At 44.0% G+C, this 144179-nt stretch overlaps 2 long non-coding RNA genes across 4 annotated transcripts; one reads left to right on the top strand and one right to left on the bottom strand.

Moving 5' to 3' along the window:
* The first annotated feature begins 4410 nt into the window (after nucleotides 1–4410).
* Nucleotides 4411–106955, top strand: LOC123277101 (uncharacterized). Of its 2 annotated transcripts, none has more exons than XR_011502710.1 (4): nucleotides 4411–4661; nucleotides 34232–34343; nucleotides 103257–103910; nucleotides 106820–106955. It is a non-coding gene; the product is annotated as an uncharacterized lncRNA (long non-coding RNA). The 2 variants fall into 2 exon arrangements; XR_011502711.1 differs by having other exon boundaries at nucleotides 103704–103910.
* LOC139045068 (uncharacterized) lies at nucleotides 103906–112015 on the bottom strand. 2 transcript variants are annotated; one of them, XR_011502713.1, is made up of 3 exons: nucleotides 109883–112015; nucleotides 105889–109265; nucleotides 103906–105246 (listed from the first exon to the last, which is right to left on the bottom strand). It is a non-coding gene; the product is annotated as an uncharacterized lncRNA (long non-coding RNA). The 2 variants fall into 2 exon arrangements; XR_011502712.1 differs by having other exon boundaries at nucleotides 103906–105249.
* Nucleotides 112016–144179: the final 32164 nt, after the last annotated feature.

The following is a 144179-nucleotide window of genomic DNA, read 5'->3' on the forward strand; positions in this document are numbered from 1 at the left end:
TGCACTCCAGTGATCTTAGCAAATGACAAAACTGATAGCTGCGTTCTTGAAATCCATTCCTGTGACAGATTCTATGCCATTTTTAGTTATCTGATTTGCTTTTCTTGAAGGCCGAGGCGAAGGTCGTGATGTATTGACTTGGGGCATAAATATAAACGTTTCCTTCACTTTTTTCTTCTGACATCATCCTCTAGTTGGAGAACATGGAGACTTTTTGTTTGATTTGGAGAAGGCAGAGTGTTTACCAATGGCTGAGGGGTGATTAAGAAATAAGGTAACTTCAAAGAGTGTGTGGAGAGAGACCTAGATAAAGATTGCCTGGATCTCTTCTAGATATTATGGGAAGTTGATTTAGGTTAAACTTGAACAAATCCTGTTGAGTAGGTCATTGAAAGTTAAGAATAAGCTTCAGTGTCTCTGGTGTTGTAAAAACATTGTCTACAATAGTAGTCCCATGCACCGTTTAAGACCCTGACCCTGTTGTCGGGAACTTGTGATAAAATTGCAAATCCTAGTATTTAAAAAATTCTTGCTCCTACTTCATAGGTGTTTGTGAAGCAGTTTTCCAATACGGCAGTTAATAAAGGTAGAATGACCCATTCGAGTGTAATCAACAAATATTACCAACAAAGGAAAACATCTGTGTCTACGCAGATAGGTCACATGGTGGAGAAAACTGCTATTAATTTTCAGGGCTGACTGAGAGCCAGGCTGAATCAGATCCTTCTTTTTGGCTGATGAGAAGCTAACATGAATTATGATAGTGCAGAAAAGGGCCAAACTATAATTTCCATTTCCAGCAAAGCCACAAAAAGAGTTTAAAGGGTAGAAAGTGCTCAGTGTGTGTCATTTATCATGAAGGCCAGTTTTCTGTTTTGCACAGCGAAAGATGCTTTGCCAAAAAGTGAAGACCAGAAGGGAAAATACTCACTTTAATTTTCGGGCTGTGTGTTGATGTGGGTCTCTGTCCTCCTGTATGGTAGCCGCTCCCCACCTGTGGCGGTCGAGCACGTGAACCGTGGCTGGGCTGCACTGAGACGTGCTGTGAATATAAAATACCAACAAAGTGGGAGGACTTAGTACAAAAAAGTGTGGAATATCTTATTGACGATTTTTTAATATTGATTTCATTGAAATGCTATTTTGGCTATATTGGGTTAAATCTAAATAAATTATTAAAACTAATTTCACCTGTTCCTGTTTGCTTTTTAATAATCTACTAGGAAATGTAAATTAGGTCAGTGGCTTGCCTTATATTTCTATTGGAAAGCACTGGTGTAGAGGGTGCCACACTGACTTTAAGCACTAATATTTTTCATTGATGCATTTCATGCTGCTGGTATAGACATAACAAGTTGAAACTCAGTTAAGAAATAGAAATCAGGCTTTTTAACCCCTCAATGATTGTCTTAAGAAATGAACTGTTTTATCTTACAGAGATTTTTAAAAACACTCAACGCGGTTATGCGTCATACGGTTTCTTTTGCATTTGTTTAATGATTTTTTCTAGTGTGCTGTCATAATGATAACTTTCTATTCTTTGGCAGAATTAGTTCAGATGATTAAATTCCCCTCTGAGCATTTAGAAGGGGGCAGCCAAAGAAAGCTGATTTGAATACAGGGGATAAACAGTAATTAAACTGTAAATGTTGATTTTCTTTTGAAGTCCACTGGCGTGTTTGGTGTGAATAAAGAGCACATTGTGGGTCATTGTTTCGGCTGCCGCGGTTGTGGCACGTGAGAGTCGGTGCAGGGCTGCGGCTCGCCGGGGAGTTTCCCAGGCCCGCTGAGCTGAAACTGCCTTTGTTTATATTAAAGCCTGGAGAACTTCTTTTCCTCAAAGAGTACACATTGATTTTAGATAAAATCTTTGAGCTTTTTTTCTCTTCAAACTCATCTACTTCACTATAATCTGGAGAGGAGTTTTTAAAAGCTGGAAACGTGGCTTCTCACTGAAAACTGAAAAGGGCTTATTTCACTGTGCCTTTTTTGGAAATTTTAATAGTTCTCAGCCTCAGCTGTTTATTAGCCTCACCTGGGGAGCTTTTCAAAGTCCCAGGGTCCAGGCTACACTCCGGATCAATTATGTTAGATACTCTGGGAGAGGATGGAGGCTCGTAATTGTTAACCCTCCCCAGGTGATTCCAGTGTGTAGCTGGGGCTGAGAACCACGACTGCCTTAACAGTATAAGGCACGCCTGTGTTCACTGGCTTTTTCCACAAGGATTCAAGGAGGCTGGCTTGCAACTAGTAAATGAGTTAAGTTTCTAAATAGCTTTTTTCCCTCCAGTTGAAAATTAGAGGGGCTGAACATTGGCTGATCCTGAAGCACATTGCAATGTATAGTTTTCTCATGCTCTAGCATAAACAACAAAAAGACTGAGGATTATAAAACTGTCACATGTTCAAGAATTAATTAGGCTCGTATTATTCAGGATAGGTGATGCTGGCTACTGGTCTCTTCAAACCACACATACTTACGTACACACATAGACACATACAAAATCAAAGTGTTATCCACTGATAATATATTTTCACAAGTTATTTGTCACAATATTGACAGTTTCAGCTGGATTCTAAAGAGGAAATTTCCCACAGGGTGAGTATGGCAGGGATGGTGCTGAATTATTGGGTTGGGTTGGGTATTACTGTCTTTGCAAATGTAATTATTATGATGGAAACCCAGTTTTTCCATTGTGAAACTGGTCCTTGTGAATCTGGGCCTATTGCATTTAAGGCCTTTGAAGGGGGTTCGTGTGGTGGAAGTATTTTTGTAGGCTGTGAAGCGCTAAGCAAAGTAAGCTAATGCATTATGTACATTTCAGGAAGTTTGGAGTTTTCACATTTCAAATCAACATCAGACGAGACAGTCTCTGTTGTAGGGAGTCAAGAAAGGTGGTTTATTCTGTGCTTGCTGTTGGGAGCAGGATGGGCTTCTTTCAGGAATTTCAAGATAGGTGGAGGGGAGAGTATAAAAAACCCTTGAATCAGTGGCAATTAGTTGTTGGCCATTGTATTTCATTTTAATTTTTAACTTTTTTATTATTTATTTGTTTATTGAGGTAACTGGTTTATAACATTATATAAATTTCATGTGTACCTCATTATATTTCAATTTCTGTGTAGATTACACCATGTTCACCAACCAAAAACTAATTATCATCCATCACTCTACACACATGCCCTCTTACCTCTTTTGCCCTCCCCTCTGCCCCTCTGGTAACCACCAATATAATCTCTGTATCTATTTGTTTGTTGTCATTGTTGCTGTTTTTATCTTCTACTTATGAGTGAAATCATACAGTATTTGGCTTTCTCCATCTGACTTGTTTCACTTAGTGTAATACCCTGAAGGTCCATCTACATTGTCACAAATGGCAAGATTTCATCCTTTTTTATGCCTGAGTAGTATTCCATTGTGTAGACCACATCTTCTTTATCCATTCATCTGTTGATGGGCACTTACGTTGTTTCCAAATCTTGGCTATTGCGAATAATGCTGCAGTGAACAAGGGTGCAAAAGTTGTTGGCCATTTATTATCAACAGCTTTAAGAATGTTGTTCATTCAACAAACATTCATCAATGGTCTACTAAGTGTCTAATATTCTAGGAGCTAGGTATGTAGTAGTGAATAAAGTCGAATGACAACAAAAAGAAATGCCACCCTCATGGAATTTACATTCTCGTTGGAGGAGACCAGCAATACATAAAGAAATTATGTTTTAGAGAAAAGTAAATGGGAGAAAGTGGATAGGAAGAACCAGAGGATAATTTCTCATGTGACTAGGGCCAGCTACCCCAAGGCGACATTTGAGCAAAAGACGGAAGTAGGTGAGGGAGCAAGTCACACAAATCCTAGAGGAAGGGTATTCCAGGCAGTAGGACAAATAGTACAAAGGGCTTGAGGTGGGGGTACATCTGGGCTTGCCAGAGAAAATACAGGAAATACTAATTTTAGATAAACAACACATAATTTTTAAATACAGTCACGCACCACGTAAGGACGAACTGCATATACGCTGGTGGTCCCATAGGATCAGTACCATTCAGCCTAGGTGTGTGGAACGCTATACCATCTAGGTTTGTGTAAGCGCACTCTGTGTTGTTCGCACCACAATGAAATCGCCTAATGATGCACTTTTCAGAACATGTCCCCATTGTTATCGGGTACGTGATTGTATGTGATATGCAAAATTTGGGGTGTATTTATGCTCAAAATTAGTGTCCTCTTTTTTATTTCCTAAATCTGGCGACTGTAGCATATCTGAGGGAGTGAAAGAAGGCCAGTGTGTGGAGTGAGGGAAGAAAGGGAAAGCAGAAGTAGGTGAGGTGAGAGAAGCACCGGGGCCGAGTGGGCCGGCCTTGAGGCGACTGTAGAAACTTTGACTCCAACTGAGCCTGGACGTCACTGAGGGGTCTGAGCAGAGGGTGCTCTGACCTTTCCCAGAGTCTAACAGCCGGCTGGCCCGTGTGTTCCCGTAGGAGGACAAGGGCAGAAGCACGGGGACCGGCTAGGAGGCTCTCGCACAAATCCAGCTGAGACAGCCGGGCGGTGAGAGCCTGGGAATATTCTGACGGCGACCACGGTGTTTGCGGACGCATTGGATGTGGGGCGATAGCAAAAGAGAAGGACTGGGGACCGAGGAAGGATGACACTGCCGTAAGTGAAATGGGGAGACTTCAGGTGGAGCAGGATGTTCAGGCGGAGGGAGGATGCCGAGCGCATCTGTGGTGTGCTCAGTTGGCGATGTGCGTTCCACGTCCCAGGGGAAATGTCAAGCCGGCCGTTGGCGTTGTCCTCTTTCCCCCACGTGGAAAGGGGAAATGAAAGCAAGGGTGGGGAACGGGCGCGGAGGTGGTTTGGAAGAAGGTGATGTTCTCAGCCCCGCTTTGGGGGACTCGAGTGAGGGGAGCGCGGCCACCACCTGTCGGGTGCCCCCAGCGGCCGAGGCCCAGCTGGTCAGCACACTCCACCCCTCCCGGGGGCGCCTGGTCCTGGCAGTGGGGCCGTGAACCCGTCCCCGCCCTTCCCTCGGGGCAGGGGAGCTGCGAGGGAAGCAGACGGAGTTCCTCTCCCCACAGATGACCTCAGAATGAAAAGAAGTCTCTCGGGAGGCGTGCCACCGTCCCTATGATTATGTCTGTTGTTCCCGACGAGTCCTGAGCCCAGCGCTGAGGCCGCAGCAGGCCCGTCCCCTCCCCGCCCCGGCCGGAGCCGAGCCGGTCCTTCCGTCTGGTCCACGGAGCCCAGCGACTTCCTCGGAGCCTCGGCCGTGGAGGCTATCATTCCATCTCTCCCACCCACGGGATCTTGGCTCCTCCTCAAGGCTCTTTCGCATTTTCCCACAGTTCCCTTCCCGAATCTTTTCCTGTCAGCGTCTCTGTTTTCTCCTCCCGTCCTCCGTAGGTTCTGTGAGAACTTGGCAGTCTTCTGTCGGGCTTGTTTTGTTGCTTATGCTCCTCCCCCATTCTATTTCTATGGCTTGTTACATACTGAGATTTGCTGTGCATTTTTGTTCTGTCTGACTCTAATCAATAGGGCCCAGAATGGCGTTTGTTTTTTTTTAACCTTCATTATGTTATTTGTGGGTTTCTCAGTTTCATTCAGAAATCAATTATACATCCCTAATAATGAAACTTAATTTGGGCGAGTTTTGGTGATTCTCTCCATGCCAAGTCCACGGTAAGACTGCCAACTGGGATAAGATATAGAACAATTGCCATTAATATTTTGTTTCAGGATTGTCAAACTCCACTTGAAAGTCTCCCACTGGGTTTATCTGGGGAAGAAGTGATGTGATCCAGAGCTCTGGATGTAGGAGACATACCTGGTTCAAGCCACTTGGTTTCAGTTGTCTAATGACTCTAGGTTAATGGCAACTCAGAATCCAGCTCCACATGGTAGCCGGCTCCCTCGGTCTGGACCTCTCTGTCTGCCAATTAGCTGGGTTTGAATTCAAAAGCCTTTTTCTTTGATGCCAGTTATTGCTGATTATCTTGGCAAATTCCCACTCTACTGCTCTGTTCAAGTGTGAGTTTTCAAGCTCCATCCATTGGTATCTCAAACGAGTTCTCCCTTTCCGGTCTGAGGGGAATGTGATATGGGTGACGTTCCCGGGAAAGCAGTGCCTCAACAGGCACTGAGCGCCTTCGGATGGTCCTACACAGGCCTTCCTGACAGCGAAGTTGGCTTCGTCGCCAGTGTTTTTGTGGTGAGTGCTGTTGGCCTTATCTTTTGTAGGCCACCCTGACTTTGGCATCTACATTTTTCAAATTGGTTGATTGGGAAAATATGATGTGGATTCCTTTTTTTTTTGTCAGCTGCCACGTATTGAGCTCAGTCTGTGCCAGGCACTGCGCCAGTCTTTCACGGAGAAGATGCATTCAGTTCTCACAGCCCGTTTTTAGGCGGAGACTGATCCTCAGAGAGGGAGACAACCTGCCCGGGTTAGAGCTAGTGTGGGGACCCAGAGTTTGAGCCAGAGCTGTCTGATTCTGGAACATGTGTTCTTAAGGACAAAACTTCCTGAGACGATATGGGGTTTAAACTAAATCAGCGGAAGAGAATCAAGACAATTCCTTTCCCCTCTCCCAAAGAGTTTAGTTTCCCTGGAAAATTTCCGACGACGGTGACACTCATTTGAGCTCTAACAGTTAGGGTCCCTGTGCAATATCCTTTCTCTATTCCCAGAGTCAGGACTCTGATCAGCCAAAGAAATCCTGAATCTCTAAGCTGCTAATTTTAAAAAAATATTATTTGGAATATAGTGACGTCCTGAATCAGAAACCCAGCGTATTGTACATCAGCAACAGACTAAATAGCTACTAACTGCCGAGCTCTGGGGAACATGTACCCCTTGGAGACAGACAAATTCTCCCATGATTCTCCCCAGTGATTGTTATAATCCTGATGCATAGAAGAGATGCTCAATACATCGCTGACAGGTTAGCTCAGGTTAAAAGTTGAGGTAGAGGGCCGGCCCGGGGGCACAGTGGTTAAGTGTGCACGTTCCACTTCGGCGGCCCAGGGTTCACCAGTTCAGATCTCGGGTGCGGAGGTGGCATCGCTTGGCACGCCATGCTGTGGCAGGCGTCCCACATATAAAGTAGAGGAAGATGGGCATGGATGTTAGCTCAGGGCTAATCTTCCTCAAAAAAAAAAAAAGGAGGTAAGGAGGTAGAGGGGGCCGGCCCTTTGGCAGAGTGGTTAAGTCCACGGGCTCCGCTTTGGTGACCTGAGGTTCACTGGTTCAGATCCTAGGTGTGGGCCTACACATCACTCATCGAGCCATGTCATGGCGGCATCCCACACAGCAGAAGTAGAAGGACTTACCGCTAGGATATTCAGCCACGTACTGGGGCTTTGGGGAGAAAAAACAAAAAAGGAGGATTGGCAACAGATGTTAGCTCAGGGCCAATTTTCCGCACCAAAAAACCGAAAAAAACACAGGACCACAGTTGACCCACAGGGTATTATAGCCAGCAGCTGGACCCTGTGGCACAAGGATACCCTCTTAAAAAAAAAAATGGAAGTAGAAGATAAGAGAGTGATTTATCTTATCTTTACCATTGTTCCCAGCAGTAGGTCAGAAGATGAATTCCAAATGAGAAGGTGAACTCAACTGGCCCCTTTCAATGTGTGCTTGATGGGGCGTTTCTGATGGGGCTTTTATTGGTCAAGCTTGAAAGGTCGTCTTTTCAGAAAGGTCAAATTCCCCATTATCAAGGAATAGGGAAATCAGGCTAGAAACTGCGAGGACTTGTGCTGCTTTAGGGTTCTTCCTTTCTGATTGCTTACACGTAAGAAAGAAATAGAGAAAATTTACAGAGGACAGGCGGGACGTCCACATGGAAATAAGGCTTTATCATGTTTCCCCTCTACTGCCTGCTATGATTGCCTATCTGAATGCAAGGAAAAGGGACCAAAAGCAATGTGGCAACAAATATAATTCACTAGTTTCTTCTCCTGCCCTCAGCCTGCTGGGGCTCATAGTGTGGCGGTGATGGGCTCAGAGTCCAGAGTCCAACAGCTCTGGGATTGAATCTGGGTTCCTTCACATATTGGCTTGATTTTGGCAAGTGACACAATCTCTCTAACTCATAGTTTCCCAATTATAAAGTAGGGATGAAAATAGTACTTATATCTATGATTACTATGACGATTAAAAGAATTCATGTCTGTAAAACATTTAGTAGGGTACCTGGCTTATGGTAAGTATTGAATAGATGGTAGCTGCTTTTAAAAAAAATTGCTATTATTGCAGAAAAGATGCTAGTTCATTACCTGAAAATACTGGAAGAAATGAGGATGGCAGTTCATAAAGAGAAGTGGGAAGATAATACGGACTCCCTGATACCAATTGTATGTAAATCATTGAGCAGTGTGCCAAGGATCCTACTATAATTCTGTGCTGTGAGAGAAGACTGAATCACTTCCATTTCCATCAGTGAACGCTGAGGGCGATAATAGGGTGTGGACCAATAAATCTTGCCTGTCTACCTGGAAATGACTAATCTCCTTTCTCTAATTTAATAAAGCAGGATGATGTTGGAATGGGTACGAAGAGAGAATATGAAAATGGCCCACAGGGAAGCAGGGCTGGAAGGGGAGGAAAGGTGCTAAGGTCAGCCCTGGTCTGCCTTTCTGATCTCTGACTAGAACATCCAGCTGATATCCAATGTGCTCTAACAACTCGAGTTACCAGGCACAGATCAGAGCTCTGAATTGTGCTGTGTGTCGTAAGAGGGCCTAATTCCCAGTCTCTTAGCCAGCAAGGGCTAGATTTCTTAGCCAAGCTCATCTTGAGGACCAAGGCCTGGGTGATGTTTTTGGAGGGGTGGTATATTCTTTTATTATAAGGTATATAGGAAGCTATATGACCATTTGTAGACTTGGATGAGGAGAGAAATTGCATTGAAAAGGTCCCCTTGGAGTGGAGGAAAATGCCTTTGAACTCTGCAGCTCAGGGGTCACGCCTATTCTCTCGTGCTGAAGGCTGAGCAGAGAGGCCGAGGACCATGTCACCTCCGTGAACAGGAATGTGGGCAATTAGAGAATTCCTTCTCGTCCTCTCTGGATGTTTGCTTTCGACTCTGACACGTGATTGATGAACTATATTTAGCTTTGAGATTAGCATTTGGAAGGCACCCTGATTTTGTTTAAAACTGAAACGACAACTTCAGTATTGGACTGTGGCTGTGGGTGATTCTTCAGATTGTGTGGGACTCCTCCACCAGTTGCTGTAAACTCACCACCCTTCCCAAATGTAGGTGTTGGGTTTCCATCTTCTTAAATTGAAATGACTGCCAAATTCATTCCAACTTTCATACTCACATGAGTAGTCTACTTCCTCTAAGCCAGCCATGCAAATTCTCCAGATACCAAACACCAGCTGGAGATTCAGGGCAGCATCAGGTCTCGTTTCTCCTCTGCTGACCTCTCCACCCCCGCCCCAGCTAATGTGGAAGGATTCAGATAACTCCTCAAGACAACAGGCTAGTGGACACTGCCAGAGTGTCCTCAATGCCAGTTCAGCTGCTAAGTTTTCTGAATCATAAAATCAATGCTTATCCTGTGTTCTCCACCCCGGGTGCATTCCCCTGCCCTGGTGCTCTGGCTCGCCTCTGCCAAAGGATGTGCCTCATTCTCTTGTGCCTTGTTTGGCTGCCCTGTCTCCAGCTCTGTTGAGACTGTCTGTGGGTGGTTTCCCTGTACTAGGATGACAAGGGCAAAGGTCAAAAGCTTCCATGAATCATTTCCTCTTTGCTGCACGCAGTGGATGGTTTTCTGGGTGAGTCACTGAGATGCCAAACACAGGAGGGATTTTCTTCACATAGAGGCCCCGAGGCTCCGCTATGCCCTGAATTGGAGGAACTAAATTCTTAATATTCCCTTAAAAATTTCTGAGTTTTTCCCATTGATTTCATAACCCCATTTGTATCCCCTTTCTTTGTGTCTGATGATTCTGATTGGTGAACACTGCCTACACCTTGGAGAACTTTCTGGTATCCTGTGGAACCCCACTGAATTCTGACTCTAGAATAATTGGACTCTTAAAAATACATTCTAAACATACTCTGGTATCAAAGCAATCTCTGGTCTGTCATCTCTCCTGGAGTATAACAGCAGCCTACTCGTGGTTCCTCAAAAATCTGCCCTCCCCTTTTTCTTCCAGAATAACAATCTATGGGGAGAACACAAACAACTGAGAAAGATGTTTAAATACCTAGACCTAAGCTTCTTCATTTTCTCAACGAAGGGAGGGTTATAATTTTCTTTCTGATTTGGCCTTGTAAAAATTATGAAATAGAATACACAAACAGAAAACATAAATATCTAGTATAACGAATAATTACAAAGCGAACACCTCTCAATCAAGAAATGGCACGTGGCCAGCCCTGAAGCCCTCCTTTGTTTACCTTCTTGAACACACCCTTCCCTCGCTTCCAGGAGTAACACCACCCCGAGTTTGGTGGTGATCATTTCCTTGCTTTTCTGACCACCCATGTATACAAGGTTGTTATTTTCTAAAGCAGTATCGCTTCCATCTTCTGCCGGGGACACTGTCTATTTCATTTGTGTTAAGTAATGACCATGGGATGACACTGGGCTGGAGTTGTGTATATACACTGCTCTCTCCCCCACCCCAAATTCCACACAACTGCTTATTCTTGTTTACTGTGTCATGAACTAACAATACTCCTCCTACGACACATGTTTAAAATAATGACAGCGAGAAGGGGAAACAAGCATGAAACTTTCCGTGGTCTCTCTCCTGCATTCTGGGTTTCCTGACCCACAAGTAGAGTTATGTAATTTTGTGATGAGAAATAGGAACCCCTCCTCCAACCATACCATCTCCCCTCTTTAATTTCCCTGGGAAGTAACCCAGCAAGTTCTAAAATCTGCAGAACTTGTACATGAAGACACCCCTTTTACTGGTCCTGTACTGTCCCCGCTTTGCTTCCTACTGTGGGACCGTGTGTGCCTTTTCGAAGATTTCATCACACTCTTCACTGCCACTCATCCCAAGGATTCTTTGACCTTCTTTGGTCTGACTCATTCTCTGCTGAGTTAGGGAAAAAGATAAGTGGGAATGGTCCTTACAACCTGGTTTTTGGCCATTTTTACTTCCTTGTCTTCCTTCATTTCCTTGATTGCTGCCGTCAGGCAGGTTTGTAGCCGAGGGGAAGGAAAGCTAACATTGATCGCACCCCTAATTGGCGCTATGTACTTTTGAGTCCATTATCTTGTGAAACACTAACAACGCTGAGGGATAATTGTTTCTTGTCTTCATTTTGTAACGAAGACCACTGAGGTGCAGAGAGGTTAAGAAACTGTTCAGGATCACATAGTTAGAAATGGGCCTAACTGGGAATTCGAAGGTCTGACTCCAAAGCTAAGTTCTCTATCAAGCTGCCTCTCATTACCTTTGCCTGATGACCTTGGAGTGCCCTTGGCAACCATTTTTTAAAGCGCTTCCATTTCTATTAGAATGGAACGTCCTTGGGTTTATTAGTAGTAATGGGCTTGAGGTCCCAAACATTCTTCTTCTTTAGGGCGCTGGCTCAGGCCTGGAACCTGCAGGATAAAGGGCTTCGGGTTATGGGAGCTCCGTCAGGGCTGGAGGGAGGACGGTCAGTCTTGGAAGTTCTCATCTGATCAGGCCACTTTCTGTGCTTCCTGATGTCACAGGTCTGGCTGTGACCTGGTGCTCGGAGCCTGCAGTGGGTGTTATAAGTTTCCTGTCTGAAAAACTAATTAGAAGACAGCAAAGATGATGGGAGGGGGTCATGCCGGAAACGTCTGCTGTGCTGTGGTCTGCCCACAGCGGAGTACCCCTGGGTGACTCGCCATCCATGCTGGACCTTAGCCAAGATGTGGTCACTGAAGCACCGCAAGGATTCAGGTTTTGCCTGCAGGGCAGCTCCCCAGCGTGGTTCCCGTGGCCAGAGTTTCCCCACGACAGGATGGCAGGGTAACCGCCTGTGTGAAACGGTTCGGTCAGCCGAGGAGCAGATGTTGGGAAAACAGACAAGGCAGAGATTGAGTTTTGGAGTGTGTCTGGAGGTGGAATTAACAGGGCACATTAAAGTTATTTTCAGAGGCGCTTATGAATTGTCTCAGTGCATGCCTCTCACTTCAGGAGGAGGAACGCCTGAGTCACACTCAACATGGGACCTGAACGAGGCTCAGAGCCTGTCACAGAGGCCAGGACCTGGGGCCAGTGGCTTTCATTCCCCACATGAGGTTTGCTGCCCAGTGTTAAAGGCGTTTTTCTGAGGAGGAGGTTGGAGAGAGAGCAATGATGGCAGCTCCTGCTTTAACACGTCCCTGGGAAATTTGGACCTGTGTGAGATGAGGAACAATTTTCTATCCTCCTCCTGACCCAGGGTCTACAATGCCTCTGAAGTGATACATCTGTGTTATCCTCTTATGAAACGCTTTCCCCTCTTTTGTAACATGTATGTTGTGTAATTTGTTCATTCTTTTTATAAAATTTTTCTTTTTCTTTTTTTCTTTTTGCTGAGGAAGATTCTCCCTGAGCTAACATCTGTTGCCAATCTTCTTTTTTTTGTATGTGAGCAGTTGTCACAGCATGGCCACTGACAGATGAGTGGTTTAGGTCTGCACCTGGGAACTGAACCCCGGCTGCCAAATTGGAGAGTGCCGAACTTAACCACTAGGCTACCAGGGCTGTTCATTCTTGATTCATCATTTAATCAACAAATATCTTTTGAACTCACACTAAATGCCAGCCCTGTCTTAGAGCCTGGTGTTACACAAATGAACAATAGAGATGAACAGCACAATTCATTTCATTTTTAAGTTTTCATTTTATCAATGAACTTTTAAAATACAATTATGTAATCATAAGTGCTAAGAAAAAAATGCCTTGTGTGACAATCAGGTGTAGGGAAATACTGAGATTTCGCTAGGAGACGGAGTGCGAGCCTCATGGGAAATAGCCACACGTGTCATTTTCCTCACTCTTCTTGCTGTTTCTATACTGGCAGCAAAGTCTTGGATTATGTTTTTGTGAACTAGTCCTTTCTCTAAGGCATTGTAGGACCATTATGGGTTTCTTTCCTGACTTTGTGCCAGTTACCGAATCGTCCCCTGAATCTGACAGTTTAGTGTCACACAGTGTTAGAACTAGACGGGTGCCAGTATTTACCTACAAAGAATCGCATTCCAGACGGGCAAGAGATTTGCTCAACATCAGTGGCTGCTTAGTAGCAGCTGATCCTGTTCTTCTGACTCCAAAATGGAATTTCTGCCTGATTTGTCTTCCTGACCTCTGCCTCACAGCTGACTACACTTCACTATGCCACTGGTTCCTCTCTCTATCTGACACGTGTATTTATGTCATGGCTATAGTGACAATATGACTAACATGTATGGAGAGTCCACCATGTGCTGAGCGAAGAGCCGAAGGCTCTATACGCATGATATTATTCGCCCCCACAGCAACCTTGCAAGAGCAGCATTACTATTATTTTCATTTTACAGATGAGAAAACAGAGTTAGAGAGGCCAAGGCAATGGTTCCCTTTACCAGCTTTTAAAAAATAAGATTATCCTGAACAGTGAAACAAATAATGTAGCATTGGATTAAAACTCAGAATAAATAACTATCCGTGAGTCCATACTGAGGTCATAAAATAATTGAATCAATAAATAAATTGAAGAGAAGGGAAAATTCTTCCTTACCAAAGGATTCCAATTAATAAATGAAAAGGGCTGAGGGAAAGAGAAAATCACCCTTAGGACACCATAGTAACAGGCGCTGCAGGCAGCGGCCTGTGAAGGTTTGAGGACAAACACAGTATTTGCAGAGTCTCAAAATATCTCCCTCAAAACATTTATTAATTAAAAAAGGAAAAATAGTAACTTTACAATTGATAGCATTACTAGTAAGCCAGCAGATGCCGCCTCGACTAAGCGATCGAGGTTAACGTCACCAGTAATAAGATAAATGATGCCTTGCTCCTGGGCTTCACGCACTGGGAGGGGGGCTTCACTTCTTCGGTGTCCTTGCTAAAAACGTGTGACATCGGTCTCATCAGGAGAAAACATCAAACACAAATTAAGCAACATTCTACAAATCATCTCCCACTACTCTTCAAAAGTGTCACGGGCACGAAACTCAAGGAAAGACTGAGGAACTGTCACAGTTTAGAGGAGACAAAGGGGACGTGACAACTCAGTGAGATGGGGGATCCTGGGAGAGAAAAAGGTCAGCAGAAAAATTGGCGAAAACTGGATACGTATCACTCCAGGTAAGTACAGCAGCGTATCAATGTCAGTTTCTTAATGTCGACAATTGTATTATGGTTATCCAGATGTGAACCTTAGGACAAGCTAGGTAAATGTTAGATGGAAGCACTGTACCATTTTTGCAACTGTTTGGTAAGTCTGAAGTTATTTCAAAATTGAGAGTTAGGAGGTGGATTGTAAGGTAGTTTGCTAGGCCTTACCTTAGACTTCCTAAATTAGAATTTTTCAGGTGGGCATGACCCAGAAATCTGTACTGGGGACCCTGGGGCACAAAGCCACAGAGGGAGGAGGTGGTCAGGGCAGGATCCGCACCAGGTCTGCCTGATTCCCAGTGCCAGATGGAAGAATTAACCACATTTGAGACAAAAATGCTCAGTGCAAAATATTGTATTTTTATATCCTTTTTAAAAATATACAGAGATCTATGGATTTAATGATTGACTAGAACTAAAGACTAAATCCTTCTTCCTGACCTTACTCCCAAATCATCCTCTTTTTTGTTTTAAATAGGCAGTGTAATCATCCCAATCAAAGACTGTACATATGAGTCAGATGCCAAAGCCTGCTCCATTGTCGGTAGAGAGGAGCTCGAAGCTCTGATTGTGAATGCCACTGTTGTGAAGGATGGTCAAATAATAAGAATATATACACATTGTGGACTAAATAAAAAGAGCTAAACCAACTTTAAACGTCATTACCCACGTGTGGTAACAGTCGGGCCTGTTTTAGTCATCTCCTCTCTTACCTGGCACAGCTCTTCTCTCACACTGCATGAGGGCCTGGCGAGTAGAAGCCCCCAGCAGGTTGAAATTACCCACACCTGGGGGCACTGGTTGCCAAAGGGGTGTGGCGAGGAGGTTGTCACGAGGGCTCGGAGCCCGTCTTCTTCCTCCTCAGTAACTTTCCTACCAGGCACCGTATCAGTCCCTAGAGGTCTAGAGGTGAATGTGTCACAATCCTTGCTTTCAAGTAACTCCTGCCCTAGGTCAGGTGAGGGAGCTATGCATGGTTCAGAACTGGGGGTCAGACGAGTATGGGCAAAAGGGAGGAAAACATTGCTAGTGGAACAAAAACTGACCATCACCATTTTTACACACTAGGAAGGTGACATAACTTATCCAGGTGTGACGGCTCTATTCTATTCTAGAAACTGGACTTGACCTCCTCCTTTCGGAATAGTAGACCTTTCCTCCAAGGGTGGGGCTGTGGTCTGGGGAGAGAGGATAGAATTCAGAGACAGCTTTTCGCTCTGTATAATAAGTCACAGGAATTGAGGACTGTTACCTGGTACCTCAAAGGCAACTGGAAACAAGCAGGAGTGTGGATGCTGGGTGCAGCCAAATATGTCAGAGGAAGGATGATTTGGAAGGGGTGGGGTGAGTGGACATTTTGCCACAAATGGAAATGGAGAATTCGAGAATTAAAATCTAACGTGGTAGCATCTTGTGCTGGTTGTAATGGGACCGCAGAGGAGAGGATCTGACTTACTTTGATGGGGCGAGGTTGAGAGTTTAGCGGCATGAAAACTTCACAGAGTACAGGATGTGTGAAGTTAATCCTAGAATATGAGTAGGAATTCATCAAATGTCTGAAGGGAAAAGAGTTTTCCAGAAAAAGGGCTCATATATTAGCCAGCAACAGCCCTACTCCCCAGCACCTTTTGAGTTTTCCTTTGAGAGAGATCTTGTATCCGTATAAGGCTCCTGCCAAAACACAAGTAAGTTCCCTGGGAGGATATTATGATCTTGTAGCAACAGTTTCCAAGTGAGTTTTGTCAAAGGGGACTCAGCTCTGGGAGGTCAAGTCCAAGTCTTACTATTACCCCCATTTGGGGCTGAGATGGGGGTCCTGGGGACCCAGGGGGATGCAGAAGAACCGTGGTACCTGAGGAAGGGAATGTGTGTGTTGTGGGGGGGACAGGGCCCCAAACAGACTATGAAGACAAACATTACTTCCTGAGCCATGCTGGCTTTGACAAAATGGCTTTTCCCTAGTGTGGATGGGAGATGACTAACAATTTTACCACTTCAAACCATTACTACATTTGAAATGAAAACCACGCAGAACAAAAAATGTGACAGTAAAAATAAAATGTCTAGTCATTATTGGGAACTCATTGTGTACTTTATATGCAATTTCTCATTTCAAACTTCCCACCATCTGGTGAAACAGATACTGTCGTTAGCATCTCTATTTTGCAGAGGAAGGAACAGAAAAGGAGTAAACTGACTTGGCCATGGTCATAGAGCCAAGAGGGGCAGATCCTGGATCCCAGTCCAAGCTCTTGACCACTAGCTGTCTCTCTGCAGCTGGAAGATTCAAGCCACGATTTGAGCATAATATTAGTGATTGTGTGAACACTAAATGTCTTCTGTGAGTTTCCCTTCCTGGGATTTTGGGTGAGAAAATTCTTTACTGTGCAGTAGTACTGACAGGTCCTGCTCACCAACCGCCAGGTATTCTCCGGTCACCGTGAGCACCTGACATGCGCACCCACGTCCATTTCCCAATGCCCTACTGGCTAAAAATGATGGTAGGCTCACAAGGCAGGACCTGAGCCAATCAAACCTGGAAATCCAACCCCTAGCAAGAGCTTGGGCTGACCTGGTGACTCCGCGCGAGGTTTTCAAGCTCCCCAAGCCTTAGTGTTCCTCAGCAGGGTCATGAGATTGGGTCTCAGATCCCAGCAGTCTCCTCTAATTTTGAGAGAGCTTCAAAATGGTTAAAGTAGAATTTTGTGTGAGGCATGAAGACAAATAAGAAAGAGCTGGTGCCCACAAGGAAGTCAGAGTCCAGCAAGGTGAGGCTCTCAACCGACCCTCATAAATGATGAATGATATAAAGCTTTGCTCCACTCAGTGTGGTTTGTGGCCAAGAACATCGGTGTCACTGGGATGTTAACAATGGAGACTCTCAGGTCTCATGCCAGGCCCACGGGATCAGAATGTGTCTTGTGCCAGGATCCCCAGGGGTTCGGATGCACGAGCGAGTCTGCAGGGCTCTGGTGTAGAGCTCACGGGAGGGAACAGCTGTTGGGTGCAGTGATCAGGAACGTCTTCCAGAGGGGGGACCCTAGACTCAGAAGAAACAAGTAGGCTTTCAACAGGCAGAGAGCAAAAAGAGTGAGTCTGCTGGGGGACACACAAGTTCTCCCCTTGGAATGATTTCGTAGTTCGAGACATTGCACTTCCAAAAACAATGCAAATTTGTGCGTGATCAGGAAACAAGAGTGTCCTTTAGTGGCCAGGTTGGTGTCTGCTAATAGTATTAATTCAGTTCAACAAAATTGTTGGACATCAATTACTGATTATTATTCAACACATGTGTGTTCCAGGTATGTGGATGAAGGGTGAATGAAACAGTTGTGTCCTTTCCCTGAGTTCTGAACCCAGAGGAGGCAGGTCAGAATGCGGGAAAACCACATTCCAGCCATCTAAACATACGGAGTTCTTTAGCCTCTCCATGCCTCAGTTTCCACATCTGACAATGGGATCATAATGGTACCTGCCTCACTGGGTCCACGTGAGGCTTACATGACTAATCTGTTCAGTGACAGCAACATAGGGACGTCTATTATGTACTTGCTATAATTAGTGGTTAGTGTGGCTAGTAACTGAGAATTTTGGCAGAGGTTAAACGTTTCTGAAGATCTTTAGAGACTCTCTAGATTACCAAATCTCCTGTGTTTTCTGCTACCTGATCACACAGAACATTAAACAAGAGGGCAAATAATATTCACCACAGGACCTAGTTACGAGCCCAGACTTTCCTCTTTCGCTGTTTCACCCAGGCTTGTTCCTTGCTAGTTGTGTGACCATGAGCTTCGGCCACTTAACTCCCCAGTCCTCAATTTCCTCATCTGTATCACGGTGATCATCGTTGTGCCTGCACATAGGGTTCTTATCAGGATTAAATGAATTACTGTAAGTAAAGTGCTTAGAACAGGGCCTGATCCATGTTAAGCACTCTATCATCATCGTTAGCTATTATCACCATCATTCTTCTTTTTATTATTTCCCTTGGTTAAAGAGCTATCTGAAAATTAAGCCCCATGTAGGGCATCACTCACATGTCATGTCAAGGCTGGCTCTAACAGTACAGGCTCCTTTATGTGCAAATCTTTGGCTGTTCCACTTCCCTGGATTGATAGGAACTTGACTTGGTTGCTTATTAGGCCACATGAAGTATTGTTAGTCCGTACCCGCTGTGAGAGCAAAAAACAAGATAGGGAATATGTCCTCAAAATCGTTGCTTAAGCACTCCCTTGCCATCACCACCCCCCAAACTCTCTCACACACACTCTCTCTCCAATTTGTGAGTTTGGACATTCTTCCTAAAGTTTATGTCCTTAGCACTGGCAATTTCTTTATGGGGGACAGACAAAGTGTGCCCACAGAGATGTCTACCTACCCTTTAGAATATGGCCGCCGCTCTGAAGATCTCGGTCAGCCAAGGCTCATATTTTCTTTCCTGCTAGGTTGGGTATTTCATTGTCTTACCTTTTTCATTCCCTTTTTATTGCTACACAATGTACTCTTTCACTTTGAGGAGAAAATAGAACACCTGTTGCAGATCTTTGAGGATTTTGTTCTGTGTTTTCTTGTAAAGCCAAACCAGAAACCCCCACTGGCAAAACCAGCTGTGTCTCATATTTAAACATAAAGTGTCAGGGGAAAGAAAAGGGGACTTAGCCAATGAAAACAGTAAACGAGGAGCCAGAATCTGTTTTCAAGATTTATAAGCTGAAAGCAAGTCACACTTTAATGAATATCCAGTGAAACCCATCGTATTCGTGGGAGACAGGCTGTGTTTTCTTACGGACATCCACATGGAATGTGTCTCTTCTGAAACTTGAGTTGTCTCCTCAAAATAATATGCATGTCAGCACATTACAATAAATCTTCTGAAAAGTAGAAAATATACGATGGCTTGGTACTATGGACATTATATTTTTTTCCTCTAAAATGTCAGATTTTTATCTACGGGGACATATTATGAACGAAGAGTTGGCAAAGAAAGCAGGGTCTTATTATGTTTCACCTTACTGTACCCTTGGTCCGAGGGACTTAGGATTTTTAAAACAAGGCCCAAATTTGGTTATAAGGAGTCTGACATGGGCAACATCTGTCTCCGGTGTCTTCAGTACATTTTTCCTGTGTTCCAAATTCTCCTTCAGTCCTGGCTGCCACGAGGGACTCCACCCCCACCTCCCTACCGCTGCCACCCCCAAATGTCACCAGGAAAAGACTGGCTCTTCCTGTGAATATGACCTTTTAGAAGAGTATTTCCATTTAAAATGTTCCTACTAAGCTTGGAAGGAAAGGCTGGTACATTTGGGTATGTAAGGAATTAACAGTGTTTTGTGGGAGTGTCTCCCATCCCAGGGGCACCTGTCATATCATATTCTCTACGCTCCTGGCGACATACAGTGTGCAGTCCCTGGAGAGGGGGATTGTAGGGTTAGCTTCTCAACTCACGTTAGAACACTAACTAGGAGCCTTCCTCTCTGGCCTGGCTGTGTATGGGAGAGACAGACAGAGAGACGATCCTAGAAGTGAGGCAAAGCTGGTCTGACAAGGAAGTGTAGTATCTGTTGGAAATGCCTTCCCCCGGGCAGGATAGGACCCTGTGCTGGAAAAGAGAGTGTGGTCAACCATGTGACAGATACCTACAGCCCTCCACTGTCAGGGCCGTTTTCAAATGGAGCAGAGCTTGAATGCAGAGGTCTCAGCCTGCAAGGGTGGCACTTCCAGAATACAGTCTGAATTTTCCAGAAGCATGCAGAAGTCCTTCCTTTAGCCTGTGAAGGGCGATGATTCGGTAGATCATAGTCCCCAGGTCAGTCCGGCTGTGAGTCCTTTTCCGGGTTGGGGTACACCATACTATGCCAGGACAACTGTTTGGTCTCTAATTTGGGAGGCGATACGTTTGGCGGTTAAGAAGCAGGATTTGTATCAGATTGAAGACAAATAGACAAATCCCTCCAGAGTGGGGGCAGCATCCATCTTGTTTATTGACAGGTGACACCTAGCTCTGTTCCTGGCACAGCACACACTCGGGAACTCTGTGTTGACTCTTGATGGCATGAATAGATGGATGTAATGAATGAACCAAATAACCTGTTTGAAGTCCCAGAGCTGCTATCCTTCAGTTTTATGGCCTCGGGCAGGCTATCCAAGCTCTTTGAGTCTGTTTCCTTATTTGCAAACTTGGAAAAATAATACTTACTTTAAAGTTGGAAGAAATAAAACAATCTGTCTATAGCCCTTAGCACAATGTTTGAATAAAGATAAGCTGTCATTAGAGTGGGAGCAGCAGTTTTAACATTAATAGCTCCCATACTCACAGGATGGGGTTGTTTTCCAGTCGGGAAGGAAGTAAAATATCGGTGTAGATCTTGTGGCAGCCACTTAGAGGATCGACAGAGGAGAGCTGTGCTGCAGTGGAGAGTCCAGACCGAGGAAGTCTTAAGAGGTTTAGATGAGAGACTGTACATGCTTTGGGCTTGGCAAAGAAGGCCAAAATGGCTGGGGCTGGGTTTCAGAAAACTTTGGTCAGTTTAAACAGGAGATTGGCCTTTGCGAAGTCACAGATGTGTCCCACCTCAAAGCTCAAGCCATTTCTGCCACACGTGCCACACATGCCTACCTATATAGAGCAGGGGGACTAGATCCAAGAATGAGTGTGTGTGTGTGTGTGTGTGTGTGGAAGGCATTGCCTGGTTGGTAACAGAGACAAAGAAAGTGGCGGGGGGGGGGGGGGGGGGGGGGGGGGGGTGGGGGGACGCGGGGGGAGGAAGGGGAGGGCGTGTGTTATTACAGTAAATTCCTGCTCTTTCTCCGTCTGGCTGGGGCCAGCTATCCCTACGGCCTTCCCGGCGGGAAGCACGGCGGATATGCTGACACACTGGCTTCTCTAATCCTTTATGTGTGCTCATTCCTTCCGGTGAAAAACGATGCTGTTTGCCGTCATTGATCTAAAGAGGAGAGAGAACCGCAAGAGACTGTCGAGGCCATGAATGTGTCTTCTTAGGGACTGCAGATAAAAATTCTAATTTTTACAACTCCTCTCTCCATTTTATCGATGGGAAAACTGAGACTTTGGTTAAGTAACTTGGTTAGTGTGTCTTGAAATCTGGATTCAAATTCGGGTCTTCTGACTTCCAAGCCAATGCTCTTCGCAGGACTGTAGTGCCGTGAGGATTCAAAGCTCGACAAGACCCCCGCCTCCGCCTGTCTTCCTCTGCAGTTATCTTTGGCGATGCGCACGAGCTACCTCAGCTCAGCGACGGGCATGGATATGTTGATGGAAAACGATCACTTGCTGCTCCAGGGACGATGGCTGCATCGTAATTCATTAAGAGCAGTGACCTTAAGTCCTTAATATGTGCCAGTCACTGTACTAAGAACGTCACATCCATGATCTCGTTTCACCCACACAACGGGCCTCTGAGCTAGCGCGCGTGCAGTGGGCTGGGATGAGCGCAAGCGCCTGCCCAACTCGCAGCCACGCCTCCCCTCACCTCCCTCGATGGGCCGTCCAGGCCAGAGGTGGCAGGAAAACGGCCCGCGGCCTCTGCTGACTTCCCCGGTTCCAGCTGCTGCACCGGCCCACGCACGGCCGGCGCGGGCCCCTTCTTCCCGCAGGAACCAGGGAGCTCCCCGCAGGCAGCGCGCTCCGCCGGCAGGCCCGCGCCCCCAGCCCCCGACCCCCGCAGCGGTCCCCACCCCCGCAGCGGTCCCCGCCCCCGCCCGGAGCCACCCCCGGCCCCCCTCATCCCCTCCTGCAGCGGTCCCCGCCCGCCTCGCCCCCCCCATGCCCCGGCAGCCGCCCCGGTCCCCCTCCCCTGTTGCAGGAGCAGCCCCTGCCTCGACTCCGCGGGCCGTGGCAGCAGGCGGGGAGCGCTGGGCGGGGAACGCTGGGAGGGGGCTGGCCCTCGCCTCCACGACGCAGAGCCCACTCGGCAGGGCCTCCGGACTCCTGGGTGCTCAGCAGCGCACGGAGAGGGGTCGCTCGGTGGGCCGGAGGTGGGCACGTGCTGGCCGCGAGGCCGGGGCTGCTGCCCAGTCGGAGTGGCCCGTGGCGCCGCCAGGCCGGTGGGCTCCCGCCAGGAGGGCGGCCCGTGGGCGGCCCACTGCTCGCTCGGGCGCTGCCCTGGCCGCGTGGCCGAGGCCTGGCTTCCACAAGGGACTTCCCAGGCCGCGCCGCGCTCGCGCCTGTCCACCCGGGGCCCCAGCCGAGCCGGCACGTGGGCTCCGGGGAACGGGCCGGCCGCGCCGCAGCCGCCGGGCGTCGGTGGAGGCGTTGGGCTCAGGGCCGGGCTGGGCCGCCGAAGCCCCCGGGACGCCGAGCGTCAGAGAAAGCGCGCCGCGGCGGTGCCCGGGCTAGCTGGGGGCGTCGGGGCTTAATGAGCGGCCACGAAACCCATCCTCGCGCCTCCCACCAACGCTGGGAGGCTCAGCGCATTTCCTCTGGTGCAGACGGTTTGAGAGCCTTCTTCCCGGTTGATCTCGGCAAGAGCGCCGTGCCCCGCGCCTTTAGATAAAGATCCACTGGACGTGTCTGTCCAACGATGAAATAAGTGAATGAGCTGCACTTTTCTGAATAGGAATTATTTAGTAATGAAACGGTTGCAATTACTATTAGCAGGAGTTTAATTGTGAGACTAATTTGTGAAAAAATTTAGTGCAGGCTTTGTACAAATGTGGCACCTTCTATCTGAGGATCACAATACATTGTATGCAAACTAACGAACGCTCCTGTGCTCCGTCTGCGCTCAGTCACTGTTGGACACGTTCCTTGGGCATCCAGCGCTCTGGGGCTGGGGTGGGAAGCCAAAGTTTATTTATAAATTGCAGTAAGATGGATGTAGATTAGATCTAAAGAAGGACTTCCTGGTTGTGATGTTATTAAATGCTGGCCTGAATTACTGTGGTGGTTTTTAAAGACTTGAATGATGAGGACTTCCTGCCACTTTGATGGTGCCTTTTTCACCACTAATGAAACCGTCTTCTTCCTCTAGTAGAAGAGGCTGAGTTTCTGGCTTAAACACAAATAGCAAAGTATCAAAGGAAAGAAAGAGAGAGTTGGAGTGGGTGACCTAGGAAAACCCAAATTCTGGGAGGCTGTCCTTTAGGACCCTGGAGTCTGTGTGAAGACCGGGGCAGGAGGAGGTGTGGATGCCTCAATGAACATCAGAAAGAACACATTTTGCTTGGAGTGGACTTTGTTCCTGTCCCTGTTTGCAAATTCAGACTTCCGCTCCCTTTCCCTCCACCCTCACCTACACATTCCAATAAAGGTTATAGACCCCGAGTCTTTAAAAAATAGGACAGACAGACGTCTGGATACATGTGTTTACAGTGGAATTTCATTTCAGGTTCCTGTCTAGTGCTGCCAGATAAACCAGCCCTGATGTCCTACTGTTGCTTCCGCACTTGGTTTATACTGGCCTCACGTTTCTTCTGTCTACCCCTCCTTGGGCAGGGAGAGAAAAGATTTCAGAACACAGCAGGTTCTTTGCAAACGGTCCACGACTATTTTGATGGTGGAAACCCACTCACCTCTCACTCTGTTCCTCCATCCCCTTCCTCTCCCAGCTTCTTGTGGCTTATCAGAACCATCAAAAGTGTCTGTAGCTTTAGTGCTAAACTTTGCGATTAGTTTTCTTCTACCCTTAGGAACCAGTGTCCTTGGACTCACATCCAGCTGCAGCAGAGTGAGTGGAAGGCTGGAGGAGTTGAAAACAAGGGTTTCTAGAATGGGGCGGCTTAGTTCAAAATCTGGCTCTACCATGTACTAGCCATGGGAACTTGAGCAGGTTAGAGCTTAATCTCTCTGCCTCAGTTTCTTCATCTGTCAAATAATTCCTACCTTGTTGAAAAGTCGTGAGGGTTTACATGTAAGACACTTACAAGCACAAAGTAAGCGCTCAAGAATACTGTGATGATGATAATCATTGCTGCTAATGAATCAGACACTGAGAACAGGGCTTAGGCCTTTAGGGGAGGCTCATGTTTCTCTCTCTTCCTAGATCTGGATCCTTGCCAATTATTGGAGTGTTTCTCCAACCGTGGGGTGGATCTTACTAACGGTTCATGAAATCAATTTAATTGGCTCTCAACTAGCCTAAGAAAAAAGGAAAAAAAGTAGTACACAAGGCAGGTATTAAGGGTAGTATTGTTTCATAAAACTTTTATTTCTATGATACATGTATACTTATATGTTATATATTGTATATGTTTACTTACATACTTAGGTGTGTATATTTACATATACACTCACAGAAGGTGAACTGAATCACAGCGTAGAATATCTTATTTCAACTGCAGTGATAGAAATGAAAAACATGAGACAAACATACAAATTGAAAAGAACTGCATGTCGCGGGCCTGTGGCTCCTCCGCGTCACGAGTGAGGTACTGAGCTCTTTCAGAGCCGTGTGGTCTCTTAGAAAGATGATGAGGAAAGTCATCAATGCAGCCAACGAAGGAAGAAAGGACCATTTAAATAACAAGGCAAGGAGGACAACAATGATTCGGCATCCATAGCATGTGACTTGTAAAAGCTCAGTCTCTGCAAAGTAGATACAGGCAAAGGCTTAAAATTCCTGCTGTATAAAGAACATTTACAAAGCATGTGGATAGCTAATTCATGAAATAAGTGATAGCAAACAAGCATATAAAAATATTTTCAGCCTCATTAGTAATAAAAGAATACAAAGGAAAACAGTGAACTTATTTTTTCACATATCAAACTAACATTTTGTTTTATGGTAATACCCGAAGTAGAGAAAGTAACAAGGAAGTAAACCTGTCCATGTGAGACAAGAGAACGAAGATTGGTGCAGTTTCTCCGAGGGAGCAATTTGGTGGTATGAGTGTAAAAGTCATAAAAATGTTTATACCCTTCGAGTTGACAATTCTACTTGAAAGAATTTATCCTATGGCCATAGTAAAGCAAGTGAACAAAGATTTAGCAACCAGATGTTTGCAGGAATGTTATAGTAAAAAGATTGGAAGATAAAACTTTATTTAAAAGAAATTGATAAACTTTGGTGCACTGGTACAGTGGAATAAGAGAGAGTCGCTAAAGACGGTGCTGTGATTGGTTCCTGGGATCGTTCCCTTTTGTGTGGGCCTGGTGCCCATGAGCAAATCCCACCCTGAAAGGAGCCTTTCTTTGGGCACCAGACTTTTCTTAAATTATTTAAAGACTTGGACCTTCAGTTTTGCAAATTTGCCGAAGTACAACAGATTGAATTTAGGCATGAGTGCGAAATTGAGTAATAAGAATGTGACTGGCTTTTAGTCATATATTATGTGGGAGAAATTGCAGGTTACTTTAGCAAGGGCCAAATGGCCCGGGCCTGTCCTGCTGTTCTCTGTCAGAGGCCTGACCGCGCCCTGCTTAGCTCTGGCCTCCCTCCTGGGTAAACCTGATGCAGAGGTCAAGCATGCCGGACTGTGTGTTGTTGTTACACCCACTGGGGGACCTGCTGCCCCGCCTCTGCCTGGGCCGGTGCACCCAGGCTGTGAACCAGGGCCTGTAGGTACTTGCAGCTGTCGGGATGCTGCACCTGCCTCCCTGCATCACTGGCAGCTGTGGGAGTTGTGGCCCTTACTCTTTCCTGGCTGGCGAGTGTGTGTGCGGGGGCAATGGCTCGAGATCCAGTTACTCTTCCTTTTTGTTTTCCTCATATCTATTAGGTCTAATCCACTGGTTAGAATAAAAAACAAATGCTCCTACTCCTACTTTTGAGATGAAGAAATTAACCTTTAATCAGACTGCAACATATGGAAGTATGGCTAACAACATGGCAAGTGGAAAAAGCAGCCATGACACAATATTACGTTCATTATAGTGTTATTTGGGGAAAAATAGTATGGCCACATGGATTCATACACATTGAAAATAGATTGAAAAGCAGAATATAGCCTGTGGGAGGACGCAGGTGATTTCTCCTTTCAGTTTATGTCCGTTTTATGATTTCTCTTTAATTGGCACGTATTGCTTTAATAGGGAAGACAGACGAGCCTGTTCGTCGTCATTGTCATCTTGTTCCGTGCTGTCAGGCCCAGAAATGATATCTCATGCATAGCAGCCTCTTCATAAATATCTGTGGGATGAATGAATGTTGAAGGTTGTTGCTTCCACTGGGAATGGAGGGCCGTAAAGAAGGCTTTTAATTCACTGTTCCTATCAAATTCTTCCAATATCCTCGGCTTGTTAGGCTCACAGATTAGAGTTTTGTTAGCATGTGTTGAAAAGCATAGTTGATTTCTTTTTCAAAAGCCCCTAGGCTTTGGGCTTCCTGGGTATGCTCTTTCCTCCAGTACAGATGGTTCCTGTCTGCTGACCCAAGAGGGCTGGCCGCTACACCCCAGCCAGCCCAGTTGGCTTTCCTCTGGGGGGTGGGGCCTTTGTTGTGACCAAGAGGTTGGTCCTTGGTGTTCAACCCAAGTCTGGCCAGAGGCTGGAGACAGAAAAAACAAGCTCTCCTTGGGGAGTGGGGGGCATTCACCGTTCATCCTGCAAGATTGCTGAGTAACCCTTCGCACGTGCAGTTCACTTGGGTGAATTTCTGTCCTTGCTACTGAGCCTGCAATGGGAGTCAAGTGCAGAGGAAGAATTAAATCTAGTTTTATTCTAGTTGTATAATTAATTCTGTTATTAGTTTTCCAAGTTTTAGGCATGGCCTGGGTTTGTCAGTTGATCAGAGGTGAGGGTGGAGGTTTGCTGACACAGTGGCTCCAGGCTTCTTGTTCCCGGTTCTTCTTCAGGGGGTTGTTGTGAAGGACAAATTAGCTGAAGTGCCAGGTGCAGGGTTAGGAATGTGGTTAGCCATCAGCAAATGGAGGTTGCCTGTCCCCTGCCCTCTGGCCCTTCCGGCCTCCTACACAGAGGGTTTCCCGTGGAGGCTGGGGCGGCTGATTATCTCAAGCTGGTGTGGGGATTTGGTTCCGGATATTGACTGGTAGATCAACACTCAGATTGTTTTGACCCAAAGAAGCGTGCCTCCATCCCTCATTAAGTGTCTTTGTGGCACTCTGTCCTTCTTTCTCCTCTGGCGCTCTTCTGCTCACACCCCGCTTGGAAACTGCCACTGATGAAGCTGAAGTTTTCACAGTACCACAGGGTGTATGGGAACTGAATAAATTTCTTCAAGATCTAACATAAAAATAAGTCCTGGCCCCAAGCCTAAAAGAAGTCACTGGGAACCCAATCAGAGCCGGGCAACAAGCCCAGGCCCAGGCTAATGAGACATTTCCATTCTAGGCCTTTCCTTTGAGGTTGGGCTTCATGGGACTCATTTGGGAGGAAGTCCAGAGTGTGGACTGCAGGCGGAGGCTGGTGCTTCCTAGCTTGGTGCCAGGGGTCCTGCGGCAGAGCAAAAGCATTATTAGAACACCAAAAACTCCAGCACATTCAGCAAATGACAACTCCCCAGCCCAAAGCAATTACTTGTGTTTTGCAATTACTTATTTTTCATTTAAATTCTCTTCTGAGTCTTCGCATCTTTCACCTGTGCTCACCCTGTTTGCTACTAGAGTCTAATCTTTTACTCTGAGAGGAGGTGGAAATGGGCAAAGGAAATCTAACCTTATGTCTTTCAATAGTTGTGGGAGCACCTGGTCCTCAGCACAATGTTTGTCAGAGTTTTAGGAGAGCATTTTAATTGATCAGATTCAGGAAAATTTAAAGGGACTCCAAAGGGAATTTAGAATTGGAAAATAAGACCTAGGAGGGAGTTAAAGGCACAGTGGTCATTTCGTTTGGAGGAGAGCGTTGGCTGTCCAGTAAAACGAGAGTGGTTACTAAGAAAGGCAGTCGACTGGTCTTCAATGCGTGGAAAGGGCAGTGGGTAAGGACTTCTGCTCGCTTGAAAGAAGCATTTTCTGCCAAGTGAAAGTTATTGGATGTTACTGTGGCGGAGTGTGGGATTTCTTCTGAAAATAGGAAAGCAATTTGTGTCATTTGTGCCAGTGCAGAGAGGGGAGAACCGAAGGCTTCGCCAGTGAGCTTTGAGAGCTCCACGGGAGGGAGAGGCAGAAGGCAGGCCAGCTCCACAGGCTGTGGGCTGGAGATTCGCTGTTCCCACTCAGCAGTGAGAAGAACTGAAGTCAAAGTTCACTTCCAGAAAGATCGCCCTCCCAGATTTGGGAATTACTCTTCAGTCATGGCTATTCTGACCTGCAGTACCAGAATCTCATTTTCACTTGTTTTAAGCATAACTTTAGAGATGTCAGAAAAAGAATCCCAAACTCAGAAATAAGGGAAAAAGAGGACAGTGCGTCCCATCAATGTCACATTGGGGACATGTTTAAAAGGCCACCAAAGATTGTATGATTATCCAAGGAAAAGCCCTGTGGTTTGCCACGCTGCTTACTCCTGACAGGCCGAGGCTCCGTGAGGCTGCCTGCTGGTCTGCAGCTTTACGTCCAGTAGAAAAGACAGCCCCGAAGATTACGGTTTCGTCACCCTGTAGCACATTAACCAGTTCTGTATTTAACCCAGCAATTTTATTGACACTTCTCTTTTACAAAATCTATAAATACCCAGATCCCCAAATGCCCCTGGAAGCAGCTTTGCCCTTTTCTGGCTGTGCCATCAATGACTGAATACGATTTAAGCTGTGTTTGTTCTGTATTTGTATGAGTCATGTTTTAACTATTTAAAAATTACTCCTTGACAGTGGAATTCGCTCTCATTGTTTGCTGAGTAACGTTTCTCACAACACCTTCTTTTCTGCTCTTTGATTAACGCTGGATGGAGTCATGGTTTTAGCAGCACGTATTTGTGGAGGCCTCATGTGTGATTCCACCTATATCCCTCAAAAGCATTTGTCAACCACCAACAAAGCTATTTCCTGAGGTAAATCAGTGCACAAAATCTGTCTGTGTTCTTAAAGGAAATTACAGTGGATGAGATTTCTTCCAGGAATTCCAGCAATCTAGGAATTTTATCTAAATGGAGAAATCAGTGTTTAATGTAATTCAGCAGTGGTTGTCAAGGAAGAGATCTTGGACATAGACAATTTTGCTGGCTTTTGTGTTAAAAGTTATGTCTACCCATATAAGTGGCTTCGGGAGAAGAGGCTAAATTGGCTTGAGAGAAAATCAGCTTTTTACAGAGAAAATAACCCGAACCATAAACAGTTAAATTCAGTCAGAATTGTTTGTTTGTTGTCTGAATAAATTTGACCCCTTGTCCTTGAATAATGAACCACTTGAATTCAACTACTTTTGGGGTGATACAGTCGGATGTTTGAAATTTTGGAGATGCAGAATGATCTCAAATAGTCTTAATTGCTTATAAAGAGAAAGAGGCATGATGAACTGTGCCCCTTTAGGGGAGAACAGGTACACAGAGCTGGGACTGTAGCAACTCTGTCTGTCTCTTCCATTCAGACAGGTCAGATCCCTGTCTGGAATCAAGTGTCTGATACCCAGGAAGGAAGTATGTTGGCTCCTGTTACGTGAGCCTATCTGGAAGCTGGAAATCAACCCACGGCAAATGGGCTCCAAATGTTTATCTTAATGTTTCAATATTTAAAATCAGAAGAAAAGTACTACTAATCTTTAGAGACATAGAAATATTTACTTCTTTAGAATACCCATTCTATAGTTAGGTACTTAGATTCTTGCTTAGAGGTGTGCATTAATGGACTGCCAGGATGTCTTTCTTATTGACAGCAGTGGGTAATGATAGAAAATAACAAATGGGTTGTGTCTGGCTGAGACAGCGGTATTCCTCCCTTTTGCTCTCCACTTTATTTCACAAACGTGGCCGGGCCTATATGGAACAATTCGGTGAGCAGAGGCTCCTCTTTGTGCCAGTTCCTTTAGCTGCTGGTTTCCAAGATGGGGCATCAACCAATAGCTGACAGAAGGGAATGTTTTTTAAGTCAGTATATTAAAAATCTAGGAGTAAGAGAGATATTCTGTATTCCTATGAGTGACAAATTAGAATTGTTAAAAAATGAAAAGAGAGAGAATTTTTGTAACATGATCTTACTAACCAACATGGAAGTTGTTGATATTTTTAAGGCTCACATTCCTAGTATTGTATGTTTGTATGCATCGAAATCACAATAATTTAAAATAATCAAACATACAAACTTCTCTGATTTACAAAACTTTATTTTATTTATTTATTTTTTGAGGAAGATTGGCCCTGAGCTAGCATCTCTGCCCATCTTCCTCTATTCTATGTGTGGGATGCCTGCCACAGGATGGCTTGAGAGTGGTGCGTAGGTGTACGCCTGGATCCAAACAAGTGAACCTCGGGCCACCGAAGCGGAGCCCGCGAACTGAACCACTGCGCCACCAGGCCGGCCCCCCAAAACTTTTAAACTGTTGTTAAAAGCCCCCTGAAGATAAAGATGGTTATTACTTTTTTCCCCTTTTAACTCGTAAGTAATTATAAATAAGTGTAATAAAAACCTTTGATCCTAATAAAATACCTTCCAATTAAAAAAAAGTGGGGTTTGAAACTGTTGAAACCGGTTTCTAGAACCACCTCTCCCCCAGGCTGTGAGTGTTTTCTTGGTCTATCAATTATCAAACCAATTGATAACGGGCGGGGGATTGCTGGCTTCTCTGCTAGCCTGAAGATTGCTTATCTCTACCTGAAGGTTCTACTGGTTCCGCAGGGGTGATGTGATGTTAGCAGAGAGGCTAGATTATCCTGACAATGTTTACATAGTTCTGTACTGAGACTTCTCATCCAGCTTTGATCTATTTGGGAAAAATAGAAATGATGATCTGAGAGCTATTGACTCCTAGGCACAAGAAAGTTGGTCAGGCTTTGGTTTTTTTGACAACTGCTATTTGAAAAAAACATTATAGCAGCAGTCTATACTCCCAGCTGAATATAGAGAAAAGAATCAAGACTCCTGCGGGCTCGAAGCTGTTCTGCGCAGCAGCAGGTGCGCCCTCAGCCAGAGAAGCCTCCGTTCTCACCCCTTCAGAAACTTCGAGGAGGGGGTGTCCTTTTCTTGCAGCCAGGAGCAAACTGATAATATTTTTAAGAACTTTCCCCCCAGATTCTTTTTTCTAATTAACAAGATGATACTAAATTTTAAATAGAACAATGATAGAGAGAAACTATAGTTCTCATTCCTTTAGACATTTCAGTATCTTGTTCATGTAGGAGCATATGGCCTGTAGCTGGTACCGTGGAAAAAATCAACTAGCTCTATTTTCCTGTGGGAAGGCAGGTAAATCTTCAACTTAGAACACTTTTTACTAAAGGAAAAATATATATATACTTTTTAAAATTTGTCCGTGAAGTTATTCTTTTGAGTAGTACAGAAATTATTTAAAGATGACTTTCCCACAGTACAACCACCAGCTTAATTCCTCCAAGACTTGGGGATGACTTCTTTTTAGTTAGATTGTTTCTAGTTTTCCTCAGAAAGCAACTTTAGTGAGCTCAGCGTCAGGAACCTGATGAATCTCACGCAATCATGGTCATCCTGAAACAGCAGTCCCCGGGACCAGAAATTGCTCTTCTCCCTGAAAGAATACAAGGGCCTCCAAAGGAACTCACATGGCTCTGAGCCTTTGGAGAGGGGTCCGGACATTTCAGGCGTTTTCGGCATCCAGGATTTAACAGGTGGAACAGAGAATAGTTTGTGTGGCTTGGTGAACCATTAGAAAGGTTTGCGGTTCACCTCTAGCCCACACAGAACTAACTAGAGGCCAAACTGTGAGGTAAAGTTTGTTCCCCTGTTGGCCCAAATTGGCTAGCATTGCAGATAAGCTCATGGACTCTGGAGTCAGATGGCCTGAGTTCAAATCCTGACTTTACACTTGCTAGCTGTGTGACCTTGGGCAAGTTGCTTAAACTCTCTGTGCCTCAGTTAACCCACCGGTAAAACAGAGATATCAGTAGAAGCCAGGATTATGTGAGCTAATGACTTAACATGAATGAAGAACTCAGAAAAAGTGCCTGGTGCGGAGTCAGCATTTAATAAATGTTAGCCATTGTTATTTTCATAATTCTGCCTCTGGGATCCCAGGACTCTCAATTTTGTTTCAGTTTTTCCTGTGTTTTTGCTTTTAAATTTATTTTGTGTGTAAATATCACCTATCTGGTCTTAACAGTACATTCAAAAACATTAATGAGTAAGTCAGGAAGAATTTCAGGGGTGGAGAGGGCTTCCCGGTGCTCTGAAATCTAGCCCCTAAGTGCTGTCTGCTTCTGGTTCACAGGTTTCCTGAGAAGCACAGCGAGGGAGCACTCCTGCTTAGAGAGCAGAGGCTGGAGTTTCCCTGATAGGGCACGACGAGGGTTAATCGATAAAACACTAAAAGAGAAAGATGCCCCGCTCTTAAGCGACATGAGTTTCCTTCTTTCGTGAGGCAGATCTAAGGCTTTCAAGTGCCCCGTAGACCCAGGCACAGCCACTCCTTTCTCCTGCAAAGTCCCTTCCGTGGAGCCCTTTCTTTACTCCCCCTCGTCCTACAGGTCTCCGCTTGGACACCATGTCCTCTGAGAAGGCACCTTCCCCTCCTCGAGCTCCTGTAGGAACCCGTCCTGCCTCCCATCCCCCAATTATCGCATGGGTGTGCTGCAGTGGAACCCACCGTCTCCCCGTCCATCTCTCCCCTGGACCACAGACCCAGCAGAACAGAGAAATGATCTATTTTGCTTATCCTTCTAACCTTGGCACCTAGTGATGTGGATTAAGGCTGCCCCAGGTAGAGAAGCCCAAGGTGACCTGGTCTACATGCCAAACTATATGACCCGGTGGATTTTTATGGTATGAATTAGGGCTGCCCCAGGGAGAGAAGCCCAGGGCATCCTCACCTACATGCCGATCTATATGACCAGATTCGTATCTAAAGTTGTGGGACCACCCAATAACCAGACCCCAGCTGCACTGATCCCATTTTAACTTTTTCACATGGTCTTTCCTTTGTCTTGTAAAGAGATGGCTCACATACCTATGCCTTAAATTTAGCCTTACTCTCCACCCATGTTTGCAGCAGAAGCAGCAGCAGTAGCGGGGGCAGCAGCTCCCCATGCCAGCAGCATCTCTGACTGCCCGTGAGTCCTCTCCCCATGCCGACAGCAGCAGCTCTGCCTGCCCATGGGCCCTGTCCCCATGCTATTCCACACTATTCTCTAAATAAAGGAGCACGACTGCCAGATCTTGAGAGTGCAAGAAATCTTTCTTTCGACTCCTCGGCTCACCAACCCCGCATCACTAGCACAGTGCTTAGCACATGGTAGTTGTTCAGTGAAATACTGTCCTATTACGTAGGGTGTCCCCAGACCTTTACACTTTGCGCTCCTGGTTCTTGTTAGCTCTCAGCATTGGAAACGGGGACCCTGGAGGGATTGGGTGAATCTATGGCTCATGGGACATATTTTCATGTGCAGGGCGTATAGGAAGGATGAATTAGGTCTCTGGAGTTCCCAGGGCAATGGGAAGGTGCTTCAGTTTCTACTTACTTGCTTTTTTCTTCCCTGCTTCCCTCTTCAAATAGAATCTTTAACTCCTGAAAAATGAACCATCCCGGACAAATCCCCCGCAGGAGCTGGACACGCCCGACAGCACTGAGATGGGGAAGAGGCCGGCCACTTTCCTGCTTGGTTTCTGTACCATCCCATCCCATGTTTGTTTTTCAGTTGACAGTTCCAGTTCCTGTGCAGAGCCCTCGTCTGTGGACGGGCAGGTGGCTTGTTTCCTCCTCTGTTTTTTGGCCTTCGGCTACCCTGAGACTTCCTCCAAAGGTTTCTGTGTTTCTTTGCTCTCATGGATAACATGGGGTTAAACTTCCTTTTGGAGGAGATAAACCTTACCTGAGTCATTCAAGGGCTTCTTGTTCTTGAGCTTTCTTTGTAGGTATCAGGTTCACCCGGCTGGGCCTGGGGCCTCCCTCTGTCATCTCATCTGCCTGCTTATCTCACTGGTTCATTTCTCTCTTCTGAATGCAGGTATTAACCGGTCGAACTGTGCGTCCAGGATATGCAAGATGATGTTGCTGTTTTGTCAAAGGAGGAGCCCTTTACCTTCTTGCTATTTGAATGAGGAGAAAGGTCTATTAAGGTTTGTGTGGGTAATGATTATGCGCCTCTCTCTTTTAATTCATGCTTTAAAAAAGGAAGTGACTCATACTGCAGATAAACTGGACTTGAAAGAATGTCTGGCTTATGCAAAGCTCTTATTTACATACTAGTCTCTTTCATTGACAAGGAAACAGGGACTCAAGGACGTTGGGCCTGGAGTTCCTCTCTTTTATTCCTGTCCTTTGATAGGCAGGAGCCTAAGTGATCTCTGGGAGGCTCTTCTCTGCCCTTAACACGGCCCCCACTCAGCCTTTCCTTCCTCTGTCAAGAATAGGAGCGGCGTGAATGTAAGAGCGGAGAGCAGGGACACAGTCTAAAAGTTCTATCTTACATCGCTAACTCCTCAAAGTCCCAGGCTCTCCACCATCAGTATCTCATGTCTTCTCGTCTGTCTCCATGGGGCTCCGTTTACACCCTAATCTGTCCTCCCCAGGGTTTAATGAAGCAGGTCAGAGTCCGTGTGGTTTAGCGTCAGCTAGACCTGGCTTGGCTCCATACTAGCTGTGTAGTCTTGGGTAAATCTGTTCATCTCTTAGCCTGTTTCCTTCCCTGTGAATAGGAATTCTAATAACCCCTGGGTCACTGGACTACTACAACGGAGACCTGACAATTTATGTAAAGCACATGGCCCGCTATCTGGCCAGTGGTAAACTCGCCCAATATCTGAGATTATCATTAAAAGAATTTTATTTGTAACCTGACTTAGTCTCTGATTCTTTTTAAATTTTCCGTATATTTTTTATGCCTTTTATAAATCACTTCTTCAATTTAAACTACCTTATTTCTCAGTATTTATTGAATAAATGAACCAGCGGTCACTGAGTGGTAGTGGTTTATGTTCCCAGTTGTAAGAGCCCACTATACTCTCAAAGATTCTGCTTAGTTCCTGAGGCTCCTGGGCAGGCCGACTGGTTACAGGGGGAGGAGTTGATTCGATTCAGTTACAGAGTTAGTGGGGTTCCTAGAGGATTCCTTGCCCTGCCCACTGGCTTCTGAACCGGAGATGACCTCAGGCCGGTGTGATCCAGAATGACTCCCACGTGCGCCTGGCCCAGTCTTCCGGCAGGGCACTTGGCAGACAGCGCTCTCGCTTTCCCCTCCCTTACAATATGCCTTCACACACTTACAGACGGCTGTTAACTCAGGCACAGCTCAGACGTGAGTTCAGCTATAAATGACTCATAAAAGAGTGAGGTCCTTTGAGTTTTTCTCTTCGATTCTACTCTTTTCCCTTTAATACTCCTTCTGCTCTGTGGGTCTCACTTTGTTGCGTATTCATCCACTTGTTCTCTCCACTCCTATTTCTCACTCCCAACTCACCAGCTAAGCAGTGGTGACTGGAAGCTTGAAGGCTGGATGTTAAAGCCTTAGTGACATAGTCCTCCCATGCATGCATTCAGCAACCGTCTGGAAGCATCTTTTCTGTGCCAGGCACTGTACTAGACGTTGGGTGTATATTAACTAAAAAAAGAGAGAGAGGGAGAGAGACATAATCCTTGTATTTATGGAACTTAAAATGTAGCCTTCTCATTATGGCCGATTTTAGGTTCCTTGAGAACCCATGCAGCACCCAACCTCACAATTTCATAACCATCTTAATTCAGTTTGATTTTCGCCTCCATTCCACTTCCGCTATCCTTTTACATAGGCACTTCATAGGCATTTACAGTTACACTTGACCTTGTCATCACCCAGAACTGAAATCTTAAACTCCATAGACTGGCTTGCTTACCACAGCCTCTTATCCTTCCAGCTTTGTCACCCCCCTTTTCTGGCTATGCAATTTCTTTGAGACCTCCGTTTCCTTTTTCCTCCTAGTCCATCAGCCTCTTCTGTATATTCACATCCCTTCCTATCCAGCCTAGACGGGATGATGGCTTGAAGGTTCCGTGTTTCTCTAGTCAATAACATTGCATCCCTTGCACCTTTTTCTGCCATCAGATCCTTCAAGATCCTTACCCTGTACTAACGCAGCTTCTTCATGCTCACATCAAGACTTCTGAATGCCACTAGGAAAAGAGTCACCCAACTTTGTCACAACAAATTTATTGTCTTCAGCTTTAGGCAGTCTTACAATGCTGCATAGTCACCTTCCTACATGTCTTTGGTCATCTTTTTTCCCGTGATTGCTTTATTTTTTCTTCTGGCTTTTAAAAAAATATGTTTTTGGTTTTAAAATTTTTTATTATGGAAAATTTCAAACATTTACAAAAGTAGAGAGAATAGTATTATAAACCTCCATATATCCATTACTTAATTCATGACCAATCCTCTTTCATCTATGGCTTCCATCCTATCCCCAGATTATTTTAAAGCAAATCCTTGATGTTATATTATTTCATCTGTGAATACTGTGTGCACTCTAAAAGATAAGGATACTTAAAAAAACTAAGCCTAATAGCATTATCTCAGCAAAAAGGTTAATGGTAATTCTCTAATACCACTAGATATACAGGCAGTTTTCACATTTCTCTGTTGCTTTTTTTTTTTTAATATTGGCACCTGAGCTAACATCTGTTGCCAATCTTCTTCCTTTTCCTTCTTCTTCTCCCCAAAGCCCCCCAGCACGTAGTTGTGTATTCTAGTTGTGAGTGCCTCTGACTGTGTTATGTGGGACGCCACCTCAGCGTGGCCTGATGAGCGGTGCTCTGTCCACACCCGGGATCCAAACCTGTGAAACCCTGGGCTGCTGAAGCCACTCGGCCACGGGGCAGGCCCCTCCCTGTTGTTTTTTGACTTTTTCCAAAAAGTTTGTTTGAATCAGGATGCAAATAAGCTCAATGCTTTGTAACGGTTAACATGTCTGATAAGTCTCTTCTAATGTAACTTTTTTCCTCCTTTTCTCTTTTTTCTTTAAGATGTATATATATATATATTTTTATTATATATATATTTTTTTCTTTGGTTGAAGAAAACAGGTCCTATGATTGCTTTCAAAACTGTTACCACATTACCATGACTAACTCTGTCATTCCTGACAGCTGATCAGGATTTATAGGAAAAGTTTCTTAACTACCTGTCCTATTAGTTAAGAGTCCCTTAACTATCTGCCTGAACTACCTATAACCCTATCAGTATCTGCATCCATCATTCCCTCCTCTGTAGTCTCTAAGGAATGTTGTCCCTCCTCCCTCCCGTCTGAGGCTGTCTTCCATCTCCAGATGGCTCCCTCTCTACTTACCTCCTTAGGGAATGGCCTCCCTTTTTTATCTTTCTTCCCCTGGATCTTTACTTCTGCCTAACTCTTTTCCTCTCAGGATGTAAACAAGGCTCTCTCAACTGTACAGGCTAACCAACCAAACAACACACACACACACTCCCCCCCCAAACTTCTCTCAGCTTTACGTCTCATTCTAATTTTGGTTCCATCTCTCACTTTTCTTTCAAAACCAAGCTTCTAAAAATTCTCTGCATTCATTTTTTCCACATTTTCAACTTCCGTTTACTCCCTAACCCACTGCCTGGCTTCAGTTTCTATCACTCCTCAGAAATAACGGTTTGCCTTCCAAGGTCACTAAAATCAACATTGCTAAAAAAAGTGGCCGCCATCTGAGTCTCTATCTCAGTTGATATCTCTGCAGCATTTTACAGTGTTGGCCACTTGTTGCTTCTTGCAACATCCTTTCGCTTCCAAGAACTGGTCTCTCTTGGTTTTCCTCCTACCTCTCTGATTGCGACTTCTCTATTCCTCTGAAGCTTCTTCCTCTATCTGCCCTTAGATTTAAGAATTTCACGAGTTCCACATACTCTCCCTGGATGCTCTCATCAGTTCCTATGGATTCAATGATCACTATTATGAGGACTCTCAAATGTGTATCTCTGGCTCTGAAATCTCTCTCCTGAGATCTGGATCTATGTGACAACTGCCTACTGAACAGACGCTTTGATGTCTGTCAGACAACTCAGACTCAACATAGCTTAGTCTTCACCCATCATCTTCCCACTCAAACTTCCTCTATTCTCTGCATTGTCTATCTTTATGAATGACATCACCACCTACCTAGGTGTCCAAGTCAGAAATTTGGTAATTATCCTTGATGCCTCCTCTCCCTTCCTGCTCTCTTTCCTCCCATTTCTAATAAATCACCAACTGAAGTTAATCTCAATCTTACTTATTTTTCATGTTCTCTTCTCCAAAGCTCCTCACATTTTTCATAGATTACTGCAATAGTCATAATGGGCCATTCCACTTCCTGTCTAGGACCCTCCAATCCACTTCCCATGCTGCTGCCTGAGTGATCATATTACTACGCTGCGTGAAATCCTTCAACAGCTTTCCTTTCCTCCAGGGAGAGAAAGAAGCTTGGTAACACAATATAAAGCCCTGTATGACTTGGTTACGTCTTACCTCTTCAGCCTCCTCTTCTGTCATTCCCCATCTCATGCCTACACTCTAACTTCTTGCATTTCTAAAGAGGGCCCATTTTCTCACCTCTAGCCTGTGCCCATGCTGCCCATTCTGATTAGAACGCCCTTCCTTCTCTTTGATTAACTCAACTTTCAAGCCTCAAGTCAGGGGTCACCTCTTCTGGAAAGTCTTCTCTGACCTCTAGCCCAAGTTAGGCACCCTTCTTATCTAACTGCCTTGACAAATCCCTCTTGATAGGCTCCGTGCTCCACCCTGTTCTCCTCCACCTGCTGATCTATCTGAGAGAACCATGGTCCTGGCCAGCTCTCACACCTAGGGCTCCCCGAGTCGTGGAATGTCCCAGCTGGAAAGGATCTCCTCCTCATTTTGCAGAGAAAGATTTGTCTGTTTGCAGCTTGCTGTCTGTAAGAAGGAAATCTAAACTTCGTGTTTTAGCAATTCAAAAACTGTTTACCAAGGACCTGCAATGGGCAAGTCTTTCTGTTAGACATCTGCAGGGTATAAAGATAGGAGCCCCTCCCTCAGGTTGCTGAGTGAGGTGGAGGAGATAAGCTGTCCATTTAAATGTGCAGAATACAATCAATAACGAGGTCGGCACAGGAGAGGTCCAGATAAAATGCTCTGAGACTTCAGAAGAGAGCGTGATAAAGGAGCCTGAGGTCACCAAGGGGGTAAAGTAAAACCCTGTAGAGGCTCAGCGTTTGAGCTGAGCTTTGAACATGGATGGGCGTGGGGCGAATACGGAGGGAAGAGTATTTGGGTGAAGAGTATTCGGGTTGGAGAGGCCAGAGAGAGGAAAGGCAGGGAGTAATCTGAATTTTAAACCATGGGCATAATTTGCTGTTTATCTGTCTGAGAGTTATGTCTTTTCATGATCTTTTTTCTTGTTAAAAATTTTTTTAACTACAGAAATTGCACAGTACTGAATCATACAGCTTTTGCAATTTGAAAAATACTTATATAGCATAGATACCTTATCCTGTATCATCGTGTTACTTTGGCTATCTGTTTTTTTCTGTTCAGGGAGGCAAAAATTTGGTAACATTTATTTATTTATTCAATAAACAGTTATTGATCTTTGCTAAAGGCTGGATGTAATGGCATCTACAAAGATAAGACAGAAATCCCTGCTTCCAAGAAATCACAGTGCTGTGGACATGCAAGAGATAGGTTATCAGATGGTTTAAAAACAGCGCCGTAATAAATCCTCTGACTCAGCTATGGATAGGTTGCTAGAGAAGCTGAGTGAAGGGAGCCCCTAACTCTGGCTTAGGGGTAGGAGAGCCGTCACAGAGCATGTGAGACCTGTGAAGGACGCGGGGTGGGGGAGTGCCCCCAAGAAGGCTGCGCGTGTGAGAAGAGAACGGGAGGCAAGACGTGGAACCAGGGGGTAGTTTTTGAACTTTTGCAACGAGGCCTCAGCAATATTTCCTCCATGATCTATATCGTTTTTAAAAGAAGAGGAGAAATAGAACCAGGAAGAGGGGAAAGGAGGAGACGTGGGTCCTGCAGATCTGACTCTGCAATTCATGAGCTGTGTTACTGGAGAAAGTTACTTAACGTTTCTGACGAGGGCCTTTTCCCACTCAAATCATCCATAGCTTTTCTTCTGATGACGAAGCTGGCTGGATGTATGTGGATGGATGCTGGATCAAGACCTCTGGCTCGGTATTTGCTGAGAAACAATGAAACCTGTTTTCAGACATTTATTTCCCACGACTGAGCAGTGTTAGGTTTTTATCTGTCAGCAGTGGCTATTCATCAGCTATTTTCCTTGGAGGAAGGGAGGCACCCTTTTTCAAAATCTTTAAAAAAAATTTTTTTTAACATTCTGACACCTTTCCTTGGTACAACATCAGTAGGGCTCATGAAATACAGAATATGGTGATAAGAACTGAACTTACTCGCTGACATTATCATGGGGCTATTTTGAAAATATTATCTCATGTTCGTTTCCTAGAATATCAATCAGCAAGTCTCTACAATATCGTTCCTTGAAAGAGCGTGCTGTTTTGTTCCAGTTGAAGCCACGACGTTTTTGTGAATTCTGTCTTCAGTACTGCTAGCTTCCTTCGCTGATACTGTGGCCCCAAGCATAGCTTTCAGCAAACTCTTCGCCCCTGCAGGACCTGTTACAGCTTGCTGAATTTGTAGTTAGCTGTTTTCAGTAATTTGTCTGTCTTTACTCTTCATGTAAATTATCTGCATTGTAGGTTACTTATGGCGTATTTCAAATCCTGGACTGAATTTCTCCCATCATTGCCTGTGGTTTTGCCGTCTCTTCCCTCATCTCCACCCTCCAGCCAGTCACCATGTGCTTAGGCAAAGAGGGTTAATTAATCCTAATGTGGATAATTTCACTGCTCAGTCTGCCAAGAATTAGTGTTTTATCCGTTCCCTAAGGTAGGAAAAGGGCTTTCATATTATCTGAGAGTTCAGTTTGACTTATTTCCATTAATGCGGAATAGTGGTTGCCTAATAATCAGACACTTCTCTTGTCTGACCTTGAATTCTTATTCATGAGACCAGATGAAGTGAGCATTCATTAGTGTTTCTATGGAAGGATTCTTTTAAACACTTCTGAAGAGTTCCAGTTTTCTTGCCTTCTCTGATTTATTGATAGATTTGTGTATTCACTTATCTAAAACATTTAATCCATTTTTTATATTGCTGTCTACACTGTTATATACAATGGTAATTTTAGGCAGCGTCCTTAAATAAGTTTAAAGTGATAATAGTTAAGGGGGAAGAGAGTCGGCAGCGTTTTATGACACCCAAAGGCAGAGGCACACATAATCAGAAAATCTGGAGCTTCTGGCAGGCCCAGGGGCTTGATGGCTTAGATTTCAGTCACTGGAACTTGTTTCAGCCATGGTCTTGCCTCCACTACATGAGTCAGAAACATTAGAATAGGCAATACTTTCATCAAATGCAATGGAAAAGAGTTTGTTAACATGGAAACCATGGGACGGCTCTGTCACATACAGCAGTATGACTCCCAGGACTGAGTCTTTTAGGCCTGTAATTATTTTTTGAGTAAATTAATGTATATGAGTAAACATACATAAGGATGTTGCTAGGGCATTATTAGCTAATAAGCAGAATTCCTTGCAAGGCAGATTGAGACTGAGACCAGCTAGCTTATGAATGTATAAAAAGGATCATTTATGAGGTGGCTACACAGAATTTAGCAATAAACAATTCTGCCAACTATTGACCTTTTCAGCTATAGCCTTTCTTTTTGTATTTCTTTGGAATCACACTTAATATACAGTGATCAAGATTTTGCTTGTTAGTTAACATAACACATTCTTTTTCTTTTTAAAGTATCTTTGCATCTCAAGCAGTGCTTTTAAAGCTGGTGTCAGGAGAGTGCCTAGGACACTGCCTTCCTCTGTTATTTTTCAGATCATCCTTCCGGATAGAAGAATAGTATAAAGAAAGTGGAAATAAATGCAGAGATTTTTATTGAACAATTGCCTTGTTTTAGATAGTTTTTAATATTGAATATATCATGTCTGCTAATTTAGGAGGAAAAAGGATTCTTTGAATTCTTTTGCATAAGTTATTTTGCTATTTTATGGGTATGGAGGGTAGAAAATGCCTGATAAAATAGGTAAACAGCAATGAATCGTGGAAAAATAATTAGCGGTGCCATGAAAGGGTTAAATGCCTGTCATCAGTCAAGATACATGCTTTTAGTTTCACAGGAATTTCCCAGCCTCCTCGCCTTTAGCCAGCCCCTCAGGAGACCTGCTCTTTCCTTGAACAATGACATTACGGCTGGAAGATGAGTGAGGCATCCACTCAATGTGTTAACAATATGGAAAGGACCACGGTGGAAAGTCACTTAGAAGCTGACAGTGCCTGTTAAAGAAAAGAGGACTTTCAAAGACTGAGAATGGGTGAAAACGGCTGAGTCCGGATATGAGGTTGGTGGATGATGAGTGAAAAAAAAGGGTAGCCACTCTGAGATTAAGGTAGAGGATATGCAAAGAACAAAGGTGTATTCTGTGGCCCGGGGCCAGGCTGTTTGCACAGTGAGTGAAGCCATTCCACTTACTGTGTGTGCACTCAGGGAGTGTAGGGTGTGTGTGTGAGTGTGTGTGTGTGTGTGTAGGGGCTGGAGGGTGAGGCAGACTGAAGAGAAGATATTCCCCATCTCATCAAGTCAGCTGCACTGTTCTTAGCTCCAGCTAATTGTAGCCAAGTTGACCTAACGTGACCAGGTCTTCTTAGTTTTCAAAAGAAATGGGAAATCTGATATCTTGAAGATATGTGTCAGATTTTAAATATAGCACCACACTAAAAAAAATTGTGTGAGCCAAACTGAGCATACCTACGGGCTGACAGGGCCCTCTGGTCACCAGCTGGCCACCTTTATCTAAGCTGATTTCAGAATCACATGCTACATGCTGAGATTTGTGCTGCTTCTTAACGGGGCAAGCTCAATATCTCCATCTGAATAATGGCTCTAAGAAGACAGCCCACAGGATGGTTTTGAGAGTTTAACAAGATAAGTTATATAAAAGCTTCATATACAGTGCAAGGCAGGTAACATGACTCAGTAAATGTTGGTTGAATCTGAGTCAGCAGCCTCACGTAGTACTGAGCACTGAGTGGGTTTTTCCATGTCCACATTCACGGCAAGCTTAGGAGGAACGAGTGGTTGTCTGTTGTGTGATTTAATTATGGATTTTCTCCCCAAGTCTCTCTTCACTTCTGCCCGTTAAGATACACATTTGAGATAACCCTTGCAGCTGTATTCAATATAAATATGAATGTTAAAACTCAGGGGTGGGTGGACATGGGGATGTGTGATGGTAGAGACTGTGCAGTAAACACAGCTACTATATTTTTGTGGCCTTCTGCCTTGTGGTCCCACAGTCTGCCCCTTAGGCACCATGGACCCATGGAGCTCACTTTCAGCTTGAGACAACTAATTCTCTAGGTATAATCAGACATAAACCCAGTTACCTCCAAGAATCGGGATGGCAAATCAAGAAGAGGCTCACTCCTTCTGTATTTGGGAGCATCCAGCTTTCCTTTCAGAAAGGTGCGGGCAAAGTCTGTCTTTGTCTTCCTCACTCTACATTTCTCGTAGTTTCCCCCAAATGTTTCCTCCCACCAAGTCCCTGCTGTGACACACATCAGAGAGCTGTTTCTTACTGTTCAAAAGGTGTCAAGAGGCTCTTAGGGTTGGGTAGATCTTCATCTTGCCAGCCAGCTCCAGGGATCGCGTTGCCCAGCACGTTCTTCTCACCCGAGAGGAATCTGAAGGCTTCCCAGGCTCAGTGGAGAATGGCTCCCGATCCATTAGCAATGTCTTCCAAAGGCCCGTGAGGATGGAGTAGAGACACATGCTAATCCTGGGCCTAGTCAATATAAATACTCATTTGAAATTGATTTGAAAACAAGGAAAGGGAAATAAATTTGCCTCTATCTGACCCTGGATTTGTTTTTGATTATGTCAAAAACTAAGGAGTAGAGGCCATGGTTTTAGTGGGCTGCACTACATATTTCCATGTCATTTTTGGCAAGTATAATGAATCTTCATTTTTGAACTCATTAATAAGGGGATTACCCTTTGTCCTCTATAAATGTTGTCTCTTCCCCTTCCATCTTCCTTCTTTTTGTGGCATTACCCTTCCCTAACTTCTATGAATAGAAAAGGAGAGATGTCTCTTTTAGCTCCAAAAGCCCGTAATGTAGATAAAGAGCAGGTTTCATCTGTGAAAGTTATTGAACTATTAAAAGATCTGGAAACTTTGGGTCCCAAGTTCCTCATGGTCTTTCTGGTGATACTCTCCCAGAAAGCCAGTTTTGCTTTGCTTAGATCACGTATAGTTTTCTGAGGTAAATTCAAAATCCTCCCATCATGAAGACCCAGAGTGGCAACTTGGAATGCCCCTGGGGACCAGGCAGAGTGTAGGGGGCTGGCTATGGGAAAGCAGCCACCCACATGAGATAAGAAATGGCCCCCGCCCCTGGACCGGGCCTTGTGGTGAGTTAAGGGCACATGCCCATTTACACTCAGTTCCTGTTGATAGCGGCAACTTGGGACTCAGAGCCTCAAGAGCAGACATCTGGATATGTCTGTGGATGCTAAAGCATGGTGGGGCAGATATAACATGTCTATGGACTGCACTGAGCCTCAGGGCTTCCAATTCCTGATACCTGAGCTAAACTAGGAAGTGATCAATGCTATTCAGGGCTGATGGTCTGAGTCTTATAGAATAGGAGGACCCAAGGTGTAGGGGGGTGTGTGTGTGTGGAGCGGGGGGAGTGGGTAGGCAACGCAGAGAGGTAAAGTCTTAGGGACAGTCAGTGCAATGTCTTGAGCCTGAGTCCACTGCATGAAAGCCTCCTGGAAGAGAATATATGTGGGGACAGCAGCGGCAGCAAGCTTAATGCGATGCACGGGATGCACGAATGCAGCGGAAACATACCAAAGAGAAAAAGAAAGCAGATAGGAAAAGAAGAGCATGGAAAAAGGGAAAACCTTTACAAAATTTTGCAATTAGCATAGTAGAGTCCTTTTAGGAAGATATTGAAGAATACAGAGTCACTGAATGCCCTTTAAGATACACAAGAGCATGACTGACAGTGAACTGGAAAACAGAGAGGACGGGATTGAGAAACTTATTACCCCAAATTGACCAGAGAGCCTTTATTTGCTCCTAAGGTGGGTCTTGTGGTCAGAGCCAGAACTGTAGGTAGAATATGGCCATACTTCAATATTTGTTACTCTAAGTCATTCTCTAGAAGATTCCTTAGTATTGGAAGCTCCAGGTTGGCGTACCAGTTGGATTGGTTACACCAAACCCCCAGATTATGGGGTTATAAGGCTGGAAGGAGCCTTAGAGACCACACAGTACAGCACTTCCTTTTTACAGATGAGGATCCTGCACCCAGAGAAGAAAAGACTTAACCTTTGTCACAAAGCTCGCAATCCGCCTGGGACTAGAACCTACTCTCCTGCCTTGGACCCAGCCCTGACCTCTGAGCTCAGGTCCTGACAGCAGCTACTGGCCCCGGTAGGTCTCTCTGTACCCCCATGCCGTGTACCCCGTGTACCCAGGGGAGGGCAAAGTCAGGCAGAGCAGAGAGGTGAGGTCTGGAATTACAAACTAGCATTCTAAAGAAGACCGGGTATATTTGTTGCGTTTTTCTTTTCCTCTTAGTTTGGTAGTGTCCACAAATAGGATTCCTTGCTGGAATTACCCCTGAGGAATAAAGCAAAGTTCTTACACGTTGGTGGAGTCTAGCAAAATGGTCTTTTTATTCATCATACAAATTCATGTTAAGTTTCTAGGCTCCATGAATACGAGCTAATTTCCCCTATATTTAAGGATTGAAACAGGGCATTTTCGTCATATCAGAACATCATTATTGATTATGGGTTTTTTTTTGGGTGGTTTTAACTTAATATCTAGATTATCTTTAATCAAAGTATTTTGGTTAGCGTGGGTGGCGTGATAAATGGAGAGATATTACTAACTTATTTTCGTTATCTAGCTTTGTAGTGTGGCTAGTGATCTTCTAGTAGAGGGGTTCTGAACCTGTCATTCCACCTCAGCACACGCCACTGAACTTCTAGGCTTCACCAGGGAAGTGATTCTCAAGGAAAGCAGGTGGTGCCACCCCAGAGGCACATCCAAATCTGAGTCTTGGGGGCCGTCCTCGGTAGAGCGGACATCCCCCTCTGCACGTGGAAGTCCTCTGTAGTTTGGAAAGCGCCCCTGGAAGAGTTTATAACATCTTTTAGTGCGCGATGTGTTATCTTCTAGCTCTGAGAGTCCCTACACTATTCACAGTCCCTACTGATGGGAACGTCTTGGGGTCATGTCCTAAATTCAGATTATCAGGGGTCTAAGAATATCCTTAGAAAATGGTCCCCAACTTCCTGGCCGAAGGAAGACCTTATGGAAGCTTTATGAGCTAGAATGCTACTGTGGGTGTGGGGGCCGTTAGGGCCGGAGGAGCCGGAGGGAGGAACACGGGAAAGCGGCCTTGGACTCCAAGAGCGTCCTCACTGTTGAGGTCACTGCAGCGGCTGAAGGGAGTTCTCCTCGTCAGAGTGTGAGCCTCTGTGGTTCACAGGCCGATCACCAGGCTTCCAGAAGCAGTTTGGGTCTTCTTTCCTCTGGTTCCTTCAGGATTGAGGGGATGAGTTAGAAAGAAAGAAACAGATTAGTCAAACATCCTAAAGATTAAGCGGTGGTTTTGTATTTTATCCGTGTTATATTTCATCTGTTGAAAAAATAAATACAATGATGGGTCAAAGTAGGTTCGCTGATTGTAGCATATGTCCTACTCGGGTGGGGATGTTGATAATGGGGGAGGCTGTGCATGTGTTGGGGCGGGAGAAACGTGGGAAATCTCTGTGCTTTCCACTCAACTTTACTGTGAACTTAAAACTGCTCTAAAAAATAAAGTCTATTTAAAAAAAATAAGTACACTTCCTCTAGTTCCCTTTCAGCACTCAGTCACCTATGGCTACACAGGTATTTATGGTGAAAAAAGTTGAGAGCCCTGTGCCAGAAGGAGTATGCGGACACATTCCTTTTTCCTTTCTCCTGCTCTTCCCACCATCCCCACCTGTTTGTAGAGCTGCTGACTTTGAAATCTGCTGCCCTCTCTGAGGTTCGCTTCTGCTCCAGAGAGGGCCTGCTATGTAGCAGATGTTCAATGCATTTGATTGACTGTCTGAAGAAAGGAAGGAAGGAAGGAAGGACTCTGGCTTGGAAGTCGTGAGCCTCGATATGACATTAACCTTCATGCCAAACTCAAGGGGAACTCTGGAACTTTGCAGATTTTTAACCCATACATATTTGTTAGGGGTTAAAATGATTCCTAGTTTTCGAACAGGATGTTATAAATGGAAAACAATTTTAGAGATCATCTAATCAAGTACTGGCACTTTTTAGATGAGATTTTTCTGTCTGTGCTCCAATGTGTTTGAGGAAACAGAGGCCAAGAGAGGTTTACTGACGTGTTCAAAGTCACAAAGCCAGCAGAGGACAACGCCAGGGTTTGGCAGTGCCATTCTCCTGACTCCTAGCAGCCGGCTCATGCCACGGCTAATGTCAGAGAAAACCTAACCTAGGAAGGTGCTCTGGATGTGACCAAGGCCACACTGGTGGTGCCCTTCTTCTGTGGGGACATGGATGTAAGCTGTAACTTTTCCTCCTCATCCAGCTGATTTCCACCACGAAGCACGCTTCTAGGGAGGGCTACTGTGGCTTCACTTTGCCCCTGAGCTAAAGTTTTTAATGAGCTTCTCACATATGTGCGCTTATGTATTTTCACTTAGCTTGCTGACGTCAAGGAATTCTCACTGTGATCTTATGTAAATTCAGATTACTGCCAAGAGAAGAAAATTCAATAAAGTGCACCCTGCGGATAACCTATAAAACATTAGGTTGTATCTGCATGATCAAAACGGGGCGTGAGCCACGCGGATCTTAGGCTCATCTCAAGGGCAGCACTCTCCTCTTGGCTTGAAACCATCGCCCGCCTGGTGGGGCGTCTGCCGACAGGCAAGCTGGCAGCAGAAACAGAGCAGCCATCAGCTGAGGTGAGGTCGTCAAGAGCGTTCTGGTGTCGTTGAGGGAGAGCTCGAAGCCTCGGGGAGTGAACGGAGAGGGTGACTCCGCTTTATGTTTAGTTCTCCAGAAAATCTCTGTGGTCTTTGCTTGCCATCCCTGCTACACTACGGTTTTCCTGGCTGCCCCCTGGCCCTCCCACCCCTCCCCAAAAATTGTAGAGTCGTTTTGGAAAGAAATGATTAACTCTAGTGTTGGCTATGGGCTCTTGGACATTTGGATTGCTTGAAAGAAGAGGCAGAGACTGAGCCAACGGGGTGGGTGACCCACGAAAATGATTTAAGAAGTAGGAAATCCATGAGGCCTGTGTTAGACAAAATGGTAATGGTTGGGTGGTCCTCACCCCTTTTACTGATTACTCCTTATCACTTCTAGAAAGACGCTGAGGATGCATCTTACACTTTGGTATAAATTACATTAGTTTCACTCTATTTTTTGTGTTTTAAAAAAGAACTAGCTAAAACTCCAAATATTGTTGGTCCCATGTGGCCTTGAAAGATATACTGTAAAGGTACAAGGAAAAATGTTCTGGGATTAATTGAATTGAGATCTGATTAGATCCTAGCTTTACTATTTTTCTCTCCTTCCTTGCTTCCTTTTCTCCTCCTCCCCCTTCTTTCTCTTTCTCTCTCTACTCCCTCCATCCCATCCTTTTTTCATATCAAGAGGGAGCTGGAAGGGAAAGGCGGGGCTGAGAAATGGGCTTTATGACCTCTTTATCCCTGCCAGGATGTAAAATACATTACAATTTATCAATAACAAAATTTAGACTCTTGAATATAAACTGTTGCCCTTCCTGCTTTTTGTCAGATGAGTAACCAGGATTTGGCCAGAGAAATTTCGTGGTGCTCCAGGCTGGCCCTCCATTCTACGGGTCCCTCTCCCCTCCCTATGAAAAGGCAAGGGGAGGGGAGCTCAGGCCGTCTGACGGTTTGGCACTTGGGCGTCCCTCTCCTGGGCAGACAGCGGAGAGGCAGCCTGGGCCCACTGCTCCTTCAGCCTCTGGCTGTGTAGAGGGTCTGTCCCGGGAGGTGAATACGCCGGCGCCACCTGGTTCCGTCCCACCCCACCGTCTGCACCCTGTGCCCGCCACGGCGCCTGGCCCACGGGAGGAAATCAGCAAGGGCTGTCAGAGTCTGCTGGTTGAATGAGGCGTTATGAGGCAACTTTTGGGGAGTTTGGGAGCCATTTCCTCAATCTTTCTAAAAGTTTTCATCTGATACTTTCTGGTTTGTACTATTTTTTAATCCTCCCCACTCCTTACCAATTCTCTCACCCCTGAAACATAACTTTATGATAATATGTGGATGTTTATTCTTTTAGTGAGAGCATTAGATATTAGAGAAATGGAAAGGGATGTTTCAGTAGCTTTTTTCTGGATGTACTTTAAAGCATGATTAAAAAAAAATTGCTAGTCTCAACCCATTAGTGGGTTATCAACTTAATATAATGGGTTTCAACTTGCAGCAGTTTTTTTTGGTAAGGAAGACTGGCCCTGAGTTAACATCTCTGCCAATCTCCCTCTTTTTGTTTGAGGAATATTGGCCCTGAGCTAACATCCGTGCCAATCTTCCTCTATTTTGCATGTGGGATGCTGCTACAGTGTGGCTTGATGAGCAGCGTGTAGGTCCATGCCTGGGATCCAAACCCACAAACCCTGGGCTGTCAAAGTGGAGCGTGTGAACCCAACCAATGGGCCACAGGGCTGGCCCCCAGTAGCATTTTTTTTAAAGGAAAAAGTCGAATAGAAATGGCAAGGGTGAGCACTGCTCTGTGAAACTTCCGTTTCAGTCGTACATCAGTGTGAGAGCGTGCTCTGGGGTGTGATGCGAAGTGCATTTCTTACAGTAGGTCCAAAGGGTTAGAAGCTAACGATTTAAGGCATTCATGCTTCTCTGTTCAGTCTGAAGTAGGACAGGCTGTCTTCACAGGATCTTCAATCACTCAGTATCGCTGGGCTTGCATTTCCTAAGAAACGACTTCACCTTACCGGAAGTAATAGAAACAGCTAAAGTAAGTAGCTGAAATATCTATTCGTACCAATACCAACCGTACTGACACTGAGCCAGTGGCTTATACAGCTGGCTCTCTGCTGCTCCAAATGAACCGTTGGCTGACTGTGTTTTGTAAAGAGGCTATCTGCTTATTTAAGAAATCCTTTGTGTTGTATCGGGAAGGTGTGAGAACACACTAAAATGGCTGTCAGTGGAGATGGAAGGGCCATTTACCTACCGGAGAGAGCTCTGGAACTAACAGGTTTTGTGTGGCTCAGGGTATTATCCAGGTGCCTCAGACACGTGGTTAAGGCAGAATAAAATTTGACAGTGGGAGAGGAAGGCTCCTGGTGACATGCTGTTTTTCAGCAGCCACTCAGCTGGCTTGTTTGCAGGGCGCAGCACAGCTGACCCCCTGAGGCGCTTATCTGGTCAGCTGGTGTCTGAATGGGTCTCTCCGGAGTCGCTGGAGCTCCTGCCCTGGCCGTGTCCAGGGGGCGCCCGTGGTGGGGCGCATGCTGGCTCCGGGCAGCCGTCGAGGCCTCCGAGGCGGCCGGGCCCCCAGGGGCTCTGGGGCCAGCTGCTGCGGCTGACTAGGGTGCAGCTTCCTCCCCTGGGCGACCTGCCCTGTGTGTACAGAGGAAGGCACAAAGAAGCCAATTGATTTATTGACTCCTTTCAGGGAAGACAAAACAAAGCGAAACAGAAAACCCCAAGGAAACTCATGCCCTCTTTCTCATCCGACCCTGGGTGTTACCTTTCCTGGAAATGTGCTTCTTGAATCGATTCACAGCTTTCGAAATTCCTCCTGTCCTCGAAGAGCCCATCTTTAGACAAGTCAGTGGGTAAAGCCCGTCGAAGCTGTTTTAATTTTTATTCTATCCAAGAACCCGCTCACTTCTCCTCTCAGACAGTATAATGGTCCCCCAGACTCCGGACTAGGCAGATGGCTTATGAAAATATACTAATGTCCCATTTGGAAACCGGCCTTTTAATTTCGTCCTTCTTCTGCCCTGTCCCGCCCCCTCCCCTGAGTCTGTTACCTGAGACGGCAGGACAAAGAAATCAAGAGGAAGGCCGCGGCCTGCGGTGGTGGCCCCACTCCAGCAAGCGACAGGGCGAACGTGTGCGCCCAGCCCGGACGGCTTGACTGTGTTGTCTGCCAGTGGAACTCGTTTTTCATGTGCAGATCTAGAAAGAAAGATAAACTGACATCTCACGATAGAGGAATTGACCTCTATATGGCCATCAGAGACAAGGCTTTGATGGGAAAACGCCTCCTGTCTTCTCTCCCCAGAATCCCAGCCTTTATTCCAGGACCTTTGAACTCTCATTGTTGCTGATGGGGTTAGTGACAAAGTGGGAAAAGAGGAGGCACAGGGAAAGCTATGGATGGGCCCCGGGACTTTTCATTCAATGGAAGAACCTGGACGCTCGTGAGGGAGGGGGCTGGGTCAGTTATGTCTTGATTGTTAAGTTGCTGGACTCTCTGGGCCTCTTGTTTCCTTGTCATCCTGTTATTTGCTCATTAACCCCGCTGCCCAGGAATTAAGTGCTGGGAGGGTGAGGAGAGAAAATGGAAACTCCGTTAGGGTGTAGACAAATCTGATTCTACTTAGTAAAAGGGAATTTAGCTCAATCTTTGTGCCTTATGTGGTGAAAGGAGGGCGTCTCTTCAGTCTGTTCTCTTCTTTCCAGCCACTGCCTTCTAGTAATCTGATTTCTCAGGCATTTGACTAGTCAAGCATATCCTGACCCCAGTCACTGAGGCTAATTGAGGGTTAATTATATATCTGCTCGTTATTTCGCTTACTTCCTAGTCTAAAAGCAGGGCCCTTGCTCACATTCCAAACTTGGGCCGGGAAGTAGCGACACGTGGTGCCATTCAAGGTGTGAGCAAGTCTCCCTGCCCCGGTCGTTCCCGCCACTCGCTCACACCACCGAAATTGTCCCATGACACAGCTACTCCTTTGGGCTAAAACATAACTTTATTTTTCCCAGGGGGAGGGAATACTATATATATATATTTTAAAGTTTTTCACTTTTCTACATTTTTGAGATTGGTTTGCATTACAAGTGATAAGTATAATGTTTTCCCCCCAAAGTTTTATTAAATTTATAATGCATTGTCAGTGGATGATATCTTAGAATATTATATATATGGTATATTAAGCCTTTATTATTTCGTCATGTTTAAGTGAATTATTTCAGAATTTTTGTTTCTGGAAAATCACCCGAGAATAGCACTCTGTGCAATTAGGAATGCTAATGTATTTTTTAAATTAATATTTTTTGAGCACCTTACAATGTGCCAGCCTCTGCTGTTACTGACACGATTTCCCTTGATCTTTAAAACAATCCTCCAAGGCAGGTATTATCTTTTATTAACACTATCATTGTTATTACAGAACCTTGGCTCAGATGATTTGAATGACTTTCATTACTTCCTTAAATATTTATTGATCACCTACTGGGCACCAGGCATCCTTTTAAGTACCAAGGATTCAGACATGAGTAAGGCAGGTACAACCTCTGTGAAGCCACCTGTGATAAACAAGTAAACCAATAAATGAGACAATATCAAATATTGTTGTGTGCTGTGAGGAAAATACAACATGCTGCGTCTGGGCATTGCCGGATGTTGTGGGGCCGTTACCCCAGCGGAAGGCATAGCAGGTGCAAACACCGCCCAGCTTGCTGAGGCTTTGGGAACTGGTCTGCTTCACCCAGCTAGCGAGCAGCTCTGGGTTTTCGTCCATTTCTGCGGAATAGCAACGGCAGCAGCGTGCACAGAAGGTTTCCAGTTTAAGGTGAAGCCATGAGAGTTATGGGAGCCTGCTGAAACGATGTTTGCAGAGCTGGCGTGGTGCCGGGACACCTGGGCTGTGCGCTCCACCCCCTGCCCTCGGAGCGCCAAGGACTCCCGGGAAGCATGTGTTTGAATTGTTTCTGGAAATGGGATTGTTCTTTGATGTTTTCTCATTCTGTTTGCCTGACGACCACAGTAGAATCAGACTTTTTAAAGGTCTCTCTTGCCTAACAAACTAGATGCTTTGGAAAAATCTGCCAAATAATAGAAATATTTCTCTTTCAGCTTAATTGCTGACCCAGACTAGTCAGAGAAATGGCCTTTCAAAGGATAAATCTATGACATTCCATTTCTGGGGACAAGTGCCCTGATTTGCATGGAGCATTGTTGTAAATGTCAGCCGTCCAGCTCCCACTGTCAGCTTGAATGGCTGTCAGTGTTTATCCTCCCAAGAAAATGGCGCTGACTTATTCAGCCCATGGGTGGAGGCTGGGAGGCTGTGCTGTTTCCTGCTGATCTCAATCATGCCCTTCTTATCTGTCCTCCATCCTTTTTCTCCTGTGAGCCACTTCCAAGTTTTCCGAAGTTATGATGAAACATTGACTTCTTCGCTCAGCTGGGGTGTTAGTTTTCTTGGGCTGCTCTGCTGAGCTGGCATTCCCACGACTGACCCTATGGAAGGGCTGGGAGGTTAGGAAAATGGGAGCCGGTGGGAGCATGTGAACCAGCTGAGGAGAGTGAACAAAGGGACAGGCTGTAGCAGTTTCCTTCTCTTAGAACTGGAAGCAGATGTGAAAAGCTCAGGGCACTCAATTATTCCGAATCAAAAATACCAGAATGTTCGTGCTGTCTTGTTACCACTGTATCCCCAAGACCTAGCACAGAGCAGATGTGGAATCAATACTCAGTGTCTGGCTACCTTGGTGAGCTGTCTCTGCAGGCTTGCATGCCCCCGTGGCCTCCTCGTTCCCACTGAACACTGCTGGCCTTCGGCCGGTTGTTTGCTCTTGAGGAAAGGGTGAGACCAGAAAGGGAGGGAAGGCTATCCTGTGGCTGAGCTTGACTGGCTGCAGCTATCATGAATTTTCCCAGCTGCAGAGCACTCTGTGTGAGAAATGACACATGAATATGCCCCTGGCAGCCAACCGGGCCTCACCAGTTCTCTGTAAATGCCAGCCCAAGGCAGCTCTGGTCTCGTGCCAGGCTAGAGACAGCAGAAGCACATCACCAGGTTTTCAGTCCTCACACAGGGCTCCTCGTACCTCTACAGCTGTTGTCTCAGTTCCAGATGTGGGCTGGTGAATTCTCTGTAATTTTCCTTCGGGGACTCTGCGAAGGAAATGTCCTCCTCCCACGTCCCCCTGCCTGTGTGTGCTTGCTTTGGCAGGAAACTGCTTTCTCTTTCTCTCTTCTCTGCTCTCCTCTTTGATTCAGAATGTTCTCTCCTGCTGGTTACTTCTTGTTCTTAGAGGTACAAAACACAAAGTTGGTTTGATGGAAACATCAGGAGGATGTGTTAGATTGCTGGAGGAGTCGAGAGGAACAGTTCTGTGTATCTTAAAATCTATTTTACCTGTCCTTCTATCAAGCTGCATTACACTGTGCCAGTCTAGGAAAGAGAATTTATATAAATGAAATGTTTAGTCTAGTGACTGAGGGGTTATATCACTGGGTTTTGTAGATTTTGAAACTCAGATATTTTCACACTGTCACACCTTAGAATTCAGGAGGTATCTTTCTTATAATGTATGCCACACGTTAATTGGCAGTGTTTTTTTTTTTCTTTTTTGGTGATAAATAAAATAATGGTGTCTCTTACTATGGGAGGAATCTGAGATTTGAGGAAATAATGCAGTTAATTTTGGCCAAAAAGTCTCAATTTTTTTCTTAAGACAATTTTTTTAGAGCAGTTTTAGGTTCACAACAAAATTGAAAGGGAAGTACAGAGATTTCTCGTAACCTTCCTGCCCCCACACATTCATAGCCTCCCCCATTATCATCACCCACCAGAATGGCACATGTTTTACCAAAAGTCAACCCACACTGACACGTCACAATCACCCAAGTCCACAGTTTACCTTAGGGTTCACTCTTGGTATCGCGTATTCTATGAGTTTGGGCAAATGTATAAGGACATGTATCCATCACTATAATATCCTACAGAGTAATTTTCACTGCTTTATTCATCCTCTCCACTCCCCTGGGGCAACCACTGATCTTTTTACTGCCTCTGTAGTTTCGCCTTTTGCAGAATGTCATATCTTTGGAATCATACGGTATGTAGCCTTTTTCCGACTGTCTTCTTTCACTTAGTAATATGCATTTGAGGTTCCTCCATGTGTTTTCATGGCTTGATGGCTCATTTCTTTTTAGCGCTGAGTAAAATTCTATTGTCTGGATGTACTGTAGTTTATAAATCCGTTCTTCCACTGAAGAACATCTGGTTGCTTCCAGATCTGCTTTGGCAATTATGCATAAAGCTGCTATAAACATCTATGTGCAGGTTTTTGTGTGAACAGAAGTTTTCAACTCCTTTGGGTAAGTACCGAGGAGCGTGATTGCTGTATTGTACGGTAGGAGAGTGTTTAGTTTTATAAGAAACCACCAAACTGTCTCCAAAGTGGTGGTACCATTTTGCATGCCCACAAGCAGTGTGCGAGAGTTCCTGCCGTTCCACATACTCCTCAGCGTTTCGTGGTGTCAGTGTTGGGAATTTTGGTCTTTCCAATAGGTGGGTTGTATCTCAGGGTTGTTTTAACTTGCATTTGCCTGATGACAAATGATGCGGAGCATCTTTGCATGTGCTTATTTGCCATCTGTATACCTTCTTTGATGAAGTGTCTGTTAAGGTCTTTGGCCCATTTTTAAATTTTGTTGTTTGTTTTCTTATTGTTGAGTCTTAAGAGTTCTCTGTATATTTTGGAAAACACTCCTTTATCAGATGTCTCTTCTACAAACATTTTCTCCCAGTCTGTGGCTTCTAATTCTCTAACAAATAATTCTCTTCTAATTCTCCAGATACTGTCTTTTGCAGAGCAGTTTGTAATTTTAATGAAGCCCAGCTGACCAGTTATTTCTTTCATGGTTCTCATCTTTGGTGTTCTAGCTAAAAAGGCACTGCCAGACTCAAGGTCGTCTGGGTTTTCCCGTATGTTGTCTTCTAGAGCTTTTATAGCTTTGCATTTTACACTTAGGAACATGATCTGTTTCGTGTTAATTTTCGTGAAGGGTGTGAGGTCTGTGTCTATATTCAGTTTTCAAATGTTTTGCATCCGGCTGTTCCAGTACCGTTGGTTGAAGAGACTATGTTTTCCTCATTGTATTGCTTTTGCTTCTTTGTCAAAGATCACTTGACGTATATTTGTGGATCAATTTGTTTTTCTAGACAAATTTTTTCTATTTGGTATTAACCGTTCAGACTAATCTATGAGGAAAATGTTCTATAATCAACCTATTTTTAAATGTTTCCATAACTGTAATTATTACATTAATATCTGAAGATAGATTTATATAAAGGAGAAAAGTGCCAGGTGTGAGAAAGCCTGGGTTCTGGTTCTGCTTTTGCTTTAGCTAATTGTAAGAGCTCACACAGGTCATTGCCTTTTAGCCTCTCCTTTCTTGGCTGTAAAATAATGGGTTTGCAATGATGGCACAGGCTTTGATTTCATAGCTGCCCCTCCTTCCCATGGGTCATTACTCAGAGTCAAAGGCATGGGGTGGGGCAGCAAGTCTGGTTAACGTCTCCTCAGAGTGAGGTTATGTCATCGTGACTTGTGAGAACCTGTCATGCTAGACCAAATTTTTCTCTACAAGATAATGATCCCATAATGTGAACATATTATAAGAGGTAATGGTTATTGAGTGCCAACGGAGTGCTGAGTGCTGTGCTGTTTGTTATGGGTTGAATTGTGTCTCCTCCCAAAATGTTGAAGTCCTAACCCCCATATTTACCGATGTGACCTTATTTGGAAACAGGATTTTGCAGATGATCAAGTTAAGATGAGATCATCAGAGTGGGCCCTAATCCAAAATGATTGTGTCCTGATAAAGTGGGGAAATGTGGACCCGAGGCTGATGTGCACGCAGGGAGAACACCGTGTGAAGAAGAAGGCAGAGACTGGGGTGATCCATTTACAAGCCAAGGAATCCCAGTGATTGCCAGAAAACCATGAGGAGCCAGGAGAGAGGCATTCAACAGAGTCTCCCTCAAGCCCTCAGGACGAACCCACCCTGCCGACACCGTGTACTCCTGGGCCCTAGAACTGTGAGACAAGAAAGTCCTGTTATTTAAGCCACCCAGTTAGTAGACCTGTGTTATGACAGCCCCAGGAAAGGAATACATTGCTGTAGATGCACTGAATCATGCATGCCTCACAATGACCCTATTCGTTTCTTCCCCAAGGTGCCATACTAGGGCAGAGAACAAAATGAAAAAGTCCCATCCTCATGGGATTTACATGCTAGTGAGAGAGGCCGGATGAAAAACAAGCAACTAAATACGTCACATGTAGATGAAGAGACGTGTACTGGAAAAGTTCTGCATGAAATGGAGACAGCGTGTGTGGAGCACAGCAGCTGAGGCGACTGTTTTCCAGAGGGAGGTCTGCAAATACTGTGTAGAAAGAAGCCTGCAGCTGCCCACCAACCACAGGCGGGCAAACGCCCGGGCACTCACCATGTCAGTGCCTTTATAAGTCTGGTTAAGGCGTGGTGAAGCTGAGCCAGAGGCAGGGGCCGCTCAAGGTTACACTGGCAGCAAGTGGGAGCCGGGATTCAAACCCAGCTCTCTCACTGCAGGACCTCACGGTCTAATCACCATCAGGGCCCTTGGTCACTCTTACCTCTATCGATTTCAGTGGGATTTATGTTCTGGTCACCCAGAGTCTAGTTCCAGAGTCACTGCAATTAGACAGGTGGAAAACTTACTTCACAATCCTGGAAGTGGTTTCCAATGATGTGGCGTCAGTGAGAGGGGCCTATAGCAAGTGACCTTGGAGTCACTGACGTCTCAACGAAAGACACTGAGGATGTGCTTATTTAGCCTGTAGGTGACGCTACATCACGCAGACCAATGTGACATCATTCAACAGGAAGCACAATCCCAGACAAACAGGATAAAGGAGGGGGAGAGTGGGCACTTAGGCAACCAAAACCATAAAAATCATTACAAGATTGGTGAGCCACACTATTTTAGAAGACCAGAGCTGATCATTATGAGTCAGCAACATCATGTCGCTGTGGGAATAGAGCTAAGACCAGCCAGGAAGGACGCAATTCTTCCTCTATGCTCTGCAAACAGTTGACCCTCCGCATCTGCCGGAGTCCACATCCGCGGATTCAACCAACCTCAGATGGAAAGTGCTGCGATGGTTGCATCTGTACTGAAGATGTACGGACTTCTTTTCTTATCATTATTCCCTCAACAATGCGGTATAACAACTATTAACAGAGCATTTACATTGTATTAGGTATTATTCGTGACCTGGAGAAGATTTAAAGTATAGGAGACGATGTGCGTGGGTTATATGCAGATACTGCACCATTTCATATGAGGGGCTTGAACGGCTGTGCGCTTTGGTACCCGTGCCGGTCTAGAACCAACCCCCCCCAGATTCCAAGGGATGACCGTGCTTCAGTCACTTGCTAGTGTGTTACAAGTAATACGGCTTCCTGAATTAAAAAAAAAAAAAAGATTCAAACATTAGTATTTTAATTAAACCAATAAAATTGCAAAAGTTAAAAAATAAGACTCAGTGTTAATGCTTGTTTGAAAAAAGGGACATGTTTACACTCCGTATGGGATTCTGAAAGATGCCACCTTTTTACAGGGCAATTTGATGACAAGTATTAAAAGTCTTCAGCTGTAACTGTTCTTGGAGCAATTCTAATTTCAGGATTTTTTCCCCCTGAACAAATTGTTTGAGCTGAATGGAAAGATGTGGTTACACAAGTGTTTCTTGCGGTATAATTTATAACAGCAAGATTGGTTAATATGGTGGACTATCATGGGGCTGTTAAAAATCCTGTTGCTAAACGAGAATTTTTGACTGTTTTCATTCAGGTCATATACTCTTTTGGGAATATGATGAAAGCAGTCAACTCTCTTCTTGGAAGCACATCTGTACCCATATAACATTTTTAGATAATTTCACAGAATTCACGGACTATATGAAGCCCACGCACAGACTTGGGTTGATGACTGCTACTCTGTATAAAGAGCCATAATTAGTGACATGGGAAAATAGTCACAAAAGCACATATGTACAGTGGCATATGAGACTGGAAAGAGACATACCAAAATAGTTGTTAGCTCTGAGAAATGAGTTGATGGGTTTTTAAAAATTTCTTCTTCAGGCTTTTCAGTATTTCTCTAATTTTCCACCATGAACGTGTATTACTTCAATATGGTTTTTAAAAATTATTTTAATATGGACTAAAAAACACACAGGAGCCTTAGAGAAGTTCCCCCGAAGTGTAGCAAAAAGAAAAAATGATCAAAAGTGCAGAGGAACAGTATCACGTTGCCTGCGGTAATAGGCACGCTTAGGAGGAGGGCAGTGACCGGGCCTCTGTGCTCAGGGCACATTCAAGGGAAATGCATTTCATGTAAACTAAAGGTTATGCTTGCGCAGAAAATAGACTTTCTTTTTGTCAGTGCTGTAAAACGCTCAGATGAGGCCCCAAGGACAAGGTGGAACCTCTGTCCATGGAAATGCAAAAGACGTAACAAAAAATGGTCCATCTTGTTGGTTTAAGCCTCCATCTCTCTGAAGGCTTGAGACGGAATCAGGAGCTTTATCTAGAGCCCTTCTGCTCGGTTTGCTCCTGTTTCCTGTTCCTCTTGGGTACCAGTGTACCCAAGAGAGAGAGAGGGACTGCCGCACTCAGCAATCTGCTCCATGCCCCCGTGCCTCACCGACACCCCTCTCACACCCGTCAGATGGGGCGTGGGCGCTGCTCCTCTAACAACGGCATTCAGGCCTCCTGTTAACACGTATTGGTGACCAGGGAAAATTGGTGATCTAATTTCAACAAAGCTGAAATTCATTTTTGTGCCTTTAGTCTGATCCACGTTACTAGGTGAAGTATATAGCAGGGAAAGTCTGGTCCAGTAAAATTATCCTCCATGCTCACGGTTATTAATGTTAACGACTTCTCTGGAAGACAGCAATCTATTTACTGGGCAGACCGAATCCTCTGGAGACCTGCTGAATCTGGGGGGTATTCCTCTCATCCACTCTATTGGCTTGGTAATCCTTTAACCTTGTTGTTTTTGTTTCTTATCATGCTGACTATTCTTTTTATGACCTTGAAGTATTTCTGCTCAAAGTATATACCTCAGGACAATTCACTTTCTGTGACAGAAGGCACAGATTGACTATCACTGTACTACACACATACACACATATGCGTACAAACATACTCCCAAGTACATACACACATATGTGCTACGTGTATAGATGTAGCAATATGCAATATAGTGTATGGTTGAGAGCATGGGGTCTGTGGATAGATTTTCTGAGTCGGGCTCCTGGCACCAAAATAGCTTTGTGAAATGGGCAATTTATTTAACCTTGATAAACTTTAGTTTGTCAAAATGAGGATAATAATGGTTACCTTTTTTGATAGTGTAGTGGTGGTGGTTAAATGCATTCATACAAGTACATTGATTATAAGCTTGCCTGTACTATAGTGCACGTTTGCTAGGAGTATCAATACTTCCTGAGTGTCAGAAGGTTTGTGAGAGGCTCTGATTTATTGTCCCTCCCAGCCCCAGGATACGAAACTGTTCCTTGTTCCTAAGGCCACAGGCACTGGGCTCTCCATTGGATACTGTACCCTTTCCAGCGCCAGCTTCTCTAGGGCAGATGTGCCCCAACTGCGTCTACAAGTGCTGGGTCGTTATGTGCACAGGATTACCCAAGGGAGGTTCGTGAAGCAGATAGAGCTTTCCCAGCCTTGAGTGCCCATGGGAGTGGAGTCCTACTCGTTATCCCTAAGTTAACCTACTTGCCAAAGCTACCTGAGAAGAGGTTACGTAGTCCCTCGTATTTTTACTGGTCTCCTGGGCGGAGTACCACAGACTGTCTTGGGAGTGTGGAGTCCACACTTCAAAGTCCCTAACTTCACAGCCAAGTTGATTCTCTCTTTACCAATGCTCTGCCTTCCAATAGGAGGCCTGAGCTCCTCTTAGGATTCTCTTTCCCTGCGATCCTAGACTTTCTGACTTTCCTAGATGAGGCGGAGGAGCTGATTATGTTGTGATGTTGATAAGGACAGCCCACAGAATCATGGATGGGTATATCTCTCTTCACACAGAAGTAAAATTTTTCAAGTTGTTTATAAATAACATTTTTGTAACTCAAATATAAATTTGTTGGAACAGTTTGTTCTTTTTTTTGGTAAAGATTCTGCCATATTCTCAAATAACGCATCAAATAAACACAGGTAACCATGTTCTCTACTGTAGAAGGCACTGTAAGAAATATTGTTAAAGAAGTTATCAAACAAGTAGAAATCATATTTGTCTCCATAGAGTCTACATTTTAACGGAGAGTCAGGGAAAAGCATAAATTAGGATTTTTTTCAGTGTACATGATCCTGTTTGGATTGCTCTCCAGCTGTGGGGAGTAGAAATACTAGTCTCCCCAGACTTCACAGTGAGGACTGCACCGGGACAATTCTGAAATGTTACCATTTTAATTTCCTGAAGGTTGCACATCCTGCATTTACCGGGACAGCATCTACTGCATGTTATTTCATTCTATTCAATAGAAGCGACTTGTTAAATTCACAACCAGTACAACTTAATTATTTAGCCTTCCGTAACTTTTTATGCAAATCAAAACAAAACCATAACAAACCTTTGATGGACCTCAGGTTCTAATATTTGGTTCTGAAAATATGGTCTTTTGGACTCACAGCACTTTTGGTTTCATGGGCTTCTCAAGAGCGTTACTTAGAAAAAGAGGCCGGCGTCATTTGGGAGTCTGGCAGCCTCCTCTGAGGTGGGGACAATGCTTTATATTCCCACAGGGCATCTGGGATTGAGCAGCGCCCTTGGCACAGTTCTCTGTGGTGCATTGTGACCTCTGTAGCATGAATGTTGGCCTGTCAGCTTTTCCATCTGTCAGAGGGGACCAAGAACAAGTTTGAGTGATCCTGCCATTGTTCACTGTTGGCTCCGGCTTCCTCTCCTCTCCGTTTCCCACAGCTGCTCCATTGTCCTCCACTGGTTGGCTGCCTCACCTGGGACACTTTGAAAACTGGACCGTCTAGGGATGGAGCAAGTCATTATTGAGTGTCTGCCCCTAGTCAAAGGAAGACTCCGGACAGCCTCTGCTCTTTGTTCTTTTAAAGGAGATTGGAGAGGACATTGCTGTGCGTTGTGTCACAATGTAGGTTTGGCCTGTAGTGCCCTAAATGCCTAACCTGAGAAGCGGGGGGGTTCATTGTTCGTCTTCTTTGTGTCTCTGGGCGTACAGTTCCTTAGCTGGTTTCGTCCTTGGGCTAGAAAAGTAAATGTCACACATGAAGCGCAAAGGAATTTTCCTGCTTAGGATTTAATAGTGCAAATAATAACTGTAGCGCTGTACAGAAAGCATACTTTGATGGCTAAAAGAAAACTTTTGGGGCCAACCTGCTCCCTAAAGTTAGGAAAGGAGAGGAGATGGGGCAGGTCAAGTGTTTTCAATCTCTTCAGATCAGAGTTCTAGTTTTGCAAATTTTTTTATGGTTCATAAGCTGTATGTGCTCTAAACACATTTTAGAGATCTTAGCATAAAACATTCTGTAATAAGCTTCAGAGTCATCTCAAAATAATTTCCCTTAATTAGATAGAATGGATTGTCTGATGAACTGTATGACTCTGTATTCGGACTGGCAGAGCTAATCAGCCGTGAACAATTGTTCTTGGCCATTTTTTATTATGCTAGTGGGAGAATTATGCTTTTATTTCTTACAGCTATAATTTGAAGAAATCTAAAGACTTTACTAAAGTAAATAGCGTATTTAAAAAAAATTTTTAAAACATGTATTTAAAATCAGGACACCTTCATTTGAGGTCTTCTATCTCCTCCCATCTCCACCCCCTGCACTCACTGGCTGTAGGATCCTGACGAATCACTCACACTAAGTGTTGTCTCAGCTATCACATGGGGTTAATAATGATACTCGCAGGATTAAATGAAAGAGTATCGTGATTGCGTTTAATAAATAATGCTATGTCACGTTGTTTATAAAAAATAATAATGAGGCTTGAAAGGGGCTTGAGTAAGCAATATTTTTCAACCAGTGGGTTGCAACCTATTACTAGGTGCTGAAACCAATTTACTAGGTTGACATGAATAGTAAAAAAAAAAAACAGTGAAATAGAATGGGATGTTAAACATCAGTGTGCTCACAGCTGGTGAGGGCAAGTGTTGTTCCAGTGAAGGTCGTGAAGTGCATGTGTCTGTCTCGGGTGCCGATGTTTAAGGTATTTTTCACTGTGGATCAAGGGTGGTGATTTTGAGAGCCACTGGGGAAGGTGTACCTTATAAAACGAAAGCAACATCAATTTTTGAGCAATTTCATCCACTTTTCTAGTTTCATATAACTTTTCTAGCTGCCTTCCTCTGAGTTTGTATTGAAGACAAAAATATCCATTTTTTGAAGTCTTAGATCCACAGAATCTTAATCAGATGCATTAAATAACAATATTGAAGGCACAGCATTTTCTTTCTGCAGTAGACACTGATGCCCACCTAATTGCCAGACTCCTCCATGTCTTTCTTCCTTACTGTGACCTCTGGAGCTCTCCTAGGAAACTCAGGGAAGACTGGCCCTATCTTCAGTTCAGGGATAAATGCTAATCATAATGGTTTCATTTCTCTTGATGGTAGTTGGTTTAGGAATGGACATGTGACATAATTCCGGCCCATGAGATGTGAGGGGAGTTCTCCTGGGGTGCTTCTGAGAATGGTTTCCTTGCTGATAAAAACAAGTCACAGGAAGAGTCCCCTTCTTCTTCTTCCACTAGATGTGTCATCAGTAATGCTTGGGTCTGTGACGACGTCTTTTAACTCAGACAGGAAGCATCTGAGGACATCCCAGTGGATGGCACAGCTGAAAGGAGGAGACAACTTGGGTCTTTGATAATGATGTTGGGTCTCTAACTTCACCCACCTTAAAGCTGCCTTACCTGCACCTCTGACTGCCTTCTAACGGAGATAATACATATTCTTTGTGGCTTAAGACATTTTGTGTCAGAGTTTTCTATTGCTTGCAGCTGGAAATGTAATAGCTAGCACATCCCGAATAACATCTTGATTATGTTCCTAAGACATGTAACCCCTGCCACTGCACCTCCTTGGAACATATTGAGCTTTACCACATGACTATTTCTACCTGAGAGCCAGATGTGAGTCAGAAGGTTCGATATCATCTTCTTCCAAATCACTATGCCTCATACTCTTTGGAGTCATCTCTTTACAGAGGTTGTTGGTATAGGTGTGTGAGGGAAAGAGATTCTTAATGCTTTGTGGAGGTATTGTGCTTTGTACTTTTTGAAGTCATTTTACATCTATTTTAATTGAGCATTCATTAATTTAAAAGTGTTTATTGAAAACATACACATGTCAGAGTGTTAGGCATTTGGAGGTACGTGGTATGATCAACATAGCTTGTCTTCTCTGAAAGCTTAAAATTAAGTTATTCTCAGTAACTTTGTAAAGTAGAGCGACTATTATGAAATTTATTAATTTGTGTATTTTTCATTAATTCGCCATGTTTTTGGTGAGATTCTGCTATATACATGGCATTGTGCCAAGGAGTGCAATGGTAAGCAAGACAGACACGACTCTTCCCCCACTTGGAGCTTAAAATCTAGCTCTTCAGGATCGTCTTACAAGTAGTAAATATTAATTCATTCACTCAACAAATATGTATAAAACACCTTCTGTGTGCTAAGCGCAGATGAGAAAACTGAAGGCAGAGAGATGAAATAACTTAACCAACACAGTACTGGTTAGTGAGAAAGCTCAGTCCAGAATGCAGAAGTCTGTGATCTAAGTGACTTTCTCATGGGATCACGTTGTCTTTTAAACAATGCAAAGGGCAGTGAGAATTACTTCCGAAGCACAGTTTGCCAAATGCATAAAGGAATTGGCATCAACATTGTCCTCTCAAACAAGGCATCGGAAGGTAAGCTGGAACATTGCTCTGAACTTTAAATGTAACATTTACTTTTATATCCCAGGGGGCAAAACTAGCCCAAATATTTTTAGCTCAAAAGACTGGGGCTCCATCAAAATGGAAGGTTTGCAAATGAATAAGTAGGACTATTAGGGTGATTAGAGAAAAGTAAAGATTCTAGTATTTATGGAGGAAAGAACATAGGTGAGTACCTTTGTAGCCGCTCATTTCAAGGAGCTATTCATCTCTATGATGCTTTCCCGAAGACTCCATGTATGTCTCCTAGGTGTCTGTGCTGGGGGAGCTCCTGTGACTGTCTTGTCTTTTGTGCCTTTCTTTTCTCCAAAGCTTTCTTTGGATTCCTTACTTTTTCTAAAGTCATTCTTGACTTCACTCTGTCCAACATCTTTGACTAAGATTCTGATTCAGAAGGAGAAGAAACAGTACTTTAAGACCATCAAATATAGAATATTTAATGCTTAAGGGGCTGTAAGTTTCTAAATAGCATAAATTCTCATAATTTGGAGACAGGGCTGGAAAATACCACTTTCTGAAACGGTAACTAACAAGCATTAACATAATTTGACATGAGTCCTCTTGTGGAAATATTCCTAGTAAATAGCATCCCTTAAGAGAAAAAGGACAATGATGAAAGGAGAGGACAAAAATTGCTGAATAAATCAAACAAAGAAGGAAGCTGGGGGATAGTGAGGGGAGATCAGCAGCGAACATGGAATGTCAACTTTTGGCCTGAGATAAGCTGGCCCCAGGGAGTAGAGGCGGGCCCAGGAGCCCTGGGTTGTAGGTGGATTGCTAGAGTCCTTGGGAGAGAGTCGAGGCATAGGCTTCCTGTTGGATGTCTGGTTCTTTTGGAGGCGTGTCTCGCCATGCGGAACATGTATAGAGTTTTGTCCTCTGCAGGTGCGGAGGATGTTTTGCCTTGCCATGTGATTGTGAGCTCAGTAAGTGGCCTGCCTGGGGTCCTCTAGACCGTACTCTAAAAGGAGTGGGGCGTTATTAGTTCCATTCACACATTTATAGCTCCAAACATAATTCCCAGTACGTGGCAGAGAGTCAATGAATGTTCTCAAATAGTTTGATCAACTAAATGGAGCGTGGGTGTGAGTGTGACTATAGGTCAAGTGTAGAAGTGGAAGCTGAAAGGCATCATTCTATTTTTATTGCATTTAACTTCGTCAGTAGTTCTTACTTCTGTTTTTTTTAATTGATGCTACCTTTCAATTTAGCCAATAGTCAGTGCAATATCGGAAAGCTAGTTTCCTAATGGAGACAGAAAAGTGAAAACAAAAAGATGGTGACAAAATGAACATCAGAGGAAATACCATCACTGGAAACCCAGACCAGTCCGTGTGACCACCTTGGACAGGAGCATATGTGGGCAGACCAGGCAGCATGAGGTATTTTTATTATTATTATTTTTTGTTTGAATTCATTTATTGTTCTCTTCGTAAAAACAGTTACCACAGATTTGTTGTTTGTGTCTCTGGTTGAATATGAGCCAGAGTATACACATGTATTTCAATTTGTACCCAGTTCGAAATATGCCCTTTTTTGTAGAAAATGAAATCATGGTCAAGTCACAAACAATTTTCTGATGGAAAGCAGTGACACCAATGTGTTATTGCATAGCTGAGTTCTCAACCAACTGAGTGTGAAAATGAAGGGCCTGGACTCTGGGACCAGCATGCCCGCGCTTGACTCGCAGCTCTGTCACTTACTGGCTCTGTGACATTTTATGTAACCTCTCTGGGCCTCAGTCCCCTTATATGTAAATTGGAACTGACAAGGACTCTACCTCACAGGGTCATTGTAGGATTTTGTGAGTTACCATATGTTAAATCGTTAGAACAGTACCTGACACATAAGTGTGGCTATTGTTATTAACCATTAGATATTAACCAGTAAACAGTACTAATAATATCAATGTTGAGATCTAATAAAATTTATTAAAGAAAATTTAATAAAGTATAATATTACTATTAAATAATTTAGAACCACTACATCTTGTAATATTAGCAAATGTTGACTGAGAGAACACACAATGATAAAAGCTTTTATAAATTAAGTAATGGTTTTAAATAAACATATATTTCGCTAATCAATAGCATTTACACATATATTTGAAACATAGCAATACTCATATATATGAATATATGTGGATATCCTTGTGTGTGTGTACATATATATGCACGTAGAGACATCCGTAGCATTGTTCATTTGGTCTTTACGTGAAACAGAGTGAGTATATGAATTTGTGGCCCTTGAGGCCTCGACGGTATTTGCAGTCCTCAGTTTGGGAACCACCAGCTTTCTAAACCTTTATGCTCACTCTATATATCACTCCTATAAATTAGTCCAGATCCTTTTCCTGAAAGAAATTCCATTGAATCTGAAAGAAATCAGGCTGCACTTAAGAATTGAATACATTTAAATCCAGTTAAAAATACCCAACAGAACTGGGATAATATCTGCCTCAGGCTCATGGAGTTCACTCCGTGGCCCCAGGGCCTCATGGACTGAGGGAGGTGAGCGAAGGAAGACCCAAAGGCAGTTCTGCCATGGGAGGTCGAGTGGAGAGCAGAGTGGTTCCACAGCAACTCTCTGAGGAAGGTGATGTTATTGTCCCTTTTTACAGATAAGAAAACTGAGACTCAGAGCGATTCAGCAACTTGCTCCAAGTCTGACAATACAGCTGAGATTAAATTCTGCCCGGCTGACACCAGAGCACTATACTTTTATGCTATGGTCCTTCCAGTAATGGCCCTCTTTTTAAGATAGCCTCAGGATCGTGCAGGTTTTTTTGGTTCTATTTTTATTTTGCCTGACTCTCAGAACATAGCACATCAATATAATGCAGATGGAGACACCAGAAGAAGAAATGTAGCTATTCATCATGGCAGTCAGCAACAAGGAAGGGTCTGAGATCTGCCACAAAATTCCTTGTAGGCCAGAGACTAAAATCTAGGTTATCTGAATCAGTTGCTGGGGCATCAGCGGTCAGTAAAAATTAGGCCTAAAGATTAGGCCTGCTTAAATGCTAGTGGGCGTGAGGTGAAACAAGAGGGTGGGCCTCAGACTCCACTGCAAAGTGCTGGTGGAGCTGATGAAGAGAGTGGTAAGAAAGAGCCATTTCGCGTGGTTGGGTGTCTTTCAAAGGAAGGAATGGGGGTGGATATGGAAAGACCTTATCACGATCCAGGAATGCATGTCCAGGGGCTGTAAAGGAGGGGACGGGAAACAGACTCACTCAGACACAGGGAAAGGAAGGAGGCTGAGGCTGACATCCACCCATCCCCGGGGAGGCCTGTGATGTGGGTAGAGTGGGGCAGTGTGGGGAGGAAGGGTGACCTTACTGATAAAGTCTGTTGTTTATCTTCTTTTAGCTGGTCTGCGCTCTAGGATGGCATTTGAGTATCTGGTCTGGTCTTAGGTCAATACTTTCTAAGATATTTATCTCTTATTGCTGGTACCTGGCCTGTGGTTCGCCTCTCTTCTACTATTCCTTTCTCTCCCCAGCCTGTTTCAAGGTTTTCTTCCTCTGAGGGTTCCAGAGGACACTCTCCTATCGCCTTATTTTATCAAATACTATTCCTGTGAGGGAGATTTGTGAAGCTCCTTCCCTTTGTCTCAAGTCCCCTGGCTGAGTTCCTGATGACCCTGTAAAGAAGTAACAGTAGGTGAAGAGTAGCAGTTGTTTATTGAGCATCTACTATGTGTAAGGCACTGGGAAAACCATGCTCAACGAAACGTAGTCCTTCCCTTAAGCAGGTGACATACCCTTATGGAGGTGATCTTTTAAGAGGGGAAAACAAAATTACAAGCAAATGTATATAATACAGTGTAAAAATCTACTAAGAATATGTGCAATGCTGAATGTGAACCGGCGTTTCTCAAGGGCTCTTCCGTGCCAGTGGAGTCCAGTACATCAAAGAGGAGTTCCACCTGCCTAAGAGGGGAGTGTAGGTGGCAGCAGGGCAGTGGCAAGAACAGAGGAGTGGAAAGTGAGGGGATGAGTCAGGGAGTGTGAAGGAGGACTGTGTAGGCCACAGGTGGCCTCTGAGTCTCCCTGAGCAGCCCCTCAGCTTTACGGAAGGGCAGAAGAAACGAAATTTACAACGTGTAAGATAATTATGCTCTCCCATCGTGATGAGAAAATTTCATGATACTATCTCCTCTTTTTCCTCTCTTTATTTAGATTAAAATTGAGTAGGTTAGTCTCAAAATTTTTTTGATGATGATTTAAGAAGAAACTGGAAGCTAGTTAGGAGATTATTTTGAAGAGATGATGGTTCCTGGAGCCTGGGTCCTACGTGCTCAAGGAAGCATCTGAGAATAATGAACAATATGAGGACAGAAGAGACGCTTACCACAGGGGACATCGACATGGAAGCGTTGCTCAGAGCGCCTGGATCTCTCCACCCCAGGAACACTTGACTTGGGAAGAAGATGATTTCGCAAACAGAAGGAACCAAAACTTGGCACCGACCTTTGGAAACACAAGTTAACTGATGCCAATAGATAAAAATGAGGATGTTTCAGAATAAAAATTTGCCAAATAACAGAAAGAATTAGCCTATCTTTGGGAAGTTCATCTAAATATGATCTATTAAAATATCTTCATGTGTTACAAAGTTAAGGAATAACACAAAAGAGGGATATTAAATATTGTGTAAATGTCCTCCTGTTAGAGAAGGATTTCAATGAAAAGTAACCAAAACATCGACAGAAAAGAGATAGTTCTTGAGAAGACTGAGGATCTTATTTTCCTCTAGCTATTCTTTTTCATCTGTTTTCTTTTTTCTGAGAGAGAGAACTTCAAATGGAAATGGGATTTCCTGAAATGAGAACTTGCAAAAAGTCTCTAAACTCCCCAAGGAAGAGAACTGATTCAAGATCCAGAAATAGCAGGAAAGGGAAAGTGACCTCAGGAAGCCCTTGGTCCACTTGTGCATGGTTGGGAGAGCTGCTTCTGGGCTGTCTGAGAGGAACTATACAAAATATGAATCGGCAAAGATACAACCGGCTAGGGGCTAAAACTGTTTCTTTGCTTGCTGTTCACCTAAAAGGAACTAGAAGAAACTGTGACTCAAAATTTTTGGGTGGTGGAGTTCCCAGAGTTGTGAATGGTGTTATTTCAATTCAATAAACACTTATTGAATATCTGTGCCCATCAGCATTGTGGTGGTTGCTATTGTTACTGACTCCTGGCCACCCTATGGATGAGTGATGTCTACAGTGTCCTGTCCTCAGCAGCCCTATGCAGCTTCTGTAAACTTATGCCTATGGCCTCCTTAATGGAGTCAATCCATCTCATATTCGCTCTTCCTCTTTTCCTGCTGTCTCTACTTTTCCCAGCATCGTTGTCTTTTCTGAAGAATCCTGTCTTCTCATGATATGCCCCAAGTAGCACAGCCTCAGTTTTATCATCTTTGCCTCTAGGCATAGATCAGGCTTAATTTGCTCTAGGACCCACTTGTTGGTCTTTCTGACAGTCCAGGGTATCTGTGAAGCTCTCCTCCAATGCTGTATTTCAAGTGAATCAATTTTCTTCCTGTCAGCCTTCCTCATTTTCCAGTTTTCGCACCCGTACACAGTAATTGGGGATGCGAGGGTGTGGATGATCTTGGCCTTGGTCTGTAATGACGCTTCCTTACACTCGATGATCTTTCCTCATTCTTTCGTTGCTGTCCTTCTGAATCTCAGTCTTCTCTTGATTTCTTGGCTGCAGTCTCCATTTAAATTGATGACTGAACCAAGGTCAACAAAACGTGCAGGTATACCAAAATCACTAAGATGTGATTCTTACTCATATTCTTTAGCCAAAGCTGTGACATGATTTGTGAGTGGAAGGGAAATTCATTGGGATTTTTGGATAAATAAAAAAAGATACCCTACAAGATAGTGTGATTGTAAAATTATTCACAGATAATTGATAATTGATCTGATTTTTGAGAATCCAGCCTTGCTTGGTAGCAAAAGGAACGTATCTAAGGCCCCCAAACCCCATCCCTGACACGTTGTGTATTTTTCTCCTTGCTGTTTCTCAAATAGCGTCTGGAATTTGGGGTGGGGTGGGGGACGGAGTCAGCTTGAAGACGTGTATTAGGGAGAGGAGCATTTCCAAAGTGAGATCTTTGTTCACAGAATATCTGGCTTCTAACAAGACAGTATTTAATCGAAAGTGAAATTGGTGGATTTCACAGATGTATTTATCCCTCTATAATTAAAAGATCAGTCCCATACAGTTCTTTTCTTTAAAGATTATTCTATAATGTGAATAAACCATTCTCAGAAATGACAGCTTCTCTCTTCTGAAACCTTTCATCTCTTCCGCAGCTGATTAAAAGGGCTGCTCATGGTCTTTTTCAGCTGCTTATAAGGCATATAAAGCAAACCAGTGCAGCAGAAAGAGATGAATAAAGATTCCTTTGTTCGTGATCACGTGCCTGAAGAGAGAACACCACTGCCCTTGAGGCGCTCTCTTGAGTGGGTTCAGGATCTTCCCCCTTCCTGTAGCGGTCGGTGCGATTCTCTCACAGCACCGCCCGATAAAGGGCCTCTGTTCCTTCTGGGCTGCACCCCCGCCATTGAAGCTGCCACTGCCACCTCCGTTCCCTTTACCCAGACAGCAGGGAGAGACTGCTAACAGCACAGTGTGCTTATTTATTCCCTCTGCCTAGTGGAAACTTGTTTCAAAGAAAATAACAGGGATTACACGGTGGGAGAAGTTTCAAAAAATTGAAATACATTTTGTAAAATAATTGGGCTCCATTATATGAAAGTAAGTGGTGTCTGTTTGGAGGAGTGGCAGAGGAATGGAGCAGCGGGTTCATCAGGGAGGGAAGGAGGCAGAGAAAAAGAGACGCATGCATCTTCTCTCTTGGTACGGCGTCCAATGACTTTAGCTTGCACATCACATCTGAACATCTGCCTAACTGATGTGATATGTTTATTTTGATTTCCTTGAGCTTATAAATTTCCTGGAAAAATACAGCATCTGGTCTTTGGAATCTTTTTCTCTCACAACCTTAAAAATCTGATTTCTGTAATTTCTCACTCGTTCCCTTTCTTAGAAACCCTCAGGACCCAGCTTCCTGGTGGACTCCCTGGGGTTTTTTGATACGTTGATGAGTGGTTTTCATTTGTAGCCCGGGCCCCCATGCAAAGTCTTGCACACACTGGGTGATCAATAAATGTTCCCTAAAGAAGCGAATGAATAGAAGAACAAAGAGGTCAAAATATTAAACTGTTCAGTGAAAATCTGACGTGTAAGCCTTTCTCCCTAGGAATATTCTGATTCTGATCCCAGGCTCAAATATCAGGCTCCTCTGAAAAAGGGCCTTGTTTTCTCTAGGCTGTCACTGAGCTGAACCCTGGGAACAAAAGCTTTGGGAAAACATCCAGTGCAGTGGCCATTGGGGGTAAGATTAGGCGAAAGGTGGCCAAAGTAAATCTGGCTCCATTTTTCCTCAGGACAATCTTGGGCTGTATAGCTGCGTACGTGAGATTTGCTAGGTTGTTAGTGATTCTTTGAGTTTGAAGAAGAAATACAGGGAAACGTTAGAAATCTAGCTTGATTTACTGAATGCTGTGCTTCTCTTCTTGTGAAAGCCCTTCTCTGTCCTCCTGTATCAGTGGGACTGGGCCTCATGGTGAAGAAAGTGGATTACCACTCGGGCCACCGACAATGTCTGTGCTGCTGGAATGAGGCAGCCTCATCTCCCGGTAGCAGTGGGTTTGGAGGGTAGAGTAGCAATGTCCTTCTCTCCTCCAAGGTCATGGCCACGAGGGGAGCCTGTATCAGTTTGCTAGGGCTGCCATAACGAAGTACCACAGACTGGGCGGCTTAAACAACAAAACCTTGATTTCTCATGGTGCCGGAGGCTGGAAGTCTGAGATCAAGGTGTCGGTAGGTTGGTTTCTTCTGAGGCCTCTCCCCTTGGCTTGTAGGTGGCTCTCCTCTCCCTGTGTCTCATAAGGTCTTCCATCTGTATGTGTCCGTGTCCAAATTTCTTCTTCTTATAAAGACACTGGTCATGTTGGATAGGGCCCACCCTAATGACCTCGTTGAACCTTGATTACCCCGTTAAAGGCCCTATCTCTAAACATAGTCACATTCTGTGGTCCTGGGGGGTAGGGCTTCAGTATATGAATTTTGAGGGAGATGAGTCAGTTCATAACAGGGCAATAACAGCCAGATCCTTCTTCCAGCATTGGATGTAAGTTATTTTACCTTGGAGAGAAAAGAAGCTGTAAAAATAGAGAATAGTTAGCTACTGATTGTAGGCAATAGTAACCAGAAAGTGTTGGAGATGTTGAAATAAAGCTAAGAGGCAATAATATAGCTGAATGTGATTAAGTAAAACACAACAAAACAACCACAGTTCCCAACATTGGGCTGAAAAAGAGCCTCCTAGCATGCAGAAGGAGCAAGGGAATTTTCCCTCAAACAGTATGTGTCAGGCTGCCATATTATGGTACCACTCGAGACTTTTAAGAAACGAGTGATTTGAAGGGTGAAGGAAATTACAGAGGTGGAGGAAAACAAACTATGGAAAAAAGACGAGAAGAATCTAAATTGCTCACCTCCACAAGAGCTGAGAGTGGGAGAAGGCTGAGTGGCATGAAGAGCGGGAGGTGTCTCGGCTTGGGCACAAGTTAGTAATGTACCACAGACTGGCTGGCAGGCAAAACAGGCATTAGTTTCTCACATTCTGGAGGCTGAGAGCCCTAAGAGCAAGGCCCCCGCTCTCTGGGGAGGGCTGGCTTCCTTGTTTGCAGAGGGCTATCTTCTTGTTGTGTCTTCACATAGCAGAGGGAGAGAGAGAGAGAGAGAGCAAGCTCTTCAGTCTCCTTCTTAAGGGCACTGATCCCATCATGGGGGCTCCACCCCTAATTAATGACCTAATTACCCCTCAGAGGCCCCACTTTCTAATACCATCACATTGGGGGCTTGGATTTCAACATATGAATATTGGGAGGACACAATCATTCAATCCAGAACAGTAGGGTTAACCCACGGGTTATCTGATAGTGTGGGCAGAGAGGGTGTCCATCTTCACTGATGGCAAAACGTTTCTCTCCAAGAAACTGTAAAAGGAAAAAGCCCTCATGTGAATGGGGTTTTGGTTGATATAAAACTTGAGGGGCTTATCTTCAAGATGCCTTTAGAGAGAACTAATGACGTTGAATCTGAGAGTCTTAAATCGAAACACAATAGAGAGATACAAAGTTTAAGCCTAAAACGAAGAATAAGGAATCATTGACTAGGGCTAGCAGAGATGCTGTGGTCTCTGGACCCCCTTCTCCTCTTATAGGGACCCACAGAGGGTTGAGTCCAAGGTCCTTCAGATGTAGAATTGCTGTTGCAGGTCTCATTTTGGCTCTTTTACTAGCTTCTTAACTGGTCGTAAACAAGTTAGTTAAACATATCATATAAAATATAGATAGAGTGACGTATGAACTGTAGGAGGGTGTAACGGGAATTTAATGATTTAAGAGATTGAGTTCTATGTGATTGAAAATGTACTTGGGCCCCATGTGGCTCAAAAATCCTAGCATCTAAAGAGGTAATTAAAATGAAAACGTGAGCGTGTGGCACTTTATTTAATGTCCTTTTTGTGGAGCCAGAGACTCAAGGGGAAAATCTGTGCTTTGACTTTTCAGGGCACCCCGGGTAACTGTGCTTTGACTGCAGCCGTCTGATTTTCCAGCATGGAAGCAGAACCCGTAGGGTTATTTACTGCGCAAGGAACTGCCACATAAGAGAAACTTTTGTGCTTTCGAACTTTGTCTATTTTAATAATTCATCATTCTATTTTCATTCTCTTCTTCCTCAAATCTTGTTGCTGTTGGACAGCAGGATGTGCTTTGTGACCTACCAGATGTATCTTAAAAATATAGAGACCTCGGGGCCGGCCCCCTGGCCGAGTGGTTGACTTCACGTGCTCCATTTTGGTGGCCCAGGGTTTCGCTGGTTCGGATTCTGGGCATGGACATGGCATTGCTCGTAAGGCCACGCTGAGGTGGCGTCCCATATAGCAGAATTTACCTACAACTAGAATACACGACTATGGACTGGGGGGCTTTGGGGAGAAGAAGAAAAAAAAGAAGATTGGCAACAGATGTTAGCTCAGGGTGAATCTTAAAAAAAAAGATGTACATTACTTAAAAAATATAGAGAACTATTTTATTGATACAGAATTTGAAAATGTATGATAACATGCTTATCTAATTAAACTTTTGAATCATCTTAAAAGTAAGCTTATTAACTTAGATGTAAGAGACATCTTTGAAAGGAATATACTAAATTCGTTCATGATTTGCTGAGGTTTGATAATGGTTCAAACTTTCCTACCTTAGAAATGATGGAATAAATCAAGTTAAATCTTTAAAAGTGGTATCCTGATTTTGTCAAAGCACAGTCTACTTAACACACATATTCATGCACATTTAAAAAAATCCCTCTTTGCATCTGGGAGAGTTTCCTTTTCATTTGTGCTTTTTTTAAGTGGTTGGATTCTGAAGATTTTACCCCTATTTCTTCCAACCACTTAGTCATAACTTCCTGGCATCTTTAATTACTTAATGAGGAAGATGGTGCTTCATTTTTGTAGTGAAGAAGCTGAGTATCTGAAATTCTGACTTCAGTGTTAATCAATGTTGTTGCTTCCTGAATTTGTTGATGAGCAAGCGTGAGGTTGAGTGGAAGAGTTTACTTGTTTACTTTCCGTCTTCTCATTTGCGTCATGATGTTCCCAGGGGAGACCCAAGGCAGGAGATTTGGGCTGATCAGGAGTCTTATTGCCGTGAAGAACTGATGGTGAGCCTGGGAAAGAACAGAAAGAGGATGGTGACAGAAATTTGTGCACCAGAACAGAGGCGTTAAGATTCAAACATTGGGCTCCCTCAGCTTCTTGGGAAGTATCCTTCGAAGGCAAGGAATTCAACTGAAGTAAGAGATCTGAGGAACTCGGACTACCTCCTAGGATGCTGGTTTACTATTGACAGTGGCAATCCAAGGGACATTGTTCCAATTTTTTTTGCGAGAGAGGAAGAAGAACTGAGTTAGGACACCTTTTTGGAAACCTTATAAGAATCATTATTCTGATGGGGAGAGGGACCTCTTCCACCAGAGGGATGTTCGTTCATTCATTCATTCATTCATTCACACCTGAAGCTATGTGGCAAGCATGAGATGCTAGAAGGCTTAGCGGGACAAAACTTCAGCCCTCATGCAGCTTGCGTTCTAATATGGGAGGGAGAAAATAAACGTATATCATGTGGAAGAAGGGTTATCAACAAAAAGAAGGCAGGATGAGGGGCTAGGAAGCGTGGGAGCGGGCAGTGGGCAGGACTTGTATTGCCTCAGAGCTCGGGGCAGGCCCCTCTGATAAGGCGACCTGAAAGAAGTGAGGAATGAGCTCCATAGACACGTGGGGAGGAACATCCCAGAGAGTGAAAGCAGGCGTGTACTTGGAGCAAGGAGCAATATGGAAGGCAGTTTTGCTGAATCGTGATGACTAGGGGTGGTGGTGTAGGAGATGAGAAAAGAAAGATGGAGTTGTGGGGCAGATCGTGAAGGTTCCTTTAGATTCTTGAAGGGAATTCTGCTTTGACTTTGAGATGAGAAGCCATTTGAGGGTTTTGATCTGAAGAGTGACTTAATTTGACTTTTAAATCATGGAGTGAGGAAATAACTAGAGATGTTGGGGTGGAAGCTCAGTGGGGAAGTGATTGTACTAATCCAGCAAGAGGTGATGAGGGCTTGGACCAGGGTGGAAATGGTAGAGGTAGGAGAAGTGGTGGGAGTCTGGATCTATCTGAAGGTAGAGTCAAAAAGATTAGCTAATGAGTTGGATGTCCAGTGTGAGTGAAAGAGAGGAGGCAAGGATGACTATAAGGTTTGGGACTGCCCATCACTGAGATAGGGAAATGGTCTGAAGAGGAGGTTTGGTTTGGTTTTAGAAAACAGAGTCTGACCTGACTATTAGATACCTAAGAGGAGATGCTGACAAGGCCATTAGATAGATGAGTGTGGGGTTCAGAGGAGAAGTCAGTGCTAGAAATCTTAATTTGGAAGTTGTCAGTGTATGTGTGGTATTTAAAGGCAAGCATCAGTGATGGGAAGAGCAACGGGGTGTTTGGTAATGGCAAGGAAGTAGCAGCTTGGCACAGGATCACAGCCCGCCGTGGGTTAAGGCTTTGGCAGCAGGTAGGGGAACAAAGTCAATAGCTGCTGAAGGAAAATGTTGATGACTATCAAGGAGACCCAGTGACCTTGCAAAGGGAAGGCAAGTAGGCCAATTTGGGGCAATAGGAGCGAGGGACACAGCTTGGTGCAGGGTCAGATCCACAGATGCTTTTTGTTGCAGTTGTGATGCTCGCCCCCCACACATGCCTGATTTGCCAGGCGGGTGTGGCTTGGTGACGTAGCAGGCACCCCTTCACAGCCCTTGGGTTACAAACGACACGTGTTTTGGATAATTAGCTTCAAGTCTTCTATTTCCTGATTGATTGCATGTTCCTTAAGAGAAAAATACCATATTCGAATTCATTTTTATATTTTGCATAGAGCTTAGAACAGAAGCTTTTGTATATGGAGGTATTCAACAAAATTGAATGAATTAGTTAGAAAATTACCAAAAGTTTCAGAAATCTCCTAAAGGTTCTTAGACGGAGAGCAGTCATGGAGGCGATTAGCTGTGCTGGGCTTTCCTGGACTAGTGGGCTGCTCTGCTTGGAAAATGCCCTGAGCACGGCCGTGCAGAAGCGTGAGACCACTGAGCCCTGAGCACGGCAGTGCAGAAGCGTGAGACCACTGAGATCACTTACCGTGGGGGTGGCTTCTTAGGTAGGATCTTTCTAAGACTAAAAATTATAGGTTGTTTGGGTAATTGTTTCAAAGTATTTGTCCCAAGTAAAAGTTTTGCTGTGTGTTATGGCAGAATTATCCAAAAAATATATGCTTAAGTTGAGGTTTCTAAGTAGGATCTTGTAAAAACAGGCAATTACTTGCTCAGGGCGGTTAATTGCGTGCACAGATGGGTACTTGTGTTACCAATTACTCATTTGCACTTGTGATTACCATTTGCATTACTTCATGAAATCTAGCGGAATTTTTAGGTACTAAGAAAGGTTTTAGGCGTGTACAAAACATATTACTGCCATAAGAGGAGACTGGAGGGAAAGAAAAATCTAAATATAAACCCTATTCCAACGGCTATATTTAAAGAACATTTTTTGAAGCTCATGGTTATGGAGCGTAAGAGGTTTACCTGATTATCTTACTTAAGTTGTTTCCATTCACTCTGGTGGCTTGAAAAAACAAAAAGGAGAAGAAAAGAAAACAGTATTTCAGCATTTCTCAGTTTTTGTTTCTGTAGCTTTCTATTAATGGCAGTCTCTGTCAGACTATTCCTACTTTGATGCCTTCTAGTTTGATAGAAGGGTTTTTTCTGAAAGAAATGTACTCAAAGTTCTTTGAAATAACTTGAAATCATAGACCTGGGAAAAAGCAGGTGAAAATCCCGAATGCCCCAAGGTTGTGACGGAGCGTCAAAGAGGCCTGCTGTTCGAGGCGGTTCTCTTGACAACCCCGCGCTGTGGTAAATGAACAGCCGCATAAACAGAAAAGGAAAGGCATTCTCCTCCCCTTCAGGATATGAGCACTAGCTTTAAGAAATATTTTTTCAAAATACTTATTGAATATTCTGCCATGAACAGCCTGAAATAAATGCTTTGTGAGGAAAAATATCCTACACTAAGATGTTGTCATATGATATGCCAAGTTTTGTACTGAAAGGGAACTAACCTGTCACTTTCTGGTGGGAGCTACAAAGAACTTTGACTTTAAAGTCCCTTAAGGCACTTTGCAGGATGTGCTGTTTTATTCTGGTAGTTGAATCTATTGTCCAAAACCTTTTGGGGAAAGAAGACAGGGGGTAAACCTATCCCATAGGAGCACTTTAGTGGAGGGGACAATGGGTTGAGATCCTAGAGACCCTTCAATGTCCTGCTGGCTTAAGAGTACTGCTTAGGGATGTGGGTCTGAGGAGTCGGGCAGTCAGCACGGGACCCTCTGAGCGGTCCAGCATAATCCTTAATTTGGAGGATTCCCAGTAATGATTGGGTCAGTTCTGGGAGTCTCTCGTTGTAGTCCATTCTCGTGCATTCGCCTCCTGAACTGAGGCGATCCAAACCCAGGGTGCACTGGATCAGTTAGGATAGGCTAAGTAATGCTGCCGTAACAAACGGTCCTCCAATCTCAGCAGCCTGAAGCGACAAAGCTTCCCTTCTCTCTCGTGCCATGTGTTCATGTGTGCCCACATCTGGGAGGGGCTCTGTTCATCAGAGTCACTCTGGGACCTAGATAGATGGAGTATTCCCCATCGCTAACATTCCAGTCACTGTGCCAGAGGGATAAGAGCCGTCTTAAAGGGCTTGCATTATCACTGAAATGCTCCTTCTTGGAAGTGACTTATTTCCTTCTGCTCATAAGCCATTGGCTATAACTAGTCACATGGCTCCACACACCATAAGGGGGCCAGAAAAGGCAATCCTATCCTGTGTCTGGCAATAGGGTGAACCAGAAATATTTGGCAAACAGCACTAACAACTATCCCAAGTGACTTTAGATTTAAATGGACCCGATATGATGTCCTTTAATTGGTTCCAGGAGCCACATAACTATCTTCTGTAGCGGGACTATACTGCCTGCTTTTTAGGTGACTTTTCCTTTATCACGTGCTCTCCTACTAGGACGACTATACTGTGGTACTGAATGCTACATGCTGCACTTTTTTTTAACCCCCATGATGAACGATTGGTTTTAAATAACTATAGGGCCACTTCTTAGGAATTTCTGAGACATTTGAGAAGAAATCCAATTGTATCATTTGTGGTTGTATATAAGATTATCAGAATTCTAAATACCTTCTCTAAAGCATTCAAAATTATCTGAACTCTGGAGTACCTGGGCTGTTTCTCTTTGGCAGGAGGCGTCTTTTCACCTTCTATCCTAGTTTTGAGACATTTGGGATTTTTGTATTGGGAAATGTCAACAGAACAAGAACTGTGCTAAATCTGAACTCCCAGAGGAGAGTTAAATTGCTCAGTTTGTTAGCCAAACCGGCTCACAAAACAGAAAAATTACAGGGAGAATAGATGAGAGGAAAAGGAGGGATAGGTTAACGTTCATTCTTCATAACTTCTTTTTTAAAAAACTGCATTATAGCCCTGGCAACAATGTTTATTCAACAAGGTAGACGGATAATGGTATAAAAAACATTTGAGCTGATTCCACTATTGATCTCTGGTTCCTTCTCACAAAGGACCTAGTCATACACCAGCTTGGAAGGCTAAGGTAACGTGACCCATTTCTTTCTATTCTTCATGGTCTGGTCTAAGGGATCCTCTTCTTGCTTTATGATTATTGCTAAGCCTCAGCCTTTGCTTAAGTATTTCGTAAAGTATGTTTTGAATATTGGATTTCTGTCAGCTAATTCTGTGAAAGCCTTTGCTCCCTTCCAATGTGAATTGCCAGTTCTGAGGATGGATACGCAATACCATAGACCTCTGTTTTCCCCTTCTGAACTCCATCTTCTCTCCTACCCCAGCAGCTGCTTGCTCTTTGCAATTCACATTCTATGTTCTGAGGGGTCAGGGTTCTTTCCTGTGCCTGTGATAATGGGTGGTAGGTATGTAAACCCCTTTTCCTGTGAAGAGTCGCCTCCCACCATAGATGCTGGATTCTGGTCATTCATGTTCACAGAGCCGTGACACTTTCCTGTTTGGTTCGGCAGGGAATGCTGGCAGACAGTGGTTCCAGATGAGACTCTTTAATTGCTTACTGACCATTACAATTTGTGTTACGATAGCATTTTCAAATTCGTTACCCATTTTTATTTCTGCCTTTGCTACTTAATAGCTATACCACATTGAAAGCATTATCAAGATTTCTCTTTTCGAAAATCTGTAAAATCACTCAGTCTCTCAGATTGAAAACAAAACTTGTCGATTTTGCTGGTGCTAATAAGTAACCCACGTTGCACTGTGCATGAATGAATGCCTAATAAATTCATGTTTTTGATGGTGGAGGTGATTATTTTGAAGAAAACCATCATGCATGAACCAGTTTACCATTTTCTACAGGGGTCTGCTTTAATGAACACAAGCACTGCAGGAGATTGAGGCTATCTGTCATCAGAGAGAGAAGTCACAGAATCGTGGAAGGTGAGAATTGGAAAAGACAGAGATTTTTTTCAAATTTATTAAGCCATGAAACCCTTTCTCTAAGGAAAATCTAATATGGAAATCCAGTGTAGAAACAGATAAGACCTGTTGTGGCTGAAGTGTGGTAGTGAGAATGGGGTCCCAGAGATCCACGGATTCTTCTCCCATCTCTCCACCCCGACTTCCACAGTACGCAATTTGAAAATAACTGATGCCCAGTTTCCTTTCTATGGACAGAAAACCTGAGCTCAGAGAAGGCATGTGACTTCCCCAGGACTGTGGCAGAGCCACATACCCCAGTCTTCTCATTTGCCTATTGTTGCCCTTTTGCATTAACACGTGGTCTCTCAGCAGTCAGAGAGTGTTTTGTGCAGACAAGAACGGAATGTCATGGGAATGTCACTGGGAAATTATCTCAGTCACGAAAGAGAAGACAGTGGGCTTCAGCAAAGTCCCTGGAAAAGCGAAGAGAGGGGAAGCTCTCTGTGCAGTCGCCTCAACCCTCCTGCTCTCCCCACGGTCACGGTCACGTCTTTCTTGTGACTGTGTGTGACCCAGTGTGAAAGGAACGAGAACTGTCACAAGTCAGTGGAGCTTTCCTGCCCAGAAAGGGCTTATCTCAGTTCTTGGGGGAAAAGGAAAAAAGAAAATAAAAAGTATAAAGTAAAACAGCTGTTACCCCGCTGTTGCCGTACCTGAAACACGCAGCCCTGGACTGTGGATGCATTTTAGCAGCTCCCAGGCTAGAGAGAGTTCTGTGTATTCTGACCCACACAAATCAGTAGTCCTCTGCTGTGGTGGAGCCATGCACGGCGAGCTGGGCTGCAACTGTATTCAGGCCAGGCATCAAGGACAGAACCCCTGAGTTTTGAGTAGGTGTGAGACAGGAAAAAATTATCAGCCCAGCCAGAGAAAATTAAAAAAAAAAAATACTCACAAAGCTTGTCTTTCAGAACAGTGGGTTTAATTACATATTCTTCATCTAACAAATAACAGTTCTGCAACCCTTGCTAAAATCATTGCATTTAAAAAATACGTGCCCGGGGAAACAGTGCTGGAGAGCAGTTTTACCCACATCTCTGCGGGTTCTCAGCTGTTTCACCTGTCCGTGTCTGGAGTGGATTTTTTTCTGCTTCTTAAAATTGGTAAAATATGGGTGCTAAGTTTTACTTCCTTTTTCTTTTTCTTTTTCTCCCCAAAGCCCCCCAGTACATAGTCGTATATTCTAGTTGTGAGTGCCTCTGTTGTTGGGTGCTAAGTTTAAAATTTTCATCTTCCCCTTTCCTTCTATTATGACAGTTTAAAGAAGAACAATAAAGTCTGCGATTCTGAAATTGCAAATCCTGCCGTTGATCCTGAAGTGTTAAATTTCACAGTTTCTTGGGGAAGTTTTGAGGCCGGTAATTGATGACTGGATTGGGAATCTTTCCCTTCTTCTGTCATATGACAGAAAACTGACTGCTCCGCTTTCTCCCGACAACCAGTGGAGTGGCTACTACGCGCCAGGCACTGTGGTGGAGTCTAAGGGTACACAGATGGATTACACATAGTCCCAGCTTTTGAGAGGCTCAGTCTACTGAAAGATTTGGGTAATAATTAGGCCCTCACTTCTTAGCTCAGACTGTGTTCCTTACACACAGATAGGCTGCCCCACTCTCTCCTTTGGCAGCCACAGAATTCTCTTTCTCCCTTGGCGTTGGTGAGAACTTCTCTCCCTTTCCCGATGTTCTCCACTCTTACCATTGCAGATGCCAAGGACACTTAGGGCCTGCTAAGGGTGAGCAAACCTCCCCTGGCCCTGCCCAGCAAGTTGCGAGATGGAACATGCTCACTCTGATGCTGAGTTTGAAGATGAGGGAATCTGAGTACATGACGGCCGAGCTTTCTGACCCGTGCATGAAGACTGTTTTCTGGAAGGAAGGAATTTAACAGGAGATTAAGGAAGGCAGAAGTCTGGTTATTTTGGTTTACTCTTCTCAGAATTGGATTTAGTTTTCCCCAGCCTGTAAGGCAGGGGTTGAATCCCAGCTGAGTGTGGTTAGAAGCTGTTTTGTTTGGCTCACAGCGTATGGTCGTGGTTGTTTTAAATTTGAGTTAGAGGCCAACTTTTTGCATTTGAGAGATTTCACATGAAATCTGAAGTCTGGCTTTTCTTGAAAAAATCAGAACATCTGGATCCAGTACAGCAAAAGTCAGGTGGCAGAGCTGCCTGGTGTAAGGACTATGTTCGTTCCATGTTGCCACCAGGGCCTCATTGATTTGCACTCCCCTCGCTATACCTGGAGATTTTTCAGATTCATCTTTTGTGGACTAGGATGGTCCATTCTAGTCAGTAATCAATGGGGAAGTTAAGTTGCTTCTGGAACCAATCTCTTCTGAGAAGTTTTCACTGGCCCATGGCGTGTGTGGCTCTGATTAGGTGCTCATAGGTCTGCATGGAGCTGTGGTCTGTTGTAGCTAGCACCCAGAGCCATCAAGACGGAGCCCGGATAAGCCATGTGCCACTCATCTTCCTCGCCAACTCTCTTGAGCACAGGTGTTCTTCTAGTCTCATGGTCTGAAATGTCCACTGGAAAAAGAATACTATGCCCAACAAAATGGGAGCCGAAAAGCAGAGACATTGTCCCTGGTGCTATGGTAAAGAAAGCTGGAAGTTCTTTTCATATTTTTTTAGACGCTTGATATTTATCTGTGCCAGATCCTGAAGATAGAGTAGTGAATAATAGGGATGGAAATATCTGCCACCACTGTGTTTCACGTCCTAGAGAAGGAGACAGATGGTAAACAACAGTATGTTAGATTACCTTAAAAAGATGGGGGGATCATGTATAGTGTTGAAGGCAGGTAGGAGAATAATGAGGCAGGAAGGGGGCAAGGATGTATTGGGAGTGGGGAGTTGCAAGTTTAGATGAAGTTGTCAGAAAAAGCCACACTCAGAAAATGACGTTTGAGTAAGACTGGAAGACAGTGAGGGAACATGCCAGGCAGAGATCTGGGGAAGAGAATGCAGAGAGCACTCGAGGTACAAAGCCCTGAAGAAGGAACAGGTCTGGTGGCTGGAGGACTAGAAAGTTCATGAAGTTGCGTGTTGTTGTCTGGATTTTGGCTTTTGCTCTCAGTGGCTGGGCAGCCATGGTGGGAGGAGGGCAGTGGTTAAACGGAGGGTGACATCTAACTTAAGTTGTTCAAGGGGATCAGTCTGGCTGCTGTGCTGAAAATAGACTGAAGGGGCAAGTGTCGGGGAGGGAAGCTAGTTCTGAGTCTGCTGCAATGATTTAGGAAGGAGTGGCAGCAAGTGGGACCGGGGGGCATATTTTGGGATATATTTTGAAAGTAGAGCTGACAAGATTTGTTGGTGGGTTGAAGGGGAAGTATGAAAAGAAGAAAGGAGCCAGGGATGACCTCAAGGTTTTGACTGAAGCAATTGAAAGAATGGAGTTGCCAGTAACTGAGCTGGGGAAGACGCAGCAAGAGCAGGGTGGGAGGGGTGAATATTTGTAGTATTTTGGGGATATGTTAAATCTGAGACACGTATTAGACATCCAAGTGGACGTTGCGAAGGCAGGGAATCATGGCTGTTTCAACTAAGGTACAACTTCAAGTCTTTGCCCATACAAATGTGCTATACAAATTCTAAATAACAATTAAGTGTATTCTCATGCAATTAAGGAAAAATATGTTAAAAAAGTAAAAAGATCTTTTCAACATTCAGACAATGTGAAAGGAGGCCGATTTTAATAACCTTCAATTTAACATCAGATTCTTCTATTATTAACGCAAATGTTAAAAATCATCATAAAAACTAAATAGTCATTAGAAATCACCTTGGGCTGAGAGCTGGGAGAATAATATTTTACTTCAATAGACCTAAAATAAATATTTAATGCTGATAATAGAGACACATAGAAAGTCAGTGGGAAACATGCATGACTCACAAAGGAGGCGGCAAGGGCTTTTTAATCAAATTGAAACCTTTTGTAATAAAAGTTCTTTGAATTTTCCTATGACTTTTTTGAAGTCAAAGGGCTTCTAGAAATAATCTCATTAAGCTGTAGTGAGACTAGCCAGGACACATAATATTATTTCTAATTTCTAGATCTGGCGTGGAGGAAGCGAGGATGCACAATAGAGTCCCTGTGTTCTTGGCGACTCAATGGCTACAGAAGTTTTGGAGCCTGCATTTTTTTCATTTCAGATAAGTTATTTTCCAGCTTCACTAAATTGTTTTCTTTCTTTTCTCTTCTATAGTAAACAAACAAAAAGATCCTTGTTTGGCTTCCCTTAATGTCTTCTACCGTTTTAGCTTCAAAGGGTCAACGTGCAAAAAAGATTTTTCACGCTAGAGGAAAGATTTGAGCTCTGGTCAATTATAGCTTAATTTTCAGTCTCTAGGTTTCAAGCTGTAGACAGACTCATACATTCTCTCCTCGAGATACGTGTGAAGGATGGTTCTTTCCTCCGAAGTTTCAAGTAATCAGAGGGAACCTATTCCTGTTGTAAATTAGAGCGAGATGTGACATACTATCTAGTGTGGCCAAAGGTGGGATTTACCTGTATCCAATTTTCAGTATTCCCTTTAGAAATTATGTACATCCGAACGTGAGACAGTCGGTTAACAAACATTGTTGAGCACCTGCCAAACAGATAACTCCAATCAGTGAGTCAATGGGCTTTGAGAGAGGCAAGCCCTATGTGTTCTAAGAATACATCAGGATTCCTTAGTTAGAATTTAATGAGAATGTGATTATAAATAGCCCCTGTGCTACATCTTTCTACTTCCTTGACCCCACATGCAAGAAACCTTCCCTTCTAGCCCCAGTTACAAAAATCCAGAGGCAGGGACTCTTATTGCTAAGTTTGTGTTACATCCCTATACCTTGGACCAACCACTGTCACCAGGGCCATGGGTTACCGTGATTTGTTGCATCTGGGTAATGTAGCTGGAGGGCAGCAAACTGTGCTTGCAGACACTGTAGACTCACACGGAATGAGTAGTGGGAGAGGAGCTGTTTCTCAAAGGAAAGAGAGGTGAGGCTATTACTAAGGGAACAGATGCTGAGAAGGCCATAGCAATAGATGGTAGTTAACAAATGACGGTAGGCAGGACACCAAAGAGGGGAGTCAGGCATCAGGGATGGTTTACCCAACCCGAGTCATTTAAAAAATGTGAGCTAAGTGTTGAAGAAAGAGTAGGCATTCTCCAGGTGTTTCTGTGTGTATTTGTACACACATGAGAGGTTAGGGTGGTCCGGGTGGAGGGAGTAGAGTGGGTAAAGGTACAAAGGTGGGAAAAAAAGAAAATGACCTATTCGGGGAACTAAGGAGTTTGGTGTGGCTGGAACAGAAGGTAAGATGATCCGGCAGCGAGAAATGGAGAGCTTTGTATACTATGGGATGGGAAATCATCTATTGAATTTAAATTGGCTAATATTTACTGAGCACTTCTTAGTGCTAGTGCTGTTCTATGCATTTCACATGTGTCAGCTCATTTAATCCTCACATCAACCTGAGGAAGTGAGCAAGGGTGACCTACAAATATTTAACAACCAACCTGGCGTGGTCATGATTGGTGACCGTCGAGTCAGAATGGACATCAGCTGTAAAGCACTGCTACTCCCCACGGTGTGTATCCGTGGCCACCAGCCCTGGGTGTGGGCACGCTTATAATCCTTGTTTTACAGGTGAGGAAGCTGGAGCACAGTGTTGTTTACTTGCCCAAGCACACATCCTAGCAGCGGAGGAAGTAGGCCTCAGACCAGAGGGGCTGCTCTGTACCACTTGCCTGTAAAGGGGGAATGCGAATTCATTCTTTAGAAAAAGGATGTGAGAGAGTGTAATTCTCATGAAGACAGACACTGGGTCTGTGTTTGTTTCTCATTATATCCCCAGCACTGTTTCTGACACATGGTATGTTCTCAAAAATACTTATTGACTGAATGACTAGAAAGCTCATTGCAGATTTGAGAAAGGCAGATAAGACTGAGGCATTCATCCAGATAAGAAAACAATAAAATCTTGAAGTAAGGAGCCAATTGGAACTGGTAAGGAACTAAGGTGACACCAATTGGAAGATATAAAAGAGGTAAGAGTAAACAGAATTTAGTGACTGTTTAGATGTGGGACATGAGTCCCAGGTTTCTATTTTGAACCACGAAGGAGGTGGTGTTGTCATTCACTGAAATAGGAAGTGTAAAGAGAATAGGTTGTTAGCGGTGGGTAACGTGAAGGGGGATGAGAAAAGATCGTGAGTTCCTTTTGTGGATGTCGAATTGGAGTGCCTGCAGCTGCTTAGGAGAAACTGGATTTGGAATCCAGAGAGAGACCAGTGCTGCTGATGTAGATGGGTGAGTAGTCAGGATACAGATGGAGGTTAAAGGCATGGGGGTAGATGGTCATCCAGGAAGAGTCTATGCAGAGAAGAGGCTGGAGGATGGCCTCCTGGGGCAGGGGAGAGAAGCAGAGGCCCAGTGAGAGAATGAGAGTGAGTGGCCAGGCATAGAGGAGGAGGAACCAGAGAAAGCGTTGTCAATAAAGTCCAAATTTGTAGGGGCATCAGTATTTGTGGTGTTCTAAGTGGCCTGGCTCTAAATGTGGAAAAGGTAGGCAGGCAGTGGGATTGATCTGGAATTTGGCTTTTTCCGAGTGAATATGGTCCACTATAGGCAAAGGAGTTGACAGTGACAAGAAATGCTGGGTGATGGACCTGAAGCCCTGACAGGTAGAGCAGGAAGCAAGTATAGTAAGGGCTGAATTAGAAGTCAGTCAAGGATGGGAGATCTCAGTGAGTCAAAGAGAGGGTGTGGTGGGTGTAAGGACTCAGGGAGCTGAAGGGATAGGAAGTTGTAGTCAGAGTGGCGTGCTGAAATCCAGATCCAGGTGGTAACAAGGTCCAAAGGTGTGGTTGTGGGTCATGGGTGTGAGAGTTGAAATGCAAGGGAAGTGTACTAGTCAGGTTCTCCAGAAAAACAGAACCAATAGGATATATATATATATTATTGTATTTGATATTGTATGTATTCCATACTTAACATCTATCCATCTGTATATTTGTATCTCTATCTATGTAAAAGATTGATTCTAAGGAATTGGCTCATGTGATTATGGAGATGGGCAAGTCCTGAGATCTGCGGGTGAGTCAGCAAGCCGGGCATCTGGAAGAACCAACGGTTTACTTGGAGTCTGAGTCTGAAGGCCCGAGAACCAGGAGAGCTGACGATACAGTTTTAGTCCTAAGGCCAGCAGGCTCGAGGTCCAGGAAGAGTAGATGTTTCAGTTCAAGTCTGAAGGCAGAAGAACTCTCTTTTACTCAGGGGAGGGTTAGCCTTTTTGTTTTATTCAGGCCTTCAACTGATTGGATGAGGCCCAGCCACGTTAGGGAGGGCAGTCTGCTTTACTCAACCTACTAATTTAAATGTGAATCTCATTCACCCTCACAGAAGCACCCAGAATAATGCTTGACCAAGTATCTGGGCACCCCATGGCCAAGTGAAGTTGACACATAAAATTGACCCTCATTGGGAGTGGTCCATTTACTCCAGACCCTCTGTACTTGCTCTGGTCTTCCTGGCCTTGACCTTTGGGCTCCAAATCCCTACTTCATCTCCTGCCTTTGGCCATCCACTACGAAAGCTGAGTCTGCTCATTAGAACTGTGACGGGAAGTTTCTGTGCAGATTGGGGTTGAGACCTGGGAGCTGGGACTGAGTTCTGACCCTGCTATACAAAGAATGCTTGCTCGGAGGGGCCTGCTGTTGAGAGAGACGCCTAGAAGTATTGCTGCAATTGTCTAATGTGTGCCCAGTTCATGATTCCCACAGGGACACTCAGGGCTAAACTGGCTCCTCAGAGCATTTGAGGACCAAAGTAAAGATTGCAGGGACATGGCTTCGTGCCACCCTCAGGTGAGTTTGATGGAGCAGATGACAGACACTGGCTGCATCCAGCTACAAACTGAATTGCACTCGCTGCAGGATGAGGGATGTCAGAACAAAACATGCTTGGGACTACCCAGAGAATAGGTTATGATTAGGTGTCTTGTTTCCTGAGCAGAGCAGTGTTAACGGAAATAATGGCGATTCTCATAAGTTTGTGGCTACCGGGTAGTGGATGAATCATGAGGAAAAGACCCGCCTTTGTTTAGTGATTCTTGTTACTCCCAAATGTAATGAGATTAGCAAGGAAACCATATTTTTTCAGGAGCCGATAAGGTATTAAAAAGGCTGCCTCCTCTGAGCCTCCAAGGACTGGTTTTGTAGAAGAGAAATCAGGCAACTTCTCTGGGGATAGGCTTTGTGGGAGACAGATAACATATCATTTGGGACTCTTTTGTCCCCCTTAATTTTGCGGCAGATTGGTTGTCTTCTCACCTATTCCCACCATGATGCGACAGCCCCCTCCTCTGTTTGAACTGCCTGGAACGAAAGTCCTACCTGTATTCCACACTCCACGAACTCCACAGGAACCTTCAGGGCGCTCACTCATTCCTCTGCTTCTTAACTCAGCTGTTCAATGATTGGCTTCGACTGTCACCTTTTCATCTGTCTGGGACTGAATCCTGGCTCCATCTTTTACATAATGTGTAATCTTGGGAAGTTTATTTAACGTCTGTGGATGTCAGTTTCCTTATCTATAAAAGAGTGATAATAATAGATTCTACCTCCTGGGTTACCATGGAGATTCAAGAAGATGTCCTAGATAGTCATTGCAATGCTTGGAAACAGCAAATGCTCTCTAGTTGTTAGCTCTAATTTTCCTTTCTGATTCTGCACCTCAGATTCTTCCAGGTTGTCTCTATAGGTCCGTAGCTGACCTGTGTGTATTGACTCCCTAACAATAGAATGTTGACCCAACTCTGAATCATGTTTTATTTCCTATAGGTGACCAGTTTATGTTTGAAAGTGGAAACAGGAAAATCTTGCTTTCCATAGTCTGCCTGAGTAACCAAACTTCACCTGGTTGAGTGGATTTGAGGGGAGTGAGGTGAGGGAAGGAGTGTTTCGGCCGTACACCTCAATTCTCAAATCCTACTTCTCAGCTTTCGACTGTGCAGGAAATCAGAGATTACATTTCTGACACTGTTGACCTTTTTGCTCCTGACTCATCTCAGATGATGCCATAAGGAAACGAGGGCTCTGGTAAATGGACAGGGAATTTGTTTCTTCAGTTTAATAGTGTGTGAGTTGGGATTCTCTGAGCACTAATTTCCCTAACAAGGACAATTCCTGATTGCAAATTATTTACTCTATATACAACTTGGAAACTTGGGAATGTTAAGATATTCAGCTGTTTCACAAGCCAGACTATTCATGCTCAGAGAATGTCTGCCGAATCCTCTGATTTGATTCAGATAATATACAAGCTTATGCAGCTCTCGTAGAAGGTTCTGGGCAACAAAGCAATGAATCACATGGCTTGGTTGATTCCACCCTAGGTTATTCAGTCATTCTTCAAACATTTGTACTGAGGGCACACAAATGAGTGTGATACCATCTGTTCTCTGGGGGCTCAATGGCAGGTAGTACTTTTGTCAAAAAAATATGGTGGTTACAGCAGGAAACAATCATTTATCCATCTATCCCTCAATTCCATAAATATTTATGAAGCATTTATATGAGCCAGGCACGAAGCTAGGTATGTGATTCAACAGTGGATAACACAGATGCTCCCTACCCTCCTGGACCTGTCAAAGCTCATGGTGGAGATAAACAATTAAACACAAATTTATAGCACATTGTGATAAATGCAAGATAAGGGAACATTTACAGCACATTGGGACACATACAACACAAGGAAAGGAGCTAGACTTTAGTTACATGCTCCATTCAGAAGTGATTTCTTTTCTCTTTTTTTTTTTCTTTGACACTGGAACGATCTGAAGCCCTGAGCAGACCACAGTTCCATTCAAAGGAACTCATATGAGACAGCTGTATTGTTAGAAGTTTCTTTAGTTACATGAGTTTGTATAAAAGCAATTAGGAGTACAGATAGAAATAGCAATAGTAATATAGTTGATGTCTTAAGTGGAAGCAAACCTGTACAGTAGGCATTGGACCTTGAGTAACTGCGGACACAAAAAGCAAGAGTTCTTTATGACGAGCATATTCGAGCTGACAGCAGGAAACAGTGCAAAAGGACCACCCTGGGTGTAGAGCACATGATGGAAGAAGATGCAGGTTTGGACTCGATGAAGACAGGGCTTCTCTTCTAAGTGGTCCTGGCTAAGGGCTTCACCACTGTCCTACAGAGGAGGGCATTAATACTTGCAATTATCTAAGTTTTACGGTACATAATTCTGCTTAAGAAAACTATAAGTTATATGTATTCAGTTCATTTAGTCCTAGGGAACTGTATTTCCTTAAACATTGTCTCATTTTCTCATCAGGTCCTGAGTCAAAAAAGCCTCTCTCCTATTGGTGGGAAATACCTGCGCTGGATGGGACCAGCGCTGCTGCCCCAGCTCCCCGAGCATCGCTGAGCAAAAACCTCTCACTTCTTTTTGGTCAGTGGCCCCCAAAACTGAGGGTGTCTGCAAAGTCAGAGGTTCCCAGCTCTCCTTGTGCATCAGAAAAACCTGAGGAACTTTAAAAAATGGAGAGAACCTGTCCCGTGCCGGGAGAGTCTGACTTCATAGGTCTAGGAAAATAGCTGGGAATGCGTTGTTTAGAAGGCGTCTCAGGTGGGTCTGATGTGTCTGGCCTGCCGTGGGTTGCTGTTTCAGAACCTCTGTACCAGCTTGCCTGCATGATTTCTCACCTGTTTCCACTTTCAGGTCGGTCCCTCATATTAAAACTTAACAGTAGACTTCCATCGATGGTAATTTAAATTCTCATTCCCTTCCTTTGTCCCACCCTCTCTTCTTTCATCTCTTCCATATTTTTCATAGAACGGTAAAATTTGTAGATACATTGTGATCATCTCATCCAAACATTGCTTTGAGACAAGGGAGGATAAATAACTGAACCATTGAGAGAAATCCCTTACTTATTTAGCCCAGTGAGTTTTCCTGCAAGTCTCTTGATGTCAGATAACAACTCAGAGTAGGACTGCTTTACAATGAACACAACGTGCTCCAAAAGACTTAGGGCAGAGCAGCTGCCAACCTGCTGAGATCGACACTTCCTGCAGCTGGCTTGGTCAGACCCCGCCTTCTGGCCTCTGCTGTCCCCTCCACGTGTCAGGCCCCATCCGCGACTCAAGACTCAGCTTCTAAGACCTGGTGACCTTCTCACTGTGGCCCCTTGGTTTGGCGCTGGGTGGGATTTGGTGACGGCTTTCCTTCTGGGTCTGGGGCTTGTCTGGGCTTACTCTGCCACCTTCCATTTAGCCAGTCAGCTCCCTTAGCCCTCTCCTGGCTTCCTTGAACCTTGGCTCCTTCCCTGGGCAAATGGCCTTCTGGAGCCACAGTACCCAACCAACTTTACTCCAGTGTTTGATCAGCTTGATGGCCGAACAGTTTCTTCCTTCTGTCCAGCTGAGATCTCTTTGTCACACTGTAACCATTATCCCCTTATTGGTCCTCTGAGGACCGATATCTGCAAGGACCCATTTTCCATTCCTTAAATCTTCTCTTTCATTCATCTCTAAACTCACTCTTTTTCCTTAAATGAATTAACAGATATAAAGCACTTTGAACAGTGCCTGATATGGGGTAAGCACACATGGCTGTTAGTATTATTATTTTCTTTATATCCTTTTAATAGTTTTCTGAACAGAGATGGACTTGTGATTTCTCCAATAAGGGTCAGGGTAATCTGAATAGGGTAAGATTACTGCTGTGTTCCTCTTACTACAGCAACACAGATTCCTCTTTACTCCCTCACAGCCCCCTAACCCTCAACCTCTCACACCTCGGCTAACTTGCTGACTTTCAATTTGTTTTCAATGACAGCGACCTCTATGTCCTTTCTGTCACTAGTGCTTTTTCCTCTCGTTAAAATGTGTATGTTTTGGCAGTAATTTAATTGTGATAAAAGGTATACGGATCTATTTTCCATAAAAATTGCTTATTGTACCATAATTTGTTTGTAGTAGGAAGTTATGGTCCAGTAAATTCTTCCATATATTTATTGCCAGAAACACTGTTTGCAGAGCAGCGGACATTTTTAGTTTCATTCTTCCTAGGTCTTTTTTCAGTCAGGGGTAAAATCTCCCCCTAAGATTCATCACCTAAACAAAGTGTGGTCAATGAGTTTACCTTGAGTAATTGTTGGAGTGTGATATGAAATGTCCTGTGTGGGTGCGAGCCCTCTTACTCTAAGACTTGGCTTAAGTCTGTAGACAGAGGACCTGCTGTCATTTTGCCAAGAGTCAAAGAAGGCGTGAGAGGTTGTTGGTTAGTGGGTAAAGTCTGCTAAAGCTGGGAATTAAAGAAAATCTGTATCTGTATCTATATCTCTTAAACCTTTTAGTTTAAACTTAAAATGCATGGATTATCTTTTACTGTAAGGGCCAACTTTTCCTGGCTGTGAGTTCATTGTTTGGAGTTGCATGTCCTCATTCTTCTATAAACCGCTCTCCTCATGCATCATTTACAACATGCAGTTTCAGTTTCTTTAAAGTGGAGCGAGATCTTGAAAACATCTGTGAAGTGAGCCGAGTGGAGTCTCTGTCTAGACTAGAGTTTTGGTACATTTTTCTCCGACCCTTTTACGGTTGCCTTACCCATACTGGTATGGACATCTGTTTGTATAGCAACTCACTTTTGAGTTTTTTGAGATATCCAACTGAAGTTTTACAGAACAGAATTTTCTTTTTACATTAAAATCTCATCAGTTTACATAATATTTAATATAATTACGTAATTATAATAATAAAACATTGGGCATAAACATGTCTGGGAATGAAGACAAGGGTTCTTTATAGCTCAGCCGGTGGGCGCAGAAGCGCGGGGTCTGCCGGAGCGCAGTCTGTGCCGGGCCACGGGTCAGCGGGTTTGAAAGAGGGACACGGCGTTAGGTGTAACCTCATGTCCCAGTTTGTGCGTATTGTCCTGGCTTAATCATTAAGAGCTCCCTTCTCACCCTTCAGGAGGTCCTGGGCAATAAATTCTATGATCACTCCTAGTGTTGGTTAACCTAGTCAGTCTGGTTAAGTGGAGGTAAAAGTTGATTTAGAGAGTTTCTACCAAACTTGATTCAAGTTTAACTGTAGCTGACTTGACAGTGCCTACAAATCCTTGCCAAATGATGGTGGTTAGAATTGGAGTTGTCAAGGAGCTAGAGTTCTTGATTAAGCTTGGGAACGGGCCTGGAGCCTCTGAGCAGCCCGGGAGGCTGCTCAGAGGCTGCGATTGAGGGCTTCCCAGGTAATGCTGCTGCGAGGGGCTTCCCTGCTGCTGCTGGGCGGGGTCGCTCGTTCAGCCAGGTGGGTACTGGAGGCAGGTGATGATCTCGAGCACCAAGGGTGACTTTCATTGACATGGGAATCACCGGCACAGCATCTTCTGGTGGGAGCGGGGGTGCGTGCGTTCTAAGCATTCGTAGCTGTGGTTAACTGGAAATGATGTTGAATAAAAGCCTCTCTACTTCCTGGCAGTGTTTCTGGGGTTGGATCTCCCCAACTTCATCCATCTTCTCCATCTCTGCAGCTGCCTTCCTGCATTCTTTCCTCAGTCTGTCCCTCTCTTGGTTCTTTCCCAGCACTACCACTTCCCTATCTGTTCAGAATCCCCAGAGCATGCTGACCACCAGTGTGTCCTATCCTGTGTGAACCAACCCCGCTCCGCCCAGCCATGCTCATTCAGGAGGAGCGCTGCCCACCACCACACCTCTTCGTTCTCCCCTCCTTTCACACACACTCACCTGTTTTGCTGTGAGACCTCTCTGTTGGTTTCTGGGCCTGGAGGACAACTCTAAAGCTACAGTCCCTGGGATGGATTCAGCCTGGAGTTGGCTTTAGATCCTGGCATCTGGGAGATCAGACCCTCAGCTATGGAGTCCTCTGCGTAGTTTGTAACTGAGTGCTGAGCTTGGGGTGGGGGCAGGAGGGCCAATGTGGAAACATTCACGGGGCTTGAAGACTGCTAGTGCACGGATGCTTTTAACACTTTGACTCAGTTTCAGATTAGCCAGTAATTCAGTGTTTGCTATACGCCTGGGTACAATGCTAGTTACTTTCATGAATACTGTAATATTTAATCTTTTCAACAACCTTTTGAGCTAATATAACACACACACACATACACAAGCATGCACACACATTTTGTTTTTTTTTAAACAAATGAAGATATTAAAGCTCAGAACGTATAAAGAAACTTCATGGGCACACAGACGGCAAATGTAGACCCAGGATTTGAACCTGATGCCTCTTGACTCAGCATCTCCTTCTTCCCAGAAGACTTTAGTGTTCCTCTTCTGGAAAGGATTGTTCGGAGAGCGTTGCTATTTACACACTGTAAGTACAGAGATTAATGCTATGGCTTTCAGACTTTTAGAAACATCATAAAACCTATTATTTAAATGAAGTCTTGTGAGGAAGCTCAAAAGATAAAATGGCTAAGTGCGAAGCTGGTCCAGGCGGGTGGAGGGTGTCTGCGGTCATCTCCATTTCTTCCCTGCCTCCCATCCTCACAGCCCCTCGAAGCAGGCTGGGGGGCACAGTTCAGTGATGCGGGATTAGTGGAGTCATACATGTGCATCCATTTAATTCCACCAGCCCAAGAAGGTGGGGCAGAGAGCTCGCCGCGTCCCTGGCAACCAGCACCAGGAGCCCTCCCTGGATGTGGTGAGATGACTGTTCCACGTTCACCTGCTGATTTCTTACCTCTGTATAAGCAGATGCATATCTATTCTCTTTTTACTTTTTGGTGATCAAATTGAAATAATTTGCATTTATGATCTTATTCACTTTCCCAACCATCCTTTGGAATCCCAAAGACCAAAAACAACACTTTTTAAAGGTACTCTGACAAGTAGGGTGACCAACCAGCCCCAAATGCCTATGACTTAGGGATTTCCCGGGACACTAGACTTTCAGTGCTGAAACTGTGACAGTCACAGGCAAACTGGGACAGTTGGTGGTGAAGCCATGAGGTCACAGGAACTGGCCCTTGAGGACTGCTAACCAGGGCACCGGGACACCTCTACTCCCGTGACCTGGCCGGTTGGCACCTGGTCCCTGGGATCAGGTGAAATGCAGATCATTTAAGGAGTCTGGTTAACACTGCTCCTTTATCCCTTGCCCTCAACTAGATCTGAAAAATGAGTTTACGAGGGTGAAAATCAAGTTCACACAGGTAGCCATTTCAAAGAGATTAAAAAGCAATACCTTTTTGTTTTTAAAGCATAGTTAGAATATAGGCACTCTCTCTTTTTCTGCGATTGTTAAAGTAAATGAGTAGATAAAGCTATTTTTAAGGTTACCTAGCAGATAAGTGCTTTTTATTTTCTATGGATTTTATTTATCCTTTATCACTTTTCTTTATTTGGCATAAATAAATGAGTTGGCTAAAACAAACCCCCAAACACCTCTTGTTATCTGCAAAGTGTAGTAAGCTATAGTATCTGGCAGTGTGATTAAACGGAAAAAAAAAGACTGGAGTTGCTTACCGACTGTAAGACATTGGAAAGGTCCCTTAACCTCTCAGAGCCCGAGCTTCTACACTGTCTCAGTGGAGATAATTGCACCTGCCTAATGGATTAGCACGAGATGTCAAAGTGCTTGGTAAATTGCATTTCCCCGATAAATGTTAGCTTCTTTTCTTCCTGGCATGGTCAAGGTTTTGCTTAATCAAATATTCTCATTAGAAGAAAGTTATCAATATAGAATAAGGTACGGTTAATAAATTCTTTATCAATAAAGAATAAAGTATGTTTACCATTAAAAATGCATCAAACAGGCATGCAGGCATGAGGGAACCTTCTGGGTAATGGAAGTATTCCATATTTTGATCTGGATAGTGATAACATGGGTGTTTACACACATAAATATTCACCATGCTGTATACTTAGGACTTATGTATCTTACTGTATATAAATTAGTCTTCAATTAAAAAAATGACTCCAGATATGTAAATCATTTGTATTGATTTGTATGATTCTACTAAGGCAGGAGAGGGGTCATAATCAGAAATTTATTGAAAATACCATTTATTAGAGAATTTTAGTAATTAAAATGCTAGCTAAGCCTGACATTACAATTCACACTACATTATTTATTTATTGATATTTAACATTGACAGAGTGATGGGCAGTGCTGTCTTGTGTGCGCAATGGGCAGAAATGCTGTTCACTCAAGGTCTGAATCAGCTGCAGTTTATAATCTCTGTGGAAGGCATGGTAAAATACTGCTTTTCTTCCTTTTGTTATTTGGCCTCCCGGGAAGCCTCAGCTAACCAAACTTTTCAGTAGTTCAGTTATCATCCAATACTTGACTTTGACGAAGGCAGCCAAAGGCTGTACTCAATGGAGCAACAGCCTTAGAAATGATTTTGGAAAATGGATTTGGAAAAAGCCTTTGGGCACTGGGCCTATACAGAATGCACTCATAGACCGCTGGTGACAACACTTAGCACAAAGCACTTGGCTTAAAAAAAGAGAAAAACGCTGGCATTTTGAAACTAATTTTTACATTGTACCCTTTATTATACTCTCTCTCTCTCTCTTTGTGGTATCCTGTGTTTAAGGAAATAACATTATCATCTATTTCCAGAACTGGTTTGGATAACTTCTTCTTGGAAACCCTTCCCACGCATTTGTATTTTGGTATCTCTCTGTTATTTCCCACTCAGGCAGACTGACCACAGGCATGCTGAGAGACTCTCCGGCGCTGGAATGCACCAGCCTCCTACTTTCACAAGCCAGGGACACATGTGGGACCATCTAGAAAGGGAAGGGGAGTCATGACACGGAGGGGAAGCTAAACACAGCATTTTGCTCAGTTGAGGGGATATGTGACCATCAGCGCCGCTGCCACTACCACCATCTCTACCACTACCGTCTCCACCACCACCATCTCCATCACCACCAGCACCACCCCCCGCATCTCCACCACCACCTGGTACCATAGAGAGAGGGGAAGACTCAAGGGAGCTCCCTGGGATCATGCCATGAGACACAGTGCTCAATTCTCTGGTTGGTGGTGACAGGTGATCTCAGAGTGCAGGTGGGCAGGAATCCCAGAGAGCAGTTGTTCTCAATTGGAACAGAAGGGTGGAAGCTCTGGGGAGGCGAGTGTATCATTAAGAAAAATAGGAAACTGAGAGATGTGTTTCAAGCTATTAAAAGGAGATTATTCCTTCTGGTAGAGAGTTTGCAGCTGAATTAGCAATTACTGAAAAACTAAGTCAGGGGAAAAAATGATTACTAATTCTAAGAAATATACAGAGTTAACAAGAAAAGAAATATAGAAAACTACATGATGCAGCTCTGAATAAGTATTACATAATCAAGATAATGTAATAATGAATATTGATTTAACCCAAAAAATTATATTGGGAAGATGAGTGGAAAAGCAAGGGCTGTGTGTTTGTGTGTGTGCATGTGTGTTGAATTATATAAAAGCTAATTTCTCATTCTCAATAGTATGGAGTCAATAGATAATATCTAAATGGAAAAATCAACGACTAGCAGTATAAGCATACTATTAAGAAATATGGAGGAAAGAAAGAGCCCTAAGAATTGAAAGTAATTGCTCTCAGGAAATAGGGGATAAGAATATAGCTTTGATAATTGAAATTAAGTGAAAAATTAACCAAAATTTCTCTTAAGTCATTTCAGCTAACTCAGCCATTAATATTAAAGCCTTTCCTGAAGAAATTAAGGTGAGCAGAGAAGTAGGGCAGCTAACAGGTCAGAATTTTCATTGAGAGTGGAAAACAGAGCTCAGAGTCCTATGTCCTTGAAGCTGTTGGTGCCCAGCCCTCTCAAAATGGACTCTGCTGAGCCTACGAAAGACTGGCAAGTGACTTTTGCAACACGTGACATTTCTTCTGGAGGCTGTTCAAAATTTGAATCTGCAAGACAGTACCTTCCCAGGTCCTGAAAACTTGAGAATATAGTCAGAGTGCAAAATAGTGGCCAAAACATTCATTCTGTGGCTTTGATCTCACCAGCTGCTTCCACTGAACTGTTGCCTGTCTACACTCTCCCTCCCCTCATTGTGAGTTCTCTGCAGTGGATTATAGCTACTCTCACATATTTTCCTGGATTCTAGATTGTTGCAGGGCCCATCCTTGACTCTTCTGGAGTTTCTTTAGGCAATGCAGAATTGTTCTGGCTCCCGTCTCGGATCTCCTATCACAGGGCTGGACCCTGGGAACTACATTTCCAGAATCCTGTGCCAATAGGGCTCCCAGTTAGACTCTGTCAATGGGAGGAACCCGGGGGAGATCTGGAGGCAGAAGCGGTACACATTGCTTCTCCAGCAGTGGGAGGCAGACAGAAAGGCTTTACTGGGTATGAGCTTCTGGAGCATCCTCTAGGTCATCCCCTGGAGTCATCTGGTGTGGTGTTGGGCTGGCTGTAATCACGGGTGGTGGTTACCTTGGGATTCAAGCAACTTCTTGATTCTCTGAAAGCAGTGGCCAACTTCAGAGCTAGTGCTGTTGCCACCAAAACCTTGGATTTGGGTAGAAGTGGATTTGAATCCTGACTTTTCCTTTTTTGAAACTAGGTAACCCTGAGCTGGGATTTTTAATCTTGACCTATTTTTTTTAACAGTACGATAAGGATAACAGCATTTATCTCATAGGTTACAAGGCATAAATATAATACATGTGAAAATGCCCAGGAAAAAACCTGGCACCAGAGTAGGTACTCAATAAATGGTAGTTATTGATGTTATTACTTTTATCCTGTGTTTGTTTATTTTTCAAGATTGGCACCTGAGCTAACAACTGTTGCCAATCTTCTTTTCTTCCCCGTCTTCTCCCCAAAGCCCCCATTACACAGCTATATATTCTAGTTGTGAGTGTCTCTGGCTGTGCTATACGGGAAGCCACCTCAGCATGCCTTGACAAGCGGTGCCGTGTCTGCACCCAGGATCGGAACCAGCAAAACCCTGGGCCAGCGAAGGGGAGCATGCAAACTCAACCACCTGGCCACAGGGCCGCCCTGCTTTTATCCTGTGTTTGCCACCTGTCACTGTTCTTATTTATGCTATAGCTGCTGTACAAACACTAGGCGAGACATCCGTGTGCAGGGTGCTGGACTGAGCTGCTGGGACAGCTCAGCCACTCCTCCTTCCACAGGCTTCTCCTTTTACAGACGGGATGCCCACGTCTTCCCTTCTCCCTTCCTCAGAGCGTAGGCCTGAGCCTACCCGATACCCAGCCCGTCTGTGTGCAGGAAGCCAGGACCATCTCGTCGGCTGTGACTTTAGCACGTGTATTTTGCCCGGTTTTCTTCCTTCGCTAACCCAGGGAGTACAGCAGCCCCCACCTTTTTCTCTGCACAGTGAGCTGCCATTTGATTGACATCCTTGGCTCTGCTTATTTTTGGGGGCCAGTCGCTCCCTGTCACTATCCTGAGGTCACCATGCTTGAGAGAGATTCATTCTTACACCTTTGGGATCTTTCACAACAAACCTCATTGCAAGGCAGAACCATTTCTAGGCAAAGTCATAGAATTCCTGATTTGGAGAATTTTTTCCCATCCCCTTTTTTATATGTGAAACACCAGATGTTCCAGCTGATAAGCCCTATCAGTGATTTCTTTTTCCTCATTGATTTAAAAAATTGTACCCTTTCTCTATACAGCACATGATCAAGCACTTTAAAATATATAATTAATTAAAGTGTTTACTGAAACTGACAAGCAGGCAAAATAAATGCAAATGAAGTAGGAAATCTATAGAAATAGCCTGGGAAAAGCCATCTCTGCATGGACTGACTTATAGGATACCCTGAAGTCAAAGAAACTGGAGTCCTTGCAGATTGGGAGCCAGTCCAGACACGGGGGTCACCACGCTTAGGGTACAGTTTCTGCTTCTCTCTTGCTTAAATGACAGATTTCCAGCAAAACCTTCTGGCCTCTCTCTGTCTTCAAGAAATATGGGCAAGCAGGGAGAGAGAAAAACAGAAAGAAAATGAATTTATTTATTTATTTAGTAATAATCTGAAAATAATATGTTTTCTTTTTTCAATATTTTAAAAATTTATTTGTTTTTATTGAGGTAACATTGGCTTATAACATTACGTAAATTTCAGGTGTACGTCATTAAATTTCAGTTTCTGTGAGGACTGCGTTGTGTAGACCACCCAAAGTCTAGTTGCCATCTGTCACTGTCTGCATGTGCCCTTTTACCCCTTTCGCCCTCCCCCCTCCCCCTGGGTAACACCAATCTATTCTCTAATCTATATATTTGTTTGTTGTTGTTGTTTTTGTCTCCTCATATGAGTGAGATCAGATGGCATTTGACTTTCTCCCTCTGACTTATTTCGCTTAGCATGGTGCTCTCAAGGTCTACCTATGTTGTCACAAATGGCCATTGTGTATATATACATATACACCAAATCTTCCTTATCCATTCATCCAGTGATGGGTACTTTGGTTATTTCCAAGTCTTGGCTATTCTGAATAATGCTGCAGCGAACATATCTTTTTGAATTAGTGTTTCCGTGTTCTTTAGATAAATAGAAAACGGATTTATAGAGTTAAAGCCATCCTATCACAATCTATCCCATTTCCCTCACTATTTCTGGTTTCTTCTCTCTCCTCCATTTCTGGAAGGTTCGCATGAGACAGGAGCAAGGGAAGGCAGGGTGCTGTAGGGGGGAAGGGCCCAGCCAAGCCTCTTCCCTGTTCCTCACTGGAGACCCTGGAATTAGGCTGGTGGCCTGTTGTGCTCTGCTTTCTCACCTCACAGCCTATAACTAGAAACAAGTCAAAACACTACACCTTTATTAAGGGTTATTTTTTTTTCTTGAGTGAAAAATTTAAAATATCCCTTACTTTAAAAGGCAGGATTTGAGCATAAAACTTAAAACCAAAAATAATCAAACACACTCCTCTTTTCCTAATGTGATAGGAGTCACAGAAAGGGAGGGCTGGGGCAGGAGAGGAGAGTGTGGGGCTTCCTGCTCAGCGGTTGGCGTGGCGGTCAGGTTAGTCTCTTCCGCAGTTCACTTACGGCGTTCCTTTTGGATGTGGTCATACACACTGGATGTGCAAGGAGGGGGGATGTCATTTTTTTGTTGGGAGGGAGGCAAATGATAGTCTGTGGGTCAGATCCAGCCACCACCTGTCTTTATAGATAGAGTTTTATTGACACCCAGCCATGTCCATTTGTTTACACATTGCCTAGGGCTGCTTTTGTGCAACAATGGCAAATTTGAGAAGTTGTGACAGAGACCATCTGGCCCACGAAGCCGAATGTGTTTACTATCTGACCCTTCACAGAAAAAGTTTTCCAACCTCTGGCCCAGATGAAGTATTATTCTGGTCGCTAGAGTCACTTTAGCTGGTGGATGTGTGTGGCAGACTGGGTGAAATTAAACCAGGGGCCAAATCTGACTCTTAAAGTGCTTTACAAAAGTTTGTAGTAACTGAGAACCATGAATTGCTTACAACTGTCATGTTGGTTTCATTAGTCAGTCATTCACGGTCTAAGCAAATATTTGCACTTGCATCACCTCTGTGGGCGTGGTGCAGGGTGGGCTTCCAGTGTTTGTCGAAGTGAATGAATTGCCCTTGTTAGCACCTAAATGCCAAGCAAATGAATCTGAAAACTGAACTCCTTTTTTCTTCCAGAATGAGGTGGAAATATTTTAAGAAGGCCGGACGGATGAAGAACCTTTATGATTTGTGAGAAAGATGGAGACTAGGATATAAGACTACTCATAATTAGGGAAATTTATATTATCAAATAAAAATATTGTTTTTAAAAAGCATCTTTATGCCCATGTCTCTCCTATTCTTTCTCTAAGGACAGTCCATATAGAGTAGCAAATAAGATAAGTAAGGGATATGGTGCCAGCACACCTGGGTTTCAATTCTGGCTCTGCCATTACTAGCTGTGTAGTCTTGGGCAAGGTACATAACCTCTCTGTGTCTCAGTTTCCTCACTTTTAAGACAGGAGGAACCCCCTTTCACAACCCTCAATGGGTTGTTATGAGGATTCATTGAGATGAGGCAGGCAAAGACCTAGAGTACTGTGATGGTGGCAAGTTGGCCATAATATTATATTCCCCTCTCAGAAAATCCTGCCAGCTCTCCCAGAACAATGACTTCCTGTACTTGCTTCTCAAAATCCGCCGTTAATTTGCCTGAGATGTCAGACATGGGCCGTTTGGCTGGAACCTGTGATCTCTGCGGAAATGAGAACCCGGTGGCAGAGAGCGTCCTGAGATTATCTGAGCTAACCACTCATATCCTGGCAACACAATCTTCTGAAAGAGAACCTGGTGAGTCACAGAGGGAACAGGACCATTTCTGTGTTACTGAACCATGACCAATGGCTTGCCAATCACCAGAATGGGTCTCTGTCTTTGTTGAATACACATTTTTACCTGCTTTATTGTTCTTTCAACTCGGGCCTGTCTTTAGTCTTTCATCTGGAAAAATCTCTGACAAAAGGAGTAATTAAGTTGCTCCCTTACAGGCATGAGGCTGATTCCAGCAGACTTGGGATATTTTGCTGTAATTGTTCGTGTGAGGCACTGCCCACTGGTACTTTTGCATCTGAGCTTCAATCATTTTTAAATCTTCCTCGGGTTACCTTTCATCACCTCCTTTTATTAACGGACAGATGTTAGGTGTCAAAAGAGCTCACCCAGGTGCTGGGGAATCGGAATCAATGCTTCTTGAGGAGAAAACCGCCCCAGGAGGCTGGTGGTGGGTAGTGGGTTCGCCATCCATCCACCCTTCAGTCTATCCATCTGCTGGGGTATTGCGAAATAATGTTGAATTCGACTTTCGGTTCTACCTAGAATTCCCCAGTTAGCTGTTCTCTCCTCTTTCAAATTCCTTTTTATTATATGTTAAGTGGGAACAATAAACATTTGTCTAACTATTGTAGGGGAGGAAGACATTTCCTCTACCCTCTCTGGGTTTGTCTGGCCGGAGAACAAATTAAATTCACATGAGACAGAATAGCAGGAGAAAATTAAGCAAAGCTTTATAACACATATACATGGGAGAGACTCAGGTAAACTGAGCAACTCTCCAAAATGGCTGAAGCCCCCACCTTAAATATCATATCCAGCTAAAGACAAAGGAGGATGTTGGGAGTGTGGGGGGAGTCAGTTACAGGAGGTTACCAGACAAGCACAATAAACAAATGCAGATTTAAGTACTTGCATTCTGTATTGATAGGAGTTTCTAGAGAAGGTCATCCCCGTTCTTCCTGGTACAGAGAGGGAGGCATCTTTACAGATGGAAATTTCCTTTACAATGTAAATGTCTCCTAACAAAGGGTAAGTAAGTTCTACTTTTCAGTTGCTTTCCTGTCTGCAAAGTAACCAGCGCCAAATAATCATCATGCCAAAGAGACATATCTTGGGCTTGCCAATTCCAGGCCCCCACACTATCTTGGCCTCTCTGGACTCATTTCTTACCACCACGCTTCCCCCAGTCCCTCACACCATACGCACACACTTGGAGACACGGAAGTACTTTGCAGTCCTGCAATCATTGCAGGTTTGCTGCAAGTTAATAGCAGGTCGCAGATGTGAAAACACTCATTACCAGGTCTGGAGCAGCACAGGTGTTTCTTGGGTTTCTGTATTTGAATTCCAAGGCCTGCTATGCGTCATAAACACAGAAATGTGTTTTAGAAGACTTGTGGTAGGGTCCCAGTTCTGTCACTTAATAGCTGTGACACTTTGTGCCCTGTCCCAAACCTTAGTTTTTCATACATAGTGTGAGGAAAAACTATGCTATGCTATCAGGCAGATCAAATGAAAATATATGAAAAGAACTTTTTAAACCAAAAGATGATACAAATGTATAATGCTATACAGACAATTGTGACAATTGCAGCAGCCTTCAATTGGAATTGATAATAAAAAGTCAAGTTTAATGATATTTCTTTGCTTTAATTCAGCTTTGCTTAATGGCCCCAGGACACTCACCTAAATGTTAATAAAGCAGGAGAGCTCTTGACCTTGCTTTCCAACCAAAGCAAATGCACACGTAGCTTATCACATCCATCAATACACTAGGTGCTTTCAGACTTAAGCTGGAGAGAAGTGCGTGTGGAGCCACAGCAGGTGAAAGTACAGGCTGGTTGGCCCCATTAGTGCCCTGGGGCCAAGTGCTGACTGAAAAGCCGGGGGGAGACAGAGGATGGCATCAGTTTCACCCAGAGGAGAGAGGCTGATCAAGCGCCTGTCCTGGCCAGTCCTTCCCTGTTGCCTCAATTAAAAGGGGTTAATTACTCACATTATCCAGCTGTTTGCTGAGTCTCTGATTCACTTTGCTGCGGGAGGGAGGGGTGAGGAGGTGGCTGCTACTCCTTGTCCTTTTCCTCCTCCAGTCCAGGGGAGCGGGAGGGAGAGATGGGAGCCAGCATGAGTCATCTGTAAGAGACACTTGCTTTCCCTGTGCGGAGAGGGGGAAACTCCTGTGTCGTGAACACTGGAGAAAACAAATGAGTCACCATCATGCATTAAACTCATTTGGCCTCATTTTCTAGCCTATGGTGTGGGGGCCTGAGGTCAGCACAGAACTTGACAGAGAGGAGGAGAGGGGAGAAGGAAGAGAATACATGACAGTGACTGTAGCATGCTCAGAAGGTACATGTCCAGGCAGGCTAGGTGTCTTAGAAGGAAGAAGACTCTGGAAGGGAGGGCCTGGAGGTTTAGGCAAGGCTAAGGTTTGTGTGGAGCCAGGTGAGACAGCTGAGTGTCATGGATCAATACCAGAAATTGGGTAAAAAAAGTCACACTGGATATCAGTTTCAAAGATGCAGTAGATGCAGGGGAAAAGCATCTATTAGGTTTTAGATACTGTGGAGGATGCTTTACAAATACAATATTACTGAATCCCCATAGAAATATTATGAGAAAAGCTATAGATGAATAAACATCAATTTAGGTGAGCCTAAAGCTGTTAGCTTAAATGGAGGGGATTGGTTCGATTCCAAAGTCCATGTTCTTTCTTTAGTTTCATGTATAGAAAGTCAAGCTAAGGTATGTCACCTGTGGGCAGGATTTTTGTCCCTCTAAATCCATAGGATTTCTCCATTACTGCTGCTTCAGTTGTGGTAAGAATTTTGTTGTCCTTACCCAAAGGTTTTGTGACCTTACCTTACCCTTATGTAGCAGGGAATGGTCCTGCTCACTGATATTCCGCTTCTTCTCCTGCCTCACAGGTTTGTACTGCCTCACTCCTTGAATACTGCCTTGGCCGTGTGACTTATTTTGACCAATGAAGGATGAGTGCAAGTGACTTGTGTTGCTCATGTTACAGGTAGCAGACTGTAAGAGCCAACAAGAGACTCACCATGTTTTCTTCTACTTGCCGAAGCAGCTGTTAACCCTCCAGTTGGTAAAATGTCTGAAACTGATGAGAAAATATGGAGCAGAACCCCTGTTTATTTAGTGTAAGAAATAAAACTTAACTGTTAAAAACTCCTAAGATTTTGGGATTATTTGTTACTGCAGCATAATCTAACCTGTCCTGACTGATCCAAGGAGGAAATGATGAATTGCCTGTTGTTCATGATTTCAAAAGATGTGTTCTTACAAAAGAGAAAAAACAGAGAAATAGGCTGATTGGAATAAGAAGAAATTGGAGTAAAAACTCAAGTCATCTCTTGTTTGTTTGTGTTTAAACTCAGTGAAAAAGTCTGTAAAGTTTTCAGCAGTGTACAGGTTTTAGGTGGTGCGTGGTTTCTGAAGAATGGGAGATGAGAAGTGTAACTTTGCTCGGGCTGCCGTAACAAATAGCACCGTCTGTGGCCTAAACAACACAAGTGTGTTTTCTTCCCATCCTGGAAGTCCGAGATTGAGGCATCTGCAGGGTTGGTTTCTTGTGCAGCCCCTTTCCTTGGTCTGTAGATGGCCGCCTTCATATTGTCTTCCCTCTCTATGTGTCTGGGTCTTAATCTCCTTTTCTTATAAGGGCACCAGTCATTTCAGACCAGGGCCCATCAAATCACCTCATTTAACCTCAATTACTTCTCTAAAGACCCTGTCTCCACATACAGTCACATTCCGAGGTACTGGGGGTTAGGAATTCAGCATATGAATTTGGGGGGAACTGCTATGGAGTAGTATCTGCTACATAATGCAGACCCAAGAAAGGATTTCTGAATATCTTTTGCCCCATCAAGCTGTTTCCTATATATTCTGCTCTGTCAGGAAGGAATCTAAGGCTCTGGCCATCTGGCCTGAACAGACTCTGCCACAGGGTAACTCTGCCACAGGATAACTGTAGTGTCTCATTGATCTCTTCATCCCACACCAAAATGAACCTGGATGGGAAAGACCTCTGCAGGAATTTTGTGGAGAGCACTCCTAATCCCATTTTAATAGTTAAGGAACTGGAGATCAGAGATGTTAAGTGACATGTCCTACGCCTGTCACTTAACCAACGCATTTCAGAATTGAGAATTATGTCTATGAATTCTGAGTACCAGGAACTGTCTTTCCATAAGGTCAAAGCTAATGCAGTTTACAATAATAAAGTCTGGGCTTGAAACGAATGAGAGTGTACAAATTCAAGAGAAGATTTGCAGAATGGGATGAGAAAAGAGATCATTCCAGATGAGTGGAGCGACATGAGCAAAGGTGGAATCAGGAGGAGTAAAGTAACTGGGCCCCTCATTTTTCACCACTGTCCGTCCACTTCCTGCTCTGTACAATGGTGTATACCACTACTCATGTTGAGTGCGCATGTTGAGATTGGGCCAACAGTGCCTCTCTGGATAATCCAGGAAATAATGAGGCATCCTGGATGTGTCATCAGTTTATTTACTGGCTCTTTGGGAAAGCCATTATGGTTATTCATCAGCCACTTTATATTTGCAAAATGGTTTGCCATAATTTTCATTTGATTTCTCTCTAGCAAACTAGCTCAGGGTGGTCACCGCAAGTTACCCAACTCACCAAGGAAACATTTAAAGATATAAAGGCATTAAGTGAATTAGCCCAGAGCAACAAAGAGCAAAAGCTAGGATTAAGAATTGGAAACCTCAGAGATCTCCTCTGTTTTGCCTTCGGGGCTGGCTTTTTCCACAAACAGGCTTCTGGGAAACAGAACGATGAGGGGATTTCATGAAGAGCATGACATTTTCTATCACCATTTGTTGAAACTGCAAGTCATCACATTAGAACAAAGGCATCCCAGGGAGGGGGAAGGCCCCACGCTGGCTGGGCTCTGGAGCAGGAGTCCTGGACTAGGTCCTGGGTAGCACACCCCACTGACGACCGTGAAAGGATGCTGCGTCCTAAATGAGACAGCTGCTTGTATAGAGGCGTTTTTATGAGCTGACAAGCTAGCCAGGAGCAAGGCATGTTTGTAGGAAGTAGATGCTTGCCAGTTTTAGTCTGAGCTTTTCATTCAGCTGTAGCTGGAGACAGCTGAGTTTTGAAAGTTCTGCATGAAGTTCCTCGTTTCGGATTTTTGTCAGAACAAGGTCACGGATTTGGTTTGGCTTAGATGCTCCGTTTTCAAAGTGTCACTGAAATCAATGAAAACAAAGGCAGCGCTGGTCGTTTTCCTTTCCTGCTGATCATAACTCTTCCGGGAGACCAGGTCTGGACAGACAAAGCTGCCTCTCGAGGGATGTTTACGTTTCTCATTCCAAGACTGAGCTTAAAGAGGGGAGACAACAGTTGACATGTTGTGATGTGAAAATGATTCCCATCCTGAGATGGGAATTAAACTGAGGTCCCCAGGGAACCCAGTGGGGTCTTGAGGAGTTGGAGGACATGGTTTTGAGCTACACTGATGAGAGTGAAGCATTGCCTTTCATCTAGCTGCTTTGGGAGAGAAGATGTTTCTCCTAAGAAAAATTTCCAGAAAACTGAAGAGAATTTCTTCTAAAAATAAAAAAAGAGGGGCCGGCTCCGTGGCCGAGTGGTTAAGTTCGCACGCTCGGCTGCGGTGGCCCGGGGTTCGGATCCTGGGCGCGGACATGGCACGGCTTGTCAGGCCACGCTGAGGCGGCGTCCCACATGCCACAACTAGAAGGACCTGCAACTAAGATATACAACTATGTACAGGGGGGGGTTTGGGGAGATAAAGCAAAAAAAAAAAAAAAAAAGATTGGCAACAGTTGTTAGCCCAGGTGCCAATCTTTAAAAAATAAATAAATAAAAAATAAAAATGAAATTTAAAAAACATTTCTTTTAAAAAATACACAAAAAAAACAAGCAAAAAACACACTTCTGCTGAAAATTATTTTACAAGGCTTGGTACGCTTCCTTACCTTCTCAAGAGTGTAGCCTGGAACATGCCCTGTTCTCGGTGATCCGGGTAATCACACCTCCTCGGGCTCTCCCCTAGGGAGCCTGCGCGGTCCTGGGCCACGCCTTCCTGCGCCAGGTCAGCAGGGCAGCCTGCCCATTGGCTGCTGACGGTTGGGTGCCCCTGGGGATTTGTATTTTTATTCTAGACTGTGAATGGAATTCTTTCTTTAGAATCTTACAAAGAAGGGCAGAATCTGAGAATACCCAAATCCTGCTATTGGGAAAATGATAACTATATACACTAACCAACTAAGTTAGCATGTCAGCAGGTCGACCAGGTTCATTTGACCAGCAATACTTTCTCATTAGAAAGTTTTTTGTGGACCTCAAAGTTTCCTGTCGCCTGATGCTTTTCACTGTTTGTCTCTTCATATACATGTAGCAGGGGGTTTAAAAACCACCTCTGTGTTTGCATAACATCTAGTTATTGTGATATAACTCAACGTAGGACAACTTAGACTCTGAAAACTAGAATCTCACAGCTTTTCACAATGCTCACTGAATGATCATTTGTCTCTTTTAAAACTGTCTTCAGACTTTACGCAGTCGCCTTCCGGATTCTGCAGGATTTCACCCTAGCTTCCTGAAGACACAGGCAATAACCCCAGTGGTCGAGTCATTCTCTGGTTATGCTGGAATCCAGTCTACACTGAACACAGTCAGCCTGTTTTCCAACTGCCCTTAACTGTCCTACTAATTTAATAAAGGGAATGGATATTTATTTCCACTTGCAGTTTTGGGTGGGAAATGATTGGTTTTGTGGCTGAATCCCACTAGGAAAACTCTCTTCCTCAGGAAAAAAAATTAACCTGAATTCATGATCTTTCCAGCAATCCTACTTTGAAACAATCTTCTTTTGATCCTGTGGGACATAAGAAAAAACAATACCAATACTTTTGACTTATTTCACACTATTGCTTTCCCAATGGTTAATCCTTTTGGCAATTTTTAACCTCATAATATCTTTTCTACTGGCAGACTGTGATATGTATTTGGGCATTATTTTCTGATTCTTGGCTATTTGTTGGATATTTGAATTTCCTGGATAAGGAATGCCTGGATGAGAGAGATAATATTCTTCATGATGTTAATTGATTTTGTTTGTTTGTTTGCTACAGGTTTATTAAATCAAATGGCCTAACTCTCAGGGTGTTGTAGGCTGAATAATGGCCTCCAAAGATACTAGGCCATAATCTCTGGAACTTGTAGAGGTTACCTTGCATGGAAAAAAGGTCTTTCCAGATGTGAGTAAGTTAAGGGTCTTGAGATGGTGACATTACCCTGGATCATCTGGGCGGGTCTTAAATGCAATCACAAGTGTCCTTATAAGAGAGAGACAGAGAGAGATTTGACACAGATAGAAGAGAAGTAATGTGACCATAGTGGCTGAGACTGGATGATGTGGCCACAAGCCAAGGACTGCTGGCAGCCACTGGCAGCTGGAAGAGGCAAGAAACAAATTCCCCAGGAGCCTCCAGAGGCAGCATGGCCCTGTTGCCACCTTGGTTTTGGCCTAGTGCTACTGATTCAGACATCTGGCCTCCACAACTAGAAAAGAATACATTCCTGTTGTTTTCAGTCGCCAAGTCTGTAGTAAGCTGTTACAGAAGCCATAGGAAACTCACACAAAGGGTAAATGAACTCCTCTGGAGTTCACTTTCGAAAGTAATCAGCCATCTGCAATACAGTCTTAAAACGTCCTGAGTTGTGTGTCAGACCACATGGAAAGCAGAGCAGAAACAAAGGACATGGTTCTTCCCCTCAAGAGCTTTATGGCCTCGCTGGGGAGACGCGGTGGCATTCACGAGGTAAGAGCAGGGGATCCGGGGCAGTGTATCGTTCAATGCTGCGTCGTTCTACAGGCTCCTGAGAGCAGATGAGGTTCAGAGAAGAGGTCGATGAGTCAGTCAGTGATGCACAGGCAAGCTTCAGTCGAACAGGGGGGATGGGTAGAATTTGCAGGCAGAGAGCAGGAGGGCGGGTGCTCCTCTAGCGGAGAGGAGGGGCTGGGTAGCAGTAGGAGCGCAGCCGCTGTGCTCTGTGAGGGCAGGGACCAAGTTCCCGTTGTTCACGGCCGGTCCCCACTGCCTAGGACAGCACTGCACGTCGCAGGTCCTCTAACTAGCTGATAAATAAACAGGCGCTGTCTTTGTGGGGTTTCTCCATTCTAGGCAGCTGGCCTGGGAGAGCAAATGACACTCCTGGGGAATAACGAGGAATTAGTTTGGGTTTGTAGGGTGGGGCCAGTCCTGAAGGGCTGGGGAGAAGAAAGTCAATGTATCAGAATACTGACACACTAGAGAAAAACGGTTCCTTCAGAGGGTCTGGAAAGGCGTGGAAGAAATAGACCTTCCTGGCGTGTTTGAAAACAAACCAACCAACAAACAGATCTCGTCTTCCTGTGACACTGGGTTGGAAAATACATAAAATATTTTGGGTGATAATCTGTTCAACCAGTTTGAATTGCCTTCATTTCATTTGGAAAGTGGAGGTATGATGGACTTTTCAGAAGCTGGTACCGGCCATCAGCCTGAGAGTCACGTCCCCCGCGTCTGGCTTCTCAGATGTGCAGACCGTCTGTGGCTCTCTTGTGCGTCCCTTCTCCTTCACTGAGCCGAGCCGGACAACAAAACCTGGCAGTTCTACCAGGACAACTGGACAAATGCTGGCAAGCTTTCTGGTGGTGCACTGAAAACAGTAACCAGCTTCCTAATGACAAGAAACCTAGGAACTTTGCCAAATCAAAGTTCCTCCTCACAGAAGGGGGTTTCCATTCTTTGAAAGGAAGGTGCTAGCTGCTCACTGACGTGTCCTTTATCATGGTAACAGTACCCATCGCCATATCACAAACACAGAACTCTTGTTTCAATAATGAAATGATCCAGGCTGCTAGTGGGGCCGGTCTTACCTGTAGGGTTGTCATCTCCCATAGAAACCGCCTTGTTTCAAAATAAGGTAACAGCGGCATGTACCACAAGCTATCATTTTTACTTAATCAACCCATTCTGAATTGTACTTAACAGAGATCATTCTCTCCCTGATTATTGTTTATCAAAAAAAATGTCTACTACCACCCAACAAAACAAAATTGTTGTCTGAGTGTGTGCTCCCTCTCATGCATTTGAATCTCTTCCTGTTGATCATTAGGCTGTGTCCCTGTCAGCCAATAAAAATGCTCAGTTCTTCAGAATCCTAAAACAAACAAACTCTTCATCAATTCTGCTATCCTGTCAAATAACCATTTACCTTTCTTGGTCTCTCATTGCCAGAATTCATGAAAGCACAGTGGCTTCACGAGGCCTCAGACCAGCAGGCGGTGAGCTAGCTTCTGTCTGCAACCCTGTTTTGTTGGCCTATGCCATGTTTTTTTTTCTTCTAACATTTGAAAATTCAGAGATTTGCATAAACATCTGTATTTCCCTTAACACGCTGGGGAACTGGCAACACTGGGGCCACGTTTGCATGTGACAAGTCTCTTAGAATTGAATATCTGTTTCTGCCTTTAGACAGAGTATGCATTCTCCAGTTAACTACAGACCCCACCACTCCCTATTGTCTCCAACACCAAGATGAAGTGTCAGCAAGCCTTTGTCATTGCCTTGCAGTCCTGTTTTCCTTGGGCACAGAAATATTTCCCTGTACCAAGGCCTCTGTCAAAAGTGGAGGTGAAAGGCAGGCCCAGAGGGCTGCATGGCCTTCTTGTCTGCAGCCGGTTTTACTCCGGCATGTTATCTGCCTGGCCTCTTTTGCATATGGGTTTGCAAACTCTGACCTGTATTACACTTTGTCAGCCTCTACAATTCTTCAATTCCTTGTTAGACGCCTCTTTCCTTGTCATCCATTGTCACCTGTCTCAACAGTCACTTCTCACTTGATAGATCAAATGACCTTTTGTTAATTCTCTTTCTCAAAGCCCTGTCTGCTTGCCCTTCTTCCTCACTTTCCCTCCATCTTAAACCACCTTTCTTCTTGACTTCGTTAACACAGCCTGGAATTCTCTGCTTCCTCTTCTTCTCACTCCTGCACTGTGTTTCTCAACGTTATGTCTAAGATCCTTTTATTTTTCTATACTCGGTCTTGGCAGTTTTCTTCTTGTCATGGTATTGACGATTTCCTCTATGCGGAAGATTCCCAATTCCACCCTTTCCTCTGCCGTCTCTCCTGAGTCCTCATCCTGCAGAGCAGCTTCACCGGGGGTCCTTCCTCTCCTGAATCCCTTCAAGCCCACACATCTGCCACACTTATTTCATCGCGTCTTTCTCTGAATGAGTGACTGTCCTTCCAGTTGCTCTGGTGCATGATGTTGTCTGGTCAGTCTCCATGTTTGTTCTTTCTTCTCTCTCCCTTGGTCACTGTCCTAGGCAAGCCTCTGTTACCTCCTTTTTCTGATCTATTGGTTTCATTCTCTCAAAATCTCCTTCAATCTATTATATATGTTGCCTCTTGACTACTCTAAAATAGTCGTTTATTGATTCATTTATTAATTTATATAATAAGTACTTAATGCCTGTAAAATGTGCCTTTTTTTTTTTTCTCCTCTTCTGCCTCCATTGACTCTCAGCCTTGCCACTTGCTGGCTGTGTGACCTTGAGCAAGTCACTTAACTTCTAAGCCTCAGTTTCTTCATCTGCTTAACCTAGGGTTATTTGAAGATTAAAAAAAAACAATAATAAGCCGTGTAACACAATGCCTGGTGCAGAGTAAGAGCACCATAAATGTTGGACATCATTATCCAACCACATCCGCTTCTCTACGTCCTCCTGTCATTTCTTTGTCCGGGAATGCCTGCCTCGTCCCGCTCTCTACACGTCTAGATCCTGTTCATTGTTCAGGCCCAGGTCAGATGGTCCCGCCTCTGTGAAAGCTTTTCTGATCCCTACTAGGTAGACCTACTTTCTCTGCTTGCATCCTAAGTATAGACATTAGTGCTTCATGATTTGCAAGATCGTGTTTATATACAGGTCTCTTCTAACCTCCAGTACAGGAAGCTCTTTGATTCCCAGGATCTTAACGATGTCTTGGCTGCCCATGTCACCCAGGGTACCCTGTACCAAGTAGATGCTCTATAACTGTTTGTTGAATGAGTAAACATTCGTCTGAGTGGGTATTTTCTTATGGTTCTCTGTTTTTATCCATTTAAGAAAACACAAACTACGAGGGCTGGCCCAATGGCCCACTGGTTAAATTCGGCATGCTCCACGGCAGTGGCCCAGGTTTGGTTCCCAGGCGCAGACCTACACCATTTGTTGGTGACCATGCTGTGGCAGCGCCCCACATACAAAATAGAGGAAGATAGGCACAGATGTAAGCTCAGGGTAAATCTTCTTCAGCAGAAAAAAAAAAGGAAACACGAAGTATCAGTCATTTGATTTAAGAAATGTAGCGTATTTTTCAGTAGTTTTTTTCCCCTTACTCCTATGCTATAGGCGTAACACAGGTGACTTATGAGGAACTTATATATCTATTGCTTTATCCAGAACTTATGCCCCACCTTCTTTCAAAAGGATTTGAAACAGCATGCACATTAAACCTAACGTAAAATAGGACAATTATGGCTAAAAAGAGAACAGAGACCATCTCAAAGAAATAGGGAGCAGAGGTTCCCAGGCACCTGGGATGAGCTAATTCCTATACTTGGTAACTGAGTTTGGCTGAGTTTCTTGGTAGCTAAAGCTGAAAGGAAATACATTGGGTTATTCATTCGGCAAACATTTGTGGATATCTTTGATAAACGGGGCACTGTGCTGACCCTAGAGATTCTAAAATGCACAAGTCTGGGTCGCGGGCTGCAGCACGTCACTTAGCCAGGAGTCAAGTGGCTGGAGGTGGATAGAGGGGCAACAGGAACTCACGGAGAGGGTGCAACTATGTTTATAAGGGCGAGAGGCAGGGACAGCTCGGGAAAGGGAGGTGCCTTCACCAGACCCGTCATTGGGGAAGTGCCCTCATAGGGTGCAGCACACAGAGAGACTGGGAGGCCTCAGAGCACACGTTTGCTGAATGAAAAATGGGCTGAGGGAGTGGTAGGAATTGAGATGGGAGAAGCCGGTGGAAGCCAGAATGTGCTGGACTTCACCTGAGATGTGAAGGAGTTGGATGTTATTCTCTTGGCCAGTGTTTTCCAACCTGGCTGCGTACAGGACTCACCAGGGAGCTTTGGCAATGTGTGCACCCAGACTTCTGGACGGGAGGCCGAGGATCTGCGTTTATAGTGTAGCTCAGCTGATTGTCATGCAGCCAGACTTGACGCCTGCCCGGGCCGGTCTGTGGACGCCGAGGCACGGGCGAGAGAGCCCCCTGAAAGAGTGGAAGCAGAGGAGTGTGTGAGAGATGGATGGAAAGCCTGCCTATGTTGCGGAGAAGGGAGGTGGTCGCGGTGACGTGAGAGTGGAGGGAAGGACGGGAGCTGGGTTTACTTTGCTCACTATTCTGAGCACTTAGCACAACGCCCAGCAGACAGAGGCACCCAAAAGTCGTTGTTTCATGCTTGCATGAAAGCTGCTTTTCCTTATGGTGGCTGTGAGATTTCTGAGGTATAACGGGGGCTGGATCTGGACGCTTGATCAGAAGTGAGACATGGTAGAAAGATCTATGGTGTCAGATAGTCCCAGGTGCAGATTTCAGCTTCATCCCTCGCTGAGATGTTTTAAACCCCTCAGAGCCTCAGTTTTCTCACCTAGGAGGCAGGAAAAAGGACCCCCAGCCTCTAGGACTTCTGTGAGGAGCACACGAGATCCCCCAGGAAGCGGGGGCAGCAGGGGAGCGGGTCTCTCTCCTCGTCACTGCAGTGTAAGTCGCCAGGGCTGCCTCGCCCTCTCACTCATCCCGTCCTGGTCATCAGCTGCTCTGCGACACATCGTGCCAAACTCAGAAGTACGAACCACAGCCGTCTCCCGGGGCCAGTGGCTTCCGTGGGCTGAGAGCCCAAGCAGGGCAGCGTGATCATGGCCTGTCTCTGCCCTCCAGGGAGGCCTCAGCTGGCTGGGACTGAGATGGCCAGGAGCTGGAACCATCTAGAGGCTCTTCACACAGCGTCTGGTGCCCGGGCGGAGATGATTTGCAGACTGGGTTCAGAGGGGACTACCAGGGGAGCGCCTGCCTGGGGCCTCCACATGTGGCCTGGGCTTCCTCACAGCACGGAGCCGTCGGGAGGGCCAGACCTCCTGCATGGTGGGACACGGCTCAGAGAGGGAGTGTCCCTATGGAGAAGGTGGGCGCTGTATGGTCTTTTTTTTTCTCTTTTGACCCCTTGATCACCTTGTTTGTAGTGTTGAGATAATTGTCCATGTTTGCAGAAACCAAATAAGGAGAGCACGATTCTTTCTTGACTATGTTCTCTGTTGTTCCAATACCACCTGCCCGAAACAGCTCCTCGCTCACCCTCGCGTGTCTACTTTTCTCAGGTATTAGGCACCATCTATAAGCCTACGCTCCTGAGAGTCTTCATGAAGAGAATGTTTTAAACATGTTTTAAAGACAACTTCAACTCACCAAAGGGAGAGTAAATGAATGGAACCCTTTCTGGGATTTGCCAGGGGCCATGGAAGGAAGACTCCTGATTTATTGGGCCTCAGTTTCTTCAGGTGCTGGAAGTTAGAGGAATTGAAATAAAATGGGAGGGTCATTCCACCTGCTCAGAGCTCATCTCCGAAAAGTGATCATAGTTAACGACCTTTTGTGACAACCTTATTCTTACCATTTCGTGGAGCCATGTGTACCCTGCCGTGACAGACGGTCCCAATCTGCTGTTGCCAGATAATGGCTTCTTTAGGGGCTCAGGGTGACTGTGTGACAAGTCCAGGCTGGATCAGGTGTTTCCACTGCAACCGAAGAATGGTCTGGCTGAGCAAACGTAGGCAACAGACTTTCAAGCCACGCTTCCACTCCATGGAAGTATCCACAGTTTCCCTGGCAGGAGAACCAACTAAGGTATTTCTTCCAAAACATTTACACCTTATTTTTTTTTCCCCAAGACCGCTGATCTAGGGGTCAGGGGACCTGGATTTTAATGTCATCCTGTTGCTAACTAGCTCTAACTGTCGATGCATCATGTAAATTCTCTGAGCTCTTATTTCCTAAAATAAGTCTGAATTAGACCATCCTTGAGGTCTCCTAGACTTTTGCTCTTTTCAGTCTTTGAATCCAAATTGTAGGCCATAATCAAGTGTTAGGCTCTTAGCTAAGCCTGTACTAACATTACTTTACTTCAATCATGGAGGCCTTAGGTGGCCATTGTCATTATTATTCACCATTTTATTTTATTTATTTTATTGCAGTAACATTGGTTTATAACATTATATAAATTTCATGTGTACATCATTATATTTCAATTTGTGTAGATTACAACATGTTCCCCACCCAAAGATCTATGGCCACACACATGAGCTTGTTCACCCCTTTTGTCCTCCCCCCTCCCCCCTTCCCCTCTGGTAACCACCAATCCAATCTCTGTTGCTATGTGTTTGTTGTTGTTTTTATTTCCTACTTCCGAGTGAGATCATACGGTATTTGACTTTTTCCCTCTGACTTATTTTTTTTTTAGATTTTATCTTTTCCTTTTTCTCCCCAAAGCCCCCCAGTACATAGTTGTATATTCTTCGTTGTGGGTCCTTCTAGTTGTGGCATGTGGGACGCCGCCTCAGCGTGGCTTGATGAGCAGTGCCATGTCCACACCCAGGATTCGAACAACGAAACACTGGACCGCCTGCAGCATAGCGCGCGAACTTAACTGCTCGGCCACGGGGCCAGCCCCTCCTTTGACTTATTTTGCTTAGCATAATACCCTCAAGTTCCAACCATGTTGTCTCAAATGGCCAGATTTCATCATTTTAAAGTTGGGGAAACTAAGTAACAGAGGGCCAAGTGACTGGCCAAAGTCAAATGCCTGGTGTAAGGCAAAGCCTGGCTCCATAACCCCACACTGTGCTGTAGACCTGTGTGAGCTGGGAAAGCCGGTAAGGCGAGAAAGAATCACGATATAAACAAATGAACAGACTGATGACGATGTGGCAGCCCTGTGTGCTCTCCTTGCACGTTATTGTTGGTGTTTCTATATTTGTGATAACTTGGGGTACATGCCTCAGTCCGTTTCAGGGACTTGCCTCCCTGAAGGCACCGGCAAGCCCTAAGAACCAGACTGCTGGGGTTCCCGTGTTTCGTGTGTTTGAAAGAGCCCATTGATGGGTAACACTGGGGCACTTTGGTGTGGGGCAGGGCAGGGTGTGGGAGTGTGTCCTTTCCTAGAAAAAAGCAGAGAAGCCACAGCACGCTGTCAATATACCTCTGTGTGCTTAAGTCACATGAACAGATCTATCATCTCTTAAGCCCACTTTATTTTAGTTCACATTTCTGAAACCTCTCATTACATTTGTCTTGTGTTTCCTGGTCATATGAATTTGAGACAGTGATCCCTTTCTGTGAAGAATGACCTCATTCTCCTCATAGAAAAATTACTTTGGCATTTGAGCAAATAGGAATTAAATTGAAACCCAAGCGGGGTTTCTCTGATTGTGGTAAGCTTCTCCACGCAGCAGCTCTTTGGTGTTTTGCTATGAATATTGAGTTATATTTTTTCTCTAGGCTTAGGTTTATTTTAAGACTATAATATAAATATTGTTTAAATAAGCCCTTCCCCACCAAGTCCAGGATAAAAGACTTGGTCACGCTGTGAAACAAAGACAAGATATTTAGTTGACCTTGAGGTTGAGGAAAGGCTCTACTAAATTTAGGCGGCTCGATTTTCAACTGGGATTTGAGTCTCAAGAGGCATTTTTTTGCAGAAAGCTTGTGAGTATTGGCAAATACTGCCACTGTTGGGTCCTGGAAAGAAGGAGGTATTGTGGCTCCCACAGGATGCTGCCAGCCCTTTTGTTATTTGTTGACCATTTTACGTGGTCCCCCATCCTCCCATCTGGCATTCTTAGGTTTAGTCCCTCCTGTGCCTGGCGGGTGAGGGGAGAAGCCTCCTCAGAGGCCTGTGGAGGGGCATGATGGCAGTGGATCGGTGGCAGGATCTTGAGTACTCTGGTCAGTATTACGTGACGCCAGCCCCGGGCACGCAGGTGATAGCGGAAGACCATCTGAATTAGAAAAAGGAAAATTGAGTCCACCAGGCAAGGCGATTTAGAGAGGTTTGAGGGGAGCTAGACTAAAATGATGTATATTAAGTTGACATTATAAATTTAGAAAATGATTTTCTGGGACGTCAGCTAGCACAGGCAGCTGTGTAAATTAGTGAAGTATATCATTGCTGGTGTCTCACACTCACAGTTCACAGCAATCCAGTGATTACATTATAGATCAGTTATATTGACAGATCTGGCCAGGTCAGTAAAGTTGCTGTACCACGTGCACTGTGCTGAGTGGAATATTCAGTTTAGGTTGGTCCTCTCTGCCCTTCCATCATGATATTAGAGTTTCTCACCCTTGACATTCTTGACATTTGGGGTCAAAAAATTCTGTGTTGTAGAGCAGGCTGCCCTGTGCACTGCAGGAGGCTTAGCAGCTGGCCTGACCTCTACAGATGCCAGTAGCCTCCTCCAATATGACAACCAAGTGTCTCCAGATGTTGCCAACATCCCCTGGGGGCAAATTACCCTCCTCCCCAACTGAGAACCACTGCGTCAGTTCATAGTGACCAACAGGATTAAAAGTATCTGTGAGTTTGTGCACGCACGCACATGTAACATGCCCTTCTGTCTTCTAAGATGTAAAACTAGTAGCTCTTACACATGATGAACTTTGCATAAATAGAATTTTAACAATAACTCCTATTTAATACAATTATGCTACCTTCCTTCCACTTGAAAAGCTGACTCATCTCAGAGAATGATGTCACGCCGGGAAGGATCGATGGCAGATTATAACCGGAGCTGAAGAGCAGTTGTTAAACCAGACTTGCAAGGCCTTCTGCTGTTGGGTGAGGTAATTCATGGTGTGAAATCTGAGGGAACAATGAGCACACTTGGTTCTGCTACGGCATCCGTATGGCACTTGGGAGAATTGGTGCTGAATTTTTAGAAAACCTAGGGCTAAATTCAATGGATTGCACGATTTCATTTTGTTTCCTTTTGCTTTGGGTAAAATCCCTGCTTCTTTTGAATTAGCAGAGGAAGTGCGGACAGCAAAAAGAGCACCCAAGGAAGCTTCAGGGATGAGAGGAGGAGGAGATACTCATCGCTTGGGCAGGTCATCAAATCACAGAACCATAAAGTGGGAACAGCCTTTAGAGTCCCAGTTGCCTATGGCCCCTTCCCCCCGCGCCCCCCCCCCCCCCCCCCCGCCATTGTAGCAGTTCCTATCAGGGTCATGGGGACCACATATTGACAAATCAGTGGTCAGTCACCTGCCCTCCTCTTATCCTGGAGCACTTGACACTGTTGATTGTCCCCTCCTTGAAACACAGTCTTGTCTAGGATTCCTTATCATCATACTCAAGAGACCTTTCCATTTGCCTCTTTTGCGGGCCCTTCTCTACGAGCCTGTAAATATTGGAGTTTCCCACAGCTCTGCTTCTTTTCTTTCTTCCCTCCTGAACTGATTTTACCAGGCCCTCTCATGACTCTCATGCATACCTTTAGCCCAGAACTCTTCCTTAGGCCTGACTCATACTTTCATTTTTCTTCTTAATATCTCCTGTTGGATGTCTGACAGACACTCCAACTCAATGTGGCTAAAAGGCAGGTGATTCCAACACTCTTTCTAGTTCATACCCCTCACATCTTCCCCATGGTGGTCAATAGCCCCACTAATTACTCAGGCCCCATGTCTAGGACTCATCCTTCATTTCACTAACACCAAATCTGTCAGAATCTCCCATCACTCCTATCACTTAAACATAACCTGAATCATATCACTTTTTATCAACGCTAAGCTCCAAGCTCTAGTCCGAGCCGCCCACATCTCTCAGTTCATCTTGTCGCTACTCTGCCCACCTGCAGTCAATGCTTTCCACAGCAACAAGAGTGATCACGTGTGCATTGTACTGAGCCATCTCCTGGTTGAACCCTTCAACAGCTTTCCATTACACCAAGAATAAAATTTTCACTTTGCCCACAAGTCTCACAAGATCCACTTCCTGCTCCCTCTCTGGCCTTATCTCCTGGCACTCCCTCTCATTCCTGTGTCTCTAGCCAACCCTGGCCTCTCTCCACTCGTTGAACAGACATCCAGTTCATGCCCATCTCAGAGCCTCTGTGCTGTTTCCTTCTGGCTGGACTGCTCTTCCCCAGATCTTCACATTGCTGCCAACTTTTCATCACGCTGATCTCAACTTAAGGCTCCTCTTTCTCACAATATCCTGTTTCTGTTCTTCATAGTGCTTATCAATATCATAAAATATCTTGTTTGCTTACATGCTTACTGTCTATCTCTTTCTCACAAAAAGGGGAGCTCCTGAAGAGGCTCTGTTTTCTCAGTGCCTGGCAAATAGTAGGTGTTTAATAAACACGTATGTGTTGCCTGACCAACATTTCCACAACACAGTGAAATACAGCCACATTCTGACCACAGGCTCTGCTGGCCAAAGGGAAGTAGCCAAAGGGAAGTTGGCTGGTTCAGAAAAAGTTCATTCATATTTCTCATGGGTGTAGACAGGGAAATGATTGGTCGGGATTGTAGCTGTCCTTTAAGGAACATTGCCTTTGACATTGGAGGGCAGGAGCCGTCCCCTAAATTAGGCTGAAACACTGAATAGAGTCTTCAAGCATCTGTGTATCATGCTCTAAGATTTCTCTTTTAGTTCTTTCCAATTAGTGTAAATAAAATAGTATATCCATCCTCGTTGGCCTGGATTTCCAGAACAGACCCTCCCTTCTTCCATTTTAAAATAGAAAACACAAAAAACCAAAAATGGTTCCATTCCCACTTATCATATTTCCACAGAGGGATAGGAAATTCACTCCGTGCCCAGGAAAGCAGATCTTGAGAGGGACTCTTCCAGGTTCTCTTGGCCTCTTTGCTCACCCTCATCAGAGCAGGACTTAGCTGATTGATGGGTTTGAGAGTAAGAACCGAGCATGCTCAGCTGTTGAGTATGCCTGCGCACCTCTCCTGTTTCTCTCTGTGTGCCCACTAAAAGGTGCAGTCTCATTTCTCTCTGCTGCAAGGTAAGCTGTGTGTTCCGGCCTATGGGTGCTGAAGGATGCCAGCGCCTGGAGGATATGGCTGCAGATGGGGCAGCAGGCAAGGAATCAAACACACCTTTCAGTCTCACTCTCTCAGTAAGGAACGTGTCATGAGCCCCATTGGTTTCAGGCCTGTGTCTGTTTCCCTGCTGGTTCTGAGCTTGGGCAGAGCAGAGTGCTGGCATTTACGGCCCCTCTTAAACTCCAATAAAAGGACTGACTCAGTCTCCTAAACTCCAGTTTGAAAGATGCCAATAGATTGCAATATAACAAATATTCAAAGTTTTTCTGAATCCTGATAGCCTGGACTTTTAACCATAAGTTCAAGTTTCCAGATAATTTTATAAGACAACTGATATTCCATGAAGGCAGCAGTGTTGGTGAAAAGATCACGTTTTGAAATCAACTAATAAGATACGACACCAGTTCCCAGCATGACCCCTTAAAAATAGCTTTGGGTAATCACTCAGCCCCTTAAAGCTCGTTTTCCTCATTTGTCACCTTAGGATAACAGTACCTTGGCTTCCCAGGGCTGGTGGGAGCCTTCAGTGAGACCGTGTGCATGAAGTGCTTCCCCAGTGCCTGGCACCAAGAGTGCTCAATAGGACCTAGCTCCCATCCACCCTCCCCAGGCCGCATGGCTGGAACTTAGCCAGAGTGTTGAGTCTTGCATAATGTCTATCTAGTATCGTCATTAACCTTTGCCGCCTTCTTTACACCTCTTAAATGCGTTCACATACACCGGATGATCTCTCTTGGTCACCGTGTGTACATGTGAGGGTGGGGTGGCCCTCTCTCACAGACCAGAAAAGGCAGCTCCGATGGCTGGTTGATTTACCCAAAGTCAGCAGGGTCAGCTTTCAAACTCAAGTCAGACACTTATTCCACCACTCTTGCCAGCATGCCTTGCAGCTCTGTGCCATTCTGTTTGAGAAATATGTTACTTACTGGCTATTCCCACTGATAGGGCAACTGGGAGAGGGCAGGATGAGCATATCGCACCTAAAGTGAGCGTTAGAATAACTGTCGGATAAATTTCCTTACATTTTTCAGGTATTACTTCCTTGTTTGTTCCTTTTCTTATGATGTTTTATTTTTCTAAATGTTTATTTTCCCCATCCATTCATTTATGTATCTATTCATTACTTATTCATTCATGAACATTTGTTGAGTCCCTACTATGTTTATCAAGCAGCAAACAGGTGCTGTGAATACAGAAAGTCCAAGACGTGGTCTCTGCCTTCTGGGAGTTCAGTATTGCTGGGGATATGGATGGACAGAGAAATAATCCTAACACAGTGTGATAGAGACCATGGGGAAGGCGTGTGTCGGGTGCTGTGCAGCTTCAGGCAGGGAGTGAGCAAGGAAGCCTGGAGGGGGCAAGGTCGCAGGCAGAAGGCTTCTCAGAGAAGACGCCCAAATGAGGCCCTGATGGGAGGAGGAGCCAGCTACCCGCTCTGAGCCGCATCTCTCTGCGAGATGGTGATCACATTAGGAACTAACTCATACGGTCGTTAATGTCTGTAAAGCGCTCATATCCACGCCTGGCGAGTAGTGAGCACTCCATAAATGGCGGCTGTTATTACTATTACCATTGTATTCAGAAAAACCCATTTCATTTTATGTTCAACTTCGCATGGGACAGTAGAATAAAAACATTTTCAAAATCTTTAGATGTTGCTTCCAGAGATGAGCTTAAAAAGGCATACATATTTGAGCCCAAATTCTAGATAACACTAGGGAAAATAATCTTTAAATTTTATTTATTAAAGGTTGAAGGAAACTTATTACCTGACCTCTTGCTCCTCCTGCCTTACCCTTCTTCTATTGCTTGTGGCGGGCGATATTAAAATGGAGGGTTTCTAATTTCCTGTCCAGAAACTGCTGTTCTGCGCAGAGTGCTTCTGATGTGTCCGAAAGAGCTATCTCAGTGTGATTCTTTTCCTAACCTTTGGGCCTGGTCGACCCTTGCTAAATTCTGCTCCTTCACCGTGGACAATTACATGTTTAGTTGCAATGTGAAAGGACTTGGGAGTCATGGAGAATCTTAACTCAGGAGGGTTGTTGTTTAAAGATGATTTAACCCTCAGGAGCAGGCTTGGTCCACAGGCTGTACACCTTCTCAGGTGGCCACATCTGAAAGTCCTGAAGCTACCCTACATTTTTGTGAAATGAAGCTTCCTGTCAATCATATTCGCGTATTTAACGTCTCATTTCTTTCTCAAGTTGCCTCAGTAAGGGAGATGTCCTGGCTTTGGAGATGTTTGTATTTGCAATAGAAGAAATTGTGGGGAATTTAGATTTCATGCTGCTGAGTAGCCAAGAGGGATGAAATGACAAACTCAAGACTCTGAGAAAATGAAGGCTACGGTTGGCTTGTTATGACTTTTCTGGGAAGAGGGATTCAGATAAGTTGGTGGCCTAAAGTGAACTCAGCCCAGCGTTTTATCTTCCTTCCTACTTGATAACAGGGCACATCTCCAAAGCCCAGCCTAGAGAGCAGAGCTCAGCTGGAATTTAGAAAATCTACAGAGTGAGTCGGCCAACTATATCACATTTCTCCTCTGGAGAGAGAAAATGCTGGACTGCCAGTAGCAGTAGTGGTTAGCATTAGTGGGGCCAAAAGATAGAGCATTTGAGGAACAAGCCTGAAACTCTGAGACTGAACTGTCCACTGATAGAGGAGTCTGTTTAACCCTCTATCAGGCCCCTAACTTAAATATGTCACTCTTCTTCTTTGTTCCCTGGGCTCATCTGACAATACCTTTGACATAAAATACAAAACAAGCTGATGTGCGTACATAAATGTGGTTAAGAAATGTAAGCTTGCTCTATAAAAGCAAATACATTTTCGATCATGTCATATTCTATTGGTGATGCTAATTTCATATTTTTCATTTTAATATCACATGTTATTATCTTTAAGTACATAATTTTCAATGTTGTTAACAAAAGTGAAATTGCACAAGAGGCAATAAAGGTTGATTTGCAAAAGAATGAGGTATTCCGGCAGTTACCATACTGTATGTCAGCTGTTGAAACGGTAGAAGAATACCTGTCCGAAACGTTACTGCATGCCATATGACCTTGTTTACACTGTGCCCCAGTGAACTCGTGATAACATATGGTGCTTTCAGGTGTGAGGCTTACTGCAATTTTATTTTTATTATTGTAACTATTATTGTCAGTGACATTTAAGGAATTCTTTCCATTTCCAGAGAATAACTATTGTCCTTGCTTATTCAAAGAGATTTAACTGTGTGCTCCGTATGTGCTGAAACTCAGTTACACAAATGACTGACTGAGTGCAATAGAAATAGAGACTAGTGCAAATATTTGACACATTTGGAAAGAGATGGCCCTTCCTCTGGATTATAACACGTGGACTTTGGGGTTGAGTTTTGTTTTAGAATTTAGCTCCTTTTCTGCACATTGAAAAATAATCCGAAGTTCAGTGCCTTCTGGCAGCAGAAAGACTACTTCATGTGAAAACCCTCCATTTAGCAGGAGGAGCGAGACGGTGTGAGCATAAACCTCCCTTTTAAGTACGATAGGAACATTCGGGGAGGCAAAATATGCTTTGTTATTAAAAACTAAAATTTCAGCTCTGGAATTAGACAAGCTTCGGTTCACATTCAGCACCCCACTTACTAACTGTGTGAAATTAGACGAGTTATTTGTTCTCGCTAAGCTTCAGTTTCCTCTGCTGTAAATATGGAAATAACAGAAACTTCTCATATAGTTTTTAGAAGAATAAGATGCTTAACAGACTGCTTAATAATAATAATCCTGCAATGAATGATCGCTCTTATTGATATTACTTTGGATGAAGAGATTTAAGCGCATGAAGGAACAGCAAGTTCTCATGAATCACTTCAAAGATTACTAAATATTCTAAAGAAAGATTGTGTCTTTTTAATAAAAGAACATTTTGCTCTGCTTGTAATATCTGTGGCATTCTGTAAAGCCGGGAGTGTAATCATAAGAATCTACACACAATCCGTGTTTATCATGTCATAATACAGGATAAACTGTTAAACTTTTCTGTGTTTTTATTTATGAGAACAACTAAAAATTAAGGGGTGAGGATTTAGAGAAGCTAATTCTGTTTCTCCGGTTGTTCCTTTTCCTTTTAAGTTTGGTGCTTAAAGCAAACCACCCCGTGCCAGAGTGAGTTGGGTAATTGTACAACTGTCACAATCACAGAAATCATGAAATAGTAATGTATCTGTTTACCAAAAATGTGTGGTATCAGTCCAGTTGGCATAAAAGAGTAAAAATGGCAGCTGTAAATTAAGCACATGGTAGCTAAAATGGAAAAAATATGCTTTTAAGGCATAATTATTTTTATTCAGAGCCACTCTCCATTATTCTGAAGCTTTTATGATTACTCATATTATCATCACTCTCTCTGTCCTACTGTGTTCTCACTGTTTTCTGAGAAAAAGGGCCCCAAGTAATTCAAGCTGCCTAAACTTTCTTTGGCCCAAGCCATGTTCATTGATGGAAACCAACCTGCTATCCCGGCCCTGACTATGGATCAATGATTGGCGCCCAAGCCAAAGTCAACCCTGTATGAATTTGATAGAGGAAATGCCAACTACAAGGGGGCTTGGTGTCAGTTGCCAATGAGACTGGTTCAGACTGGATGGGCACACAAGCCCACTTAGATGCTGGGATAGATAAATGAAAAGGACACCGGAAATAGTGAGTTCCTTGTGTTTATACAATGGCCAAAATGGCCCTGTGCTATTCTGTCTCTCTCCATGTGGCCAACAATAACTTCCAAACTTGGAAGTGCTTGGAAACAGAGGTAACTGGACTAGAATGTTGTAACAGCAAGCACTTTGGGGACTGGGCATCATTCTGTAAACTCTTTGGACCAAAGTCCAGAGCTGTTTCTGCTGTTTCCTCCCAGTCGAGTTGGGTTCCTTTGAAATTCTGGCCCTGTTGAAATGTGCCCCAACTTATGTACTGACTCTGAAGCCAGATTACCCACATCCCATTCCCAGCTGCTCCCCCTAACCACCAGGGTGGCCAGTGCTTGTTTCTTTACTTCTTGTAGTAACAATTCAATATGCATGTTAAAAGAGCCAGTCTCAGTCAGAGCGTTCTCATTCATTCATGTGTCATTATCATTTATGAGCCATGTCACAAGAAATCTGTTTGTGATAGGATTTAAAAAGTAAAGCTCACAAATGGACTCAAAAACATTAAAGCATTTTCAATTTCTCTGTCACAGTGTTTTGTGTTTTTTAAAGGCAGCTTTATTGAAGTACATTGACCTACAATAAACTACACATATTTAAAATCTACGATAGGATAAGTTTTCTCTTTTTTTTTTGGCTAGGAAAGATTCACCCTGAGCTAACATCTGTTGCCAATCTTCCTCTCTTTTTTTTCCCTCCCCAAAGCCCCAGTGCATAGTTGTATATTGTAGTTGTAAGTCCTTCTAGTTCTTCTATGTGAGCCACAGCCATAGCATGGCTACTGACAGATGGGTGGTGTGGTTCCACACCTGGGAACCAAACCTGGGCTGCTGAAGTGGAGCGCACTGAACTTTAACCACTAGGTCATCGGGGCTGGTGCAGGATAAGTTTTAACATATGTTTATTCATGTGCAAACATCACCATGGACAAGATGACAGACAGACCCATCACCCTACAGCTTTGCTTGTGCCGCTTTGGAATCTCCGCTCCTAGTCCTTCACTCCTCCCCACTTTTGAGGTGACCGCCGATCTGCTTTCTGTTATATAGATCACTTTGCATTTTCCAGAACTTTATGTAAATGGAACCATACAGTGTGCAGGGGTTTTTGTCCTCTTTCACTTAGCATAATTATTATGAGATTTATCTTTGTAGTTGTGTGTATCAACAGTGCATTTATTGTTGTGGAATATATATGTATGCCTATACTACCCTTTACTTCTTCATGAACTTGTTGATGAACATTTGGGTTGTTTCTAGTTTTTCACCTTTTACAAATAAAGCTGCTATGAATGTTTGTATACAATTCTTTTTATAGACAAATGCTTTTATTTGTCTTGGGTAAACACCTAGCAGTACAATGGTTGGATCATATGGTAGGTATACATTACAGTTTTTAAGAAACTGCTAAACTGTTTTCTAAATTGGTTGTGCCATTTTACATTTCCATCAGTAGTTTATGAGAATTCTAATTACTTCACATCCTCACCAACAGGTGCTACAATCAATCTTTTTAACGTTAGCCATTTTAATAGGCGTATGTTAGTATTTCGTTGTGGTTTTAATCTGTGTTTCTTTAATGACTAATGATGCTAAGCATCTTCTCATGGTTTATGCCATCCATGTATTTTTTTACTGTGAAGTTTCTCTTCAAATCTTTTGCCCACTTTTTATTGAGTTGTTTTCCTATGGAGTTTTGAGGGTTCTTTATATATTCTGGATACAACTCCTTTATCATACATGTGATTTGCAAATATTTTCTCTTGGTCTGTGGCTTGTCTTCTCATGCTCTTAAAAGAATGTCTTTCAAAGAAACATTTTAAATTTTGATGAAGTCCAGTTTATCAATTTGTTCTTTTATGGATCATGTATTTTGTGTGATATCTAAAAATCTTTGCCTACTATAAAATCATGCAAGTTTTCTCTAATGTTTTCTCCCGAAAGTTTTATAGTCTCAGGTTTTTCATGTCAATCTATGATCCATTTTGATTCTGTTTTTTGTCTATTTTTTTGTGAGGAAGATTCGCCCTGAGCTAACATCTGTGCCAATCTTCCTCTATTTTGTATGTGGGTTACCTCCACACTACGGCCGATGAGTGGAGTAGGTCTGTGCTGAGGATCCAAACCACAAACTCAGGCCACCGAAGTGGAGTGTGCGGAACTTTAACCACTCAGCCATGGGGCTGGCCCATTGATTTGTTTTTATATATAATATGAGGTATGGATCAAAGTTCATGTTTTACATATGGATATTCAATTGTTTCATCACCATTAGTTGAAAAGAGTGTCCTTTCATCAGTTAATTGCTTTTGTGACTCTGTTGAAAATCAGTTGTCCATACATGCTGTGTTTGAATCTGGACTTCTGTCCCATTGATCTGTGTATCTATCTTTAAGCCAATAACATACTGTTTAAACTGTAACTTTAAAATAAGTCTTGAAATTAGATCGCGTTAGTCTTCCAGCCTTGTTCTCATCTCAAAGTTGTTTTGGTTATTCTAGGTCCTTTGCATTTCCGTGTAAATTTTAGAATCAGTTTGTCAATTTCTACAAAAAAGTCTGCTGGGGTATTGATTGGGATTTATTGAATCTTTAGATTAACCAGGAGGAGAATTGGCATTGTTGCAGTCTGTTTGGGTTGGTGTAATAAAAATACCACAGAGTGGGTGGCTTACAAACAACAGACATTTATTTCTCCCAGTTCTGGAAGCCAGGAAGTCCAAGATCAAGGTGCTGGCAGATCTGGTGTCTGGTGGGAGCCGGGTCCCTGGTTCACAGATGGTTGTCTTTTTGCTGTGTCCTCGCACAGCAGAAGGGGCGAGAGAATGCTCTGGGGTCTCTTTATAAGGCACTAGTCCCGTTCATGAGGGCTCCACCTTCATGATCTAATCACTTCCCAAAGGCCCCGCCTCCAAATACCATGTGGGGACTAAGTTTCAACATATGAATTTAGGGGGACACAAACACTGTCTATGGCAGACATCTTAAACGTATTCAAGCTTTTGTCCCATAATTGTGACATATCTCTCCATTTATTTAGGTCTTCCTTAATATGTCTTAGCAACATGGAGTAGTTTTCAATATACAACTTTTGTCAGATATATCCCTAAGCATTTTTAATTTTTTTGATGCTATTATAAATGGTGTTATTTTTTTAAATGTCCATTTCTGATTGTTCATTGCTAGTGTATAGAAATGCAATTGATTTTTGTATATTGAACTTGACACCTGCATCCTTGGTAAAATGATTTATTTGCTCTAATATTTTTGTAGGCTTCTATCAGATATTCTACATAGATGATCATGTTCCCTATGAATAAAGATGGTTTTACTTCTGTCTTTTTAGTCTGGATGCCTTTTATTTCCTTCTTTTGCCTTAGTGCCCTGGCTAGATCCTCTAGTACGATATCGAATAAAAGTAGGGAGAGCAGACATCCTAGTCTTGTTCCTGAACTTAGGGAGAAAATATTCAGTCTTTTTCACTAAATATGATACCTGTAGGTTTTTATAGATGCCTTGTGTCAAGTTGAGGAAATTAATTTCTATTCTTAGCTTGCTGGGAGGCTTTGTCAGGAATGGATGTTGGATTTTGTCAAATGTTTTTTCTGTATTTATTGAGATGATCATATGCCTTTTGCATTTTAGTTTGTTAATATGGTAAATTACATGGGTAATTTTTGAATGTTAAATCAATGCTGCCTTCCTCAGATAAACCCTACTTGGTTGTGATATATTACCTCTTTTATATATTGTTGGATTTATTTGATAAATTTCCTTGAGATATTAGCATCTATGTTCATCAGAAATATTGCACTACAGTTTTTGTTTCTTGTAATGTCTTTATCTGGCTTTGGTATTATGGTATTGCTGCCCTCATGGAACAAACTGAGAAGTATTCCTTTCTTTTTAATTTTCTGGAAGAGTTTGTATAGAATTGGTATTATATCTTCCTTAAATGTTTGGAATAATTCACCAGTGAAACCATCTGGGCCTGGAATTTTCTTTGTGGGAAGGTTTTGAACAACAAATTCAATTTCTTAGTACACATATGGCTATACAGGTTATCAATTTCTTTAAGTGAGCTTTTGTAGGTTAATATCTTCAAGAAATTTTGCCATTTCATTTAAGTTGTCGAAATTATTGATATAAAGTTCTTGATAACATTATTTCAAGTCCTTTGAAAAATCAGTAGCGTCTGTAACGCTGCCCTATCTCTTATCCCTGAGGTTGGTAATCTGTTCTTCTCTCTTTCTCCTCGCTGTTGTGCTGTTGCTGTTTTTCTTTATTCTGTGTAGAGGTGTATCAATTTCATTGTTATACTCAAGAGCCAACTTTGGATTTCATTGATTTTCTCTATTGTTTTTGTTTTCTATTTCATTGATTTCCTCACTGATCTTTATTGTTTCCTTTCTGTTACTTACTTTGGGTGTAATTTGCACTTCTTTATCTAACTTTTTCAGGTGGAAGTTAAAGTCATTGATTTGAGAGCTTCTTTTCTAATAGAGAAGGTTAATGCTGTACATTTTCCCTAACTAACGCTCTAGGAGAATTCCACAAATTCTGATAAATTGTTTTCATTTTCATTCTACTCAAAATATTTTATAATTTCTTTCTCAGTTTCATCTTTGACCTGTAGGTTGCAGAAAAGTAGTAGGAAAGGGGCAAGAAGATGAGAACCAGAGGATTAATTTGAGATAAGAGAAAGGATACTGTCTCTGGGAGGAGGTGGGAAAGATGCTGGTGAAAATATGGTTGTGTGAGTGTAGGGAGGAGAGGGGCTGGAAGTTGGGGGGATTCCTACCCGATCCCTCTGTGTTCTTGGTGAAGACGGAGGTATTGACATCCACTGTGAGGAAGAGGACAGGTAACTTGAGTGTCGTAAAGGGCTGAGGCAATCTTCGTGGGAATGGTAGCTAGAGAGAACTACGGACACATAGAAAAACAACTGAAGTAGTTAAGGATGAAGATCATGGGTTTGTAGAAGCATGTTGTACAGTTTTCCTACTGCTTTGCCTGGATGTCTAAGTGTAGGCCCAGAGGGAGCAGATGTAGGAATGATTCAAATTCAGGATTTTAGTGGACTCATTTGGAGGGCACACTATGGAGTGAAAAAATTAAAGTTACTAATAAAAGAATGATTAAAGAGCTGGTTTAGGCTGAAAAAGGAAGGGAAGGGAAGACAGGAATGATCAGGGAAAATAAGTACATAGAGAAGTGAGTCAAGGGACTAGCATTTTTTATGAAGTTGAAAAACAAGTTTAAAGGAATTGACAGAGAGAACAGGAAGTTTAAGTAGGTTGTGTGGTCAGGCTGTGGGATACTGGAGATTAAGTTTTCATCAGTGAAGCAATTCTGAGGGATGACAAGTCTCAGGGTGTGGTTATGTATGCGGTTGACAGAATTGCAGTGGAATTGGTTATTGGAGTGAGGAGGCCTATGGGTTGTGGGGAAAGGCATTTTACAGAGCATGCACATAGACTCTGAAACCACCCAGGATGATGGTAAGACTAGAGGTGGAGAGGAGAGTGCGAATCAGCTGCAGTTTAATGTTTGGGGATAAATGTGAGGGGGTTGGTTAATGACAATAAGAAAAAGGCATTTAGATTTGTATTCTAAAAGGCACCAGCCTGCGGAGCACAGGGGTTTTTAATTAAGGGAAGCGGGATTTGAGAGGGCACTGGACAGCTAGGAGAATGCTCGTCTCACCTCCAAGCCCCATGTCAAGTGAGGCTTGGGCAACCAAAAGCCACCCCTAGGGAGGGCTGTAGAAGAGAAGAGTACCCAGGGAGAGGCCCAGGTTTGAGTTCAGGAAAGAAGGGGTGGAAGATGCCCTTTTGGAGGATGACAACGCCCTGGACTTTGGTGATCAGGAAACGGGGCTCCAGAGGAGACAGCAGAAAGATGAAGGAGTCAACAGGAGATGTGGGCATTTGTTTCTTCCCAATCCAAATATTAGTTTGGTGTTAAGCATTGAGGACAGGACAGATGACTGGAGTGGCCTATCTTTGGGACAGTTATTGAAGGTGTCAAGGATATGAGGTATGGTCTGGTTCATAGACCTCAAGTTCCCCAAAGGAATTTTGATGTGAGGTTGTTTTAGCGTTGAAACTAATGCTCCAAATGGTACTGGAAATGATCATGAACTTGCCTGTTTAAGACCTCTTTCAACTCAGGTGAGTGTAATAGCACTCCATTCCCAAGATCAATGAAGAAAATATTTTTCCTTCCTGATGACTAAGTTTCTTCAGAGATCGTCTCATGGGTTGTAGTTCCCAAGCTTCCTGCAAAAGAAAGGCCAGCCCACCTGCCCTGTAGGCTTGTGTAGAAAGGGTGAATCCAGGGAGACGCGGGCAAGCACACAGCCCAGCTGGACCCCTGCAGCAGTTCTGTGTGGAATCCGTGCGTCCTGTGCTTGTGCATCTTTCCGTCCTTTAACTGCCTCCCTATCAAGCTCTCTGCCAAAGGAGGCCTTGGATGGGAGGCCACAATACCGGGTATATGATGGCAGCTTTACTCCTCCTGACCATTAGAAAGATTTTCCTTCCTCATTGATGAGAGCTTTTTCTCTGAATTGGGTACACTGTTTTCCAGAAGAGTGAAGATTTCAAATTGAACATTTATGATCCCCACATATTCTGGTGCGTGTGAAAATAACCAGATGCAGCAGCCATCCCAGAGGTGTTGTTTATCCGGCAGAAAGACCTTGGGCCAATTGCTTTGCCCGCTTATGCCTCAGTCTCCTCTTCAGTTAGACACAGTTCGTAACACAGGACTCACCTTGCAGGATTGAGGTGACCTCTAAGGTTGATGTGCGTGAAGTTTATTCCAGAGCCTGGCATATAGTAGGTATTTAATAAATGGTGGCTGTTAATTTTATTTGGAATGTCATGCCAGAATCATGGAGAGGTTTAACACAGTAAACTCACTGCATCTTCACAACAGTGTGAAATGGCTGTTAATGATGACACTTGACAGAGCGGGAAATTGAGGTTTGGTGTGATTCTGTAGGTTGACCAAGGTCAAACCCTAGTAAATTGCAGAGCTCAGACTTGGCTGCAGGTCTGTTTGATTCTAAACCCAGTCCTCTTCCCAATACAGTTAGATGATCCTAGGAAAATGATTTAGAATTTAGAGAAGAAAATTTTACAACATTCTTTTGTTCCCATGGTTTATTGTAATCCTTACCAGCAGGTAGTTTTCTCTGGTCAGTCTCAAACCCCTTAGGCAGAATTGTAAGCCCTTTTCATCTTATTCAGTTTTCAGGGGCCCAAAGAGAGATAGGCATGTGAAAGCTAATTTCCTAGCTAAGGAGAATCATGCCCAGAGCAGTCAGTTGGTTACTCATAGAGAGCTCAGCAATTAGGCTCAAATTAGATAATCAAAGCTAAGCTAAGCTGAAGGAAGGGAAGAGTAGGAACAGTAAAAATCAGAAATATCTTACAATCACACTTTTCCTGATCCAAGCACATCAGAATACATTTAGTTAGCAGTGAGCAGAGGCTCCCCACCGAGTTCTTAATTATAACATCAGGCGCTCTATAAAAACACGGGAGGAAGGCCATTTCTGGCAATTCATCAATCATGTGATTTCACTTCCTCTCTTGGGTGGACATTTTATTGCAGACCAGGGTAGAATTTTTGCTGGACATGCAAACTCCCTCCATTCATTTAATCATGGAACATGACGCACTCCCTATTACCCATGGTGATTTTTAATAATCCACAGTCCTTCAGTTCTCTCCCATCCCATGCCTGAAGTGTTGCTATGTTTCTGATGTCCCCTCCTGGAGACACAGCTCTGACCTGGTCGCTGAGTTTCAGAGGGGATCTTGGAGATCATGGAGTTCTATCCCTTTATGGTATAATAAATAAGCCAGGCCCTCGAGAAGTTTCATGACCTTTCTGACCTTACATGCCCAGATAATAGAAAGGTTAAAACTGGGAAGATGAAAACTGGAGGCTGCATCTTGATGAGGCAAACTGGTGTAAGGAGATTGGGCAGACTTTGGAGAGAGAGATGTGGCATTTTTTCCGGAGGGGGAAGGGGAGAGAAGAGGAATTTCTCCTTGAGCTCCACTGCCTTCTCGGTAAGGTGTCTTAATATCTGCCTGTGGGATGGTTGGATAATTGAACAAAGTCTTGCACTTAGCAGTGTGGGGGACTGGAATCGGCCGCCCCAAGATATGTCTCTTTGGCATGAGGATTATTTGGGGCTGGTTACTTTTAAAAACCGCAGACAGGAAAGAAACTTTGAAAAGTAGAACTTACCTACCCTTTGTTAAGAGACATTTGCATTGTAAAGGAAATCTCTTTCTGTAAAGATGTCTCCCTCTCTGTACCAGGAAGAAGGGGGGATGATCTTATCTCTAGAAACTCTTGATAAATCAATGCAGAAGGCAAGGACTTAAATACACATAATAATCTTATTCCTGTTTATTGTGCTTGTCTGGTAACCTCTTGTAACTAACTCCCCCCACCCCCAACATCCTCCTTTGTCTTTAGCTGAGGATGATATTTAAGGTAGTGGCTTCAGCCATTTTGGCGAGTTGCTCAGGTTGCCTGAGACTCTCCTGTGTATACATGTTATAGAGCTTTGTTTAATTTTCTCCTGTTACTCTGTTTCACATGAATTTAATTCATTCTCTGGCCAGAAGAACCCAGAATGGCTAGAGGAAATGTCTTCCTACCCTACATTGGAATGTCTGGCATGTGGGGTGTGCTAAATAAATGATAGATTTTATAAAGTCTGCCTCTGAATTACACATCATTAGACTTAAAATAAAAGAGACATTTGCTCCACTTTCTTTGTATTTCCAGCTGAACTCATTGCCCTCACTAACCAACTCAACCCAAACCAGTTTTGGAACCAATCTGGATTATGGTCACGAGCAACTCCAACACTCCAGGCTCTTACTGCTGAGATTTAGAAAGGCTGGTGAGTGTCTTGCTCTCTTCTTCAGGTCTGCTTCACCCTTGCTCCTGCCTTCAGTTTGCCCCTTACTCATACTTGCCATACTCTATGCTATCATGCCAGGCTGCCATGCTTGAGAGACTGACACACCAAGCTTCCTGTCTCCTTCTCCTCCGAGCATTCCTGTTCCTCTTGGTGTTCCTGTCCATCTCTTACCTCAGCATCTTTGGCTGGAGCCATAACCCTGATTGAGTTGGAGCCAGTTTTTCTCTCCAGTCTCAGCAAGGTTGGCTAGAATGGTTCTAATGAGCTGTAGGCAGTCCTAGTAGTCCCAAGTGTACCTTTAGGTACCCACCAGTTTCTTTGTATCTTTCTCAGGCCCTGGTAGAACTAGGTACCTGGAAATGTGGAGAGCTGGAGCGATGTAGAATTTTGTGATCACACTTGGCCCATGGACTGCCACAATAAGTTACTCTGTTCTGTGCAAGAATGTGAAGGGGCCGGGTTTCTTTCTACCTGGATCATCTGGGCACCTGACGTTTCTCTCTTATGATTCAGGTGTTGATGTTCAGTGGAGATCCCTTTAAATAACCTCAGTCTGGCTGGGGACTGCTCCCTGGTCTGTTCTTGTCTTCCCCAGTCCTAGACATAGAGTGGGGATCAGTGTGGGGTCTTGCCTCTTTTCTAGCAGCTGCCTTTAACAGAGAGTCCCAACCACCTCATTTAGTGACTGATGCTCGCTGCACCCTTATGGAGTGGTTATGGGGCTGCACCTTGCTCGATTCTCCAAAGAGATCTCCTCTTGACCTCACATGTGGCTTGAACTTGGAGGAATGAGCTACCTCTGTGCCCCTTCCCACTCCTTTGGATTTGGTCTTAGACTGTCAGTTGTTGAAGTAAAAAAATTATTTTCACTACTGTTGGCCTCAAGATTTGACAAAAATTCTACTAGACACCAGGTATCTGATACATAGGGCTTTTCATGATTTTTACTAAACATACATACAAGGCTCAATATATATATACAGTAGACTCAATAAACCATTACAAAACTACTCTATTTTTTTTTTTTGAGGAAGATTAGCCCTGAGCTAACTACTGCCAATCCTCCTCTTTTTGCTGAGGGAGACTGGCCCTGAGCTAACATCCAGGCCCTATATCTTCCTCTACTTTATATGTGGGACGCCTGCCACAGCATGGCTTGCCAAGCGGTGCCATGTCTGCACCCGGGATCTGAACTGGCGAACCCCGGGCTGCCGAGAAGCGGAACGTACGAACCTAACCACTGCTCCACCAGGCCGGCCCCAAAACTACCTTATTTTGCTTGTATCAAAAAAAATAAAAATTTTTACAGATTAACTTTTTTCCTTCATTCAAATGGCAATAGATTTAACGACTCCCATAGTGGGGAGTTATTGGCAACTGAAAATACCTGCTTTGCTGAATAGAAGAAAGTTAATAAGAAAATTTATGTTGCTTTTCAACCATGAATGTTAATCTCCAGGCACAGTTGAGAAGTGGCACCGTGGAGCAGCTCTCTTAGCTTGCGTCTCCACTCCAGCTCTCGGCTGAATCACGTGTGTCATGAAGACTAGGGTTGCTTATTGCTGCTGGCAACTCTTGTCTCTCCCCACCTTACTCTCTCTCGCCAGGACTATGGGGAAGACTGGCACTGCTTTGCTGAAATTCCAATGAGGCAATATCTTATAAAAAGTGGTCATGCCAGATGTGAGACACTATTAAAATACTGATTAGTAAAAGGGCAGAGTTATAGGCTTTTAAAGAAACACTGCGATTCACAATCCTCTCTTAGTGCCGAACGCTCCCTTTCTTTCTTCCTCCTCTTTTTTGCAGCTGGAGCGGGTATGGAGACTGGGACTTCAGCTTGGAAACCATCATTGGCCTTGGCTAGCCAGTAAAGCAATAAGATGCAGCTGTTCTACAGGGCGGCCAAAAATATGCGGGTAAAAGACAGCCACATCTTTTCTTCTTTTCGATTGGTTTACAATAACTCCAGATTCATGAGCACATTGTTTAAACTGGCTTTTTCAAAGCCCCATTAATCTTTGCTATTGGTTCATGTCCTGTTTCCAAATGTGACCTCTCCCCAAGTTCTGCTCAGTGATTAGCAACTCTAAAGCATATTCTTTCCTCAGTCCAAGAGAATCAGGATGGAAGATCCCCAAGCTGGTGCTTGTTTAGGGCTTTTCAAAATGAATCATTGGAGAGCAGGAGTTTGTGTGGATTATTGGCCAAGTAATTATCCGAAGTCATCTGGTGTCGGAGCCCAGGCCTACGTCTGGACTTAAAGCCTCTGCCCCGGCACATGAGCGTGTCATTTGGGCGTGATCACAGCCGTGTAGCTCTGCTCCCTCTTCTCAGTTGTTTTGTATGTCTCTCTCCCCAGGGCCCCCTCCCTGTTCTTCCAAAGGTGATTTAGGCGTAATACTCAACGCCATTAGCTGAGGACTGAAGACCCGGCCGCATTTGTCACTCAGGGTCTGAACTCCTCTCTTTACCCTCCAAAAGTCCACCTGGCTTTTCTGTTTTTCTCCTTTCAGATGACAAGGAGATTGAGCTGGTTAGCCCAGAGGTTAAGTGACTTGTCCAAGTGGCCACACGAGTCACTTCCGGACCATGAACTGTAAGATATAGCCGACATAAGTCTCCAAAGGTGGAACGTCTGTTTTGTTTTTCTAGGAGATGTGGGTGTTAACTTTAGTTTTACGGCGTCTTTTTTCATCTTTACAGATGCTAGAGTTAACTGAGTCCCTGCTGTTATCCCTCGCTGGACTGCGGTAACAGTACATTCTGCTGAGTCACTTGCACATCGGAATGCCCAAACAGAAACACGAATGCCAGAACCCTTTCCTGGTTTGAAAACCACTCATAGTCTGATTGCACCTACACTGACTGAGTTAGAAAGTCTATGGAGAGTAGTCTAAGAGAACAAAACTACAGCATTTCTCCCAAGTTTTATGGCGATTAAAAAAGGGAGGAGAAAATAAATATAAAATTTATCTGGAAGTGAGTTTGGCTGAGGGAGAGAGAAATCAGGAACAGCAGGAAAAGTGCCCGAGGAACTGGCAAGAGCTAGTTACTGGTTCAGCACAGCCTAAAGTTTTTCTGCTCTATTTGTTTGAGGTTGTACCTTTGCAGATATGCCAGAGGGAAATAAAAATAAGCAAAAGCAATCCATCTCACCTGCAGGAGAAGCACAAAGGACCAAGGACAAGTACCTCACTTGTCTTCATCCCCAAACAAGCTAACTGTATACAGGGGGTGCTAGGTACCCTCACTTCTTTTCTTTTTTGGTGATGAAAATTGGCCCTGAGCTAACATCTGTGCCAATCTTCCTCTATTTTGTATGTGGGACACTGCCACAGCATGGCTTGATGAGCAGTGTGTAGGCCCATGCCCAGGATCTGAACCTGTGAACCCTGGACAGCCTAAGCAGAGTGCGTGAACTTAATCACTAGGCCACTAGGCCCCTAGATACCCTCATTTGAGGAAGAGTCACTAACACTTCTCTAGCTCTTTCAGGTAAGTGTGCTGAATGCTTTACACATCTCATTAATCGTTTCTGCAACCCCACGATGGAAGTGGATTAATACCCCCATTTTGAAGACATGGAAGCTAAGGGTTATAGAAGTTAAAGTGCTGGAGGCCCCATGGCTAGCAAGTGGAAAAGCTAGGCTTTGAACTCATGCTGCCTGATTCCAGACTCTGTGCTCATAAACATGGCCCAAGCTGTCTACATTCCTGGCAAAGGGTGTCAGTCCTGTGCTCCTTTGGAGGCTGCGCCTGTCCAGTGACTGGAGTGACAAGGTAGCTCTGGGTCAGCCGGGGGCGTGGATATTGCACCTGTAGGACGTCGCTCACCAGGCCAGTCACTTTTACTGGGGAATGGGAAACTTACATTTTTCTTCAAATGTCATTTGTGCAGGATTAAAGAAAAGTTATCAGCATAAATAGGATTATGGAAGAGAACATGTTGGTATTTTAGTATCAGTCAGTTAATCAGCAAGTATCTGTTAATAGCACACCATGTCCTTGAAGTTGCACGAGGTGCACGGGGTCGGGGGTGGTGTTTCAATGGTACATCTAGGCCCTTGACAAAGAACTTATAACCTCCACAGGATGCCATGACAGTATTAAGGGTCAAGAGGCACATACTTGAGTGCCCTGTGCTCTGATTCTGAGTGTTAAGGATGCTTGGGGAAGGTGGTGGTTTGTGGGGTCTTCAATGTGCTATTTGAAGAATGTGGAACTGCTGTGTCTTAGAGACTTGAAAGAATTTTTTTTTAACTTTTTATTGAGATTATGATAGTTTACAACCTTGTGAAATTTCAGTTGTACACTATTGTTTGTCAGTTGTGTTGTAGGTGCACCACTTCACCCTTTGTGCCCACCCCCAAACTCCCTTTCCCCTGGTAACCACTAATCTGTTCTCTTTGTCCACGTGTTCAACTTCCACATATGAGTGGAGTCGTACAGAGATTGTCTTTCTCTATCTGGCTTATTGCACTTAACGTAATACCCTCAAGGTCCATGCATGTTGTTGTGAATGGGACGATTTCATCCTTTCTTATGGTTGAGTAGTATTCCATTGTACATATATACCACATCTTCTTTATCCAATCGTCAGTTGATGAACACTTAGGTTGCTTCCATATCTTGGCAACTGTGAATAATGCTGCAATGAACGTAGGGGTGCATGGGACTTTTGGAATTGCTGATTGAAAATTAAAAGAATTTAGAAAGCAGAAGGAAGTGAGGCACTGAAGAGAAAAGCTGTTGTTATTGTTTCTTACATGTTGCTTGCATCCCCTGCAGTGAACAAGGTACACAGGAAGGGATGCTGGAAACATTAGGGGGGGCTTTCACTACATATGAAAATATGTGCTGAGTCAGTTCCTTGTCTTCTGCATCAGTATGGATGGAGTGCAACAAATTCAGTTTTATGTGTTGTTTGCAAAATCTTTGCATTTCAGTTCTTAGACTGTAATGTCTAGCATATTAATCCATTGCATTCTTGTGAGCTGATTTTACTACCTGACACTTCTGACACCAAATGTGAGGGGTTTTTTTTGTCATAGCAACCAATTCTCCACTCTCTGGACACCAAATGGGTGTCCTACAATTCAATTCAATTCTGATACTAACTACCCAGAGTTAGCACAGACCCCACAGGTCAAGGGCTCCGTCCCACAAGACTGCCCCCTCTTCAGTTGCCAATCGCAAGTCCCAGACCTCCTGTACTTCTGACCAACTGGCCATAAATGGGAAGTTCTTATGACCGCCTCCTCAGCTTTGATAATTTGCTATAATGGCTCACAGAACTCAGAGAAACACTTTACTTACGATTACTAGTTTATTATAAAGGAGACAAACCAACAGCCAGAGAAATAGGTATATACGATGAGGTCTGGAAGGATCCCAAGCAAAGGAGCTTCTGTTCCTGTGGAGTTGGAGTGCACCACACTCTTGGCACATGGAAGTGTTCACCAACCCAGAAGCCCCCTAAATCCTGTCATTTAGGGTTTTTATGGAGGTCCCACTGCATAGGCATGATGATGAACTCATGGGCCATTGGTGAGTGAACTCAATCTCCAGCCCCTCTCCCCTCCCCAGAGGTCTAGGGGTGGGGCTGAAAGTTCCAAGCTTCCGATCAAGACTCAGTCTTTCTGGCAACCAGCCCCCGTCCTGAAGCTATCTAGGAACCCCAAGAGTCATCTCATTAGTATATCAAAGGCGCTCTTCTCACTCAGGGAATGCCGCGGGCTTTAGGAGCTCTGTGTCAGGAACTGAGGACAGAGACCAAGCATTATAACAGAAGATGCTTTTCTCACCCCATCACCCTGGAAATTCCAAGAATTTTAAAAGCTCTGTGTCAGGAACTGGGGAAAAAAGACCAAATATATATTTCTTATTATAATACAGTAGCACAATTATCAAGGCATGTAATTGTTTTCTTGAGCAAAATACAATTATAGATTATCCTTATATCTGGAGAAAGGTCAGGCAGGAGTCTCTGCATGTTCCGCAACATCACGCAAGACTGTGGCAGCTCCCCCACTGGGTGGGGTGGCAGGTAAAGGGCCCCAGGAATCTCTCTGTGAAGCTCCACTCTGACAGATCAACTCTTTTCTCATCAGTGTGCTCCTATTGCATTTTATGCATAGCTGTTTCTTCTGGTCCTCTAAAGTGAGCAATCCAAGAGACAAGGTAAAACTTACGATACCTTTATGACCTAGCCCTGGAAGGCAGGAGCATCTCTTCCACGGTGTTATAGTGGCCACAGCAGTGAAAGGTCTGTGCAGGTTCAAGCAAAAGGAAAACGCACCCACCTCTTGATGAACTATGTTAACATCACATTTTAAGGAGAGCAGTAGGATAGAATAGATGTCGATGTGGCCATGTTTAGAAAATGCAATCTGTCACAATGTGGAAAGCATAACCACACAACACAAACATTAATTGCTATTAATATTCCTAAATAAATGTTTTCTTAAAGAATGAGTCAATGTCTTTTCCTTTGGCTAGAGCTTCCAACTGTAGATAATTCTTTACTCGTGAATGGTCAGTTCGAGCTTGTCTTGTCTACACCTACCTGCGACCTGCATGGATCCTTTGAAATTGAAGAGTTTTTAAATTTTACTTTTTATTTGGAAGTCATTTCAAACTTAAAAGAAGTTTTAAGAGTCGTACAAAGAGCTAACTCTCTAAACCCATCTGGATTGACCTGTTGGAACATTTTGCCTTATTTACTTTTACTTGCCCTCTCTGTCTCTGTCTCTCTGTCTCTCTCTGTCTCTGTTTCTGTCTCTACCATTTCAGAGTTAGTTTCAGATATCCTACCCCTTTATCCCTCATAGACTCGTAGTACCATCATCAAATTCAGGAGATTTAACATTGATACAATGCTATTGTCTCATAGATAGACCATATTCAAATTTCAACAATTGTCCTAATAATGTTCTTAGAGCTGTTTATTTTCTCTTGAACCAGGATCTAATCCAGCATCTCAAATTGCATTTAGTTGTCATATCTCTTTAGTATCCTCTAACTTGAAACAATTCTTCAGCTTTGTCCATCATGACATTGGCACTTTTGAAGTTTACAGGCTAGATGTTTGGGAGAAATCTCAACTTGGGTTTGCCTCAGGTTTTCTCATGAGTAAGTCAGGTTATGTATTTTTGACAAACATAGCATGAAAGTGGTGCGTATCCTTACTTGTGTGTCACCCCAGGAGGCACATGTCATCAATTTACCCCATTGCTGATGTCATTAACTTTTACTCCTTTTGTCAGGTGGTGACTACAGGTATCTCCACCATAGAACTTCCACTTCCTTTCGTAATCTCTGGGGAGATAGTCTGCAACTGTTTAATATCCTGTCCTCTTCAAACCTTCACCTAATAGTTTTAGCATCCATTGATGAATCTTACCTGAATTAGTCATTACTATGATGGTTTCAAAAAAATGGCGATTTTCTAATTTTTATTATTTCCTC

This window comes from Equus asinus, chromosome 4 (genome assembly GCF_041296235.1).
Source record: "Equus asinus isolate D_3611 breed Donkey chromosome 4, EquAss-T2T_v2, whole genome shotgun sequence".
NCBI classification, from domain to species: Eukaryota; Metazoa; Chordata; class Mammalia; order Perissodactyla; family Equidae; genus Equus; species Equus asinus.